The sequence below is a fragment of the Polyodon spathula genome, chromosome 18, assembly GCF_017654505.1.
Source record: "Polyodon spathula isolate WHYD16114869_AA chromosome 18, ASM1765450v1, whole genome shotgun sequence".
In the NCBI taxonomy this organism is placed as follows: Eukaryota; Metazoa; Chordata; class Actinopteri; order Acipenseriformes; family Polyodontidae; genus Polyodon; species Polyodon spathula.
This window is the reverse complement of record NC_054551.1, coordinates 31727376-31871554: the sequence shown is the minus strand read 5'-3', so window position 1 is coordinate 31871554 and position 144179 is coordinate 31727376. Positions and strand designations below refer to the sequence as shown.

Below are 144179 nucleotides of genomic sequence, written 5' to 3'. Positions count from 1 at the left end.
TAATAATAATAATAATAATAATAATAATAATAATAATAATAATAATAAATTACAAAAAACGCCTTGTACAGTAGAACCACTGAATCCTTTCTCCTGCCAACTGTTCTCTCATAATGTCAGACTTCTTAAATTGCAATGGGATTTATAACTATAAACAAAAACGGAGCCAGCAAAATTCCTCATTGCATGCCTCGCTCACTCAAAAAATACAAGATCAGGCGCCATCTGCTGAATTTTTATGAAAACTACACCAATCTCAAGTCAATGCATCTTTCTTAACGTGACTCCCATGAAAATGATTGGAAGTTGTCCAGTGTTACCCTCTGCTCTGCTTTACACTGTGGTGTTCACCCTGAGTGTCATTGCTTTTCAGCATGTTTAACTCAATCTGTTTTTAGTGTGGGGTCGTGGTTTTTAAAGAGAACACCATAGGTTTGTTTTTTTTAATATAAGAATATTGAATAATTTCTCCAATGTCATGTTGAATACATTTGACCTAATCTAAAGTATCTATAAAGTGTTAAAGTGTTATAAATTACACATAGTGTGGGTGTGCCCCCACATAGCTAAAGCTCAATGGCTTAATTCAGTACTACTGACTACCACAGTTAAATATCAGCATTTATTTCCATAAAGCAGTCTGGTAGCTCGTACAGTACTGGAAAAAGATGTTGTGCAGAACCTGATAGCTGAAGCTCTGTGCACGCAATGCTTTGAATGTATAAATGTTTGCCCTAATCATCTTATTTGTGAAAGGCATGCAACTTGCTTTGTCTTCACAGAGGTGTTCACCATAGGGAACATTTACCCCATCCTCTTCTCAGCCTTATTAATGTCAAAGTCTACTTCTACTGTGCAATACAACAGTCAAGTCCCAGTCATAATTCTTTCAAAGAACCTTCTGATATTAAAATCAGACCTACTTAATTCTCTGTAAAGCAGCTTCTAGTCTATTCTGGTAGCTATTTTTGTGATGAAGACAATCGCAAGCCCAAAGGAATCAGGAGCCCTTTCTGATGTTAATGTTTTATGTTCAACTGTTGGCCCTGCGCCAGATAATGATCTAAAAAAATGTGTATTAATATTATTATGAATCCAGTTACACTCAATGGGGGATAAAGTTTCTGTAGACTTTTTTTGTGTGCTAGTTAGAGCAATAATGTGTCTCACAGACCCACGATCGGCGAGTCTCTGTCTCTCTTTTTCTCTGACAGGAATTCGGAGGGCATCATCTGACCTTGAAGCGTCAATGAAATATGCAGTAATTGGCAAAGGAAAATAATCATTATAAGCATCATTCTGTTCACATTGTGCTGAATGTTCAACAAGTATACAGGAGCACACAGAGACACAGGCTATTGGTGGTTTAAAGATATAAGTATTGCGTTTCAAGGACATTTTTTTTTGGGGGGGGGGTTGTGTTACCATAGACTTCAGTCCCCTCTCAGCTGTACCCAAATAAAAGCAAGTTGCTACAGCAAAATGAAAGGCCACAGGTGAATTATTAGGTGTGGAGATGTCATTGGCTCTTAAGAGGTTAATAAACCACTCTCAAACTGGGCAGTGGCTCTGTGTGTACACATAGCACGTTTTTGGGTCTCAATCATGCTGCCAGCAACACTCTGAGGTGAGCTTATGGCAAACCAAATTAATCCACCCTTTCTATTTTGTTGCATTCGCTCAGCCTATCAGAGGGTCACAGAGATGTAAACTTAGAGCATGTGCAAGGATAGAAACAAGACTCCCATTGCATAGAAAGTTTGATCCAGTCCTGTTTTTTTTTCTAGGAGTTTAATAAGACACACCTGAGTTTGTTACCTGTACACTGTGGCTAATGAAGCTTGTATTAAAACTAGGAATGAGTGAAACTGCTATGCAATAGGAGCCTTATTTCCATCCCTGATGTGTGATGCTGTACACATCACAAGGAGTCCTCATTAAAGTCAATGGCGCAGTTGCAAAACATAGTACGCTACCAGGGCCTAACTTGCTTCAAGGTTCCCAGAGCCTGAAAGGGATACTGTCTTCCCCTCTCTATCAGAGACTGGCTAGCACAGCCCTTTTCTCTTCATAAAGATGCTCTGGGATATTTAATTCCCACAGACTTGACAGGGCTACCCTTTAAATAGGTGATAAAATATTAGGATAATTACAGGGTTATCATTGCAGTGACAACTAGCTAGTTCAGACTCCCTCTGGGTGAGTCTCTGGTATGTGTGCCTGAGGTTCACAGTGGAGATTTGTCTGAGTGTTATAAGAAAATGATGGACCCTGCTAAATGCACTATGGGAGAAAACTCATCACCTTAGAAGAAGTGGGCAGAGCGACTGTATGTGAACCACAGGGTAGCCAGATAGCATCTCTGTCACAACAACCTAATAAATGCCTGAAAAAAAAAATATATATATATATATATATATATGTGTGTGTGTGTGTGTGTGTGTGTGTGTGTGTGTGTCTGTGCCACAAATTAAACACCAAAGGCTCCTACCGAGCCTGTGAAATTAATTAAAATTAAAATCCTAAATACAAGGCAGCCAGAATTGCGTGCTGAAAGGTGGCACTACAAAAGAGCCAGGTGGAGCACCTTTCTTCCAGCTCCCACTGAAAAACAGACGAGGTTGGAAGGAGAGATGGGATTCATTTTTGGCATTACAGCCCTCATCATAATCCTTCAAAACAAAAAAGGGCAGTCTATCTATATTAGCAGACTATCAGAAAGCATTGCACTGTACAGTACATGGGGGACAGCAATGCTCTCAAGGCAAGTTCCACTTTTCCAGCTCCATTATACAGTCCATATTTAGTTGCATAATTAAAATTCAATTTGAAAAGATTATTAAACCCTTTCATGATGAGCATGGATTGTTGTCAGGTGAACACAGGTACAGCTGAGAAAAGAAGATCTGTCCTTGATTCAGCATTGTAAATCGGGGGGGGGGGGGGGGGGGTGGCGGCTTGTGAAAACATGTCAATCACAGGTAATTGCTCTCCTGGAGGAACAATATGAGACTACAGATGACAGCTCATGCTAAACACATGGATTCATTGCAACACCTAATCTGCTAATGAGCTCAGCTAGTTAATTCCAGTATTGCTGCAAAGGAAGTTCAACACAGCTTACTGTGACAGCAAAGGGCAACCTGGTATGGAATACAAACCATCCTTCAGCAACTGCTATATAGCCTTGTCTGGTGCCCTTCTGGATCATAAAGCATGCAGTTGGTCTTACTGGGTGTGGTCTACTTTATTTCCTAATAGTCTCCCTGATAAAGCAACTGCTGTCCTTGGATGATTCACAGCATTTTTAAAAGCTGCAATCGCAATGTCCCGTAATATGAGAACATTGCAAGAACTGTACTGCTGTGTAATGTAAAACATTTAAAAAATGCAAACACTGACCTTTCTCTTAAATCGTATTTGAATATTTGTGTTTTAATTATTTATTGTATATCTTTTCGATAACTTTGCTAGTCACTTCTTCTATTTATTAACCAAAAAACACATAGAAACCTTGCACATCTAACATCAGCTAACAACAGGTAGGAAATTAAAACCACAGGCTTACCCAGTTATTAAACATTCCCATCATATTTCATGAAAATGTAAAACAGAAAAAAGAGACAACCATCCTGTGCACTGTGCTCTATCGGAAACGGACCCAAGTCAGTTTCTAGGAGCTACGCCTCAGTTGAATGTGTTCTCTCTTGTGAAGCCTGTCTATTTGTCTCCAGATGTTATTAATGTATGACCTCCCTGCAAAAACCCATGCAAACGAAAGAGCCACCATCCAGTTCTGTAAATACGGAGAGGACAGCAGTAGCCATTGCCGAGGCCTTGCTTACAGGGCAGCTAAAGCTCCAGTATTCACACAGGTCATGCTTATCCCATTCTAGTTCATTATACTAGGGGCTTATCCCATTCTAGTTCATTATACCAGGGGCTTATCCCATTCTAGTTCATTATACCAGGGGGTTATCCCATTCTAGTTCATTATACCAGGGGGTTATCCAGCTCTAGTTCATTATACCAGGGGGTTATCCAGTTCTAGTTCATTATACCAGGGGTTATCCAGTTCTAGTTAATTATACTAGGGGGTTATCCAGTTCTAGTTCATTATACCAGGGGGTTATCCAGTTCTAGTTCATTATACCAGGGGTTATCCATTTCTAGTTCATTATACCAGGGGGTTATCCAGTTCTAGTTCATTACACTATGGGGTTATCCAGTTCTAGTTCATTATACCAGGGGGTTATCCAGTTCTAGTTCATTATACCAGGGGATTATCCAGTTCTAGTTCATTATACCAGGGGGTTATCCAGTTCTAGTTCATTATACCAGGGGTTTATCCAGTTCTAGTTCATTATACCAGGGGGTTATCCAGTTCTAGTTCATTATACCAGGGGGTTATCCAGTTCTAGTTCATTATACCAGGGGGTTATCCAGTTCTAGTTCATTATACCAGGGGGTTATCCAGTTCTAGTTCATTATACCAGGGGGTTATCCAGTTCTAGTTCATTATACTAGGGGGTTATCCAGTTCTAGTTCATTATACCAGGGGGTTATCCAGTTCTAGTTCATTATACCAGGGGGTTATCCAGTTCTAGTTCATTATACCAGGGGGTTATCCAGTTCTAGTTCATTATACCAGGGGGTTATCCAGTTCTAGTTCATTATACCAGGGGGTTATCCAGTTCTAGTTCATTATACCAGGGGATTATCCAGTTCTAGTTCATTATACCAGGGGGTTATCCAGTTCTAGTTCATTATACCAGGGGTTATCCAGTTCTAGTTAATTATACTAGGGGGTTATCCAGTTCTAGTTCATTATACCAGGGGTTATCCATTTCTAGTTCATTATACCAGAGGGTTATCCAGTTCTAGTTCATTACACTATGGGGTTATCCAGTTCTAGTTCATTATAACAGGGGGGTTGGAGTGCTCTTATGAAGGCGTGTCAGCTGGTAACTGTGGTCCAACTCTCAGATCAGCTGGGGAAAACACAAATGCAATTACTCAACTGGAAAAATACAAATACACTAATCAGCTACCAGTAGTGATCAGCGGCTAACAAAGGGAGATCACTCCATCCCAACTCAGGCACAGGCTAATATTAATAGTGCCATTGTGTAATTACTGCAGACTTGAGCGGGTGCACGAAAGGACAGGCTCCTTAGTCCACTACAGTACATTGAAGATTAATGAGTTCTATCTATCTATTTTGCCTGGCAGACAGACGTCTATCCCAGTAAACTGTAGCTACTGGTTTTACACTCACCCCGGGTTTTGTTCGGCACTACGTAGCTGCAAGCATTTCCTCCTGATTTATTAGTAACAAATCGGCTTTTGAAGGCTCGCGTTCTTCGTTGTCAGATAATGAATATGGAGACACGGTGAAGACAAAACAGAGGTTAATGACAACAGTTTCCCTGAAGAATACGTAACTGGATATGCAACGTAACAATAATAAATTTGTCTACATTTTGACATACCATTTTGCTGGCTCATAAATACTGTCTAAAGGGACAAATGTAAATTAATGGTTCACTATTAGTGACGTTTTAAGATAGAAGCCCCATCTTGTTTGAGGCCTATTTACCCTTTATAAATGCAATTACAGTCTACTTTTATTTCCAGTGGTGTAGTGTGATGAAATGTTTGTTGAAACACACACACACACACACACACACACACACACACACACACACACACACACACACACACACACACACACACACACATCTATATAATAACTTATAGTTTATGCTCATTACAAAGAAATAGGGATTTTAATTAAACTTCTGGAATTACTTCCACTGTTGATGACTACAGGACAAGCCATGCAGGCTTCAGATTCAGGAATCCTACAAGCACACAAGCAAGCTGTTCTTTATCACACAAGCGGACACACATCCTTCCTTTTTCAGTGTTCAGGAGGGAAACCTCATCGTGCCACTGTCGCCTTTGCCACTAAAGTCTATTAAAAATTAAAAGCTTCCGGTCCTCTCTGACTTGTGCCTTGGAATGTCTGTACCAAGTTTCTTCACAGTTACATAAGCAATTCTATAATGTCGTGTAATATATACATATTTATATACATATATTATATATACTATATATATATATTATATATATAGATAATATATATATATATATATATATAGTATATAGATATATATATATATATATATATATATATATATATATATATATATATATATATTATAAGCACTGCCATTATATAACCATATCCACTCCTGTAAAAGCAAAGTAAAAACCATATTGTGTAATAACCACAACATATATTAAGCAACGCTTTTTAATAAGTCAGTAATTCAATTGGCAGTCGATTTAATAGGAAGTAAAAAGCATACTGATGACACGTTCCACAGTTATTTTGATTAACCCCTTAATCAACATTAAACTGTTAAAAAGGTGACTGGATGCTCTGCTCTGTTTAAACCCTGTAGCTTACAGTAGCTTCTGTTAACCAGACACACTATATCACAAGGACTGAAAGACCGTGGGATTGCCCCTCGTCATCGTGTATCCTCTCAAGATAATTCACACATTGTTTTACAGGGTTACAAATGTTGCTAAAATAGGTCATTATCAGTGACCGACCGCATGCAATTTGCAAAAAGGCGTGAAATCGCTAACAACAGATGTGCAGTGGCATAGTGAATTATGCATGCAGTGCACTGAACAAGAAGAAGTGGCAATAAATGGCTGGGGACAACATTTTCAATCATGATGTATTCTCCGATAAACTCTGTTGTTCTTGGGGGAGGGCTTTATACATTTCAGTGGGTTCATTATTAATTAATATTAATTCACAATCATTTGTGCTAGACGGGATCTGAGTGGTTGTGCTATGAAAGCAGTCTGCCATATGATTAATAGTAAAGACGTCCTACCCCTCCCCCAGATAATAAAACGGTATTTGACCCCTTCATCAGGAGAAGCTTATATATCCACTCCCAGCAACCAGTGGATGTAAAAAAAAAAAAACACATCAAACAAATGTGGTATTCCTTACTTATGTATTTGTAACATCCACTGGGGGCAGAGTGTTGCAGGGGAACAGGTTAATGGTTACACTCTGGGGGTACCAGCTGTACTAAGAAAAATACATACTTGAGAGCCCCGTTGTAAAAAGTCACTAGGATATGCTGATTGAAACAGACAATTTACAAAGTGAATCACAAGAAGAAGACAAGGTTACTTGTGATACTTCAGGCACACGTATCAAGATTATTCTTATTAAACTATGTATTATAAGAAATATAGTATAGGCTTCTGTAAGATACAGAACAAGCCCATACATATCAGCTTGTATCACATAACACTGTATACAAAATTCAGCTCTATATACATATTCAAACATGCAGTTGCTTTTAACATAACATAGTCCATATACTGTAATTCTGGTTATTATTGAGTTTACAGAATAAAATAATATAAAAAATTACAGTTACCATAAACTCTAAAGTATTAAGGGGCTATTTCTGTGTGGTTATTATGATTAAAACAGCCAGCATCCAGTTTTCCATTTTCAAAGAAGACAAAACAGCAGTAAGTGTCTGATAGAAGATTTTAGGGGGCGTCTTGTCCTATGCTCTGTGTCATTAGTTACCGTCCACATAATTATTTTTGGTTGCATCTATCGAATATCTGATTCCGCTAATGAATTCAAAGGATTAATTTCACTGCAACAATGTATCAATTGTTTCCAGTAAGAGATAAACAGAGTAGCAGTAACTTGATTTTCAAGTAAATTGATCAAACCTGTACAAATGCTGTAGCAGATGGTTTCATTGATCTGTCTTCATTGGATGTAGAATTTTCAATGGATATCTGAGATGGTGCTTACTAATACTGTACTTTTTTTTTCCTGATCTGCAGCAATTAATATTAGGCAGATACCAGTAACTCCATTGTTTTGCTCCCATCTGGATTCTTTGTCTGAGCTGCTATCTTGAAGCCTGCCTGGCTTTGCTGTGTGTGTTATGATTCACAGTTTAAATAGGTTGGTAATGTGTCATCAGCAGTCCCAAAGAGAGAAGAAGCCAGAACACACAGTAGTGGGACTTCTGTAAGCTTTTGAAAATATAAAATATACTTTAATAAGTGCTGAGACAAGCACGGGTTTGATTATTCTTTCAAAGTTCTAAACAAACAGTCTGTTTTTATATTTATTTTTATTTTAATTAGCTGATCTTACCAAATTTACAGTTAAAATTGCTTTTAATTTAGTCCTAAATATTTAAATTAGTATTATGGAACCATTTAAATTCCAAGAAACACACCCAACATACTTTACCATGTCAATAATCTCAAAGAAATCAGTAATATATAGAAATCGTTAAATGACACTAAGTACGCTTGGAACAGTACAGCTGACTAGCTGGTACAGTCAGTTAGAGAGACAAAAAGCTAAGAACAATGGCCACTATGATACAACTAACCAGATAAGAACAGACCAGAAGGGTAAAAGAAGATTATTCTAACATGCCTGGTTAGGGTTAAGGTTATGAGGCACATATGTGTTGTTTGAAACCTGGAAAATATCCGGGATTAGTTTGGAAGAAGCTAATTAAATATTACATGAATACTGACGACCCCATAATCCTGTGTGTTTGTGCTGGGAAATGCTGCTGGTCCTTCCAGCACTCGTAGCAATTGATATCGTTTACTTTACGTTTCTCCTCTCTCTCTCCCGTTCTCCACTCCCGAAGACACAGCCCCGAGTGAGTGGAAACATGCTGCTTTTATACAGCTGTACTGAGACACGATTGCTAATCAATCATTCAGTTGGAGTCTCGGTAAAACTGCATGTGAATTAATAAAGTGCAATTCCCCATGCTCGCATATTATTACATTTTACCTGCACGTGAAGTGCTGTGCAATCCTCATGCCTAAATTAACAAATATACATTTTAAACACTAGTGCGCATACCCCATATTACATCCTGTGTACCAATAACTATACACCAACATTAACACACTACATGCAACATACAACACAGAAATACACCCCCAGGAGCGGGGCAACATTGCCACAGGTACTGAATAAAAAGGCGACAATGAGATCAGGCTTGGCTTAACCTGTTCCACATAAGCAAATCAGTCAGGGTCAAATTTGAAAAAGGCAGATATTAGCACTACTACAGTATATATGTAACGGGTCAAAATGGCAGTGATGCTGTTTAAAGAGCTGAGGTTTAAGTCACCCATTTTAGCCTGTACCGGCTGTGTCGCTGATCTCGTGGTTTAAAAGTTAATGACAGGCTGCTGGAATGACATTAAGCTCTTCATTCTTCAGGAAAGCAGAGACTTGTTTGATTGGATTGGTTATCATGAAGAACAGGTCCCCGCAGATGGCTAGCTCTTCCAAAGGAGCACTAAGACTTTCATTTAAATGCCAAGGCGCAAAATCTCAAACAATAAGACTTTAACAAACAAAGCAAAACAACAATCTGATGAGGAACGTGATAAGAAAATGGCATGAATTCCTGTGGTGTTTGGGTAATAATTTCAAGAATAGAAAAGAAACAGGATCAGATTTCATTCAATTCTGGCAACTAGATGAGCTCTGGCTATTCGGCTGATCCAAACCAATAAAGAATATGCAAATTTAAACCACTAATTAACAGACGCAATATTAAAAGCAAATCTGAACATTTCATTAAAAAACATCATTTTAATACTGTCCTATAATTAAACAATTTTTCTTACTGTTAGAAATTTTGACGGATTCAAAACATCACATTGTTTGTCAGAATGTCAGATTCAAATTGCAAATCTCATACCTGGGGCAAGGCTTCAAAATACTGAAGAACCATTTAAAATGAAAGCCTTTCATACCATTCAGTAGAACTTTTATGCAACGTGACATCTTTAACAAACAGCACTCGTTTTTTGTTTTGTTTATGAGGTATGCATTTTGGTAAACTTATTTCTGTTCAGCCCTCTGGTTGGCTGTCTATCCTGTGTGTATTCAAATCATAATGCAATCCATCAGCTCCCTACCCAAACCCACCTACAGGTTAAATAAATAAATAAAACTAGACATGCTGGAACGTATATTAGTGAAAAGATTTGTCCTTATTTCTTATTTTGTAGGTGTTTTGAAAACGAGATGCAGGCTGCACTGTGACACTGACCTCCTCCACTGCTGAATCTAATCAGATAAAGTGTCTGTAGAACCAGTGAGTTGGGGTATGGTGGTGATCTCAGAGACTATGCAACTCAGCACACTGTTCCACCTATCACAACCTTATAGTAGCAAAGTATAGAGACTTGATGACAGCCTAGGTGCATTAGCTTATTGTAAAGCTGAAGTCACCACAACGCAATGGCTTTGCAGAATAACAAAGGACAGATGTTATGTTATTATTGCAAGAAAGTTAAATGCAAAAGAATGAAAGGGAAACCATTTCATGTACTGTACATAGTTAGCAAAAACATCTTTCAATATCTTTCCACCCAGTTTCCTGTCACTTGTTAAAGCTACCAGCTGTTCCATTTAATACATTGAGTGAATTCTCAGAAGTGAGCATTGACATTTCAACTGCAAGTCATGATTAAACCAAAAAAGTAGAACTGAGAAGCAATTACAGACCAGAGCAAAATGAAAAGGGAGAGAACTCAAACTATTTGGATTAGATTCTCAGATTTTTTTTTTTTTTTTTTTACATCTTATAAATGCCATGCTTGTGAGTTTTTAATGAGTGTTTTTAGCTTGAGCATAACAAGCATTTTAGATAAGACCAGAAAAGACGTATATTTATGATGTCAGGCTTTATGTTATCCCAGTTAACTATTCAGTCAATAATGTTTCAGAACACTACATGATCTTGGTAGTGTAGAAAACCTCATACAACAAACATTCAACACAACAGAGCACATTTAGTTTTTTACTGGCTCTCATTTTGAATGATCACACTGTTCTAAATGATTGCAAATGCAAAGCTTCACCTAATCAATGTAACATACTTTCTTTTCCACACAATGAACTTGTAATATTAACAGAATAGATGCTCCATGTTGTTATTTCACCCGTGCGGATGGCTGTAAACAATCCACTTGTAAACAACCCATAAAGGTGTTGAAATGCCTTAGTTACAAACCTCTTTGTACCCATGGTTACCAAAAAAGTGATTAAATCAGCTACGTACAGCTATGTACAGCACCATAAACTTTAACTTAGCTTAATCAGTTAAAGTTTATGTAGGGAAACTTGATAGTATAAGAGAGTCTTACAACATTTGACCTACTGGTGCAAGAATGTGCCAACTTAAAACCTAATTAAAGACCCCTGTAAAAGCTTTTCAAAATAAGATTATAAAATGTTATAAGTGGATAGCGCACTGTAAGTATGTCCCGCTCACATTTTCAATGTCGGGGAAATGTCCCCCTCAAATTGCAGAAGTACTTCAATTAGTACTAGAAGTCTCCACTGGGACCCAGTGGAAATGGCAATCAACTGAGGTGTAATGCATTATTGGGGATCTCAAGCCAAGAGGAGAAAGTGCAACCCTGTAGTAAAGAATTGTTTCTAATAGTTTGTTTTTTCTTCTTCTTTTCCGAGGTCTATGGTCTCAGTTTGAACATTGGGGTCTTCTTGTCTTAGGGTGGCTGTGAAATATCCCATCCTGTACCCCGAAGAGGGAGTTCACAACCGCAGAGGTGCCAATCAGAATGACATAAATGTTTATTTTAAATTGTATTGCTACTTTAATTTTTACTACGATGGTGAAAGTCTTCTCTGCTGGACTAAAAAGTCCATGTTGTAATACCCAATTTGGAACACACAATTAGAATGGAGCCTCGCAGCTGCAATCCACCTAGCATTCAGGAGGCCGTCATCCGTGAGGGTTATACAACACAAAACATTGTGAACTGACCAATACTGTCTGACCAGCTGAGAGTAGTTTTCCTCCCTAACCCACGGCATGCAAAGGCCACCGACGCACTCCGTGTGGGAACCCCGTCAAGATAAGCAACTCGGCACAGCCGGAATTCGAACCACGTGCACTCTGTGAACCGCCAGGGATCTTGGCTAAAAAGACTCTTGCTTTACTTTACAGGCGCATCAGTCACACAGCTGTTTAATGATTAGTAATAATCATCCTTATAGTGACAAGGGCTAATTGTTTTTACAATATGTTTTTTAATTGCACATGACTGGTGAATGTTCTTAGACCCCCATCTATCATTTGGCATCGTGCGTTGTCTTTTATTCTCCTCAGATTCCTATCGCGGGAGATCCTAAGATATGCATGTGCTGTAAGGTGTGATCTGGATTAGAGAGATATTTTAGGAACTAGAGGTCAGGAGGGGTTTTGCAACTTTACTTTTGATATATTGTGTATTGGTCCTCCAAAAAGATGAAAAAGCCTAATGAAGACTAGAATCACATATAACCAGGGACAGCAGAGCTAATGATGTACTTGTCTTTAACAATAACACTAATCATATGTGACCTTGGGGCGACTCTATGAAATATAACGGGTCTACTCAACCCATACAACTTCATATTAAATGTATACTTATATAAACAATAGCTGCAACCCCCTCATGTCCATACATTAAGCACTACACTGGCTTTCATGCACTCACTGCAACCTCTTCTTAATTAATTACTTTCATGAAATGTAGCAGCTTTAGAGCTGCTTTAGAGATATTTTTAAATTAGGGCCACGCAACACCTTTCCATATGGCAAATTAATGAAGTCAAGAAGTACTGCAAATGTAAGGTGCACTACTGAACATCTGTGTCTGTTATCCTAATGGGAATTTTTAATAAAGAGGCTCCAGCCGTACAGTATATTTATGCTACTTCTACATTACCAAAGCTTTAAATGATGCACTAAAACAAATAGCGTCCATTAGACTGATCATATTGTTGTAACTCAAATTGTGTTTATTATGCTAATGGAACATGAAATTAAGAAAAAGACCTTTATGCCAATGGAATTAATTAACGAGCTTCATGAAAGCATCGGGATGTAATTTATTTCTGTATAAGTAAGTCTAATTTGCAGTTCCATGGGTCTTCACACTGCTGATTGTATTAGTTATTCCTGCATCTGTGCTACTCACAGCATGACTTTCCATTAGAAAAGAACACCACATTATATAAACTGTACCTAATTAAACATAATACAGTAGTGACTTGGTAAAGTGGCCTTTTTCAGGCAGCAGCTGTCTCACAAAACACACTGGACACAGGAGTTACATTATTATCAAGTGAACCTTGACTCGGGGAACATTCTGGCTTTACTTGGGAGTCTTTAACTGAACAAAAATGTGTCAGACTATAATGAGCCTCAACAGCTAAACTCTACCTTAGTTATTCTTTTTTTTTTTTTATCCTGAAACATACAAGCAAAGTGCAGCACGATATTTACAAGCAGAAGACACCCTCAACCCACAAGCAGGGTAGGGTGACAGGGGATTTATACAGTACATTAATGCACTGCGCTATGACCCCCTCGAGGCTTCGAATTACTACAAATCAAGCCCAGATATAAAATTTATATAAAATCATGCTAATACGTTGGCTGAAGAAAGTCACACAAGAAGTAAATAAAGGCACTCGACTCAGACTCTTAAGTGCTCATCCCTATATCATCCCCTGCCATTAATTCAACGGACACAATTAACCGAGGCAGATGATAAACAGTGATGTGAAAGCATACGTCCCAAAGGATTGTGTGAAGATTCCTTCTTCAAGGAAAGTAGGCAGCTTTTGTATTAGCTCTGAATCTACAGTAGTCCTGTTAGCAAAACCACTTGGTTGAGGCGCGTAAATACATTAAAATATCCCTCTGTTTAGCACTGTAATCCCACACATAGCAAGGATTACGTTCCAGTTTAGCAACCACTGTTGCTGCCATGGGCACAGATCAGTTTGTAGGTACTGTAGAGTGAACTCCCTTCTGGCCACTATACAGACCTCTCCCATTAGTCCCATATCTTTCTTCAGTGTTAGCAAGCACCTCAGTGCACTGCACCATGGACGCTAGGCACTAATAAGGAAAACAATCCAGTATTTCCATGAAGGTGCTCAGTGGTGACTCAATTACATCAGGTGGGAATGGGCTAGCTCGTGCTTTTGTTTTCTGCAGGTTCTCCCTAAAGCCTACCATTACACTCTCTCCACTACAGCTGTGTGACTTGATACCCCACCCAGGTGGCAAAATACTGTTTAAACCAATCACATGCTGGAATCTGGTGGTTCAACTTTATAAATGTAACAGTGCTCTAGAACAATCCAGTTATTGCAGGTCTCTTTTTCTTTTGTTTGTTTTTTCAGTGTAATATAAAAGCATCCTTCCACTTTGTTGAGCTGACAGTTTTTTGACATGGACAGTGTTAATTAGTGTAATGACATGCCTCCCTAATACATCATTATTTAGGTATCCTCGGGGTGTGCAGAAGCGCTGTGTCTTGAATGGTGTTCTGCACTGTTATGTTGCAGTGTTTTGCAAAATGGTCTACAAGCTGTTAAAAAATACAGCAGTACCTTCCAGGCACTGTGTTGCTGCCATGGCTGATGTCCTGTCAGGAGAGGCACTTTGTGTGCTAAAGCTACAGGTTCAGAACTGTACTTTGGCTGTGAGGCTGTCTAAAATAGCAATCCACTTTGGGGAAGCAAAATGTCAGGGAACTATCAGATAGAGCCCTGAAAAACACTTGCAACAGGCTTAATTTCATGTCCCAGTTTAAAAATAAATAAATAAATAAATAAAAACCTTGATATGGAGAACAAAGATGGACATATACGGCACTGTTACAGTGTACTACACATACACGATTCTACATAAAATCTAACAAGATATTTTAGTATGGTGCTTTTATCCTTATTGTAGCTTGTAAAGAAGAACCAAATACCAAATCAAACAAAAACTGTGATACAAGATAGCTGATTTTGGGCAGGAGTGCTATTCTTTATCATGGCTATTACATTTTAAAATGTGTAATTTAAATCAATCCCGGGGTCCTATTCATAGCATGCAACTCTACATGCTACTTGTAATGTAGTAAATGCTTGTTTAGTTAAATGAAATCCTGCAGTGGAGCTGAGAATTAAACCAATATTGTGGCTTACCATTGTCCGTCAAAGCAGAGTTTTACAACTTTGTACAGTACCCTGAACCAGGTTTTTTTTTATTTATTTAAAACAACTTTTCTTTAATAGGTACTAGAACAGCTTGTTAAGTGTGTTTGTGTTTAATTGGCTTAATTGGACTAATGGCGTATTTAGGTTTAATGAACAGCAGCTGTCTTTGCATTAAAGAACTACCTGATTTCCAAAAAACATCGTCAAGGGGTATACAAAAAAAACAGAAACTAATTAAAAGCTGGACTCTGCATGGTTTGTTCATCAGTTTGTGCGCTAGTTTTCCTCTTCAGAAATCCTAGATCAGGGGGATGCATTCACTTGTTTGCTGTGTTTCTTTGCTGCTGAGGGACTGTGGCTGAAGGTCATTCTATATTCCACTGACAAGCGCCTGGTGGCAGGGAGCAAGCTATCCAAGTCAATTCTGGAACAGAACTTTCAGAAAGACATTTCACCAGAGTTCCACTTCCATGCTCCATAATGACCCAAATTACCTAGCAAAGTGCTGCTCTATGTACAAGGAACACAGGAAGCCACACAGTCCCACAAAACAACTGCTGTTCTGGCACTAATGAAACACCCTTGGTGACGTGTATTAAGTATGCTACCAGTATAGTAATGGATATTTATAGTATTCCTTTTCTTACTTAAGCATACTTGTAAGAGTTACACAAAATTCAAACTCCTACAAATGTAAGATTTAAATGGGTTAAGCAGATAATTTTTTTTTTCTCTCTGAGCCCACACTTTTCTAGACCTTAAAATGTGTGTTTAATTAAGAGTTTTTAATCAGGATTAGCATTCTATTTGAAATGCATGGCAATATTTCAATTGCCCGTTTATACATGTCTGGGGAAAAAATGTGCTGGTGGTTACAGTGAATGAAAATTAGAATGCATAGTTAGGGTACATCTTATTACATCTGAATACGTTAAGTATAAAAGCTTCAATTCATACTATCAGTACTCCGATCTGCTGAAAATTGGTCTCCCGGTCGTAGCCCGATCCTGCTTTTGAAAAACAAATTCCTGGGAATAAAGAAATTAGATTAATTTATCATTAAGGCACTGCTTAATTGAAGTCAATTCTGAACAAACTTGAATTCAATTTCTGCTCATTAAATTGAATGTGCTCTGCTTTTTTCCCAACATTGCTTTGAGCGAGCAGCTGAGAACAAGAGACTAACTTCAAAATTATTAAATTGAGTAGAGTTTATTTTGCCTTCGCATGCCAAAGCTGCTTTTATGAGGAGCTCTTCTGGCACTGAAAGGAAGGAAGAGCAGCTGGAGGAAAAATCAAATTGAAACTAAGCCTTGGAAAATTGAAGAAAATGCAAGCTTAATAATATTTAATAATTAAATTTCCACAAACAATAGCAGCAAATGCAGTAATCTGAAAATTGTGTGAACTCATTTGCATAATTGATGCTGCCCCCCCCCCCTTGTAAATGAATAATGAAGATAATAAAAGATGTTGCTAAAATTGGGCACAATAACAGCAAATTGCATCAAGAAATGCTCTCTGATTAATCTGCTCTTGCAAATCAGTGCTGAGAGGGGAGAGTGTGATTAACCGCGTCAGGGATCTGCAGCAGCAGCAAGCTGCCCTCTTTCTGTGTCTCTCTGCTGTGAGCAAGCAAGCTCACCCCACAGCTGCTGTGGGCGTTGTCTAGCAGAGCACCCCTGAAGGAAGAAACCTCACTTCAACCATAATTTGTATTGTTGTTAACCTCTTTGCTGCCAGTCCCAGCTCCTGGATTAGCGAGTGCTCTTCCTGCACACAGTTAAATATCAGGAAAAGGGTTTTTTTTTTGGGGGGGGGGGGGATTGTATAAAATAATCTGACCTGAGTTATAATACTTTATAATTTCCTTGTTTTATTCTCAATTCACACAGTGTAATTCTTTATAACATAACAGGGTTTTTTTTTTGGGGGGGGGGGGGGGGGTTTAGGTCTCTTTTATGATTAACAAGTTTAATATTCATGAAATGGTTCTAGATTCTTTTTTTCTCAAAAATGACTTAAATGACTATTTTTTTTTAAATAAGGTGCGAGTAATATTTTTGCAAGCACTGCCTAAAAATACTTATCGTTGAAATTATATAAAAGGTTTTGTATGCAAAGTTACAAATACAAAAACAAGTTGTAAATGTTGCCTGTAACTAAATATCAGAACAGCGACGTTCAACAACATGGCTTCCAAACCATTGAAACCACACAATCCATGACCCCAGGCTTTATATCCCTGATTTGATGCAATCTGACAGATTTATTTTCATTAATTTAATTCTGTAGTAATAGTAATAATATGTATAACCAAGTTTCAATATTCACTGATTACTATGTTATGGTCATTTCACTTTATTACATTTCCCTTGCATACAGATCAAATTAAGGTCCAATCAAATAAAGCGCTACCCAACTGAAAGTCGACATTCTGAAAGCCACACTGTATGCAATCATATTACATTATAAATGAACACTACAGCTGGGAAAAATGAAATTGCTTGCTGAAAAGGCAGATTCAAAAGTGTCTCTACTTTTACAGACGAGGAGTAAGACAGATTTATCAAGTGGTTACGCCATAAAAACATCGAAAAACGGGGGGGGGGGGGGGCGACGAACATTTTGCATTAAGGCACAAAAAATACACAAGTATGGAAAGTATTAAGAGCAATACATGAACTGTTTCCTGTGACTAGTTTCCCTTCTCTCAGAAACTTTACTTTTGCTTCAAAATTGTGTTTTAATTGTCTACAATAACAACTACATAACCACAAACAAAGCTTTAGAAAATAGCAAGAGTCTCTTGTGGCATTTTGGCTTAAATTATGTAATATACAAGTACACTGTAAAATCAAGCGTTTAGGAATTAAACACAAACTTATTTAACACATCTAAATGTTTCATTTAATAGTTTGCGAATACCTAGTGCACAGTTTTATCCAGTAGGTGTTCATTTACATTACATTACTAAGATGTGTTTATTTGTTGCATGTGATTTATGTTTAGTTCTTTAACATTTGATCTTACAGGGTGTGCCTCTATTTATCGATTAAAAACGGTACTGTCTGTATTGGTATTTAGAGCTGTAAGAGGGGGAAAGTGACATGACTTAATACCAACATGAGCATGCATCTTTATTTAACAGCATTAATATTTTTAAAATCCTTCCATCATTTTAGTAACATGATGTCAGGAACCTATTTACATGCATATTGCACAGACAGAGAAAAATCCATTGTACGCGTCAGCTGGAATGCAAGCAACCAGCAGACTGAAAGACATTTGGGACTAATCCAGACTGAACTGTTTGAAAAAGAAAAAAGCATCTTCGAACCCAGCACTCACACATTAAAACGTGTTTCTGACTGAGTTGTCAGGGCAGTAAATAAAGATGTGAATCAGGGTTAAAGCAGAGGCAGATGGGGAAGGCACTGTATTCAGAGAGACAGCACAGTTTTGAGTTCATTTTACACCTTGCTTAAAAAAATAAAGACTTCATAGGCTTTAACTGTGTCTAGAGCACAGTAGTTTGGCACAGCTGGCTAAATGTAACCAACAAAAAGGAGACACTGCTACATTTTCAAAGGTAAGGTTATGATTTTAGTGTCCAGTTAGACCCTTACTTAAAGGGATATACATATCGAGTGAAATCACAGATAAACATCATCTGCATTTTCATTACATCTGTGTGTGTTCTCTATCAATTGCTAGCATTGTTTCTGCTTACTAACTATCTAGCAAAAATATATTTCTTCAGACACTTTTGAAAGATGCTATTTCTGTCCACAGACCCCGGTCAGCACTAATCTTGGACTACCTAATGTTATCTTAGGTAGCGAAACCATTGCGGGCTGTGAAACCAGTCGTAAATGGTACAAAATTAGCAGGTTAGCATTTCAAGTCCGGGTTATGATACACATGAGAAGAAGTAAATCAGGTGGTTTTAATTAAAGTTTGTGTGTCTGTGTGTGTTTGTTTAATTGAATTTCAGAAAATCCCATTTTAGTGTTTACTGCAAAGTAAACCAAATCACTTTCTTAATACATTTTCTCAGGGATGTAAAATGTCATACAAAATAAATAAATAATTGTTTAAACATGGTCGGTTTATTGTCAGCCTGGGCAGAATCTGTTCCGTTTTTGTGTGCAATATCGCCCCCTACAAGTTACAATATGCAAAAACACCTTTTTATTTACTCTGTTGTTTTCTTTCAGTTCTTATTTGAGTTAATACATCACTTCACACACCTTGTAAAGCATCACCATGACAATTTAGCTAGATCTTGTTATCTAAAGATAAAATCATTCAAAGTTTAAAACTTGACAACAAGCAAACGGTGGAGTATTTTTGGTTCAATAGCTTAGTACGTAAAGGGAGAGATGAATAATGCTATTAGCTTTTATGGGAACCATTTTCATGTTTGTATAAAAAGGAAGTTAGCCCCCTGACATGCTGATAACAGATTTTTTTTTTTCTCATATTCCCTTAGACAACAAAAAAGTTCCCATTGGTTTTCAAGAACGGGTTTTCTAATAATTATATTGTATTTCACATCACAGTATTAAACAAGGTTCAGGCATAACCCTATATTGTTGTAAAATTTCCAGAAATAACCAGCTGGTCAGAGTTGGTTGATATATGGGTTTCATTTAGAGTAATGGTGATTTGCAGTAGTAGTGATTTTTAAGAGGAACCACCATGTAGTACTGGAATCAGACACTTAGGAAACAGATGAGTTATTGGAAATAGACCAGTTGAGTAAACAGCAATTTTCTCTTTGGCCAAATGCAAACCAGCATGAATCAGGTGAGAAATACCACTCTTCACAAACAAGGGCGTGTTTATTTATTGAGCTTTACCTTGCTTATGCTTCTGCTTTACAAGAAAAGGACACGTCACATAAAAATTGTGTGAGCTTTCCTCTGAGCCTAAAAAGGGTTTTGTTTGGCTGGTTTGTTTATTTTTTAAATTGATGTTCATTTTCATAATGACGAATGGTGCTGGAAGTCTCTGTTTATCCTCAGAGTAGCATCAATAATGAACGGACCTCCAGCCTTCACGGTTTCCACCTATGACCTCTTTTTGACCGCACAGGTGCTCAGTGGCAATTGTGCTAATTATTTTTCTATGTTACTCCACCAAATTCATTATTTACAGGATTTAAACCCATGTAAGTGGCCAGTGCTTTACCCACACCAATCAAACTTACATTATTGGTTCCGATTATGCGCAGCAAGACTATGCTAGAGCCATGAAACTCATTGCTGCATGTTGCACATCTTGTACACCTGATCACCAACCTTGTTTCTTGAGGTGGTTTTAATATGTAGAATAAATTATTCAGATCTCCTTCAACTTTGGCAACACACAGAAGACTCTTTTTTTCCTTGCATTAATACAAGCTGTTGACAGAAACCTTTCTAATGTCATTCATAACAATTCTGTTGATCGGGCAGATCAGTTGCTGCTGCTGCTGTTGCAATTATCATACGCAACACGCAACACACAAAACACAGAGGCTGGGTTAAAGCAAGGCTGCTCTGTTATAATTCATGCCAGTCCTCAGGTACCGGCAGGTAAAATGTCAGAGGGCTTCACATGATCTGCTTGTTAGATGTTTTTCCTCATGTTAATGCATTAAGTTTTTTATTAAACATTGTATTTGTCATCTGCTGTGGGTGAAATGTTCGACACCTCGCAGTGAAACCCCGCACAGATTGGTTGTTTTGGTAAGAGGATCTGGAGGTGTTGGCAAACACTAAGAATTACCTAGGGACAACAATACATGAATACAGCCATTTATTTGAAACTTTAACCTTCACGTCCTGTCACACAATACTTTTTTTTTTATTGCGGTAACTTAAGCTTTCAGATTAAAAATATACGCATTCTTCAATTAAAAAGGGTGTTTTGCTGGAGCCTTTATTTTATTTTTTTTCACACTGTTTTGCAATAAGAATTAAATATTCATCCAACAGGATTTCAACTCAATATTAATTTCCACAGGATGTTGTGACACAATAAAAAGGGAAGGGAACTAGGAGGTAACATAGTTTTTGAACGGTTGTATTACAACTGATTTCACAAGGGTATATAAAGAAATGCAGTTAATTAATATTATTCGCTAATGCTTTGGGTGTTCAGCAGTAAGTCATGGCCTGGCAATTCCACTACATGTAACTGTAACATTTTGATGAAAGCTGCAGAATTGTTAATGATATTGAGTTACAACAAAATGATTGTATTAACAGGGCTATTTGAAAGTGACATAATTTAATACAATAAACACAAAATATGCATATTATATTGCACATTCATAAGTGGGAGTATCAGGGCCAAACTAACATCTTTAACACTTTAACAAATACATAGATAACTTGTATTATGTATTTCTGTGCAGCAGAAACTGTAGCTCAGTGCAAAATAATCTGATGAAGTCCATTAAATTCCTATTCTGTCGGTGCTTTCTCACGGTTTTATTAAAGCAGTTTCTTTATGATGTTTAAGTCAGTATGTTGCTGTAAATTAAACCAGTACATATCCAGAAATGGTGTCTTAAAATCGGTATATTTAATAAAAATATTAGTATTGGTAGAATCAGGAAGTGTCTGGCAATGAGACACACACTGGTCATTTTAACAGCACTGTAGCTAATGCATACTGTCATTAATCTGCACCAAAGCAGGGCTAGTTAATCTGTAGATTCAGGAGGCTTTGCAGGTTGGTGATATTTTACTGTCTAAACAGACAGCAAAGTCAAAGATGTGCCCTGATGTATGTACACTGTCATATAGGTAACAGTACATCCAAGGCAGTTAAGAAAGACTGAGAATTGTATGATCAAAAGCACTGCCAGCAGTATCTTTCATACTTAAAAGGACTAAACTGTTGCAATAGGTGTCAGTAAGCATGCAAGGTTTTTAATTTATTATTGTGTTCATGATGGTATCCTTCTAGAGACATGCTACTTTGAAAAACAAATCACATTACAGTAGCACCTTAGTGACTTTCATGCAATAATTATTAAGGAAGGCTTTTGTCTCCCTCTACTGGTAAATTGACTACGTTGCTCACTGTTATTTATAATGGGCACACAACACAGCAAGTAAAATCTACACTAACCGCTCAACACAACCTACACAGAATCATTCAACATATGAATATGTGTGACATTGCCTTTTTTAATTTTACAAACAGAATCTCTGATAAACTCTTTAATCAAGTTTTTTTTTTTTTTTTTTTTTTTTTTTTTTTTTTTTAAATCAAGTGAGGTTCACGTGTTACAAAGTATTTTAGAAGTTGCTGAGTTGGGTCCCTTTTCCGTTGACATTTTATCTAGGGAAAATATAATTTGATGTTATTGCACGTTTTATTTCCACCCATCTAAGTTAATTCAGTTGGCCTGTTCAATTTATTATTTTTTTTTTAATATAGACTACTCAGTCAGTAGCTCCTTTTCAGTCCATGTCGTTGTCAGGTCCTCCGTGTTCTAGGGCGAGTAATTATAACTTTATAACCAGCAAACAACATAAAAGAGTAAATAAGGAGTAAAACAAACAAAAAAAAAACACATAATAATAAAACATGAAAAATAAAGCTTAGCAGGCACAGATGTCAGTCAACAATGAGATGATCCTGCAGATAAAAACAACTACTGATGATATTATTTAGTGATTGAGCAGACGCTTTTATCTAAAGCGACATCCAGAGACTAGGGGGTGAAAATTTACGACCTCGGTTTTGCATCTCATTTGAAGGACGGAGTACAAGGAGGATAAGTGACCTCCTGGTAAGAAGACCCTTTCTTTACTCACTAGACCACCAAGCCTCCGCAATAGTTGTTGAAACTCATGAGAGTTACAGATAAGTAAACCAAAAATGGTTGTGCCCTGGCAACAGCCAGTTTAATAAAACCAACCTGTACTGATTCTTCAGACTATGAAATGCAATATTAGTGTCTCACTATCTCGCTTTTCTAATCTCACTGCCATGTATGGTGAGGTTGACTGTTGAAGGAAGCCTGCTAATTGGGGGGGGGGGGGGGGGGTCTGTTTTTTCTAAATCCCTTGCCAGACCAGTTATGACCAGGTCGCCTTTGTAATAGAGATTAGAATCTCAGCAGGATTTCCTGTATGAATAAAAGTTTATACAAGTTCAAGGGTGGTAAAAAAAAAAAAAAACACCAATAGTGTATATTTACATTGCTATTCTCCCATCCGCCACAGGATGGAGACACAGCAACCATTACTGTAGCAGACAGTGGAACGTCATACAGCTGGTAAAAATCCAAATGAAAAAGTAGCTGTTTCAAAAAGGGAAACTAAAAACAAAAAAAAACGTTGTTTTTTTTTGCTGTTTATCCACATCAGAGACACGTCTCTGACCCTGCTGGATTTGATAAGCTAAATTGTCTACAAGGTTATTTATTTTATAGACACAGGATAGTACTTAACTCATGAAGTCACAGTGACTGGATTTGATTGCCTAAAAGGGGAGGTGATAGGTGATAATATGTGTTGATAATGTAAAGATGAAGACATAGTGTATATAAAGAAGAATGTAGTCCCAAATAGATAATGGTTTATCTCTCAAGCAGATTATTTTTATCCACTCAGAACAATGATGTTTTCTGGTTTTCCTCCTTGATAATCGATTGTGAAATCGCTCAAAACAAAGTTAAACTTGTTTTGATGTTGTTACTTTAACTTTGTATGTGGGGAAAACAAAGGGCCAGCAACAAACAATTGATGGAGCGGCTGAGAGAAGAAGTTGCCAACAGGCATACTGTGTTGCATATTAGAGGGTTGAATCAGAAAATTAAGCGTTTGCATTGGAACTCCAGAGGATCAAGGCTAGAGATTATGAAAGCACCCAAACCCATACATGTTTCATTTGCATGCAAACATCAATTCACTTGTGGAGATGGAAATTGATTGTGTCACTGGTTTAATAAAGAGATTCAACAAGGGTCAAGGCACTCTGAAATCAATAGCAGAGGAAGGCATATTGAATTCAGCAGCCCCATATCCAGAGGGGAATCATAGCAAGGCCATATCATTGACATGTTTAAAATGGCACACAAACATTATGATATCAACACATACACCTTTAGAATATCACTGTATCAGGAAAACAACATTTCAATATTCATAGACCAGGTTAAACTTCCACCCTGCGTCGATTGCAGTGCCATTTCTCTGTTCCTACAAAAGGACATCCAAACCCTCACCCTGAATTCAGGAAACAAGGTCTTGTCAATGGAAGGTCCCATTCACAACTGTGCATGGGTGTGAAAAAAACTGCAAGGACAACTGTGAGATACTGTACCGTAACAAATGCGTGTTTAAACATGCAATGTTATTATCGAGCACAATAACATCGAAGCAGTATTCCAAGATTTTAATAAAGTATCATTTTGGGTTGCATCCTTTTTTTATCATAGATATTTTTATGTTTGCTTAAGACCTCCTTGGTCATCAGTCAGAAAGGTAGCTCTGTCCTAAATGATCAAATGCCTACATATGAAGAGTGCCAGCAAGCTATTGGTTGAGCTCTGCAGCGGATAAGGAAGAGTTCTATCCATTAGAGTTCTGCCCCTCAGCAAGGACCGACTCACCTGCCATTTGTTGTACACTGACCCACTCATCTACCATGTGCTGTGCCTAGACCTGGAAAGCAGCTAAAGCAGCAATTTTCCAACAATAAATCCAATTATAAAGCATTCATTTACAAAATATGTAACCCTGGCTTTAGAACCAGGCTAACAATTCCAATCCTGTTTACCACCATTCAAACAATTCCAACCTAAACATTGCTTGTTTCCCCAGGAAACAAGGGCCTACAGGGGTTCCTCCTGCTGACTGACTCCATGAGAAACATTTCTCTCTTCCATTTCCCTCCTTCATTGGGTACCCGAACCGTGCTCTATAATGCAAACCTCAATTAAACAAGTGCTTTTCTAAGCAGTTGTGGTTTTCAGAATTTTGTATTTCTACCTTCTAGTTAAAACGCTCACGCTTGCGACAGTAGTTGAAATAATTGCTGCAGACATTTTTATTATTATTATTCTTTAAAAAAATTAACAGCACTTTGTTAAATCAGAACAGCCATTTTCAGCTGTAATTTGTTCAAAACCGTTGTTCATGTGTTAAGTCAATTTTTGCAGGAGAAATAGCTGGCACATAACTAAATTAATAAGATTTCATCTACATGGGGATTGGAAAGTGCATACTAAAACTGTATTAAAAACATAATGTCAACAGCACTGGTTTTACTGTGTTCTGGATATCATATGCCCACACTGCTACAAGGGTCATAGCTAGCAGCTTAGTTGTTTCATGCAGTAGTTAACTCCCATCCTACCGTATAATACTGGATTAAACCGATTCTTCCCAGCATTGCTGATCTTGGAGAGGTATATCAAGGGACTGAATATATTACAACAGCGCTAATGTCTGGGTGAAAGAGCTGTCACGCAATAGGCTGGGGTGAAGCTGAGGTCATTGTGAATGTTAAGCAATGTTATAACACAGCCTGTAGCACAGGAAACATATCATAATAGCCACATACAGTTTCTTGGTGTAATTATGCAAAGAGAGAAGATTTTATTTCTAGGCAGTTAGGAAAATGTACATTTGAAATACACACAAGCACACAGAAAACCCACAACTGTGTCAACGTGAAGTGTTGCAAAGGATAACAGAGGGATAAGTGATTTTGCATTGCTGTGAATAGGTTCACTTACAAGCAGAGCAGTGCTCAAGACCATGCACTGGCTACTGCCACTGATATGGTGGCAGGGCTATTAGGCTTGACTGAAATGGTCCTGCGTTCGAGAGTACAGTGTGTTTTTTTAAAGGTTAATTAATGTTTATTTTCTGTGCATTCAATTGCTATTACCAACTAGTCATTAATAGATTTTAAAATAGTGTCACCACCCTACTTCACTGCTCTCTGGATGCATCTCCTACTGTACCTTTTATACCAGTTAGTACTCCCTTAATAGCGTGGATACTTTAGATTGCTTGAACTATACCCATCAAGAAGAATGATCCACATTTCCAAAAGAATTAAAAAAAAAAATGAGAAAAACAAAATCTATATTTTGCAAGCTGATTGATGCTTATTGAATGCTGTATAGTGGTAAGAGATTTCCAAAGTTGTTCAAATGTTCCACAGGACTTGTACACACCTTGCCTAACAGTGTAAAGTAACAGGATGTAACAGTCTTGAATAATGTGAAAAGTCACTCTGTAGTAGAAGAAAACTACCGTAAGGGATTATCAAGTTTGATAAAGTAACACATGGTTTGGCACAGGAAGTACAATTGTTACCACAGGAAATTTCTGGGTTAAGTTGGGTTAAGCAACCAGAAATGGTGGCTAGGGACTTACACGCACTGAAATAACCATCCTACACTATTGAAGACTACAAACATATAAATAACAATGAAAGCCAAATCAATAACGCTTTTCTGGATCCCATAGGGGATGTTTAAAGGCTAAAATCTTGGTAACTGCTTTTGCAGTTTGACACACTCAATCATCTATTAAATGACAGATAGTAACACACATTCATCATATTTGATTGCAGGTCACTAGTTGGTGTTGGTGTCTCACTAGTTAGCCTGCTCATAAAAATACACTTCAAGATAACCAGAATCCCACCTGGTAAAATCCCAGCACTGCGAGCTACACATTCATTGGAAAAGATGTACATTGTCCTGAAAATCGTGATCACAATACAGTGAATTTTCAGTGTGTATCGGCCCATGCCATGGTGATCACTTTATTTTTTTTACAAATGCAAGTCATTTACAGTGCTGATATTGTAGATATCAAAGTATGAGTATTAACATTGACCTTAGCAGTTGTACCCAATACCTCAACAATCGAAGAGACTAACAGGGTCACTTGAGGGAAAGAGCATACTGCACAGGATAGAAAGTGGCAGGTGATGAATATACACAAAGCATATCACAAAAGCTGTTTGAAACAGTAATAAAGGTAGAATGTTAAACATGCTACCATGTTAAAAATGCCTCCCCACTATGAACACTATTTTTAAAAAAAAAAAAGACCTTTAAGCCAAATTCGCACCAGGTGTTTTCTAAAGAGAAAAACGATCTACCAACATTAAAAATGAAAAGAAGAATTTGTAACATTTGCATAAATCCATTCCTTGGTAAACATGTATTTACATCTAACATACAGACACAGGAAGCGAGGCTTCTAGTTTGATTAACAGACTTCGTTTTGACTTCAAGAACTTGGCAGCAATGTGTTTTTTTGTTTTTTTTTAAATGTGGTTTTGGTGAAAACCAAGACTCTTTCTAGTGAAAACTGAAAGGTGAAAAAATATGCATAGAAATATCTACTGGCTCAAAAAAGTATGCGGCAAACACTTCAGAGCACACATGTATCTGTGTTTACCAGCTTAAGGAAAAGAAGAAAAGATGGTCATAATACTATTCATTTAAAAACTGGAAACTAATACAAACACATGGTACCTTCAATGTGTGTTGCTCAGTGTGAACAAACCTGCTACCCCCTTGGCTGAGTGTCCTGTTCCACAGTCCAGTCGTTTCTTTAATGGAGCAAGCAAGTCTAGAAGGATAGAGAACGCGTTCTTGAATGAGTAAACAGCCAAATGAATAAATCGACTGCAAAATATTATAATCTGTATGATACAAACATGAGAAAATAAAGGGATATTCCCTTTTTTATTATTATATTTTTCAACATATTCAGGAGTTATTTAATCTTTTTAGTTTTTCTTAAAGCACCTTTTCCTGGGCATGTCTAACCACTAGAATGTTTCGCTTCCGCAGCCTTCAGAAAGTAAAATATGTTATTTTTCTTATCGGCTTTTGAACCAACAGAACCCTCCAATAGCTATAAACAAACAAGCCTAGATAAACAGTAAACAGTGGTTGCTTCCTATAAGACTCAGAAGGATGTATGTGTCATTAGCCAATGTTTTCCTGTAAATTGTCCAAATGTTTTCAGGATTCAGTATTTTTTTCTCAAAGTTTTACTGTAAATTATACAGAGCTAGCTGTGAATAATTACTAAGCAACAAGCTGGAGCGCATTAACTTCACTCCACTCATAGAATAACATGACCTACAGGCAAACTAAGTGTTCTGAAGCATTAGCAGATTAACATTAGTGGCTTTGCAGATAACATTTTGAACTGTCACTCCTACAGTGTTGCTTTCAGGTGATTTCAGCCATATATATATATATATATATATATATATATATATATATATATATTATATATAATAATACATTTTTAACAAGGAAAGCATGCACTTCGTTGCTGCCACAGTGGAATATGTCTACTGCTTCACACACCTGGTCAGTTTATGTTTTGATTTGATATGTAAATAACATTTCTTCGCTTCTGAAAAATTCTCTGTGTAAGTCCAAATTGATGGGTTGTACAAGTAACGCTTCAGTTGGGTAAGCCGTGGTCAGGCTACTGCAGGCATCCCTTCATTCAGTTGCATTGTGCCAATAAACGATGAATGCCTCTGAAAAACAACAGGCTGGTTGTACAGGACTCAAACACATATATCTGGTAAGCGATTTGCTAATGCCATACCCATAATGGCTGTTTACCATTAAATGGAGTTTGATATATTGCCTATGTTTCTCACATGGTGAAAATGTCATTGGAGCCAGTGACATCTTAGCGAATTTCTAAGTAAACCTATTCTAGAACTTGTCAGCAGGTCGATCTCACCATGTCACCAAGATTGCTAGGCCAAGCAAATTCCTTCGAAGAATCGAAACATATTACCCTGGGAATTTTTTTTTTTTTTTACGTTTTTTTTTTTTATAGACATACTTTTAAATAAAAAGTACCAGTTCACATTCAAATTGAATTTGTGTTTCTTTTGAGTTACTCTCAGTCTGAGCAATGAAAAATGTTTAATTGTTATTTTGTATATTGTGTAATTCGGCAGGGAGGGGGTTAATAGCTTCCCTGCCTAAAAACATGTAATAATGCACATTTGGGTTTAACTGGTTTAGTTTAACGATATTTGTGTTAATTGTTTTATTGTTAATTATCCCCTGCACCTGGCTATCATTGCAAATTAGAGCCAGGTGCAGAGTATTTAAAGAAAGCAGCCAGTGTGCTCAGGGCTGCTGCTGTGTGGAGGGCCTGGTTGATGGGGCTTTCAACTGTTATGAAAAAAAAGGTACTGTGTGAAAGCCTTTTTTTGTGTTTTGTTAGCTGGTGTAACAGGTAAACAGCTCAGCTGTCCTGTTGTATAGTTTAGGTTCCTGTTTATGTTCAGTTAGTAAAAGCTAGGTGTTTGTTTTTGTTTATTTTCTGTAATTAAAAGTGCGTGTCAGCGCTGTTCCTTCCAATCCTGTGTATTGGGTCTTGACTTTGAAGGGAAAAGAACCCGAGCGAGCCTGTGTGGCGAGTCGCCAGTTTACAATTGCTAAAAGTTTTAATTAAACGCACACCAACAGTGAGAGTGTATTGGCTCAATATGATGCTCCTTTTTCCAACATTCTTGAACCTAAATTAGCATGCGTAAGGGTTAGGTAGAGGCTTGGCCTCTGGTGCATAGAGGTTGAGGTGTGGCTTCAGGTATAAAAGTGCTTAGGAATGTGTAGGGGAGAGATCCTGAAGTGAAGAGAAAATGACGGGCCTTGACCCACCTGGGGAGCCTTCTTGGTTTGAGGCCAGACGTGCTGGTCAACCGGGCCCCTGAAATGACAGAAACTCTGACTCTTGAGTTGAGCTGTTAATAGGCATTACCCTGCAGCTGGGTCTCAGGAGCTGTTAATAGGCATTGCCCCATAGCTGGGTAATCGGGAGCTGTTAATAGATGTTGCCCTGCAGCTGGGTACCCGGGAGCTGTTAGTAGGCGTTGCCCTGCAGCTGAGTACTCGAGCTGTTAATAGGTGTTGCCCTGCAGCTAGATTTCCCTCGGAGGATGAAACGGTTTCGGAACCTTGAAAGAAAAGTCTGAAAATGTAGAAAACTGTTACTTGTGGGACTCGTACTAAGGTAAGAGGCCACATCCCAGGAGGATAGAGAAAGAGCCTGCTCTTCTTGAGGCAAGATATCACATGAGCTGTGAAAGAATAGTTTTGTCGGTGGTCCCCTCTGACCGTTCGAAGAACCTGCATATTCCCGACTCCAGGCTGGGGAAGTGAGACTCGCTACCACCCCCCAGGGGCCTGACACAAAGGCATGTGGCATATGAAGAACAGAGAAGGAGGAGGGGGAAAACGCTAAAGCAAGAGAGACAGCATAGGCTGTGAAGGGTTTAAATAAGGAGTCTAAATTGTTTGATAGGAGGAGGTGGAGCCGTGGTTACCGTCCTCTGGATCACATCCAAGGGTTAACATTTATTCAAACAGAAGATGCTTAACAGGTTTCATCACAATCTGACGTGCAATTCCATAGATAAATGTAAAAATATAAGAATGATATACAGACTAGTCTCCATATACTGTACCCAAGATTACGATACTCAATAAATCATGCCAATAAATCATGCTAAAGAATGTCTTTAAGCAAATTCATAGTCAAACGTAACTGGGTACCTCAGAGGTGTGCTTCAAATGGACGACAATTCATGTGAACTCAAATTTTTATAAAAACTGATTTTGGTGTAGCCACCATTTGAACATGATGGTTTCCCTAAATCATGTTATTGTAATTAATTGTACACAACACATATATAGTATGTATATATATATATAATATATATATATAGTATATATATATATATATATATATATAATATATATAAATTAATCAGTGTTGAAAATCATCGTTCTGAGCTACGAAAAAACATTATCTTTCTGAATCCCCAATTATTATTTTATTTTTAAACTAAATTAACCTCTGCCCTGACCAGACCAGAACAGGCTGAAGCGCATCGTGTTGGTCCCGTTGATCATGTGTGCATGCCATATTATGTAGTTGTGCATTTTCGACATCTATGTGATAGTGGAGAAAATGGGAGGGGGGAACGACTTCATTAGCATTGCCCAGATAAATTGGTGGGTGCACAGACAACTATATGCTGTTAACGAAATATACAGTACGCTAGGTTCACCAAGAGGTCGTTTGACACATTTGTAGACGGTTAAAACGAAATACTTATTTTGTAATAAACCCAACCACCGATAAAGTTGACCATCTCTACTCAATGGACCGACAAAAGGTAGACCCCCGTCATGGTCACATGAGTAGAATTGTGTAGATCGGAAATAAAGTGAAAGCTTGAGAGGGAGGGAGAGAGCGCAGAGTGCAACTCCTGAGGGCGGAGGTTGTGGTGCTAATAGAAACCACCGCTTGTTCTTCAAATTGCACTGAAACTAAAAAAAAAAACACACACACAACCTGTACGTTTTATACAATCGAATACAAAAAAACCACAGCAATGGGAAGTCTGGGGTTTCCAGGGTGACCATGGCTTGCTCGAGGGAGTTCGACTTTCTTTCAGTCGTACAGTAAAAACAAGAAAAGCCGGCGAGAAGTTCTGTTTGCTGCTCCAGTATTTTTTTCTTTCTTTCACTCGCCTCCCCTTCCCTGAAGAGTTTGATTCAAACTTTGAGAGCCAAGATGGCGGCCGATTCTGTGCAGGTAAGAAAACTTCGCAACCCTTACAATTAAAGCTCTGTAATATATTTCTTGATTATGCTGAGACAGCTGATTTATTAAAACTGTTTGTGATCTTCCCGAGTCGAGTTTCGGGGAGTAGAATGACTGGTTCCTTGCTGTTTTGTTGCGCTAGGAATCGTCTGATTTTTACAGGCGGTTGCCTGGCTGGACGTGGGGAATTAGGCCTGGAAAAATAATTCAATATTCCAGCTGTTGCTCTTCTGGGGAAGTAAGAGTTCATGTCATTCCTCGTTGTTATTTAACTCGCATGTAATGCCATGGGCCACTAGTTTATGTTTTCTGATTTGTTAACGTGAATTGATATAATGTAAAGGTGGTTTTGTTGTTAAATAAATGTAAAGGTGTATCGCCAAATCATTGACTTGTCTCGCAGCTAGATATTTCATTTAGCAAAGATATTGACTTTAGTTCTAGTTTAGAGGAAACGATGCTATTTAGGGTTTTTTTAATTTTTTTTTTTCTTCAAAGTTGCGAAATATTTACTCCAATCAATATGCATGTATTATCAAAACGCTTGAAGAGTAATGTCTCAAGCACACTGGTTTGGATAGGATCCCAGTGTGCTTACAAATGCAATGTACTAACATTGACTAGAATGTACAACTTAATTACGCGACCATTACTTTGCCTGTAATTTCGTCATTGCATTCTATCATTATTGACAATGAATTGTACGTTTGCCCTTAGCAATGTGTGCTGTATTTGTCAGTGCTATGTGTACAGTACCAAATTCCCATGTCTGCAAAGTGATAACTGTCGGTACCTGTTATGTTGAGAAATTTGAAACCGTGCCAGTTATTTGATGGCACTTGTTCATTTGAAGTTCTCGATTTACAAAAATACTGTGTGTGTCATATATATATTTTCAATAAACCTATTTTAACTGGTGACCACATCCTAGATTGAAATCTCTGCCACAGTGCGTCATATTTTTCGAATGGGTGTTGATCATTTAAATAATTAGGCTAGTGTATTTTGCATTAACTAATAACTGATCTACATACATTCATTTATAACCACAAAATGAACCATGCAATAAAAGCTGCAGTGGCTCCTACATCAATAATGAGAGCAGAGAAAGGAGATGGTTTGTAATGTTTTATGAGTTACATTGCTGAAATGTGGCGCTCTCAAGATCCACAGTTTGTATTTTTCCTTTCAATGGATGATGACTCTTTCTATTAGTTGAAAGGCCCATGCTGAGCTGCTGTAGACATTCCAGTGCAATGCATGTATGGTGTTCAACAATTACATGTACTTAAATTGTGTTCAGATTAAAAGAGAAAAGAGCATGCCGCTAGTTCAAGAATCATACAAATCATGTGGCTGACTACTATCTGTTACAGCCCAGTATTGATCAAGATGGCAGGTAGCATTTTCTAACATAGTGGCTTAGGTTGTGCTTATAAACTAGACATGTAGCACAGTCATATGCTGCCACACTAGCCCTAGTGATAAGATATTGCATGTGACCAGTTGACTTTTGTTACACTAAGTCAGCATGTAAAAAACTGAGCCTTCATGTAAGAACCTTTATGCTTTGCAATTTTTTGCCCCCCAAAAATCTATATATTATATTTGTTGTTTATGCGTGTAGTGTACTAGAGTGTGCTGAATGCGCAATTTTTTTGTTGCATAATCAGAACAGAACATTGTAACCTGTTGGTTTTGTTTTTGTTTTGTTTTTTCCCCCTCTCGCCAGGATTCAGATGTAGGATTTTCAGATATTCAGTCCTATTCCCCCTCCTCACCACTGTTAGAGATACAACTATGAATGTAGCCCAGTTTAGGGGAGGGTGGGGGTGGAAAGGCTCCTAAGAAATGTTTGACTCCAGGCTGTCACAAACTCTGCAAGCCCTTGGCTGTGTAGCTCCTGTGTAGCGCACTGTAAAAGTCCAGCTCCAGTGACCAAGCCAGGGGTCACCCTGGAAACCCGAGACTTTCCTGTTTTAGGTTTTTTTTTTTTTTTTTTTTTTTTTTTTTTTGTAATTGGCACAAGGGCTGAATTGCTGATAGCCATAGTGGTCTTTAGAATTGGAGTGTTGTTGGTGTACTGTAGTTATTGGTAAAATATTAGTGGTTCAGTAAGAAACATCAGACTGCATTAGTATGGACATAAAATCCATGCATACAGTATGGTGAACCATTTTGTTAATGACTATTGTAAGTATACACATTAACCACTTTTGTACTGTAAAAAAAAACTGTCAAGGAATGCTAAATAATATTGTAACTTCTGCTTCAGTATCGTAGTCTGCATTTACAGTAATACATGTAAATGTACTGTGCTGTGGTTGATATGTAGACAAAAGGCAGGCATCCTCCAGACTGCTAGATTTAGAAGAAAATTAAGCTATTTATAATTTACAAAAAATAGTTCTCATTCATGCTGGTGTGCAACACGTACAGAAACAAACCTTTCCTCATGAGAGCAGAGGAAATACAGTCATTGCTTTTTTTTCTGAAGGTGCACAGTTATATATTTGAAGGAAAAAAATCCGTCCTCACAGAAACAATGCTGGCTTGTTAAAGAGATTAAATAAGTATTCAGGAAAATGCTTCCCACTAGAAGTTAGTGAGCCTGTATTTTATAGCATTTCTAATAAGTAGGTTTTAGTGTAAAGTTGTTGCACATCCGTGTTTGACAAGAGTTATCTTGATTTATAAAAAAAGACTCATTTGAAACATGGATTACAATAAATATCTTAAGCAGTGGGAAACTGTGGCTGGTCATTTAGTGTGTTGATATTACAAAGGCAAACGGCATGCAAGTGCTAAAAGGCAGATGGTATTGATAAGGATTTATCATGTTTTGTATCCGTTTTAGATTCCTGTGCAGTGTTTTTTTTTTTTTTTTTTTTTTTTTTCTTTGGAATTATAATACCCAGGGTTCACCCAATTTATTTTAATCAGGAGTACTAATTCCTATGCGGATACTTCTGGACAAAAACATTTCAGTATTGACACCTGCCAATAAGAAGTGATCGCTGGAGAAGATGAGCTCCCGAGGTGGCTTTAAGGTTTGTGTGTTTTTTGCAATGGAAGTTGCTCTTGTATGACAGTCTTAATTGTGACGTGCGAGGGGTGACCCCTTTGTGGTTGTGAAATTGATACTATTGTGAGAGTTGAAACCAGGAGGAACTCGAATAGCTGCTTATTGTGCTGAAGGACATATTAGACCGGTGTTAGTTGTAGGCAAGGTTTTTTACCACAGCATCTCTATTGACTGAAATAGGTATTAAAATAAACAGACCAGCCACGCAATCCATATTGAGAGTGAATGGGGGTGAAGATGTATGTCTGTTATCTGGATGACATTTGATCACTCATGCTGTCTTTTAAATTGTACAGAAACAGTACCCAAACAGGACCCAGACAATTTATGGCATGGTACACAGTGCATTATTTATTTTCCTGCAAAACGTCTTACAGTAGCATTAGTATAATTGGAATCCTTTGGCATTATAACCAGGCTGGCTTTTAAGGCAGAATGGACATCTGTTTTACAAATTGTCCAGCTCTGGTTGAGTAACAGATATGATCAATTCTGGTAGAAATACTGCTCAAAATATTGATCTGTGTTCAGTATGTGAAGGTGTAAGTCACTTTACAGATTCTTCCTACTGCAACTCTGAATTTGCATGCCCATATTAGGAAGGATCTAACACTAACCAGTGGATGGATCTTTATCTGACCTGTGCAGTTGCCAGTTTAGTGACCTTTTTAAAAAGCTTTTTTCTGACTATGAAATATGAGCCTACTTAATTTATAAGCCTGTGAGAGAGTACTGTAAACTGGTGTTGCCTCAGCTTGCCCTGTATATTAAGTCTGTAGACTTTCCATAGTTAGTAATTGTATATTTTTGGTTTCTTAAACTTTGGTCTGGCTCAATTTCTGTAGTTAAATAAAAATCTGGAACTGGGTTGTAAATACATAAAGGCAAGGTTTGGCTGGAATGACTCTCGGACAGCGTTCCCTCCAAGGCTAAAATGCGTGCTTTTCACACTCGGTTTACTAAATTTTGCAAGTTACTTTCATAAATATCAACCTTAAATCGAGACTCCAACATCTCTAGGTAAACCTATCATTTTGACAGCATTCTTGCAAAGCATTAACATAAGCATGTTTGCATCAGTCTTCCAGCTTATTCTCTGATATCCCTCTGTAAAAATGCACCTTTAGAAGCGGACTGGCGATTCTGCCTCTAGAGTGCTGCTCGTGAACTTTGCAGCATTTTGAAACGTGGCAACAAAATGTGGTAAAAATGTAATCAAAATATTAATTTAGCCAAATACACATTTAAATGTATTGTATAGTAATTGAAGATGACATAACGTTGTTTTTTTTTTCAAGTTGAGTTTATTCATCATGTGACTTGTATAAAATGGATATCCCAGGAACTATGCTGATGCTGAAACATGGCAGCTGCACCAACAGAGAAAAGTGTTTCAGTAAGACCGAGCTAAAAAAAAAAAAAAAAAAAAAAAAAAAAAAAAATCTGATTCTGTGTGATTTTTTTGCTGTCATTCCATTGGACATGTAGGAGTAGGGGTGAGACGATTCATCGAGTATCAAAGCATCGCAATACTTTATCGTATAATGGACAAACGTCAAATTAATTGGACAGGAATCAGGAAGCGAGCAGTGTCTAAAGAAATTCACTGCTATGACTGTAATTTTACGAAAATTACTAGTTTTTAAAAAAATATAAAATGGATATCCCAGGAACTCTAGTTGACATACTGCTTTGTTTTTAAATTCAAGCTAGTGATTTACTGCTTTGTGGGAAATAAATATAATTTATTTTGAACTGAATCTGTGTCTGTAGAATTGAAATTGTAATTATTTTTAAGTCTGTTAAGTAGAGATGGGTTTTTCGTTAGTATCGCAATATGTATCGTGACCTTGGTGTTTCATCTCACCCCTATGTAAGTCCAGACCCATTAAAAGATCATATTGCCAGCAGTGGTGTAGTCGACCCAGAAAAGCACTGGTACTTTTTTCAATAGGCAGAACCGTGATTTAACAGTTAACTTAATCTTTAACATGTTATATATATATATTGAATGAAAACTGTACGGTGCTCAGGCGGTGCTTTCCCAAAGTAAGCCAAATTAATTGCAAGATTGATTATTGTTTAGTTTATTTCTTTACATGCTTCCTGCCTTTAATAACGCTATAATTAGCAATGTTAAACCTTGGCTGTTTCTTAATTGCAATATATGATCTGACGATGAAGAAACAAGCTCGAAGCTATTTTTCTAGCTACATTCAAAGGAAATGTGTCGCTTTGCTATGTAAGGGATGTAGTCAATACACTACACAATTGGGAGGATTAATTATGCGTTTACGTTAAAGGGGCACTATTTAAATTATAATCGTGTGATACACAACACTGAACCTGTGTAGAGCAACAAGTTAGTTAACAGTATGCCTTTTCAGTGTTTCATATTTTATCATGGTTATTGTAAGGCCAGTAAAACCTAATTTATGCAGTACTGTACATAGGATTACTCTCACATGAAATTGCTGGACTGTGCATAGGATTACTCTCACATGACATTGCTGGACTGGTTTCATGTTTTTTTGTTTTTTTTTATTGTAATGCCAACAATAAGATAAACCAGTCTTTTCAAAACACCTTCATTTGTTTTCTGAACTAGTGTCAGTGGAAGACTGTGTGTAAATATGATTCTCATAATAGTGCTGGACATTTGTTTTCTGAACTGTTGTAATATAATTTCTAGGTTTTCCTGTCCTTTTTAATGCCAGCAATGAGACAAGTGATGTCTATAAACATTGACAGGTCTGAAGTGTCTTCCGGTGCTTTACTTACAGCAACAACAGTCTTATTGAAAATCTTGGCTTTAATAAAACTAAAGAATTGTGGTAATATTAATTTACTTGTTTTAACAATAAACATTATACTTATGTTCAGATGCCATGTTTAATAATTAATATGTTGATAAAAAGTGGTGGGGGGGATACAACTGGCCATTTTTTAAAAACAGAATTTGCTATTCCCAAAAGTGGAAAATTAGTAGCCCTAAAGATGATTACAATTAAAGGCAGTATAGACGCCAGTGTTTCATACAGTAGTATAAGCAATTATATGCAGGCTACCAGTTAAGCATGCAGCCTATATCTATGATAACAACTGACAGGGCTGCATTTATGAGAAGATCTCAGACAGGCTTCATAAAGGTAAATATACGCTTCGTACAATTCTAGATTTATTTTATACAGATAAATTGGAGGATGATTCAGAATCTGAGGCAGAGCCGCAATAAAAAATGTCTTATTTAAATTTAAAGAAAATTGTATAATTGTTGAGATACTTGTGTTGGAATATTGTTTCAAAATTGTATAATGCAACAAAAATAATATATTAAGGGTTAATGCATGGCCAAAGGTTTTTCACTGATAATTTACCCTTTCTCAATCAAAACGGCAAATTTCTCACTATTTAAAAAGCTTAGAGGGAACACTGCACTAGAAATTATGATTACAGCATTGATCTCGGCCATCATAATTACATTGTTGCATTCACTGTAGGTAGCTAAGAGTTTTGATTTCTTTCTCAAGGTTTTGACGCTTGCATGTGGTGTGTTTTAAACATAAGACAGTTTACAAATGAGAGGAAGTCATTTGGTTGTTAGTAGCTTAGTGATCCCAGAACCTCATCATGCAGCTTCTTGAAGGATCCCAGGGTGTCAGCTTCAACAACATTACTGGGGAATTGGTTCCAGACTCTCAATTCTCTGTGTAAAAAAAAAAAAAAAAAAAAAAAAAAAAAAAAAAAGTGCATCTTATTTTCTGTTCTGAATGCCCCTTTATCTAATCTCAATTTGTGATCCCTGGCCCTTGTTTCTTTTTTCAGGTCGAAAAAGTCCCCTGGGTCGACACTGTCAGTACCTTTTAGAATTCTGAATGGTTGAATCAAATCTCCGCATAGTCGTCTTTGTTCAAGACTGAATAGATTCATGCCTTTTAAACCCAGCATAATTCTGGTCACTCTTTGCACTCTTTCTAGAGCAGCAATGTCCTTTTTGTAGCGAGGTGACTGTAAAGTTTTAACATTACTTCACTTGATTTAAATTTAATACGTTTCACTATATATCCAAGCGTCTTGTTGGCCTTTTTTCATAGCTTCCCCAATTGTCTAGATGCAGACATTTGAGTCAACACAATTCCCCTAGATATTTTTCATAGATTCCGTCTTCAATTTCAGTATCTCTATTAAATGTCATTTGCCATGTGTCTGCCCAGTTCTGAATGCTGTCTAGATCATTTTGAATGACCTTGGCTGCTGCAACGGTGTTTGCCACTCGTATTTTTGTGTCGTCTGCAAGATTTTGCGTTTGCTTACTATACCAGAATCCAAGTCATTAATGTAGATTAGGAATAGCTGAAGACCTAATACTGATCCTGTGGTACTCCACTAGTTACCTCGCTCCATTCTGAGGTTTCCTCTAATCAGTACCTTCTGTTTTCTACATGTTAACCACTCCCTAATCCATGTGCATGCATTTCCTTGAATCCCAACTGATTGGGCAACATAATCAGGTGATTATGTGTTTGAAGTGACAGAGAACCATGTTTGAATGTTATTTGATCTGACGTCTAAACGTCTGCGTATCCTAGGATATACATTGTAGAGCTGCTTATTACAATGGCAGAGTCAAAATAAAACCTCATTTTAATCAAAATATTGTGTATTTCCTAGAAAATATTGAATAAACAAAAATCAGTAAAAACTAATGTCCTGTTATAAATAAAAAAAATCCTGCAATTTTTCAGTAGAATTCTGAATAAACTGGAAACGTGGAACACTAGTTATACTAAACATTATGACTGTAAGGATTTAAATTTTAAACAAATTCATAAATGCTTACAGTAGTGCAAGCTTTTTACCAAAAATGTACTGTTATGAGGATTGCATAATTTTCAAAAAGTTTCATTATTCTCTTTATGCATTGTAAACCACTAATTAAGAACTGTGAATTAATGGTTTTTAAATAAATGCATTGTAGTAGAATATAGAGGTGACTCTACAGTAAATACTTAATCTGGTCTTCATTGGCAATTTCTATAATACTGTACTTGAAACAGTAAATCAGTGTACACAGTTTTAAAAATGTAGCTTTACAGCCTTGGTATTTACTGTGGATTTAAGTATTCTGTTTATCATGCAGCACACAGCATGTTTCTGTACAACGCTCAAGAGAACAAGTTGTGTTAGAGATCAAAAATAGTCTGCAGGCTATTTTTGTACCATGTATTGTTGATTACAGGCTTATATTTAAGTGATGACTATTTGTCCAAACCATAATGGTCAGCTGTACCAGTGCTGTTTAGCCTAACTGTTAAACTATTGAAAGATTGCCTTATTAAAATGATTTGTTCTACAGTGCATTTTAGGAGACTGGAGTCTTCTGTCTAGCTGATTCTATTTAGATACAGTATACATGATTAGAACAGTGATTTTAAAATTGGTAGTGTCATGTAATATATTTGGGCTAAACTGACTTTTTGTAACTAAGATCTTTGCCAAGTTATGAATATTTTGTCAACATTAACATGGGCTTAGTACTATTTTTAATTGTTGTAGTAAATAAAATGTTTTTGCATATTACATTCATAACAGCTGTTTTTGACCAGTGTTTTGTCCACTGGAGTTTTACAGTAGCATACGTTTTCTTTTTTGGGTGGGAGTTTTTAATAGTGCAGTCTGTCTATTTTGGGACAAGAAGTGTTGCTAGGTGGAGTTAAATGTTTTTAAAGAGGGGAGTCCTGAATTCAAAGCTCTAAACTGTTCCTGGCAGCGTTGAGTCATTTGTTACAAATTCTCTAATGGAAAATACTCGGTTTGTAAAAAATCACATTTAAGTGTCCGGTTGGTTTGAGTCCTGTTCAGGAAATATCCCCAGAAGTGCAGTTTTTGTTAGTCATTTCTCTGTAAAATTCGGTAGAAACTGGAAACGTGGAACACTATTGATGCAGTAAAACAAGCCGTAATCAGTTTTTAAATGTAAAGTTTCAGTTACCTTTACTGTCTACACTATTGTGTGGGAATGTTTGTCAGTCTTGGGTATAGAGATTCACCCGAGCTTCGCATTTAAGGAAGAAATTTATGGCATCTGGACTTCCATACAGTATACTGAAAAAGCACTTTGCAATGCAATAAGTCCCTTGCTTGAACTGTGGCACATAGGTGTTGAGGCTTTGTGACCAACCACAAACACTGCAGCCTCTGGTGGAGTTTATTTTAAGGCATGATAAGGCCCTGCTTCCTCAACGGTCAGATTAGATTCTGTATACGCAAATGCTTGACTTGTCTGTCTTTGCAGCAGCATGATCTCATCCAGTATTAGCCTAAGCAGGATTTGTCCTTTCCAAACTGCTAATTGGGTATTCTGATGCAAGGGGGCGTTTTGTAAGCAAACAAAGGCTGTGACAGTTTGATAATGACTCTTGCTTCTGTTCAGTATGTTGTGTTTGGGGTTTGTTTTTTAATTAATTATTTTGAAGACAATTCTAGCGTAACTACTAACATTCTTGAATTTATTTTTACCGAGAGTATTATGGTAAGAGTTATTTAATTTATTAAATTGTTGACAATACTAGATTGCATTAAGTTATTTTAATACAGGAAAAGTGAACCTACACCTAAACAGAAATTGCATAATAAACATAATGAACTGGGTAATTGTGCTTTCGTGGATGAAACAGTTGTTCAGACAGGCAGACAATGTACTGCACAGGTTTCTGTATTAAAAATACATTTAAAGAAGTCAGTCTGTGTTCTAGGACTTGAGAAACTGCTTCAGAACGATATTTTTGAGCTCCCTTGACTTTTATACTACAGTAAAGCAAAGCAGTTGATGTGGAAGCCAACTTGTATTTGACATGCAATAATAAGCTTGTTTATGTAGTTTTGTTTAAGTGATTCATTCTGTGTTGTGTTTTTCTGCTGTAGATTGGATGGGGGGTGGCTCTAGTAGATTTCAAAGCAAAAAAAGGAAACTCGTAATGTACTTAATTCTACGGAAACTTGGCATTTGTTGTACAAACCTTTTTAGGAGGCCTACAGTGCAGCACTTTCAAACTGAGCTGTCTGTATTCTGAGTCTGGAAGATTATGGTATTGGCAGAGGAGATGCTTTTTAAATCTATCAAGCCATGGTTCCTTAATATAAGCTGCTTTGCTTTAAATGATATTTTAGTAGCAAGGTGTCCTTCTCATCATTTCCAGTGCATTCAGTAAACTGTAAAGTGGGCAAGCATCCTCTGTACAGTACTTTGACTCTTTTTGTTTTGTTCTCTACCTAGGGTGATGCAAGAAGTCACCTGGTCTCCGAGCGGCTTGGCCTGGGCCACAACCTCGACCTGTCTGACACAATGGTGCAACAGAAACTCGACGAAATCAAGGACCAGATCAAGAGGGAGATCCGCAAGGAACTTAAAATTAAAGAGGGAGCGGAGAACCTCAGGAAAGTTACAACTGACAAGAAAAGTTTGGCCTATGTGGACAACATGTTGAAAAAGTCAAATAAAAAGGTGGAGGAACTGCATCAGGAGCTGCAGGAATTAAATGCACATATTGTAGTGAAGGATCCAGAAGAGCTGTTAGGTACGGTAGAAATGTATCTGGTATTCCTCTAAATAAACATACTGAAGTAACGCCAAACCTGGGTTTCAATAAATCTGTTGTATCTATCCCTCTTTGGGGACACGAGGGCTACAGTTCTGTGATGTTGAAAATAAGAGAAATATGAGAATTTGAAGACACACATTTTACATAATGATGTCAGTGAATACAAGAGATTGGTAGGAGTGTACTGCAGTTGAGATAAAGTTGGCCACCAGGAATCCTACAGTTGATGGAACCTTAAAGCTAAATTCTATTTTAATAGACTGTAGTAGTGAGGGCTGGGGTCAATTTGCTTTTTAAAATAATTCCCATTACCTTTTTAATCGATTCCAGTTCCTTCAAAGGAATTTCCTTTTGAAGGAACTGGAATTCGAGTGGAGTAAAATGGAATTGGAATTGGGAATTGATTTTAAAAAAAGAAAATGGAATTGACCCCAGCCCCAGTAGTAGTCTATTAAAATCAGTGTTCAGGTTTGTTACAAAGATGACAGCCATCTGCAGTAGTTTCGTTACTGTACAAGGTACAGCAGATATTTCCCGAAGAGGCATGAGGATTAGAACAGGAAGTGGTTTCCAGTCATGAGGCACAGCTTGTTGATAAAGCTGTTGTGTGGCCGATACGGCAGAGTTGGGTCAATTTTAACTGTCTCTTTGCTGGAATAGATCTGTCTTGACTCTTTGGCTTCTGTATGTGCCATTTTGCCAGTGTTATGTTGTGGCTTTTACAGTTCTGCCATAAGCTTTAGATTCTAAGAGTTGTAGCTGAGCTAGAGGGATAGCATACTTCTATATGTTTGATTTTAGTACAATTAATTTAGCACTACAGTAAGCCTGAAGAGGCTATACTACTTTAAGATTGGTACGTGCTTTGATATTTTCTACCAGAGCCAACCTCTCGTACAAATGTTTATTATTATTATTGCATGTAAACCTCTTTAAAACTTAATATACATTTTTTTTAATTTGCTGTCTCCAAACCAGACCACCCCTTTGTTTGGGAGCACTCGCACCTTCTGACAGCCTGTGTTTTTTTTTGTTTTTGAAACCATGAGAAACCAACGTGCCAGCTATGTAAACCCAGGAAGCAATTCTCTTTCTGGTTGCTGGAAGCATGAGGCTTTACTGCTAAACCAAGATAAACAAAGAGATAAATGTGCATGTACAGCAAGAGATACAGTATAAAGAAGCTAAACCACATGTTCCTAGTGACCAGGAAGTGTTTATTGTTCTGTAGGAGGAATCCTAGATGAGACTGGTGGTTGAAACCAAATACTGTACAGTTGCAGAAACTTAAGTATTTGTTCCCAGGGCCCCTTGCTGCATTTTACAGCTGAGAGAGACAGTGAAATCCTAAAGCTACTGTACCGTTTGACCGAATCAGCTTGCAATGCATATTCCTATTCAAGAAATCTAGCCAAATATTTATGCAGGAGCAAAGGGCTTGCTGAATGCAGTGCATTTAAAAAAGGAAACGGAAAACAGCTGTATTGGTGTAATTGTATTTGTTTATTTATTATTTTGCTGTAGTGCACTTATTATTTGTTACTGTCATTCTCTAGGGTAAATGGAAATTTTATATTGGAACATCCAGTAGTTATTTAGAGGATCATTTGCATGTGCAGGAAGCAAAGCAAAAAATATTGTCCAGTTGAAAGTTCTGCACAGTAGTTTAAAGTAATTTAGTACTACAGTATTGGTCAACTGCTTCAGGGTGGTGTTGACAACAGTCTTGTATTAAACCATAAAGGTCGCTTTTTTTTTTTTATGTAAAAGACACATTTCTCCAACCTTTACTAAATCAGTATGGGACGTCAGTTAATTCTGGATTTCAAATTTTGCAATTGTCTTGTGCAAAACTGTACTTCAGTTTGTTATCCTTTTTTCACATTTCATGGCTGTTCAGATAATGCAGTACAGAATGTTCTGTGATGTAATGCACTGTGTACATGTGGGAAATGTAATAACTTGGAACTTCTGTTCATCCTGGCAGCCTTTAAACACTAACTGTTGCACCATTCCCTTTGGAGCGCTCAGAAGGCATGTCAAGATCCAGTGCTGATTTTAATTTAAAAGCAAGCTCCTATTATGCATTAGCTTTCAATCATCATGCACAGATTTCTTATCTTCCAAACAACGGGACAAGGACTTGCTGAGTGCTGCATAAAGTAGCAAGAGATACCCATGGCAGTTATTGCTCAGTGTGTCAGCTGTCAAATATGCTGCTGCCTCTGGTGTTAACAGCAAATACCAATAACTATTGAAATAACATAGCCTTTTCTTGTGCTGTCCCTTATTTTTAAAATGCATTATTGGCAACACCCCTCCCCTGCCCCAGCCTTGACTCTTGTACTGTACAATAGCTCTGCTGGAGAGCATGCAAACAAGTTTATAACTGTCTCAAGAAAAATATCTGTGGGCTGCTGTTTGGGGTGCAGCAGAACATTAATTTAGAGATTTGAGTCTCTTGCAATAATTCATTAAAGGTGGATTGCAGTTCACATCTTGCTGTACTGTTAAAACTCCCATTTGGTACTAATTGTCACCCAGTTCTCAGTGCAGAACTTGAAGCTTTGTTTTACTAAACAGTGCACTGAAAGAGTACTCTTACCAAGTTTCCAGTATTGTCATCATGCACTGAAACCCAGTTGATAAAAAACAATTATAGGGTTTCAGTAAGATCTTTGAAGAGTACTGACCCTTATTGTTCTCTTTGTATACAGTACTGTACATTACCTCCTAGATTTTCCCTTTTTCATAATGAGAAATAATAATTTAAAGGTTATCAGAGTAATTGCACACTCTACATTTATTTTACTCATGTATATACTGGACTCTTTGCATGGGCAGTAACATTTTTTAAAGTGTTTGACTTTAAATTTAGTGCTTTATGCTTTAGGCAGTTCTCAAATTTGTATTTGACCATAATTGGTAAAAACTAAAAATATTGTACTTTTTGAAACTTGGTAGTCCTTATGTGAAGTGTTTGGAATCATCAACAGTTGGGGTCCCTTTAAAAATTTTTTTTTTTTAAACAAAGCGCCTTCGAAATGGTCACATTTTTGCACCTCGTTACTGAGCAACTAACTGTACTGTGTGCTGAGAAACTGACACTGACAGCACCGGACTGGATGACAGAGGAAAAAATTCTCTCAGCTGTGTCACCTTGCCAACCATGAAGCTCTGCCTGAAATTGACACCGATGGCACTTTAAAGTGTTTATTTTATTGTCCGTTACATGTGTTGGTATTTACAAAAGTGTTGGCTGGCTATGAATTACTATCTACAATGATTAATGCACTCATGTACACATGCAGCCTTCGCTAAAGTCCCAATTTAAAGACAGTATGTTTCACTGTAGCCCTTGGGATGAAATTGTTAGATGGACAATTTTTTTTTTTAATTAGCAGTGGGAGAAAAACGCTTCAGCAAGTACAGTAGAATCTGCCAGAACCGAATCTACTATGACAGCATAACAAATACAACAAGCTGGGAGACTTTATATAAATGGATTTTATATTTTTAAACGCTGCAATAACAGTTCTGCTTGTGAAGCATCCACACTATATGGTGACAGAACAGGTGATTTAATTGCACTATGCAGGACGTTATTTTCCCCGATTGGTGCTTGAGCCCCGGAGCACTCACAGAATCGCAGCCTATCCGTGATTTAAAGCCTGGTTTTCAAACAAACTGATTACCACTCAGCAGTACTGTGTTGGTATAAGAAGTGTGTTTTTAAAAAAAGTAATTTCAGTTTCTAATCACTGAAAATATGCTGACGATAATGTAAACAGCACCAATCTACAGACAGCGAGTCCTAAGCTTTAAATGTGTTACTGTTTATAGATAAGAACTCAACTTTATTATGAATATATTTATATTTTAAGCAACATACCACGATAATGTACATTATGGTAATTGTTTATTAGTTTTAACATTTTTTGTAAAATGTGACCTATTGTTTCACCTTGTTAGTACAAACATTAAACACCACTGTGGGGTTGGCATTGCAGGGGAGATGAAGGGAGGATTCAGTTCTGAGTGACTCTGTGAATGCTTATTCACCATTACTACACACCGTTAGAAAATTGACTTCCCTGCATTTTTTTTAACGGAAGACTGAGCGCAAGAGTGTATTTGTACATTTGTTTTAAGTACTCGCCTAGAGGACTACGAGACACTGACATCAACTGGTCCTCACCAGATTTAATTCTCCTCGGGGAGCATGAGATTCTAACCCTGATAACATACTGTTTTATTGTATTTAAACAAAGACAGGGCATTAACTTGTTCACTCAGAAAATTTCTTCATTGCTGAGATATTAGGAATACTATATTTTAACATGTTTGTCATTCAGTAATTTTCCAGCCTGTTTCCTTTTGAAGTGCAAACGATATGAAAGATATAAGCACAAATAAGGTGTGGCAAGTTAACAGTAATGCTGAAGACCAAAATAGCAAATGATGTTTACAGTATCTGAGTTGACATGTAGCCAAAGTTATAAATTGATATTGGTCAACAGTTAATGATTCATTTAATGAAGTATCATCTTTCCAAAGTCTCTGTGTGAAACAAAGTGTTTATCGATAAACACACAATTAATGCATTTTTAAACACAATTTTTAGAAGTTTTAAAATGATATTTACCTGTTTGCAAAATAAATAAAAACAACTATGCAGAGGTCATCTAAAGGAAGGATATCTGCTGTTAATTGTGAAATTAATTAAAAGGACTACATTTACATGTGGGGGCAAGAAAGACTGCTGCAGGTGGGAGGAGAATCATTCAACAGGAATAGTGTGTTTTACAATCCGTTGTTCACAAATTCCTGTTGAATTGATATGGCCCAGAGAAGGGGGAAGGCTGTAACTCCATTGACCTACTGGTGTGTGGTCAGTTCCTCAGTTTGGGAACTACTGTATTTATCAGGTTGGTAATAGGGCAAGGCAACAAATGTGACTAATGTACTTCTGGATGTTGGTTTTGTTGGCAATTAAGAGTTATTGTGACAAAAGTGTTACTCGATCCTTCACAGTAGAAGCTGGTGCACACTTGAATATCCAGTTTCCAGATAAACAGCCCACTATAGTGGTTTAGCTCCAGGGGTGGGTACATTTCTAGTCTGAGCAAGAAAGAATGATCTCATCCGCGATTTGATAAAACTATAAACTAAACTTTTTTTATCTAACGTGGACGCTAATTTATGGTTGAAATACAGCACATTCTGTAACGGCAGATCTCTTCGTAATGTATTTTCTTTCATTTGCAAACCTTGCACAATTAGGTCCTGCCGCTAAAAAACAGACCACAATGACATTGGGATCCTGCAACAACACGGTGCCTTCAAAGATCATGCTGGTGCTTTGGTTAAGTCCCATCTGTTCTAGGAGGGGTGAGGACACTCTGCTGATTCTCTGAGAGGTGTACCAGCTGTGGACTGACCCAGTGTTGCTTCACTTATGAGATTCTGATACAAATTCAAGGTGTAGCAGGTGCAAGCATGCAGCATTGTGTAACTTTGGACAGTTTAATTTGTCAATTTGTTTCCTCGTTTTGACACATTTCATGTCAGGACCTGTGACTACGAGGATACTTTTTCCTTTTAGAATCCATTATGCTTTTATTGGACATTAACTAAAAAAAATAGCCACACTGACTTTAAACAAAAAAACACAAGACTTGTTGTAAAATGCTACAAATGTAGCATTTAATTGGCTAAAAAAAAATTCAATGCCTATTTAGTAGGAGCCTATAGTGTGTAATACAATTAAAACAAATGTACCACTGGCTAAGATTCCCCATTACAATGTACAGTGTTCTTATTAGATAAAGAAACTTGTCCAGAGTTAATTGAAAACATTCTGATTTTATTCAGGAGAGGTGGGCAAAGGATATGCAGAATAAGATGATGAGGCATGTCCACACAGGTCCCTGGAAACAGTGTAGCTCAGAATAGTCCTATACCAGTTTTATTCCCATAGTTCACATAAGCAATTGCATTTAAACTTCTGAATGTTATGATACAGTAGTCGAGTATTCCTTTCAAGCCGACGCATGTAATCTCACCAAAGCAACTTCAAATGAGCAGTTCTTCAACCTGACAGATCGTGGGTCTATTTACAGATTTAATCTTATTTTAGTATCAATATTTATGTAAGTCTACTATGGGTTTGGATTACCTTCTGTTTTTGTGTGTGTGTTAAATTAGATACTACTTATCAGCGGTCTTGACAGTACTATGTGTAGTATCTCACTTATAATTTAGAAAGCAAAAGCACCAACACTTTGTAAAAAGTTCTCATCTGGGTGTTTACAGAATACAGGTAGCATTGACTCTGCCACTGTACATTAGATACTGTAGCAACATGATTTACTGTCCTCCTTCCCAGTACCTGACATGGCTTTATAAATTGTGAGCTGGAATACATACATACAGTTCTTGCTTTTTTCAGATCTAACATAAACCTAATTTGTTGATTGACCTTCAATAAAATAGTTTTCTTGGCACTGCTCTGGTAAATTGTGTGTCCTTTTACTTTTTTGTTTTAACTTTACATATGTAACATTCAAATCCTGCTGTACCATGAGGAGTCTCATTGTTTGTTTTACATGTACTCAGTTGTGTTGCTGGGTTATGAAAAGTAAATGGGTGTGGGAAGGGCGCTCTTTAGGAAGGTAAACTAGGAGGCAAGAAGGTAGAGAGTTGAAGTTTAACATGAAAGGTGTTACATTTCTAGGATGTCTGTCTTTTTCTCAGGCACTCAGTTGAGTAGTAGTTTTGTGGTGTGGGCTGGATGTATACTCCACCCAGAGGTGAAAGGAAATCTCTTTGGAAAAACTGTGAGATGTACTTAAAGCATAGGATAACACTTTTTGGCCCATTGCCTACAGTATATGATTGATTTATTTATGTGATGCAATTGTATGAGAGATATTAAAATAGTTAGAGCACTGACACATGAAATGTTAATGCAAAACTAAAGGTCATGTTCCGTTTTGGTACGAGACTGCTAAATTGTGCCATTGTTTCCTTAACTAATGAAATATATTGCAGAACTGTAAATAATAAATGTACGCTTGTTACAGGACACAGTTATGTTGCACTGATTTTTAAAATGATTGTGTTTCAGACTGCCCTAGAACGCCAGACACCCCCAATAGTACCTCCACAAACAGCAGACTAGCAGCTTTGAAGAAGCAGCATGATATTGAACTAAAAGTGAAACAGGGAGCAGAGAACATGATCCAAATGTATTCAAATGGCTCTTCAAAGGTAACCTTTATCCTTAAGTGGCATGTAGTTAGCTTTAAGATTGTATAGCAATGTTCTTTTTGTACAACAAAGTCATGTAAATGGTGCAGTACACTAGTACTGAGTACTGCTGATTTTAATACATGGTTCTACACACCTGAGTCTCTCAAAAGCATGAAAACCTAATTGACCAGGGTTACAGCGTGCGTTATCTGCTAAACTGGGATTAAGAAACCAGTCTTCAGTTCAAACCACTAAGCTTCACTCAGCATTTCTTTAAGGGCGAGGCGGTAGTGCTTCATGGGTTGTAAACTTTTAGTTTCTTACGCTAGGAAGTTTTATGAAGCAGTCGGTAAGGATAATTATGATGTTTGTGTTGCTTGATGTTTATAATGTGTTTTAAATGTACCCACATGTTCATTTAAAACTTTTTATTAAACTTTTATAATTGTTTGAAGACTCTGAACCCAGTTTATTATATGATATACAATACAGTATGGAGAGTAAACGATTGGAATTTAATTGACCGCTACCTGGCCCCAATAAGACGTTTTGAATTTGTTTTTAAAATCTTGTCTAATGTCTTCGTTACTTTCAGGGTATGGGTCAACAAAGAAAATGAACTAACTTTACTAATTACTATATTGAATAAGTAATATTTTATGTAGTTATCATACTGTGTTTTTACACAATTAAATTGAGTCTCATTCTGGCCTGACAGTTTGTTCAAAAACATACAGATGACCTTTATAACATAAGCAGCAAATGGATCATGTTTTCCTGATCTCACCACCAGCTAGGAAGGTGTTAGATGCATCAAGGTTAGTTCGTGCAGACCTGAATCTCAGACCGCTGGAGAAGCAAAAGGTTCTGTGTGTCTGTCCGTCTTTCCGACCTAATTAAAAAAAAATAAATAAAATAAAATACATCATTGGGGCAATACATGTAAAAAGTCTTGCCCATTACCAGGCGTGCAAGAATAGACATTGTGTGGTGCAATTTTTGACCTTTTACACCTGAACTATAAACAGAGCATGGTTGTAAACTTCACTGTATATAATTTACTGTATACATTAAACACAAGCCTTGCCATATTTAGGGAGGGGAGGTCATCTACTATATACCTTGCGAACTAAGTTTGACAATAAGGGTGGGGGAGCGATAATGGTTTTACATACTGGAATTCAGTCTTTTTTAATTTTTTTTTTTTTAACTGCTTTTGTAATAAGTAATTTAGTTAGTGTTGGCACAAATATCTGAGTATTCACATTTTGTTTGTACAATGCCTGTTTTGTTGTAATTCAGCTTCTTTCATTTTTACAGGATCGTAAACTGCTTGGAACTGCACAACAAATGCTCCAAGACAGTAAGACAAAAATGGAAGTCATTAGGATGCAGATTCTGAAAGCAATCCAGACTAGTGAAATGGCCTTTGATAGTACGGAAGGTATAGGTAAGCATTGACCCATATACAGGAGAACGTTGGGTGGTTGTTTTTTTATTTTGCTATTCATACTCTGCATTGAAAAATGTGTTAGAAAATTATATATATATATATATAATATATAATTGTTTTTGATATAAAAAGCTGTGGATCTGAATACCGCTAGCATATGTCTAATACATAAAACTAAGAAGGACTTCTGGTTGAAACATTTGTAATTTAATTTATTGTGCTGCTTTTAGTATTTAACATTACTAAATATTAGTGAACTAATACAGTGAAAATAGGTCCTCGGAAAAACGAATATATTTTTGAGGATATCTGTTAAGATATGCCACTGTTTAGATCATTTAATTATAACTTCTATTTGAACTTTGGTTTGTTATTTTGCTGTCTTTAAGCATTCCTCCACTATGCTTCAGAGTTCTTTAGGCTTTGCTGAGTACCTTTCGGTTAAGGGAATTTCTTAGTAGGAAACAGGTTAAGAACCAAGAAATCTATTCTCATTTAAAGAGATGCAGCCGTGCCTGTTAAATGCAGCTCTTCTTTGTCCACTTATTCATGAAGTTTTGTGTAGCCTATTGAAGGAAGCGGAGACATTGTAACAGGTTGTGGTGGACAGTATTTGCTGGTGTGAAAGTTTTACTGTTGCAAGATTTAATGCAGTTTAATGCAAATTGGCCCGTTTGCCATCCTGCTGTTTCCACAGCCAAACCTGTGATCAGCCCGCTTGAGCTGCGGATAGAGGAACTGAGACACCACTTCCGGATAGAATACGCAGTAGCAGAAGGAGCCAAGAATGTCATCAAGCTGCTTGGATCTGGAAAAGTCACTGACAAGAAAGCACTTTCTGAAGTAATCAGTCATTTTAATCTCTATTTTACTGGGATTTTGAGGTTTTTAAATCAATAAAGATGAATTGATTAATCAATCAAGTTAACCTAAGTGTGTCTAATGTTTTGTTATTTAATCAATCTGCTTAAGTTAAAGTATAATACAGTAAATGCAAAATAAATCAACTCTTAATCATACCTTTTTAAATTAGTTTGAAAGTATGAATGCTTTTACAGAAGTAATTGCCATTTTTGGCATATCTTGTGCTGCAATTCAATAGCAAATAGCAATTATTCGATAGATGCATGATCATGTACGTGCTTTGACTAATCAATTACAACAGAAATCATGATTATAAACCCTTTGGTGTTACAGCCAAATTTGTGTCCCAAAAGTGGTGTTTTTTTTTTTTTCTTCTAGGCTCAAGCCAGATTTAATGAGTCAAGCCAGAAGTTGGACCTTTTAAAATACTCATTGGAGCAAAGGTTGAATGAGCTTCCCAAGAACCATCCGAGTAGCAGCATTATAATAGAAGAACTGTCTTTGGCAGCATCGCCAATATTAAGCCCTCGACACAGTATAATTTCTACACAAAATCAATACAGCACAGTCGCCAAACCGGCTGCATTAACAGGTAAGTCAGTTTCATTTGATAAGAGTCTTATTAAATTGCACTTTAGAATCAATTGTGGGTTTTGTTCAAGAGCAGTAAGCTTTACCAGGTTACATATCTCAGACATACAAAGGGTTTTGTTACGTCCTTAATTGCAAGGTTTAGACTTGCTCATCTTTTGATTGTAGAAGGTTAGAAATGTTACTGTAATTCATTCTCTCTCTGATTTGTACTAAGTCTATACTGGGATTTAATGTATGCAATTCTGTTTTTCTTTGTAGTAGATCACTGTATGATGTGTAGGGTGCATAAATTTATATATATATATTTTTAAATCTATCGTCGCCATTTGCAAAATGAGAAATCTGTATTTTGAAATCAGCAGTTTGAGACGGGTAATCTTGAAGGGGACACCTGGGATCATAACAGATAATGAAACTGTTTGGGTGGGGGTGGGGTTTCCTTAGATATTCACTAGATCGGTCACAGTCCTAAATCTACTTTTTTAAATTACATTTGTTTTTTCTCCTGTTTTTATGTCTAAGTTACTCGCAATGTCAGGAATTTAGTTCCATGAAGTACTTGTGAACAATGGCATGGATTAATCTTTTCCCTTTAGTAGCTCAGGGATGTGTGTCTTTACCAGGTACTAGATGTATAAGTTTTTTGTTAACCCAACAAAGAAAACTAAATAATCCAGTTGGTTTCATTCCTGCATACGGTTCAGATATTGTTGCTTAATACTTTGGAACAGCTTACATGTCCTGCTTTTCATACTGGTGTTAACATGTTAATGTACATGAGTGTGTGGCACGTTTTGTATTTAAATAGGTACCTTAGATGTCAGACTAATGGGCTGCCAAGACCTTTTGGAGAATGTTCCCGGCCGATTAAAAACTACATCCGTTCCTCTACCGGGATGGAGCCCAAGTGAAGCCAGGTCTTCCTTTATGAGCAGGACTACCAAAAATAGGAGTGGAAGCAGTCGAAACCTTTCGAAAACAGATGACTTGTCCAGTTGAGTGGCCAATTTTGTTTCTGTTTTGTTCTGAAAACTGTATTACCTAACTGAGGAACCATTTGCGTCATTGGGGGGGGGGGGGGGGGGGGGGGGGGGCATGTTCCATGCAGTGTAAAGGTCCCCATCATCTCTTGCCACTGCGCTTATATTGGTTGGAGAGTTAAGAGTTAAACAATGTCCCAATCTAGCTCTTGAATTTAGGTTACCAACTAATGGCTTCATAAAAAGACAGGTAACCTGTATAGATGTGCAAATGAAATTATTACATCTGCTTAGCAAGCTGTGGTGAACTTTATTATATTCACAGATGAGATCAGTGCTGTGTTGAAGTTGGACAACACAGTTGTTGGACAGACTGGCTGGAAACCTATTTCTAATCAATCTTGGGATCAGAAGTTTACACTGGAGCTGGATCGGGTATGTTGACTCTACTTCTGACATTCCTTCAGGGATCTAGGCCACTGCTCCTTTTGAATTAAGTGTGCAAATGTTAGTCTGGGATTTGCTTGCCATAGGCAAAGACATGTCTGATTTTGCAAATAAAATACAGCCATATGGAGATTGAGCAGAAAGCTAAGGAGAATAAATGGGCCAAGTTGTAACAGCAGTTATGGCTTTATTTGCAGTTTTCTGAAAGAAAGATTAAAAAAACACCAACAGTGCAAGAGAACATTTAGTCTTGATACAGTATCATGCCACAGTGGCAGATAATCATTGATTTGAGTTAAATTTCTTGTTTTCCTGCAACAATCATACCGACTACAGTAAGCCCATCATTCCAGTAAACTCAAGTGCAAAAAAATAAATAAAACGTACTCCCATCAATTGAAATAAAGCGTTAATCAATATACAGAACTGTAAGGCTTTTGAAGGTTAAACCGCCAGATCAGCTAATCTGTTTGTAAAACTGCAGGTTTTTATTAATTTTGTGTGTGTGAAGGCAAGCAGGCAGGCTCACTGTTGGCTTTGGTTCTAGGCACTACTAATACTACAATCTTTTAAATGTAATTTTGTTCATGTGAGTTCTTTCCCTAAACTGCACAATTGCAACCTCTGCTGGGAAGCAGCAGCCCTGGATCCCTGTAGGCTCAATAGCCAGCCATGCAGTTAGCAGTGAAGCATGTTTAACTTTTTAATAAAATAATCAAGCCCAGAATTAACATGAATGTTCTCTGAACCTACCCTATCGAGGTATAATTTACTGCATAGCAGTATGAGTCACACCAGCTTTTTAGTGTGGCTTAGTTTTTCTTTTTTTAGTATTTTACAAATGATGTAACTGGAAATTAACTCAGTTGTTTATTTACTTTTATAGTTGTATGTCTATGATGTCTTTCTTTTCTGCAGTCGCGTGAGTTAGAAATGTCTGTGTATTGGCGAGACTGGCGGTCACTTTGCGCTGTCAAGTTTCTGCGGTTAGAGGATTTCCTTGACAATCAGCGGCATGGAATGGTTCTGTACCTCGAGCCTCAGGGTACACTCTTTGCAGAGGTACTGCATGTTAAAAAAAGAAATAACTATTCATTGAATCTCAGTAATAAAATATGAAGAGTTTTGTTCTTTTATATAATTTTTTTATTTTACAGGTTACATTTTTTAACCCTGTTATTGAGAGGAGACCAAAACTTCAAAGGCAGAAAAAGATATTTTCGAAGCAACAAGGTAACTGTTAATTTAAATAAAAATAAGTATACATGGTATGAAACGTATTGCATGTATGATGAAAATACAAGATTCTGTTCAGCAAATAGAAATATTGGAATAGTACGAAGCCTGCCATGCATTCTTGTCCTTTTTTTATTTTGTTTTTTTCTTTGCTTCTCTACAGGCAAAACATTTTTGCGAGCCCCTCAGATGAATATTAATATTGCAACATGGGGAAGACTGGTGAGGAGAGCAATCCCCTCAATAAATAACTCTGGCACATTTAGCCCTCAGGTTCAAGTGCCTGCAGCAGTGCCAGGGGATACACTGATCCCAGAATCCCCTTTGTCACAGAGGTACCTGCTTTTATTACTGTAGTTCTCATGCCCCAGTTTAAATCAAGTCAATTAAAATAAAATGAGAGCACACTAGTAAAATGATCATGGTTATAGGGCCCTGTTCATAAAGCTGCTTACTTGCACTTTATTTAGGATTCTTTGTAGATGTTCGTTAAGGTTAAACAGTGTTTACATTTTGTCAAGAAGGATGAAAATTGTTATACTGTGTGTTTCCTCTCCTTTAAGTGACTCAACAGTGACAAAATTGGAATTTGAACAGGAACCCCCTCCAACTCCTAAGAGACATTCCTCTGTGGTTGAGACTAGAGAGTCCATGCCAGAAATTAAGATTGCAGATTGCATGCAGATACAGGTATGGACAAAACTAACAATACTGCATATTTAATGCGGAAGCTGAAACATTAACATCTGGTTTCACAGACTAGTTGGGTAGCTGAAGAGCAGTGCTAATCGGGGTAAATGAAACCAACCGTGTTTAATAAAGAGCGTGTGATTCTGGGCGTAACATATTTATTATGTTTTTGTAACAGTAGAACTCGTAAATTCTTATTTCTTTCATGTATTTATTGACTTGTCAAAACAAAAAAAACTTGAATGCTTTCTTTAAAAAAAAAAAATGCTTATTTTGCAGGATGCATTAGCAACATTTGAATTCCTGAATGACAGAAATAGCACTGTACCCAGACCAGAGACACAAGTTATTGCTGGGAATGAAGTTGAGCAGCCAGATTTGGAGCTCATGACCGTTCCAGAACCTACAGATAGCAGGTACCTACTTCCAAGCAATTGCATTTCAACGCAGCCCCTTTCAAGTTATTCCTGTCTATTGGTCACCAAGATATAGCTGCTTCATTGGAGAGTTAACTTTGATCTCATCCAAAAGCATTTATCTGAGGCCAGTTTCTCCAACACGTTGTCTAAAACGTATTTTAAAAAATGATGATAAAATGAATAACAGACAAAAAATCATATTTAATGGGGGGGGGGGGGGGGGGGGGGGTTACATTGAGTTGTTTTAAAACTTAAGAATGGTTTTCTTATGGTTGCCAATCACTTTTTACCCTTTTTAATTCAGGGTGCAGCAAAGATTTCAATTCGGCCTCAATGATTTCCATTGTGTTGCAGTGTTGGGCCGTGGGCATTTTGGAAAGGTAAACAAACATTCCTTCAGGTTCACTGCACTCTACGCAACTTTTTCTAAATGTTCAATTAGTAACTTTCTCTTAAAGCATGTAGTCTCGGAGAATTTAGTGGCTATTCTGTTTTAACAGGTGCTGCTTGCTGAATACAAAAACACAGGAGAAATGTTTGCCATCAAAGCCTTAAAGAAAGGAGACATTGTAGTGCGTGAAGAGGTAGACAGGTCAGTAGAATAAAAACTTTGAAAATGATGCGAGATAATGCTGTGAACACACATGCTAAGCTCTGAATTGAGTGAGAAGGGCATTTAGAAAATGCAGCTCTAGTTTTCCTTTGTTATGTGGTTTCATGTAAGTTTTATGTAGAAATTCTTAAGTTTGAGCATACCCTAGTAAATGTATTATGTTTTGTTTTTTGTTTTTTTTAATGAAACATTGTACTGGTCTAACTTCGATTATAAATTATCTTTTTTTCATACGAACATTGTGTAATACTTTTAATTTTTTTCTTTCTTAGCCTTATGTGTGAGAAGAGAATCTTTGAAACTGTGAACTGTGTCCGGCATCCGTTTCTGGTGAACCTTTTTGCCTGTTTCCAAACCAAAGATCATGTATGTTTTGTCATGGAATATGCTGCTGGAGGAGATCTTATGATGCACATTCATGCAGATGTGTTTTGTGAACCTAGGGCTGTGTAAGTAACACTTGTGTTAATTTGTGCAGTTGTCTTTTTTTTGTTGTACGGCACAGTTTGAAATGTTAGTACAATATTGGGACAGATCTGAGGTCTGGCAAGATTTAGGCTGAGCATTTTTATGGGATGCAATCTATGATAAAAACAAAAAACTACGTTTTAAGTGACACAGAGGTTTCTCTGTGTAAGTTTTAGGTTTGCAAACCATCTTAGTATTTGCAACATCCTCTATTATTAAAACAAATGTTTCCAAGTATGATCACATTTTAAATATTGTACACCTATACATATACTTCTCATTAGACAGTGTATTTGATTTTTCAGTTTACTTATGTGGAGTCTGTGCAATTTTACAGTTGTATACTGGACATTAAGTTTTTTTTTTTGCATACTACTGTATAATTGAAATAAGTTGCATTCACATTTGCCTCTGTGCTGTCGGTTTACGTTTCAACAGTAGTACTGCTATGTGGCACTACATTATTTGCATCGCCAGCATTTGATTACTTAAAGCTTGATTTAAACTTTCTTAATTTGCTCATGATCACTGTGTAACTGTAAAGAGCAGCTAATCCGCCTCTGAATTTAACTTGTCCAGCGCAGTCCATATGGGGTATCGAGTTTTCTTAAATGAAATTGGGTAGCTGGTGATAAAAAGGGGATCGCTATTCTTGTACATCTGAGTTTTAGAAACGCACTGAAGTTATTTTTGTTGTGGTGTTTTTTTTTTTGTCTTCAAATGCAGAATTCTGTGTAAACGTGACTTGTGTGAAAGCTTTTCACTGGGATTACTACAGACGCACAATATTACTGGAAAGCGCACATCTGCATAACAAATAATTAGTACAGTAATCTGTGACCCCTGTTTATAGCCTACGATGTCTGTCTCTATATAGATATAGATATAGATATAGATATAATAAATAAATAAATTACGGTAATATTACCTCATTCACGATAGGAAACAAAATGCTTCAGTATAGGGACTAGGCCCATATCCCACACAGCACATTGTTCGCTCGCCCCTCCTGTCAGTCCGCTGTCTTCAAAATGTTGTTTTTTTTCAATTATAATGTGTATACTTTTAGTCGTGGGCAAGAATTGGTGTATTTATACAGCGTACAAATAAGGTGGTTATAATTTATTTCCTACCAGAAGCCCTTACCCAGTGCGACTCAACTTTTCAGTTGCCACAAAAATTACATGTTTTCAGGAATCGCAGAATGCCAGCTTTGTGCTGGAATTGTACTTGTAGGAAATTGTATTAAGGATTTAATTTTGAACCAAAAATATATGCTTACCTCAGTATTGCAATTTGTGTTTTGAACTGGGAAAACAAAAAAAAAATGCTGGATTTCAATAAGACGAGCTGTTGTCGAATGCGGTTCTGAAATGAGTGGAGTTATTTTCAAACAACCCTGGATTTTTTTTAAATTTGATATACAAACGACGGTGTCTGAGATTTTGTGTAAATTGTGTATACGTATCTTGTGTAAGCGTGGGTATTTATTAAGGACTCCGATGCATCGTTAGTCCATGAAATAGGTTTTATTTAACCCGAAATAAATTCTACCGCCCCATGTAACAACAGTTCAACCTCGTTTACATTGCCATCTTGTGTGTCTGTCTCCAGTCTAGACCACAACAGCAAAGCAGGAAGTAACGTCCTGTTAATTAGTGCAGTAAGTAAACAGCTTTATTTTTTAGACAAAGTCCTCAGCAAAAAGCAACAGGCATATGCAGTATTACAAAAATAAGTTACCGATTCTCTTAAATCATACAAATAAAACATAAAAAATGCAGTTCACCTATTACCATAAACATGCGTTGCTGCTATACGTTGTTCAGCGTTATATTTCTGCTTACACTAAGATAAACAATTGATAAGTCTGTTATTTTTTTATTACAGATTTGTTACATTTGTTTTTTTAATGCAGCCCTTGCTTTGTAAAGGAGAGGTACTGCGTAGCTGGTCTGCAGTTACAACCTCTCAATCACTCCTCAGCTCAGACATCAGATAACTTGAGAATCAATGGGCGACCGAACACTCACATTTGACCGAAGTGCGCAGGTGACTTTTCATAGTTATGAAAAAACTAACCATGCATGCGCTAAGAAAAGCCCAAAATATCTCGACAATTGATCGATTTTAGTTGGTTCCACAAAAGGCACTGCTCATTAACAAGTTCTACCAGTCTACCAAAGGAGGTATTTAAACTCGCAGACGTTTTTTTTTTGTCTGAATAATTTGTAAAAAAAAAATTGTGTGCCATTCCTTAACTTTAAAACTACCGAACGGATTTTCACAATCTAGACCAAAAAAAATTCTATCTATACCAAAAATTCTCTGGCACAGACATAGTGCCAAATGGCGTTCCGACCGGTTTTGAAACCTGCCCCACAAAATCAGGTTTAAACAAGAAACTGTCTGTCGCTCTATCGCGCAGTTATAATTCAAGAAGTCCTATGTCTATTTTCAGGTAAAGCGGATGTTAGGTGAATGTAATGTTATCCTGACTCCTTTCTCCTGCACAGGTTTTATGCTGCTTGTGTTGTCCTTGGTTTGCAGTTTTTGCACGAACATAAGATAGTGTACAGGTAAGCTGCGACCATCACCCCTGTAACGGTTTTTAAGTGTACTGCCTGTTTGTCACACAAGTAAAAATGGTAGATGATTCAGATCTTTTAAATTCTAAATGAACGGTACTGTATAATTCTACACATTCACTGTATTATGATCATTCAGAAGCTGAAAGATTTAATTTCACTCAAGTATCGGTTTGTGTGAAGCTTAGTATGCTTTATTTTCTTTTTTGTCTAGAGATTTAAAGCTGGATAACCTGCTGCTTGACACTGAAGGCTATGTAAAGATTGCTGACTTCGGCCTTTGCAAAGAAGGTAACATTTATGATTGGGGGGGGGGGGGGGGGGGGATTTAAATGTGGAGACCTGAACATGGATGATAAATCATGTAAACCTGTTTTATGTGTACTATTATCTAGTTAAGATTACGATCAAGCCTTCTTTTACAGGTATGGGATTTGGAGATCGTACAAGTACGTTCTGTGGTACTCCTGAGTTTCTTGCTCCAGAAGTATTGACAGAAACATCCTACACACGGGCAGTGGATTGGTGGGGACTTGGTGTACTGATCTTTGAGATGTTAGTTGGTGAGGTGGGTATTGGAAAATATAATGATTTTCCTCTGGTACAATTCTGGTTATCACTATGTGACGAGCAGACGTATGCTGAAGGTTATTTGTCATGAGAAGGTTGTGTCTGAATGTCAGTTCTGTCTGTCAGCCTGTAAGTAATTTGATTATGTCTGAATATCTGTAAGATTTCCACTCGGTAGAAATTTGGTGCATGCCAGAGAGGCCCCTTTCCTCAGGCTTGGGGCTATTAGTATGGAAAGTAATTAAAGCTCCTTTATCAGCTCAGGGCTGGACAGTAATTTTAGAACTGGAGTAGGCTTTGGCAGACGATCTTTTAAAATCTTGGACCACTTGTGATGACCACTTATGATGGCTTAATCTGTACTAAGGAATAGTAACTAAGGAATATTGTGGGCCCTGTACAATGAGATGTTAAGAGGCTTAAATATATAACTAGCGTTCTGTACTGTGCAGCTATAATTTTGATTGAATTCAGGCCTTTTACATGGTTTCTGTTTTTATTTTCTGTGTTTTAATATATGAATACTGTTTCCTAAGGTACTGTTTTAATAATCAGGCATGATTTTATCTTATATATAAACATATAAACTGCCCTCATAATCTGGAAATAGATTTATTTTCTCATGCTCTAATTGTGTAAATGACCACTGCTGTGACCACTCCATACAGCATGTTTTGTTTTTCTTTCTGATATCGGTTCTAAAATAGGTGAGTGTCTAACTGCCTTTATTTCCCTCTCAGTCTCCTTTCCCAGGTGATGATGAAGAGGAGGTGTTTGACAGTATCGTTAATGACGAAGTCCGCTACCCAAGATTCCTGTCTACTGAAGCCATCTCCATAATGAGAAGGGTATGTTTGGACTAAAATCGCTCAGTGTGCATTGAACCAGATGGCTTAACACACCAGTGCATATAATGTGCCTTATACTTCAAACTTAATCATGCAGTTGATAATGGGGAGGGGAAATTTACTTTATTTCAGTTGCTGAGGAGAAATCCAGAAAGGCGTCTTGGAGCAGGGGAAAAAGATGCTGAAGAAGTGAAAAAGCACCCATTTTTCCGAGTATGTATGAACTTCAAATTGAGCTGTAGTTGTGCTTCTGAATGAATCTTAACCTTATGAAATCTAAATACCCCCCACCCCACCCCACTGTTTTACAGAACGTTGATTGGAATGGTCTGTTATCAAAGAAGGTGAGGCCTCCATTTGTACCTACAGTTAAAGACAGTGTGGACGTCAGTAACTTCGATGACGAATTTACCTCGGAAGCACCCATTCTGACCCCGCCTCGGGAGCCCAGGGTCCTTACAGCGGACGAGCAAGAAATGTTCCTAGATTTTGATTATATAGCGGACTGGTGTTAGACCTCAGACTTTCAACACTGTGAAACACAGTAGCCAACTGTAGCTCACAACCTCCTCTTCTGAAGAACGGGTTCTGCCAGCCTGTTGTGCACTCGGTGCCATTATTCCTAGGAACTGAATTTTCGTTTTACTTCTAATAAATAAAAAACAATTGTAAAGATAATTATATCACTGGACAGTTTTCTTTACCGGTCCAGGTATTTTGTCTGAGACTCGTGGGAATTTTTTTTGGGGGGGGGGGGGGGGGGGGGGGGGGGTGTTTGGGGGGGAAACACAAAATCCCCCTTTTTGATTACTTTGGGATCATTACTGTTAAAAACATGCATTGTCCCCAGGTTTGGAGTTATTATTTTATTTTTTTGTATATATAAACTATTTTGTTCTAGGTAAAACTAATGATCTTAGATTCTTTATTTTATTTTTAAGGTGCTTTAGAATAGCAGCACTGCAGCACGGTCTCACCAAGTAGTAAGGCAATGACACTCTTGACTACTTTTTAAACTTTTATTCAGCCAGAAATGTGCATTTTTTATTCAAAGACTGGGTATCATGAGAATCATTTTGTCTTGATTTTATCTGGAACACTAATCTTGGACCTTGCCTTGTACATTTTTATTGTATTTATTATGTATAACAACTAGATGCCTTAATTTTGTGAGACGACAATATGTGGGCTTCCATGCAGCAAAAGACAGGTACTGAACACCTACCAAAGCCACTTGCCAAACAGTTGATGGCATATTGGGCCCAGGTGACACCTTCTAAAGGGAACATTACAAAAAAATTTCTCGTTTGACTGAGTGACAGCCCAGATTTGTCCTCCTTGGAGGTTTTCTAGTCTCCTGTATTTGCATTGTCCTTCCATGTTATGTGAACAAATATAAGATTATAGTTTTATACTGTATTGCATCTGCTGTAGATATTAACCATTTTTGTAAAGCCTGTAGGGATGTATGAAAATGTATACAAGCTGTAATTTGCAAGTGTTTAACTTTTTTACTTTAGTTTACATTCACAGAGAAAGTTTAGTTTTTTTTTTTCTGAATTACAGTGGCCATCTGAAGGAGTAAATTTAAGCTTTGAATTCTCAAAATGGAATGTAAAATACATTTTTTTTAAAAATTCAAAATATATATTTCACAAAGTAAAGTGTATATTTTGGCTTATAATATGCCAAAGCAGGCTGTATCTTAAAATGCTAAATGTTTTTCTCTTTTAAAACATAACTCATGTTTTTTTGGTTTTTTTACATTTAAGGCACCAGTCAGATCTGTAATGTACTTTATGTTGGAACAGTACCTCGGTCTAAAAGAGCAATACTGCTGAAATCATGGTTTAATGTTTGCACTTTTATTCAGGTATTACTCTGGTAGGAGCTTTTATTTTTTTTTAAATAACCTGATCAGTATAATCACCCTGTAATTACATTTTACACAATGGCTATTACAACAGTGGATAATCCTGTAGATCTGTCAGACTCAGTTTGTAAAAGACTGAGGTAATGAAAGCATTATATTTGATAGAAACTGATTTCAAGCCACATGTCTCAAATTGCTGAGTACCAAAACATGTTTTTTTTGTACTTTTTGAGACACAGCCTGGTATTAGATTTCAGATCCGGTGTTTTTGATTTGGTGGCACCGGTAAAACAAGAAATGTTTATAAACTGAAAGTACAATAACCTTAGCTTAGTAATTAAAGTTGTACAGAAAATCATTTTTAAATATAAATCACTGAGGGTATAAGGGGCAGGGTATATGTACACAGTTGAGCTCAAAGCACTAATTGTATATGTAGTTTTAAATGTATCAACTTTTTAGCCTATAAAAAGATAGGATTGTAAATACATTTTCTATATACATTTTAGAAGTGGCTGTTTGAGCACTTTTGTGAGGAGTGATGCTTTAGAATGGTACACTACATTTAAATGTGTGCTGATAAGGTTATGACTAAGAATCATGAGTGTTTTGCAGTCTCTATGCATATCATGAATGCACAAATTAAAATAAATTTGTAATAGAACAGCCTTGTACTGCTTGTTTTCTTTCTGTAACCTAAAAAGTTAAGTAAGCTTTTCTATCTGCTTGCTATAGCCAAACTTTCCAATACTTTCCCTAAAGATTTCAAAATACTTGGTACACCAGAGGCAACAATAATATTGTAACTGGTGCACCATGTATTTCCTTTTACCTTTTAGTTCACAAAAAGTTCAACTTAGGCTACCCTGCATAGCAAGCAGCCAGTGTAAAATGGCTGTCAAATAAATCTACTTCTACAGGACCATGAGGGTTTTAGTCTGCTTAGTTTGCTATTTGAGAAATGTATTAGGAGCACCAGAAGTATTGTGAGGGAGGGGGCAAGGGGGGGAAGGGGAGCTTTCTGGTCAGCAGTTTACCATTTTGCTTAAAACAGAAGGCAAGGGGATTCAATCCTAGCTGTGGCACAGTTCATCTGCAACAGATCATATACATAAGTGACATTTTTATCTAAATGAATGAACAAAACAAGGACTGCAACTTGTTGAACAATTAAGGTGTTCCATGGGGCCCGAGTATAAAAAGTGTAATGGGGCAGTGGTTTTCAGATGCATTCAGTAATAAAAAATATAATACACAAATTGCTGCCAAGTCAGGTGGCACTTAGTGCTAGAGCTTGAGGGTTTTCCAGGGAGTCCTCCCTTTGAAGCATGGTATTGCAAGCCTTGCAAAATCAGTGTTTGCTACAGCTCATTAAACAAGTCTGACTGGCACAACAACGTACATTAACAGGAAATTTAATATTAAAAGAAGAATCTGAATGTCAAGTCTCTTTTACACTGCAAGTTGATGGATACAAGTTTTGGAGCCAGAGGGATATACGTAAATATGTTCCTTATATATAAAACTGAAAACATAATTTAGAAACACTTATAAACTACATCTATAAAAAGCATAGAGGTGTATTATCATTCTAGCTATTAGTTCTAATGTAGTCAGAAGCAATGCCTGGCCTATGCAAGCTAAATTAGTTAACACTACTTTTGAATTGGCCAGCTCTTCAGTACTCTCAACCTTTGCTTTAGTGTAAAGGAATTTGCTTTTCTCCCTGTTTTATTAAAAAAAAAAAAAAAAAACACACACACACCTTAAAACACAAAATACAGCTGAGTCCTTGTCCCACTGACTTTTTTTATTTGTAAATTAGCATACAATTATGACTGCAAATGCATTTACAATTCCTTGCTGGAAATACACCAAGCCCTTTTTAAAAAAAAAAAAAAAAAAAGTTTTCATATCAAGTGTACAACTGTGCTAAAGGGTATTATAAACCCAGACCACTGACTTTTACATTTTGCACAGGTAATCAGTTACAGTACAACCGCATGCACAAAAAGCCACTGCTTCCTGCAGGGCTCAGTGACACCTTGTGGAACAGAGTGCTGGTTATGCAGACTTGCACAAGTGATCCAACCTGTGAGCAGTTCCCCTAAGCTTAGATTATTGGCTGGTCTCCACACAGACACATTTCTTTTCAGGGTCCTCCTTGGCCTGTTACTCCACAGCATCAAAGACACTTCACACCTTGTGGGATAACAGTGTATCCAAAGTGAAAGCTGATGTCCGTGCTAAACACAATCCAAGGCATATCCCATTTCTAAAATTTAAAGTCAGCGGATCTGGGCATATCAATAAATGACTTTGTTTTTAATTTACTAAATATTTTGCATACAACTGACAAAATAGAAAACTTGCTTATTTTCTATAAAAGCGTAAAGAAAGTATGAAATATTTTTGCAACCAGCTTTATAAATACATTTCTTCCCATTGCACATTATATATATTACATATATACACACACACAAATAAAATAGTGAGCATATACAAACAGTCCGCTTTTTGTAAGCATTGGAATGTGTCCTGTACTCTTGTTTTACTCCTGCAGTTCTTCACAAAGCTTCTCTCTCTCTCAATAGAAGGCTCAAATAATATTTTGTAAATATCTATGAAACTCAAAGTTCACCAAAAAAGGAAAATAAAAACTTCAACTTATATATTACATATAGCAATTTACAGCTGGGGAAGTTTATCAACAGGGGTGTCAAATTTAAAGTCTGGTGGAAAGAGATCTGCAGCTCGAGGATAGATGAGTCTATACGACTGCCTGATTGTGACGTCAGCAACACCTGCAATGTCCCCAATTTCTGAAATAAGAAAAAAAAGCTATAATTTTGGGCTCAATATAAGCTAAATTTACTTTTGGTAATGAAAAGAGCACCTTTAAAATGAGGCCAATCTTTCACAGATAATAGTTTGAGAAAAAAAAATAAATCAAAGCATAAAAGCAAGACAGATGCTTTATTTTTATTTAAAATTACCTAGTTCCAATGTTCTTGTGCTCAGCCAGTGCATTACAATCTTGCTGTTGGGAGATGTGTCTAAGTTTCACATTTATGGGTCTCTTGTCTCACAGATTGGTAATGGAAACATTGTGTATTTAATTATTATAATTAACATTTGTGTTAGACTACATCAAACTAATTTACCTTTCTGAGTCTTCTTCTCTGCTGAGGCCTGTGAAGCCATGTAGATGGCTGCTGCTGCAACAGAGATAGGGCTCCTGCCAGGTACCAGATCGAGCTCAACAGCCTTTCTTGCAATATAGGTAGCAGCCATTTGTACTTGCTTGGGCAACCCCAGGTTGGAGCAGAATCTGGACATGAAGTCTCCAGTTGTTATCAAGTCCACGCTTGTCTCAAGCGCCTTCAGGATCAGCTTGAAACATCGGCCAATTTCTTTTTTAGAAATTCTGGAGACTGCACAAATCTCTGGAGAGCACAACGGGGGGATAAAAGGTAAAATCAGTTTAACACTTTCTACAAGAAATCTGACCTAATGAAATGTTAAAGTGGCACCGTCAATTGATCTACATCTTGTGATCATCCAACTTAAGTAATTCAAGTTTGTTTTTAGCAACTGTTCACTGGCAACTCAATTTCCAATTAAATTATTTTAGGCACAAACTCAGTCTAAAATACTGCATTACAAAGTTTTCCATAATTCTTTGAGAAGACATTGCAGCACTTGCAGAAAGCAGTCCTCTTAATGTATACTAAACTGCATCTAAACATTATAATACAACACATTTTTTAAAATGTATATCATTTATCAATTAGTGTAGTTTACATGAGTAGAAATAGCGTGTGTGCTAATTACACATAAAGCATATACTCTAGTTTAATTCCAATACATACCTTTAAATGTCCGCGGAACACCCTCTTGTCTGCAGGCAATATAAAGGCAAGCAGAAGCAATTGCATCATTACTTCTTCCCTTCAGGCTCTTCTGCTCATATACTTGCTTAAATAAGTTATTTGTGCGATCCTAGTAAGTGAAAAAGCAACATTTAGAATCAACTGCAGCCCATTAATTATTAAAATGAATGTGTTCATTACATTAAGCTAAACAAACCAGCCAACACCACAACTTAGGTACAGGATGCAATGCACTTACTATGATATTTCTGGGGAGGTTTATTCTGTCCGACATGTTGGTGATTTCCTTAAATGCGTTTAACATCGCTCTGTCAGAGCTGCTCATAGTCCTGCGGTTCTGGTACTTTGAGTTGCCAAACTCATCAAAACTTGCTGAACCGGTTCCCTAAAACATTTAAAAATTATCCAATCAGCAAAATACTTATTGAAGAAAGTTATAAAAACTGCCAGGTATGTTCCACATTTAAAGAGAACACATGGAAATTTGTAAAAGTACAGGCGGTAAAATGTTATTAAGGAGAGCTTACAAATAAGACAATTTGCATGCACTGCTAAAGGAAGCGATGGATCCATAGTTACACAGTCAACTTTAATACATTGAAATATTAAGAAAACATGTGGGCATGCTCATTTTGTAGCACAAGTATGAAGCAATCTGTCAATGGAGGTATTCGACAAAAAAAAAAAAAACAACACTGTAAAATTATAAGTCACATGACCTGTGGTTTGAGTACAAGTATGAAAGCACGGCACAACTGGCAAGAAAGTGAAATGTACCGTAGCTGTACAGAAAAGTAAAATATTTTGAAGAGTATACAGCAAAATGTGACTTAGTACAATTCCTTGGTGGATTATGTTGCAAAGTTCTGCACGTTTATCTTTAAAATGTAAAAATTGATTTTACCTTGCTGATCATTGTACTCAAATCTCCCCCATTTAAAAGTGAGTTTTGGGCATCACCAACTCGAGAGGGATCTTTAGCTGCTTTGTCGTTGCTAAAAGTTCTCCATTCTGATCCAACATCAATAACTCTGTCACCTGGTTGGATGCAAGTACATGGGGTCAGGCAAAATGCAAGAAAGCAGAGATATTTGCAGTGTCCCAGCTTTTAAAAACTGTTAGTGTCATTATGTTTGTTGCAAAAATATATATATTTGAAGATCAAACTATATCCATAAAATAATCTACTAAGTTAATTGGAAAAAACAACTTATTCTCTACGCTATTTCGTTCTGCAGATACTAAAATATGAACAAAATCATGTAAATGATTACTCAGCCCTCAGTTGAATGCACTGCTCCCTGTATGTTGATGTAATATATGATGTAATTCCATATTTTTATTCGAGCAAATGGGCTGTAATTTTCTATTTTTAAACTATGGCTGTTTTCAGGCTGAAGTCCAGGCATCTACTTATTATAAACTAACTCCATATTTGATTATAAGCAAACACCGTCAATGCTCAAATATATTAAAAGATGAAAACAGCTGTTTCATTTGTCGACACTGGAGGTACCCTAGAAATGTGCATCAACCAATCTACAGTATACAGTATATAAACTTAAAACACAACATAGGACCTATTAAGATACAAGATTACACGTTTTCTACTCAACCAGCCTTAATAGTACACGGTTCACTGCTGATTGATTGTTATCTGCCTTGTGCAATGTGTTTAGCTGCTATTATTTATTGTCTTGCTCTGTGTAAACTTTTCTGCTGCAGCAAACAGCTCAGTCCTGAAACATTTATTTTGTGATTAGGGGGAGGGGGAGGAGGATAGGAGAGAGAAATTCTGAATAAACTTCTTAATAAATGAACAGAGCCTAAGAATGATAAATGGGTTTATACTCATGTCATGTGTATACATCTAACCGTTTAAAAAAGTAGTTTGTTACCAACTTAAGCAGATGAAGAAGTACATATGCATGTTTAGTTTGCCTTACAAACAGTTAGTTTTACAGACCCAGATTAGAAATAACCTTGAACTAATGTTACCAAGGTAACATTAGTCCAAGATCAGGCTAATCAAGGTCTATGCAACCAGTTGTTTAAAATGTATATTCTGTTTAGCTACAGATGTTAATACAAAACAATTTGCTGAAGTGCAAAACATAATTCACATGGGAATTAAAAATGTTGCCTATGAAAACTTGTCACAGTACATATACAGCAGTTGAGCATTTCTGCCTCCAGCGCTTGTTAACCTTCGTAACACTTGATCGGCAGTGTTTTACAGTACTATTATGCTGCCATCTAGTGCCAGGATTTAAGTTTTACAGATTATAAAACAAAAAAAGTTTTATACACCAAGAAACTAAACTAAGCCTGAAACATGTAAAATAGGATTTTTAGCTTTATCACAGCCCAATAAACTGTCACCAGCAGCTTTCCCTCCAAGACTAAAATGCGCACATTTTTCACAGTAACTGGCAACAACCTTCGCACTCAGTTTACCAACTTTCGCAAGTTATCACAAATATCAATCTCAATCGAGACTCCAGCCTCTCGAGTTAAATTATTATTTGGAGACCATTCTCACAAAGCATTAGCATAAGCATATTTGTGTCTGTCTTGCAGCTGATTCTCTGATTTCCCTCTGTAAAAATGCATGTCACATTAGTAGAGCTCGCTCGGACACCAGCAAATCTACTGGTACAGGGTGGGCGAAGCAGGCGTCAGGCAATTCTCCCTCTATAGAGGGTGCTGCTCATGAACTTTACTGTTTTTAACTCGTCGTATAATTAAATACTAAAATCAGTGACGCACAATCTTCCTCCATTATTTGTAGTATAAATACTCTGGTAAACAAATAAAAATCACAATACTCAATACAATAATAAATGAAGAATACTATGTCCTTTTTTTTGCGAGTTTATTCATCATGTGACTTCACTCCATGTCTCTGCTGAAACTCAACATGGTGGCTGCACCAACAAAGAAAAAAAAGCAATGTTTCAATAAGACAGAGCTAAAAGAAATCAGATTATCTATATGAGGATGGTGTGACAGTATTCTTAAAGTTTTGCTGTAATTTGTATTAATATAATGACGGTCGTAAACACGCAGAGAACAAGAAAGCGAACTAGAACTGCCAGGCAGTTTTACGGCTCCCAGCCCCAGTATCAGTACGTGTCTAAGCGTGTTTAGTTCTCAATGTGCCAAGTTTAAAAAACAGCAACTTCAATTGTTCCACAGAAGATTTTGAAAGTTTTTTTTTGTTTTGTTTTTTTCAAAAATGCGTCAGGCAGCCATCTTGTTTAAAGCGAGTTTCTAAAAGTCAGTTGTATTGCTACAGTGTCAAGGATGACGCGTGTGAAGTTTCGAGTTAGTCAAGTAAACAGTTTGTCAACTGAGGCAGTTTTAAATTTCACACAAATATAAACCTGGTGGCCATCTTGTTTTATAAAACACAACCATTTTGACATATTTGTATTCCACTGTTATTGGGACAATAACTACCAAGTTTGGAGTTTGTTGGTCAAACGGTGTTCAAAAAGCAGCAGTTTAGGGGCGCATTTCGATAAGATTTGTGGCAGCCATTTTGACATTAAAATTCATCACAGCAACTTATGCTTTGCAAACTTGATGCGGGTTTGGATGCTGATGATATATGCCAAGTTTCAGATCAAATCGCTTCACCGGTTCCCAAGAAGAAGACTTAAAGGTTTTATCTAAAAATGCGTCATGGCGTCAATTGCAAGGACGCAGCAGCAAAAAAATTTTCAGCATCTGACAGCCAATGTATCCAGCTTGTTCCCTGCCACGTCAGAACCTGATCAGGCACACAGCCTCGAAGCAGCAGCAGTTAAAGTTTTGGGAAGAAAAAAACAAAACAAAAAAACATTAACAATAGGCTTCCCAGCCTGTGGCTTGGAAGCCTAATAAGACAGCAACAATGGCAAAGCACTGCATTCCTCTATGCTGTAAAACTTATACCTAAGGTACTGCGCTCAAGGCGGAGCTTTCAATCCTTAAAAGAAATTAATCACTGTACTGTGGAAAGGATGTAGTCACTACACACTGTTGGTGTCAAAGACATTGTCTGGAGACGTGCCTCTTTTTAAATCTTGCAAATAACACTGCAGAATTAGGAAAGAGAACTGAGAGGATTAATTATGTGTTTACGTTAAAAAGGGCGCCACTTAAATTACAATCAGGTAATACATAGCACGTAAACCTGTTTTAGAGCAACGAGTCAGTCAACGCGCCTTTTTCAGTGTTTCATATTTTATTCTGGTTATTATAATGCCAGTAAAACACTAAACAATTTGCTGCGTACTGTACATAGGGTTACTCTCACATGACATTGCTGGACTGTTACTTGTTTTTTTACTGTTATTGTAAATGCCAGCAATAAGCTAAACAGGTCTTTCAAAACACTTATTTGTAGACTGAATTGCTGTATTAGTGGAAGACTAAATATGATTGTCTCAACTGTGCTGGACATTTGGTTTTCAGAACTGTTGTAATATAATTCTTAGGTTTTATTGTATATTTAATGCCAACAGTGAGCCAAGTAATGTCTATAAACAATGAAAGATTAGAAGTGTCTTCAGATGATTTACTTACGATATAGCAGCAACAATATGATTGAAAAAAAAATTTGTGGTAATATTTATCAAATGTACATATTTTAACTACCAACATTATTATTTATGTTATCAAACGCCATATTAAATTATTAATACTTTGATCAAAACTAGGAACAAATGGAATTGGTCATTTTTAAGAATGGATCAATGTGCAGCCCTAAAGATGGTTACAACTGAAGGCAGTGCAGACGCCAGTGTATGCAGTAGTATAAAGTCATTTTATGTAGGCCCTTTAAGCACGCAGTCTGTATCTATGATAAAAACCGACAGGGCTGCATAGGATCAGAGGAGGATTCAAAATCAGAGGCAGAGCAACAATAAATGTCTTACTTAAATTTAAAGTAAATTGTAAAATCGTTATGATACTGGTCTTGGAATATTGTTTCAAAAGTTGTATAATGCAACAAAAATATAATAAAAGGGTTAATGCATGGCCGAAGGTTTCTCACTGATAATTTACCCTTTCTCAGTCAAAACGGCAAGTTTCTCAGTATCTAAAAAGCTTCAGAGGGAACACTGGTCACCAGACTGCAAGATGCACATCCAGCCTTCTCCCGTAGGAGTGCTAAGAATAATGATAATTATGTATTTACCTGGAGCCAGAAGCCCTCCATTTATCCATAGGGCAGAGAATGCATACAGTAAGCAACTGAAATATGAGCTTCCCCAATGCACCACAGAAATGCTTCACTAAACTCTACCTTGGAGAATGAGCCCTCTCTGAGGACTGAAGGAGCATTTCACTATCCAGGCCCAGTAAATCCTCTGCCTCAGAGTCTCCAAAGGTTTCCAGCAATCCCAGTGCCAAATTGTGGTTTATTGTGTTATTTAAAACAAGGCTCCAGATGTTACAGCTAGTGAATTTGCCAATTAATATGAGAGTTTCAGAAGATTACCTTTTTGTTATTTTGAGAATATTAAAGACCTACACATTCAAGTGTAATCCTTTTTGTATTATTTTGCATAAAGGTGTTGAGATTTCTTATGTAATGCCAAAACATCAATAGAATATAACTGAGACACTTTCAGTTACTTTCTTTGACTATGTGCCCCCCACCCCCCACCATCAATTTAGTTAATTTTATGGCATAAACTAGTAGTTGAATCAATACCCTTTTTTAGGGCATTTATTGTATCTTAACTTCTTGCTAAGGATGGCCAAAAAAGATGGGTAGAGGAATGCATCAGATATGTACAAAAAATGAAAACAAAAAGATGTGTCGTCAACACCAAAACATATCACACTTTTCTGAACAAAAGTGCATTACTGCAATACTAGACAAAACATACCAACCACCAGTCCACATTCTGGGCAGATCATATCTCCAGCTCGGTAGTCTTCAACCAAGAGTGCATCTGGATGGCTTGGACATTGCACTTTGGGAAGGGCTAGGGCATCACCACTAGGAAAAACAACACAATCATATATATATATATATATATATATATATATATATATATATATATATATATATATATATATATATATAAACGAACACGTCCTAATATTATTGAGGTAAACTCAAAGACTTAAGGCCTGGTCACACGGTCGAGGGCAACAAGTGGGCGACAGGTGTTGCCGGCATGTCCTCTAGTGTGAGCACCATGGGCAACACGCCAGCGACATGTCTCCCACTTAGGACGATGTTCTATTTTTCGGGCATACCAGCCAATCAAATGTGATAGTGGTGTCACATGATAAGGCTCGACCATAACGACAGTGTATATGATGCATTCTGACTCCTGCATTTCATCCAGTTATTTGCAGTCTATAGATATGCAATACAGTGTGCATATGGATATGCAAATGTTAATGTCTGCGGCTACAATAACATATTTAAGCATGACTACAACTCTACAATTACAAAATACACGTGCAGCGTAAATTAAAGTCGTGTTTCCCCAGTGGAGGGCGAAGGTTCGCGGCCAGTTGTGGGCGGGGTGGACGTCAACTCTTAATCCAGTCAGCATACCCGGAGTATTTAAACGTAAACAATCATATCGTTAAGGTGCGCTGTAGTATCAGTTCTACACAAAAAACGAATACCGTGTAAGGAGATGTCCATATGTGCCAGATTGATACCGAGCATACCTTTCTGCATGTCAATAACACAGGAAAATACGGAAAAATGCGTTACTGTGCTATGTAAATAACGTGGTGAGATCATAAAGTACCGTACGATTGGACTGATATAGCAAAACGCATACGAATATCTGTACGGGGAATATACAACAAAGGAATAAGGGAATTCAGGTACATCTAACACATTACATCACCACAAAGAAAAACTACTACAGTATGCCAATACAGATCTCTCCCGTTATTTATTTTTAAACAGAATTATAAAGGCGATTATACAGTACATATAAAATGATTTAATTACTCTTCCATACAAAAAAATAAAAGCAAGCACTTAAAGTGGCAAAAACTAAAGGTCTGTGTAAGGAACTTGATATTTCATGGTTTGTTTCTTTTTTTTTAACCACGTCAAACAATGAACACTACTGGTTCATAAACACTACTCTACAGTATAGACTATTTACACGTGTGTCGGGTTTCATTATCACATCCATATGATTTAGTTTCGTTTAAATTGATTTCCGAGAGAAAAAAAGGAAATCATAACGACGTATGATGCGTCATGCTAACGTAACGACCATAATGTTTAGTGACAGCAAAATGTCAGGGGAAAAAAAAAACAAAGGTTTTTAAAAACACAACGAGAATACGAGGAAACAGACTTTTGAAAAAACAACGAATCAAGTTAAAAAAAAAAAAAAAAAAAGTCTAATTTACGTTTTTTTTCTTCTGTTTGACTAAAAAAAAATACAACGGGGTATTGATAATCGCTCGTTTTGTTTTTGTAAGGCGAATCAAACACAGTAAAATACAACACAAGCAAGTGTCTGTATTTTCAGAAACAATGCCAGACTTCACCGGCCACGATGGTACCGTCTCCCCCAATACTGGTGTCTATCCCTGACAGCAGAAAACATTCAGCTTAGCTATTCCAAAATGATATCATTACAGTCAGTTGTGTATTTACTCTCGCCGCTCCCGCTTTTCTTGCTAATTATAACACACACTGCAGTATGTCACATACAACACGCAGATGTTAAAATTTACTAACCGGCTTGTCGACGCCATTTCGCTTTCTCTCCGAAACTGCCAGCAATGATTGCGGAGCGGAGTGGCGTTCAACTTCCATTTATAGCTTCCCAACGTCACGTGAGGACGGGACGCTAGAAGGTACAAAGCAACTGAGGGCTGAATACAAATGCCTTTTAATTTTAAAGATTTGACGTGGTTTTGAAGCTCACTCTGTATTGCAGGTGTAGATTTGGCGAGCACAAGGATGCAATCATGACCTTTAGTACTAATATAGAATGGAGTAGTGAGCCGACTGCAGCGCCCACTTTTGAGTCAATGGACCGTCCTGACCGATTATTTTTTTATGCAAATGAATCCGACATGCATTTTTATGCTGCATCTTCATTTTGCAATTCGGTTTCAGTCAGTGAGTCAGACATCAATGTCTGACAATCTAAGACGAAGGTGGTGATAGTAGTAAGCAAGTGTCTATTAATCCCAATCAGGACTACACTGCAAATTTCTATCTTCAGTTAAAGATTTTTGAAAGTAAGAAAACTGTGAACACTTTCAGTCACATAAGGGCTTGATTGACAGGTGTTTCTAGTTTTGTGTCTGGTATATGACAGCCCTCCTGAGTGGACACTGCTCTACACAATATCCTTGATATTAAAGTCATTTTTTATGTATTTATAATGAAAGGCTAAGGGTGTAACACAAGTGAAAGCTGCTTTAGTGAAGATAAGACTGTACTGTACTGCACAATTTGCAATGAAGCCTCTCGGGCATCCTCTAATATCAGAACATACCACACCCTAAATAATACTTCAATCACACAGCAATATTGTTTTTATTGTATTCATTTGTTTCAATTAGGGAACTCAAACAAGCAACCTTTTTTTTTTTTCAAAATATTACATATATACTTTTGAGAAAAGTTTAAACATTAAATCTTTTTTAGTTCCATGTTAGCGTCTTACAGTTCAAACAAACATAACCAAATTCCATCAATATGGATTGCCTTTTAAAGATATGAGGGCTCTGGTTATTGATAAACTTGCTGCCTACAGTACAGCACCATATTATGTGTACAAATGCTACAGAAACAAATTGACTTTGTAAATAACATTTTCATAAAATGAACAACTCATGTTTTATGACAAACAGGAGTGCTGCCTGTCAAAGGTGGATACCTGGCATAATTTAAACTGGTTGAAACTAAACCCTTCAAAATCAGTGGCTTTATTATTGGGATCGACAGTGACTCTCAAGAAGCTTGAGAATATTAATGGAGCCACACACATTGTAGTTACTAAAGCTAGGAACTTGGGCGTGATTATTTATAAACACTTTTCCTTTATCCCTCAAATTAACCAGGTGGTTTCACAACAGCTTAACTTTTATTCCAAATGAAATACACTATCTTAAGAAGTTACAGTACTTTGCCTTCACCAACAATAATGTAAGTTGTGTGGTAAAATCCCCCAGCCAAGGCTAGTTTGCGGCCATAAAACACTTGACCCAGGCACTTTTATTCCCACAGATAAAATATAAATACTGGAACAAAACAAAACAAATAAACAAGCCAAAAGCTTAACTCCATCAAGGACCTCCTAAACTTTGAACGGTTCTAAACTATAGAACCGGAGCTAAGCTGTTTACCAGTAACCCAACACTTGTTACATACAGTACACGTTACCTTATTTTACCCAGGTAACAGGTCTCTTCACAGGCCCTAGCCTTTACACAGGCTCTTGGCCAAAACACTGCTGACCTGCTTCCTCATTAAATTAATGCCATGTGATTCTATTTCTGACTTACAAACAACCCCATGGCATTCTGGGGGACGTAGTCCCATTACCCTCCAGGACTACATCGTTCCTCCCCCTACTCTGCCTCAGTAGATATTAAACAAGTGGTTCTATTTTCACATAAAGGTCCTGATTAGTTTTTGTTGCAGTGCAAAATGTTGTTGAGAGTAAATCTGTCCTAATACCTCTTTAATTTGCTTGATAATTGTGATTATCTGGGAGAGGCAGACTTTCAATATTCAAGTGGTACACTAAGATAATTGCTGTGTTATTATTGCATACATGTTTATATAACTTATGTGAGTCGTGCTACTGCAAGCTTAATTTTCTTTATTTAGTCACTGGATTCACATCATTAATTATCCATGAACAAAAATGTAATTTCAAAGTATGTTTATTTATTTTATTGTTTATTTGATGACATTTACATATATTCAATCTGAAAATCTTAATTCTGCAAAGAAGCACATGAAAGGTTCTATTCAAGATATTCATTATTATCAGCTAATACAGTGGTCAGCCTCAGTTAACCCATAGTTTTCCTAAATGTCAAACTGGTCATTGTTACATTACCTTATACTGGTATTTTAGTTAACATATATTTAGAGTATTGCCTTGTAATTCAAAAATTGGTATCTGGACGGTCCACAGGAAATGCAGTTTATTTTTGCATGTTTCTTTTTGTTTTGTAGATTGATGAGCTGCCAGATGGATTATTTCGGTGCAGAATGCTCCGGTCTTTGCTTCTCAGAAATAACAGTCTATCAGTATTACCTCCCCTGGTTAATGAACTAGTGAACCTAGTAGAGCTGGAACTCAGTGGAAACCAACTGGAAACACTACCCCTGGAGCTGGGGGGCTGTTTGAGCCTTAGAGCTAGTGGTCTGATTGGAGAAGAATATCTATTCAGTTCCCTTCCATCTACAATGAAAGAAAACTGTCTGCGACCTGAGAAAGAGCAAGTGTGAGACAAACCTCAGGTTGAACCTGCAAACTTTAATTTTAGACACTGAATGTACTGTATAAATCATATGTAGCTGTCATCACTACATTGTAGCTGGACACTTTAGTAATATGGTATCTTTAAATTTTAGTATATTTTTATATTAGAAAATTGAGTTTCTACCTAGCCAAGTGTATTTTAAAGAGTCACTAATTGAATAGATATAATTATTAGCTATATTTTAAAGGCTCATGTGTTAATGTAACATAGCATTATGTGAATATATTAAGACGGTCTAAATATAGAACAGTGGTTTTAGCTGTAGGATTAAGGTTGTTTAAATATATGCTGTTGTAAACACTGTAGACTTTAGTTTAAGACATGAAGCACTCCTGGGGGGTCTTATTTACCCGTTTGTTTCGATTTCCTGGCATTTTGTTGCGCTTCCTTTTAAAGGTGCATCCTTGCTAGTTCTCACAAAAACAGAAACAGCCCCTTTTAATCAAAGGAAGGATGTTCTTTGTAACACAGGGCCTATTTAACTCGGGGTATCCACACACCTTTCACTTCCAAATCGTTTATATTTTTCGGGATCATCGTGACAGCGAGTAAAACAAGAATGAGTGTGTCTCAAAAAAACAAAAACAGAAATAAGGTCCGGCCGTGAGTTAATTCAGTTGTTGAGTGGGATTCAGTTCCACCTCGCTTGTTAACTCTAGATAGGAATCTCTTTCCGTCGTCCCGTTAGCAAGGGCATGGTTTACAGTATATCCTCTTAGTAATTTCACACGAGGCTCCGCCCTACCGCCGTCAGTCAGTTCAGTCTTTGTGAAGGATACCCTTGTGAGACAGCGATACTTATTAAAATAGCGGAAAGCAAAGCGGTCACATACCGCCACCACAACGGCATGAGGCCGCCTTCGGTAGATACTGATCCGCCACAGCTGTAACAAAAGGATAATCTGCGTAGGGGCTTCTGAGAACAAGCATAAGGTAAGAAGTCATATATATATATATATATATATATATATATATATATATATATATATATGATATATATTATATATATATGATATTTGCGTGTGGATTATTTATCAGTTGAGGTTTGTCACTGTATATAGCCGACTGAAATTACCACCAATGAGAGGTTTTAGAATTGCTTTAGAATACTTTATTTTAGATGTTTTTGGGTGACCGACTGTGGGGTTGGTTTTGCTATATAATGACAATGACCGAGTCGGGGTGCGGTGTTAAAAGAAAGCCTTTCAACTTTTCGAGACGCTGCTACCGCACTTGTGCGTCAACATCTGTTTGATATTGATAGCTCTTTGTCTACCGTCCCTCCTGAGCCTCCCAAAGTCATCGCTTCTTAAATAAATAAATAAAAAAATTAGACATAAACAACGGGTTATGATCTGCCAGAGTTTCTACTGAAGTGATTACATCTTTTGATGTGCAACCATACGTTTTGTTCGAAAGGCTTGTATTAAACTGACGTCATCACACTGGACATTACGTCAACGACATTGATTTTGCTGTACCTTATGCCAAATTGAAAAACGAAAATGCAGCTCGTCACACTGAGTAACAGTGTTTTACAAGTTTACAAAAAAAAAAAAAAAAAAAAGCTATATTTATTTACTGGTCTTATAGAAAATAACAGAATACCAACATTTAAGTGTAGCATTCCTAAAGTGTTGTTGAGTGTATTTTACATGTAACTGAAAAATGACAGAAATTACACATTACCAAGAGTAGTAAGCAAAAGGCTTTGATTCCAGAGCACTGTATAAAATTGCACAAGCTCAGTAAGAAAGTCACAAAAGACTAAGGGTTAAACAATTAGTCTTTGTGATTATAATGCTGCAGTGTAAAACAAAAAAAGAAACTCTGAGGATAAATGAAACTTGTTAGGTGAGGGATCAAAGGATGGACAACAAGAACACCACAGTCAGAAATGTCCTTACAAGTAGGGTACAGGTGTACAGCAATTACTTAGCTGCTCAATATGGACATTGACGAATTGTCTTAAGAATGTTTATACCACAACAGTAGTGGCTAAGTGGCTTTATAAACACTATGCATTGTAAAGTAGCATTGAGTGCTATCCAGTGTATAAATTATGCAGTGACCGAGCCATTTGTTAATGTGATAGATTTATTTTTTATTGTTCTTGTTTTCTGTGTCAAAGCATGCGTTGTATTGGCTACTTTTTAATATTTTCTATTTTATCAGTTAGACTTTTAGTATTAAAAATGTAATTACTAACCAATACATTATAACTATTAATGAAAAAGATACAAAGTCAAAGTGCATTCCTATTTTGTAATTACATTTCTCTGAGAAAAAGGGGGGGGGGGGGGGGGGGGGGGGGGGGGGGGGGGGGGGGGGGGGGGGGGGGGGGGGGGGGGGGGGGGGGTGTGTGGGGGTACATCTGTCAACACTTACAGTTGTGAATGGGGGGGGGGGTCCATAAATTACATTTCTGGCAGACATCCTTTTACATATCCCCTCACTGTAAGGTTTGTAGAGAGCATGAAAGGATGGAGCTTAATATTCTTGATAGAATGCTTAACGTATGTTGAAAGTGTGGCTTATCAAGTGGAAGATCTTAGAAATATGCAATCTTCTTGTATTTCTTTGTGAGCTAATTAAAACATGCTCTTCTTTCTGAGAGATTTGTATAATTTATTCCAAGATTACACTGGGTGAGTTATTTCCTGTAAACATGTCTCAAAGATAAACTTTAGTTGGTCTTACTTTCACAGCAGACTGGTGCTGCATGGGAAACACGCATTGCCATGTTATGTAGTGAGAGGTTTCCTGGAATCAAACAGGATTTCTAAACATTGAATTATGCAAAAACTATAAACAACTCTTTCTACTCTGGTTTCTATAGCTATGGTTATCTAACTATTCCGAAATGAATAAACAAAATGTGTAACTGTGCCTTTTGGAAATGAATCACATTAAAATGCACATTTATTCAAGTATACTAGAGCATATTATAAATAAAATGTCTGTAATGCATGATTGAACTATAATATAGTTTAAATATAATAATGACTGTAAAGCTATGAAAAGACAACTTAAACAGCTAATGATGACGTGTATGATGTATTGCATTTGTGTTTAAACAGTTTGCAGATGGAATGTGGTGGGTAGATTATGTTGTATAAATTAAAACTTCAGTAAACATTAGTATCTCCAGAAATAGGACCAGAATGACTGTAATACCTTAACAGTTAAGGAAGATGAAGGTCATCTCGTGCTTAGGAAATAGGTCTAAATATTGTGCATGCAGTTCATCAAATCTATATTTAAAAGATTTGAAGTAGGATGTTCGTAATCCCTGTCATTGTGTGGAAAGAAAGCAGGATTCCTGTTTTTGGTGCCAGAATAAACAGTTATTCATCCAGCACAATTAACAGCATTACTGTCCATCTATCATCACTGCATTAGCTCTGTGCTTGCTCTTTGGCCCATAATTGTATTGAACATAATCTAACACTGTAAAAGGCAGCATTGCTTAGTTGAATCATCACACATGTTTATCATTTCACCTTAATAATAGTAACAATAAACAAAAACCCTACACACACGCACAGAAGAACTGCTTTTTTTTTGTCAGTTAACTGATATAAATGTAACAGCTCATTTTCGAACTTTTGTTCTTTCACAATTATAAAGTCATCTGAAGAGTTAATAAGTGATTGCATGTTTGTTATTTGTCCGTTTACCTAGATTAATGAGCCATTTAGAAAACTCATGGACAACACCTAGTTTTGCAAAAATTAACTATTTTTCCTGGTCAGTAAGTTCTCAGATGAGGCAGTGTGGTTCAGTGGTTAAAGTCCAGGGTTTGTAACTAGGGGTGGGTTTAATAAATAATTACTCGAGCACTAATTTATTACTCGAGTACTCGAAAATTTTTAAATAATATCTCTTCGTGAATGTAAGTTCAATATATTGTAGCAACTCAGTCAGTTCAGGTTGGCAGACTTGTTTTATCTGGTCGTGTGCATTCACGTTATCTGTATTATTCCAGGGTGGGACCATACCACTAGTTTCAGTAGTGTGGGGGGGTGTGTGTGTGTGTGCTGTTGGGTGCGAACCATGTCATCTAGATGCTCTTGCTCTGCCCCCTACATGAGAGTAGTGGTCCGCTCTCTTCTCAGTGTGTGAGGGGACTGGTAGAGCCGGAGTCTGTGTGTGTGTGGAATAGAGCAGAGAGAAAGTGAGCAAGTTTTTAGGATAGACAGGATGAAGGATTTATTGTTTTCGTGGTGTGGTCCTGCCCAAACAAATTTACAGTATAATCGTAAATCTCGAAAAACTACTCACTTCTAAATCTTTTGTAGTCATTTTTGTATTACTTTAGTATAAATACATGTAAATTTGGATTCATATGTTGTTTTTTTCTGACTTTATGTGAAGGAAAAGACACAAAAGCCCCCGTTTTCTCATTGGAAATAGTGATATTTTGAAATTTACTTGTCCTGGTCACAAAAGCAAAGTTTGTGGGGAATAATAGCCATTTTCTATACTTTTGAGGCATAAACAATTAGGAAATAACACTTACTACCCAGGAACAAAAAAAAATTGTGTTACAATAGTTTATAATATTAATATTATAATAATATAATTATTATTAATCAGCTACATGTTTATGCTGGTAAGGTGCTTTAGGTCAATATAATGAGCTTAGATCACCAGTACAATCACCAATTAATCATATATATGATATAATATGTAAAATAAAAAAAGAAACCAAAAAAAAGTGAAATGCTGTTCTATTTTATTTCTTGCTGACACAATATACAGAAATAAAGACTTTTTTTTTCATTTTAGGGAGGTTTTTCAGATTTGCCCTGCTGTAGAACCCCAGAGTCCAGCATGTTATTGGTGACTGTTTTACACCCTGGGAATTCTTCTGCGTTTCACTTAATACAACCCCCCCTACAATGCAGTTCTTCACACTCTAAGGCAGGGGTGACTAAAAAGTCAGGGATTGTGTTTCTGGTGGAGCTTTATTAACTGCCACATAATTGCACCTTAATTACATTCCACAGTCAAGCATGACAGCCAGAAGAAGCACCACAGTGAGGTCCCTTGTTTCCAGGGTTTAGGAGGAATAATATTATTATGCCATTTAAAAAGAAAAGCAAATTAAACTGTGCAATGGGGACTAAACTGCAACTCAGCGGCACATATTAAGATCTCTTTAAATAAGTGCAATTACTTCATTTTGAGGAACACGACAATTCATACATAACAGAGCACACTGCATCTCTGTTATCACCAGGGGTTATCTTTTCATTCTGGAAAACTGGTAATAATTAATGTGTAGTTTCTAAAAGCTATTCAGTATTTAATCATTGGGTAATTCTTTTTAAAAAGGCATCCCAGCACTGGGGATTTGTGTTCATCATTTGAATCTTTGGTTATGTAGGAGCACACACTATGTTACTTGAAGATAAGCAAGCCGGTTAATGATTGCTTGGTGTTTTGACAGGAACGATGATTCCAGTTACAGAGTTCCGGCAGTTCTCAGAGCAGCAGCCAGCATTCCGAGTGCTGAAGCCATGGTGGGATGTCTTTACAGACTACCTTTCAGTAGCTATGCTCATGATCGGAGTGTTTGGGTGCACTTTGCAGGTAGGTGTGACAATCCATACCACATTCCTATTCAGACTTGTATGGGTTTTGGAAAATGTATTATCCCCCTGGAGAATGCATGTCCCTGGTGAATTGCTAATCAAATTGTGAAATTTGAAAGGGCATTATTTAGCTCATCTTATTGAGATTATAACGATGTAGGGAGATGTGAGGGCGCAATAGTAGCACAAGGGAGCTACTGTCTAATGCAATTATCCATTGTTAATAAGGTACCAATGCCAGTTCCCGTGTGCAGTGTGTGTTGCCATTGCTGGTAATATTGTGATTTGCTAATGTAATTAAAATATTAGTGAAATACTGAGGTTTGGTGGTCCAGTGGCTTGGTACCAGGAGGTTCCCGGTTGAAATCCTGGCTCACTCACTGTGTGTGACCCTGAGCAAGTCACTAAATCTCCTTGTGCTCCGTCCCTCAGATGAGACGTAAAAAAACGACTCTGCAGCAGCAGTTGTTGATGCATAGTTCACCCCTCATAGTTCACCACATCTACTAAATGACTAATTTAATAATAATTAAGAGTTATATACCAATTGTATTTTTCCAACTGGAGAAACACTGCAAAAATACATCCCATAGTTGCTAAAAGTTGTATTAATAAGGCCTCAAGTATAGAAGAGCAGATAGTGCGTGAATTGGTAGATTAAGTTTCAAAATGTATGCCAATTAAAGTTTCACAAGGAACTACACAGTGACTGCAGGAATGCTTTTTGTCAGCTTTTAAAGGGTACATAAGGACCTTTTTATTTTATTGTGTTACATGTTCCCATGTGTTGCTACAACTGTTTACGTAAGGTATGGATTTTGTTTTTTTTTCTGTTCATTTTGACCACTTTTTTAAATTGCTCCTGCTCACATATATAACTGAGATGGATTTACCAGTGAGCAAGGAGGATGATGGGAAATGTTAGTTCTGAGAGGTCCATGCGGGTACAGTACAATAAACAACACACACACCTTATGTAAACAGTTGTAGCAACATAATAAAATAAAAAGGTCCTTATGTACCCATATATATATATATATATATATATATATATATATATATATATATATATATATATATATATATATATATATAGTCACCTTTTTGCTTGCCACACAGGCTCTCACAGGTTCTTCTCCCTTCTGAATCACGACCCAACACACAGGATTCTACTGAAACAGCGCTCACGCGCACTTTTAATAAACAACAAATGAAATAAACACAAAACAAACACCTAGCTCCTATTTGGAGCACTCACTAAACATAAACAGGAACCTAACTATCACGCAGGATGGCTAAACCGTTTACCTGCCACAAACATTCAAAAACACACCCTTACACAATACCTCAATACGACTGCTCACTCACACAGTCGGGCTCTTCTCTCAGCAGCAGCCTGGAACAGACTGGCTGCCTCTCTTAAATACCCTGCACCTGGCTCTAATTTACAATTACCACCAGGTGCAGGGGATTACTAAACAATAAAACAATTACACAATTAAACCCCATAACACCCAAATGTGCATTCTCACAAGGTTTTTAGCAGGGAAGGATTTTAACCCCCTCCCTGCTATCTCACAATATATATATATATATATATATATATATATATATATATATATATATATATATATACACACAATGTTTACCGTGTTGAAAAACAAAACTTATTTGGGAGCCATGAAAAAGAAAAAAAAATCTTATAAATGAAAATCTTGTGTGACTCCTAAGCATGTTTATTTTTCTTAACTTTTTTTTTTGATCAGTGAGAGTATTTAAATTGAGTTAGTGCAGACTTTGTAAGATACACAAACAGTTCTCTGTTCATATGCTGAAGAGAAGCTGTATGCTAGAAAACTGGAAACTAAAGGATTTTTATTCTTGCTTCGCATGGTGTTAGAATTCCCCTTGCAAAGCTGTCCCTAACAGACAAATGCACTGATTGCGATCACAGCGAAAGCACAATGAACACCACACTGAATTGAATTTCTGTCACGTGCTATATTTCAACACTAAGAAAATACTAACATCCATGAACTGTATTTCTTAAGGAGAAACTACGTACAGCCACAAAATATGTTTTTAAACAAAACCATTCTATAAAACACCAGGTTAAAGAAATCTCTGCTTGCAAGACATGCTTTCAGGCAGTGTTGACTTTATTAATAATTTCACCTGCAGGGTAACATGCTTTGACCCAAAAAACACTGCTGAGGTGAAATGGCCCAGGAAGCAGAAGTGTAGTAAAAGGTTCCCTGTCTATCAATCACTTGTATTAAGATTTCAGGAGCTTTTCATCAAAGCTAGAATAGCCTTACAGCAATGCAGCCGCTGTTCGGTCATGAATAATTTATCCACAGCATACGTTTGAAGAGTGATAACTGTACAAAGCAGAACGACAGCAGGGTCCCAATATTGTGCACATGCCATACCTGCCCTATCGTCTACCCTCCATACATCAGTGTTCTGAAAGTAAATGACTGGGTCAATGCATACTGTACACAGTATCCTCTCTGGATATTCCTTGTTTGAGCAATGTGTAACTGAATAACAATAACAGTAACATAAAAGCTCAAGAAGGTACTTGCCACGTGAGATGGTTTCATTTCTAATATGTATTTTTTTATTACCTGATCCTATAGGTAATGCAAGATAAAATCATCTGCCTTCCCAAAAGAATTTCCATGGCAAACCAAACTCTCCTTCTTAACTCCACTATACCAGAGCCCCCTCTGCCTCCACCTGCCCAGCCCTCCCCAGCTCCGGCCGTCAATGAAATGAAGGGGCTGAAAACCAACCTGGACATCCAGCAGTACAGCTTTATAAACCAGATGTGCTACGAGCGGGCGCTGCACTGGTACGCAAAGTATTTCCCCTATCTGGTGCTCATACACACACTTGTCTTCATGTTGTGCAGTAACTTCTGGTTCAAGTTTCCAGGGTCGAGCTCTAAAATCGAGCATTTCATATCTATACTGGGGAAGTGTTTTGATTCCCCTTGGACTACCCGGGCTCTGTCTGAGGTGTCGGGAGAAAACCCAGAAGAGAAGGACAAAAAAAAGAACACCCTTAACAAACCTAACTTAAACATGCTGGTGATGGAAGACAACTCAGGGAAAACACAGTCCCTGAAATCGGTCCCGGAAAAGCTTGTGGTCGACAAGCCTACAGCAGGAGCACTTGACAAAAAGGAAGGAGAACAAGCCAAGGCATTGTTTGAAAAGGTCAAGAAATTCAGGCTGCATGTAGAGGAGGGAGATCTGCTTTACAGTATGTATGTTCGACAAACAGTCTTGAAGGTCCTAAAGTTCCTAATTATTATTGTCTATAACAGCGCGCTGGTGTCGAAAGTGCAGTTTACAGTCAGCTGCAATGTGGACATACAAGACATGACTGGATACAAAAATTTCTCCTGCAATCACACAATGGCACACTTGTTCTCCAAACTGTCTTTTTGCTACCTGAGTTTAGTTAGTGTGTACGGGCTGACGTGTCTCTATACTTTGTACTGGTTGTTCTACCGCTCCCTCAAAGAGTACTCTTTTGAGTATGTGCGTCAGGAGACAGGGATCGATGATATCCCGGATGTGAAAAACGACTTTTCCTTCATGCTTCACATGATCGATCAGTACGATCCTCTGTACTCCAAGAGATTCGCCGTCTTTCTGTCCGAAGTCAGTGAAAACAAATTAAAGCAGCTCAACTTGAACAACGAGTGGACTCCTGATAAGCTTCGACAGAGGCTGCAGACAAACAGCAGTAACAGACTGGAACTGCAGCTTTTTATGCTCTCCGGCCTTCCAGACACAATATTCGAAGTAGCAGAGCTTCAGTCCCTGAGGCTGGAGATCATAAACAATGTTACAATACCAGCATCTATCGCCCAACTTGAGGACCTCCAAGAGCTCGCCCTCTACCAGTGTTCTTTAAAAATCCATTCCGCTGCCACCTCATTTTTGAAAGAAAACTTAAAGGTCTTGAGAGTGAAGTTTGATGACAACCGGGAGCTGCCACATTGGTTATACTGTCTTAGAAATTTAGAGGAACTTCACCTCACTGGTTCCTTAAGTCCTGACGTCTCTAAAAATATTACACTCGACTCCTTACGGGAGCTGAAGAGTCTTAAAACACTCTCCTTAAGAAGCAACTTCACCAAAATCCCACAGTGTATTGTCGACGTTTCCAGTCACCTGCAGAAGCTTTACATTCACAACGACGGCACTAAATTGGTCATGCTAAACAACCTGAAGAAAATGACCAACCTGACTGAGTTAGAGCTGGTGCACTGCGACCTGGAGAGAATACCGCATGCAGTGTTCAGCCTTGTAAACCTCCAAGAGCTGAACTTGAAGGAAAATAACCTCAGATCTATTGAGGAGATTCTCAGCTTTCAGCATCTGCGGAAATTGACCTGCCTGAAACTGTGGCACAATGGAATCCCCTACATCCCAGAGCACATTAAAAAACTGACGAGTCTGGAGAGGCTGTATTTCAGCCACAATAAAATCGAGGTTCTGCCTTCTCACCTCTTTCTGTGCAACAAGCTCCGATTCTTGGACTTGTCGTACAATGACATTCGGTTCATCCCCCCTGAAGTCGGGGTTCTGCAGAGTCTCCAGTACTTTTCCATTACTTGCAACAAAGTTGAAAGTTTGCCTGACGAGCTTTATTTTTGCAAGAAGCTGAAGATCTTTAAAATAGGAAAGAACTCTTTGTCTCTGTTGTCTCCAAAGATTGCTAATTTAGTTTTATTGACGCACTTAGACCTCAAAGGCAACCACTTTGAAGCTCTCCCCGCTGAACTGGGTGCCTGTAAGGCTTTGAAGCGAAGTGGTCTGATTGTGGAGGATGCCTTGTTTGAAACTCTGCCTTCTGAAGTCAGGGAGAAAATGAAAGTGGAGTAATCTACGCCCTCTTCTAAAATGCCAAAGGTCTTAATATGACGATCAATCCAGAGTGTTACAAAGTGGCATTTCTAACTAGTTTCTTATTAAGCTACAGTATTATGTGTATTTTAGTGTTTACATTAGAAATTTTATTGCCACTTGTTTTTTTTTTTTACACACACACACACACAAACCATATATATATATATATATATATATATATATATATATATATATATATATATATATATATATATATATATATATATACTAGCTACGTTATATGCGTGTGCCAAGATTTGTAGTTATAATGCCGGTATATGAAGACACTAGAAACTGTACTGATTATTTTATACAGTGTTTCAATCTCATAAATGCTCCATAAAGATTAATTACAGTTATGTGAGACCCTCTTAATTAACTCCAGAACTATACGCCACAAGTGCAGTGTCCCAAGTTCCAATGTAAGTGTGGTCTGATTGTCTGGGGACTTGTGTTCATGTTTTTAAAATGTTCCTGCAGAATATTTGTATGCAGTTTAACTTTAAAAGAAGGTTGTTTTTAGACAATCACAGTTGTTGTTTTGTTTTTATTTTTTGTGAGGGGTAGGACCAATGAAAAGTGTGGTGTTGTTCCTGGGTTGCGGCTCTGTGGAAGTTGCCAGTGATGGTTGATTGTGTTCTGATGTGTTCATCACACACAGTCTTTCATTACTGATTAGGTTCCAAAGTGCAGTGTTTAGAATCAGTGAGCTGGTATATAGTACCTGCCTGAGGTGTTCTCTGGTGTAATCTGGTTTAAAAACTCTTATTCGCACAGCTACATTATCATTAGAACCCCTAGTGCTAAATATCTTTTGGCTTTTTTTATACTTTTAATTCATGAAAGGCTTGTATTTCTGTAGTATTTTAGTTGAGAGAGGGGGTACCTGATTTTTAAACAGCAAATAACTACCATGTTTTCAATTAAAATGGAGGCCAGAGATGAGATTGCTATTTCGAAGAAGGAAAGGTAACCAAAAAGTACCCAAACCACCATTTCTCTCGTTCTTACCCGCATATACTGTTCATTGTGAATCATTTTTTCACCTGTGCCTACGTCATTTTAAAGTCTTGTTTATCACTCGTTAAAAACAACGCTTGAAGCCGTGCGTAATTCCTATGTCTGGAATACATTTTGTGTCTATTGACAGAATGGCTTGCAGCGACTGTTTTGTATGTTTGACTCTGTGAAGATTATTGTGAAGATGTGTCTTCGTGTGCAGATGAGTGAATGCAGTGTCTGCATTCCTGCAGCTACTATGATCACTTCCTGCATTGCAGTTGCATTTTGTAGCCATAAAAACAACACAGGAAATGTTCAGTTAAAAATGTTAATACTGAAATGAAATGAAGAGGATTCTAGATGGCTTTCTGTTTGTTGTGTGTGTTTGTTCCTCTTGCTACAGTAACTAAGCAATTTCATATATAAGGGATAAATTAATTTGTTGAGGAGCTGCAGGTTATTAAAAGTATTTCAGTTTGTGTTATAGCATATAAAACAAAATAAGATTTGAAATATACAAAAAATAATCAGACATGCCATATATTGATGTTCAATTTTCCATAGACTTGCATTATTTTATACCAGACAGTAAATGTGATTTATCAAAAAGTACTTGCACTTTATATATATATATATATATATATATATATATATATATATATATATATATATATATATATATATATATATACACACACACACACACATTTTGCTGACACCATCAGCATTATAGGATATATATTCCTTTAGGTTTTTATTCTGTAATGTTTAATTGCTCACATGCTGTGTACAGTCTGATCAGCTCAAAGCTGAGTTGGGTTTGTTCTTCAAAAAAAAAAAAAAAGCAATAAATTGTATTTTATATGAAAGCCTGTAGGTGGCACTGCCTGGTAATTTTTTCAGAAATGTCCCACGACACACCCACAGAAATGAATGTTCTGAAGCACTCACTGTTCACTGTTTAAATGTTTTTTTGCCATAGTTTTCAGATGGTTGGTTTCTTTCTTGCTACTGTGAGTGAAAACTGAAAATTATTTACACTTCCGAACAGCAGAGGGCAGTGGAGAGCACATCCTAAAGTGGATAAGGTTGTGGTGGAGGCGTGAAAGAAACCTTGCTGTGCTATTGAAATCCTGTATATGAAATCATAATGTCAACTAGATTTAATAATTCTGTATTTTCAATAACACGTCATACCCCACCTCTTAAAAGAAAAACATGGGCAGTTTATTTCCAACTGTGTTCCATTTGGTTAGTTTAAATGGTCCAATCAAACTCATTCAAGTTAATTTTACGCCTACAAGCACAGTAAAGTCCATTTGTTTCAGTGCAGCGTGAAAGCAAACAAACATGGAAGCGAATTAGTTAAAGCAAATTTGTTCTTCATTTTTTGCCCCCATTATTTTATTTCCAAATAAAATGAACTGGGTTAATTTGGGAATTAACCACATGTGAAAATGCCTTTACAAAGTCTGTAGTACAACTGATATTTTTGTCAAATGCAGTACGCCACCTTAATACAATATGTGGTTAGAAAAAAAAAATCTATATATATTTTTTTCAAGCAGTTAATTGTGTGACCTGTACTGTAATATAAACCGGGGGGCATGTATGGTAAGGTGTGGGTGTAACGTTTAATGCAGCGTTAGATTAGAAGATTGAAACGCTCACATTGTACACTGCTGCTAAAGGGTACGGAAAGCACAGTAGAGCAATGGGAAAGTATTTTTTGGACGACCAGAAGAGTTGCCGACCATGAAGAGTGAGGACCTTTCATTTTATTTGTACTGGATTACATACTGTTCTGCTGTAATGTAGAGCTTGCTGAACACAGCTTCTTCACATTCTGAATGACAGATAGACCATTGTGCTGGACACAAAGACATTGTTTTCTTTCAGCAATGGCTAATGGAAAAATCCATCTGCACTGTAGTATTGCTAGGCTTTTAACTCGCTTTACATGTGTAATGTTTTGTTGCTCTTTGATCACAAAGCTACTGTTTTATTTTGGAAAATAACGTGCACTTGTGAAAAATGTAAAAGGAGAGCTTTAGGATCTCATTCTTAATCCATGGATTAAAAGGCAAGTTGCCAACTATACCTCTCTTGTTGCTACGGTCTACTGATTGTACCTGCCAAGTTGCATTACTCTGTGGTGCATACCTTTCCCTTTGTACTTATATGAATTGCTCAAGTGATTTTTGAACCACCCTGGTCTTTAGTAACAGATTAGTTGTGGTTTGCCCAAGTATTTTTTTTTTTTTAATAAACGGTGGACAACAATAGCTTCATTGTCCAGTGCCCTACTACATAAAGCATTAATGTGCCTGCAAGAGCATCGTGGTTGGCATGCTAAGACTTTATGAATATGACCCAGTGTGTTCTGTTTCAACATCACAATCAATATATAGTATCACGTTCAGGACACCTTATCATCCTGTGACTGTTAATGAACAGATATACCAGCAACTGAGTTTGTCTGACGGAGAAATTAATATTGCTCTCTTAGGAGGTAGTCTCATAAAAAGCTTTGCAAACTTAAATTATTGATGGAAATGTTCACAACCACAAACTACATATAAAGTAACCACTCTAAGGGATGGTGCTACTGCTGAGTTAATTGGCCCAGATTAAACTGTCTCTTGCAAATCTTTGAAAACTGTCTGCTGATTTCAGTCACGTATAGCAGGCAGAAGTTAAAGGTTAACGGGGTTTTATTAAGCGGTTTTGCTATTCTGCACATGGTTGGATGAATGTCGGTTGTGCAGTGATAAGCGTCCAGCACTTTGAGGTTAATCTTAAACAAGTGCTGATCTTTTTAGACTAGAAAAAGGTTGTTAGTTGAATTACATTTAATCAAATCTTTAAAGGGTATGAAATAGATAAGGACCTTAGTTACTATGTGGACATAAATAAATGAGTATTTACAATAACGCTACTTTTTTGTACATCGTTTTGATTTAATCCATAGTAGTGCAGGACCAGAGGGCACAAACGGAAGCTGAGTAAAAGGAAGTTTGGAACGGATTGCAGAAAGCAGTACTACATGTGAACTTGTAACTAGGATCTAAATGAACAGCAACTAGGTACTGTCCTGAGGCAAATGATACTCAACCCTGGTCCTAGTGATCTAATCCAGTCCAGGTTTTTACTCCAAGCAAGTTTTAATGAGTTAATTGAAGCTGCTTAGAGGCAATTAACTAATTTAAGACCTGGTTGGAATAAAGACTAGAACTGGAATAGACCTTGAGGGCCAGAGTTGAGTACCACTGCGCTAGACAACCTCAATATGCAGACTGACCTCCTCTGTATTTATAGATTTCTAAAGACTTTTTGATATCCACCACTGTGGGTGCAGCTAATCATGCATTACATTTATATGTCATATTTTCTTTTTACTAACAGTTATCTCATAACCTCACTGGGTTACATTTAAATAAATAAATAAATAAAATTGTTAAGTTCTGTAAATGTTACTAGATAATAGTACATTTTGAAAAAGGGGGATCCCATTTTTTAAAAGGCTAAGTAACACATCACAGTTTAAATGTTTTCACTTTTCTCTTACCCTTTTAATGATCTGCTGTGTATAATTCCATTTAGACCTGTGATGTTGTGTCAGTAAAACAATTAAAATGACAGACAGCATGGATAAACTATGCGTGCTGATAAACATGACATGTTATGAGTGCAGCAGGTAAATAAAAGCGCTTTTAATAATGAAGACTAAACTGGAACAGTCAGTAACTGCTGTGTGAGACATTTTAAAAGGCACCATAATTATCAAGCTCTTTCCTGCAACACAAATTTAAAGAAGAAAACACCATTTGCCATTTTGCTGGTAATATAATTAAATGGGCTGGAAGTAGATAAGAGCCTAGTCATCTGCAGATGGCTCCCTATTATTAAACCTTTGGGAGGTGGTTTCAGATTAATTGCTAAATAAGCAGTGCTTGCAGGTCTAGGAGAGCCTGAGTGGAGGTCTCCTTCTTCTTCCACTGGAACGGTCTGCAGTTTGGAGTCCTAGGGGCTTGAAGTATGGAAAGAGTTTGAATTAAACGCATATATATTGTTAATATTGTTTAGCAATTAAAAAATAAAAATAAAACATTTTAGCTGCGACTGTTCCCACATCTAGCTTCCACAATCTTGTGAGTTATGTAGTGTGTACTGTAAATATAGGAACTAATATTTCAGATCTTGCCATTGTTTTAAATGATTTCATTCTTGACAGTTTTTACTTGTTGTTAAAAATAAAGAATACATTTTGTATATAATTCATCTTATTATAATATGGCACTTACACTCCTATTTAATAAACTATTAGTGTTACACTAATCTGCCAATCCCATTCTCATGGCAAACCCAATACCGTGAACCAAAATTGGGGAGGCATACCCAACTACTTCACTGGATTGTCAGCTCACATTTCAAGTACCTTGTCCTCAATTAGGGTCTTCCCACTTTTGCTACCTGGCCTATAACTTCTGCTTCATCTTGGTTCTAAGACAGTTGAAAAAAATCTAATGTTGTTGGTTGAATGCCAGGAGCCGATATCCGTCTTTCTCAAGGATTTCCCCCTCAGATAGGAAGTGCATTTGTGCTGTGCTGTAAAATCAGAAGGATAAAAGCATCCTGTCATGAACTGCAAGCAGAAGCAGAAACTCCGACTATCAGATGAAAGAGATGATGCTGCTCCTGGGTTAGTCACCGTCGGCCCTTTTATCTGCTACTGTTTACAAGACTCAAGTGCTGGTAAGACTATAGGCATGTCAAAATACACAGCAGATCACGGATACAAAATAAATACAACACCTCAGAAAACAAGAAGACGAGAACGGAATGGAAAGGAAAATGCTTAAAGCAATTCGGGGATGAAACAATCTGAATAACTGAATAGGGTTCAGGATGAGTCAATAGGAGAACATACGTGACAACAATGAAAATAAAAGCAGGCCTAAATTAAATCAAAGTTTATGGCACTGCCATGCCAATTCATTATGTTATGGCTGTGCCAGAGCTATAACGTTAAATCTCCTGACCCTGGATTCTCTAACTAATGCATCCTCCCAGATGTATTACAAATGTATGACCCAACGAGATTATTGATGGTAACTTGCCTCAAATTGTATAAACTTGATTGGCAGCTGAGAACTAATGTTGTAGGGAAGGTGACATGGCAATCCAGAGTCTTCCATCTCTTTTCAAACTGCTCGTTTCAAATAGAAAGCACTGCACTCCTGTTTCATATCTGTGACACGACAAGCATGTTCTTCCATTTCCTCTTGCTGCAGGGGACAGGATTTGTTTGGTGTAAATCATTACACCGCCTGGTTACTGTCAACTAAATAACAGATGTCCTGTAGTTGGGGCCGAGTTGCATCCTGACTGTATTGACCCATTACACTTTAGTTCACGTGAATAACGATGCTGTGAATATTTATTTATAAATATATTATTTAATGGAAAATTTACTTTGTCAATATATTGCACAGTCAGCCTTGAAGGATATATATATATATATATATATATATATATATATATATATATATATATATATACACACACACACACACACACATTATTTTAATTATCCCTGGATCGTTTCAAATTGCAAGTGATAATTGTTACTATTATTTTTGTTTCCAGTTCAATGATCCACTGTAATACTGTAGGAGTTAACTTCTTAAATACCTTTACCAGGAATATATCCTTTCCATAGCTTAAAGATATACCAGTACTGGTTCTGCAGTGTTTGTAATGTGCTTTGTAAGCCTACAGATGCAGTTGGTGGATTCACCCACTGCACCACCAAGCCCACTGCTACTATTAACATCAGGCAAGTTGTGTTACTGTTTTTTTTTTTTTTTTAATTATTTTAAACTAGTAGGAACTGCTGTATTCCATACTTTGATCTTTCCATACTTCATGTGACTAAACTATTTTTCTGCTATTGGTTCTTAGCTTTGTGCTGTTGACCTAAGAACAGCAGACTTTTAGCCTCAGTCTTGTGACTGTGGCTCATACCGAGTCTTTCTAATCTTCTTTGTATCATGTGCCAATGTCACATTTAATTATTATACACATAACATAAGCTGATGTCTATTTGCAGTTGGTTAAACGATGAGCAGCTGGCCATAGTCAATGATACATGAGCACTGAGGCTGTGAATTGCATCAGCCCAAGGTTTGTAAAGAAGAGTGTATTATTTATGAACATGGCGTGAGTTATGCAGAATTAAGGAACTAAAAGTAGTTTACATGAAATAACTTAATATAATTTCATGTGTATTTTTACATTATTTATGTGTTAATCACGTTTAAATTGCAGGATTATATAATCGGAAAATTACAGTTTCCCTCAAGAATGCGCTGTACATGTTGCTTCCTGTTTTTTCGGAACGTATTGTGAACCTTGTTGCAGAAAATAATGGCCGTGTTTCACGGGCTGGTTTGTGCATTTTCAGTTAAAACCAGGTGTTGCAATAACAGTTTGCATAATGCCTCCTCCCTCCTGCATCAGTAACGCCCTTTCGAATTTCCTGTTTATAATAATGCAGTTGTTGTCATCAAGTCGACACTTTAATTGTTAATTACATCAAGTATTCATTAACCTTGACCAGACGCGTGTTTTTCTGTCGTCATCATAACGTTAGGGCACCGGTGTACGAAGTTTCTTCTTTGAACCATGATTAGGTACTTTTTGCAACGCAGTGAAAACTGGTCCTGACTGGTTCTGCACATCAGATACACAAAATAAGATCAAACCGCAATTCAATGCAATGACTGGAACGACAAGGGATTTGTCATTTAAAGATTTGCATTCTTCATACACGCAGAAGTGCTGTTTATTACCATCAGTTATTTTCACTGAATCATTTCCACGACGTTGTTCGAGCGGCATTCATTCCCCCGAGGAAAACCTAGCAGACACGTCAGTAGCAGCAGCCAGACAAAACTGCAATATCTTTTTAATACTCTGTTATACAGGTGAATACATGATCTAACACGTCCTAGTTGGATGCAGGGGGTGAACAATAACAAAGTGAGCACGAAGCAGGTACCAGTGACCGTACCTACCTGGATTGTGAAGCTTGCTGCAGCCGGGAAATATCGTACTTGTGTTGAGTAATCCGGCAGAGACGAAAGGCTTTTCTGTATGGACAATATCGCCGCGTTAAAAGAGGCATTTTAAGAAGTCTCAGTAAGACAGTCTTAATATACAGTAAGTATACTATTTTCATGTTTGTTTGAATGCTTAATACTTGCCTTTGGTAAAAACGCTACGTGGATATTTGTATTGGGAAGTTCAGTCATAATCGTTAACGTAACATTGTAAGCTGAATGCCAGGCAGTGAAATGTTTACTGTTTATGTTGACTCTTAATTTCTGTTCTTCCAATCCAAATGCATTATACAACAGAACACAAGCTACAGAAACGTATAATAAATGACGTGATACTTGATACAACATGGCTACGGTTTAGTTTTCTTAGCAGTGTAACCTAATGTCTCCCTGACAAACTGAGTGACAGATCATTTGAGAACCCCGCATATTATTATATGACTACTTTGAATGCGGCGTTTTGAAATTCACATGTAATTAAGTATTCAAGAAAGTACATTGATAATAAAAAATAAACCTATATTATTACAGTAATATAATACTTTTTTTTTTTTTTTTAACCAAATATTCCTAACGCAAGACAAGAGGTTTCTTTACGGGAACTTGGTGATTTTAGATGGTTTCTTCTGGACTGTGTAAGTGTAATCGGTGCAAGGGGTCCAGTAGAAGCAGGCCTGTGTTGCATGATTCATGTGCAGTAATTTATTGTATTGTTATTTACGAATAAAAACAGATCAATCGTGCCGCAGCAAGGACAAAACAAAACAAACAGATAACCGCTGTGTTCCACAGTACCCACTCCCTGAAGATTGTAACTTGACACCTCTACTTTCAATAAAACACTAAGGCGTCTCGACCTGCTGATTTGCAGTCAAGCTAGGACTAGAGCGTGCATCGTATTTGTGGAGCAGTCGGATGTGTTGATTATCTTGCGCTTTTTTTTGTAATTCCCTAATGAAAGACTTGTGCTACATTTTATAATCCTTTAACAGAGACGGTTAGATATCCATTAATAAAGTAAGGAAGACTATTCTAGATGTTGTGACTGACTGGCAGGACAGTTTGGAATACAGTTCAGCCAGTTGCATTAAGCAACACAGTCCTTGTTATCAACAAGACTTGGGGCCATGCAGTATCTGTACTTTCTTACTGTGTGCAGTAAGAAGATAGGTCTGCACCAGGAAGATTGGCTCCACTGCCCCCTACAATTTTGCGCTACTCTAGCAACCTCACTTGTGTAATGTTGCTGTCAGTTTGTACACTATTACTAGCTTGACAGTGCCTATTTTTATTTGCAAACAGTAACTAGACCGTAAATGCTTATTGCTTACACAGCATATCTTTTTAATGAAATTAAAAACCGGTTTTAAATAATTTTAATGTTGTCCAGTGCCAGTAACTTCAGTTCATATGATATTGAGGTTTTTTCAATTATTTAACCAGTGATAGATCCAAACAGATAATAAAGTACAATTACAGTATGTGGCATGCCAGGTGGGCCCTGCTTGGTTTATTATCCCTACTGCCCTTGCATGTAAGTGGGTATCTATATTATACTTTTTAGGTTATATTTTAAGACGCTGTCCTCTCAATTTCAGTACAAATTGAATGTACATTTGTCACATGTGGCGTTAGCCTGCCTGTCCTTCTGTACAGATATCATGCTTACACTTTTTATTTGCTTTATCTTCAAATCCATTAACCGAATTGTCAGCAGTACAAGCACTAAAACCAGTGTTAATATGTTAATATCAGTGGACTGCCTCCTGATGAAGTACAGCTTATGACTGAATATTACTGAGTGGCCACTGGTTCACTAATTAACTTCACCAAATAAGTAATTTCCTACTTGGTTTAAGTTTGTCAGACAACCTCTAGTACGTGGACATATCTTCTGCTTAGCACAGTTAAAGTGTACAAATGATTTTTACTGTGGTTTTCAAGACTAGATTCAGAAAGAGATACTTGGTGTATGGTTAGCTTTCTTTAAAAACAATCTCTGTACATAAAAATGTCATGCTTACTGTGAAGAACAGTGAGTTGTTATAGTCCAGGTACAAGGGCATATTCAGTCGGTCAAAATAGATCTGTCTATATCAAGTCTAGCTTGACTCTTGTGCTTTGCCTCCACCCCGTCTTAACTGTAAAATGCGATGGTAAATGACAGTCATCCTGTATGAGTATTGAGCTCCTGACCCCGGTTCTTAAAAGGAACCAGGTTGAGGTTACATGTAAGAGCTCTTCTACACGTACATTCAGTTGTGCGGATTGTGCAACACGAAAGAGGCAATTCAATAAAATGGCAAGCGCCACGTCCACAGACAGGCTGTGAGGCATGGCTCGTGTTGCTCTGTGAATAGATCATAAGCAGTGTTTTCCATTCTATTGCTTTCCTTTCTTTATTCAGCCTCAGCACTTTTGTGAATCGATTTTCTTGAAACCATAGAACGTTTGGGTTCTGATAATGTTCTAAGAGTAGCTTCTGTCCTTCCCATTCAGATTGTCTGGTGTAACTTTTTAAATCAACGGTAAGCCTAAATCACAGAGCAGTGTTTTAATTACATGGGTCTAGCCTGTACATACAGTTATTTTCATTGCAGCATGCGCAGTGCTTTTCAGTGATTAAAACTTCAGATCTGGGGGGGAGGGGATACAAATCTGTACTTAAACATTTTGTTCTACTGTCAACTTGCTACAAGTTAATTTTGAAGAGGCTTCATTGTTGCTGAGGAGATATGTGTCCTCATATAGGTGGTCCTGTCACAGTGGTTATGGAGAAGCATTTTCATCAAGCATTTATATTGCTCGTTTTTAAAGGCTGTTCTCTTAAACAGTTTACTGCAGCATGAAATAGTACAGGAAGCGTGGTGAAATTTAAAAAATCAGTGGAACCGTCGAGTGTGGAAAGAGTGTAATGATGCAGAGGGGAAGAAGGTTGAATTGAAATGTGTAAAAACCCTCAAGATTGTGTGTGCTGCCATAGGTTAGTCTGACCGCCAGTATCAGCATGAGAGGTTGGTGCATTCATTTCAATTGGAAAATGAAAGTAGGTATGAGTAGAACTGTATTGGTTTGGACTCCTAGTAGAAGAGGTAATGGGGTAACTGTTGCTTGCCCCTATACTGTTGAGTTATGAGGAAACTGAGTTTCATCAGATTTCAACAGATCCAGCACACAAGACTGCAACAGCTATACTGCTGGTAGCTGAGTTTTGAGACTTGCTGGAATTAATAGGCAAAGCTTTACGTCATGAGGCATTCAAGGTCAAAATGAGAATGTAGCTATATCCCTTCATTCATGTGGATGATACTTGTTTGGTTTATTTAGAGTCATGATATTTGAGTCTATTGTCCATTTGATCTGATGTATGGATTGGCAAGCATTAAAATAAGCTAGAAGTACTTTCATATCCCCAGTTATTTAAAACAAATATTGTTCAGAGCAATTGATGTTTTGTTTGCAAATATTTATTGCTGATTTCATTCTTTTGCAGTTCTAATTATTATAGTTGTTTCTCTATTTTTTTGTTGAAATAAACAAGTTGTAAGTGGTACAAACCAATAATTGAAGAAACACATTTTGTATTGAAACATACACCACACTGGATTAAATGGTCACTCAAAACTAGTGCCTCATCACTTTATAGTTTTGTAGATTACTTCAGTGTTTTAAATATCTCCTATATATTTAATTCCTGACACTGGAGGTGGGAAGTGTGTTCTGTGGCAAATAGCTCACACTGTAGTGCGGAAGATACTGAATGTGCATTAGCTGCCATTGCTGTTTGACCACCAGTATGGCGCTGGGGTCACGTGGGTGAAAACCCTCAGTTGCAAGCGTTAAAGTGCTTCCTGAGGTGGGACTATATTGATCTGCCTGCAATTAGACTGTAAGTCTCTAACCAATTAGCTATGAAAATCAATACGGCTTTGCGATCAGGTGACTCCAGAATGTCTCCAGCAACTTACCAAAATACTACATTGCCATTGAGAGGTGCTGCATTTCTTTGTTAAACTGTTTGCTTAATTGAATTATTCTTTTTGACACGTTTGATATAATATTCATAATATTTTCAGACCTATATATTTTGCCTCCAGTTTTGAATAAAATCTTCTAAAACTTTTGTAGCATGCATGCTCTGCTAAAAATGAGGATAACCATGTTTTGGAGGGGTATTCATCAATGGGTCTTAGTTCTTGCAGCATTTACACTCCAGAATGGCCAAAATTAGTTTTGGGATGTGCACATGGGTTTTTGCATTGTCCTGCAAAATCTAATTCTCTTCTTTTTTTTTTTTTTTTTTTTTTTTTTTTTTTTTACAGGAATGTTTACCCTTACAGAAGTTGCTTCTCTCAACGATATACAACCAACATACCGGATTTTAAAACCATGGTGGGATGTGTTTATGGACTATTTGGCTGTTGTTATGCTTATGGTGGCCATCTTTGCAGGCACCATGCAATTAACCAAAGATCAAGTAGTTTGCCTTCCAGTTTTGCAAGAATCAAAAAGTGAAAACCAACATGGAAGCCTAGGAACCATACCACTAACTACAGCAGATAACATAGCCCATGAGATTCAACACACCCCAACACCAAGCCCTGCAAGTAAAATATCTCGGCCAGAACCTACAGGACGCAAAACCAACTTGGATTATCAGCAGTATGTTTTTGTTAACCAGATGTGCTATCATGTGGCCCTGCCTTGGTACTCCAAGTACTTTCCTTATCTTGCTCTGATTCACACAATTGTTCTCATGGTCAGCAGCAACTTCTGGTTCAAGTATCCAAAGACGAGTTCGAAGATCGAGCATTTTGTTTCTATTTTGGGGAAGTGTTTTGAGTCCCCTTGGACTACAAAAGCTCTGTCTGAAACGGCCTGTGAAGATTCAGAAGAGAACAAGCAGCGACTAACTGGTGCGACTTCTTCTTTACCAAAGCACATGTCGAACAGCAGTGACGATGCGAGTCCAGGTCAGACGACCCCAATGCTGACAAAAACAGGGGTGAGATTTTCTGCAGAAAAACCCGTTATCGAGGTTCCTTGCATGACTATTTTGGATAAGAAAGATGGCGAACAGGCCAAGGCGCTTTTTGAGAAGGTCAGAAAGTTCCGTGCCCATGTTGAGGACAGTGACTTCATATATAAACTGTATGTTGTTCAGACTGTGATCAAAACTGTCAAGTTCATTTTGATTTTGTGCTATACCTTAACCTTTGTAGCTGCAATCACTTTTGACCACAGATGTGAGCCAAAAATAGAGCATCTAACAGGCTACTCCAAATTTGACTGCACTCACAACATGGCATTTATGTTAACAAAGCTGCTAGTCAGCTACATTGCCCTCATTTGTGTCTATGGCCTTGTCTGTTTGTATACCCTGTTTTGGTTATTTAGGCGCCCTTTGAAGGAATACTCCTTTGAGAAAGTACGAGAAGAAAGCAGCTTTAGTGACATTCCAGACGTTAAGAATGACTTTGCATTCCTTTTGCACATGGTGGACCAGTATGATCAGTTGTATTCCAAACGGTTTGGGGTTTTTCTGTCCGAGGTCAGTGAGAACAAGCTTCGTGCGATTAGCCTGAACCATGAGTGGGTCTATGAGAAGCTGCGACAGCACGTAACAAGGAACGCCCAAGACAAGCTGGAGCTTCACCTCTTCATGCTGTCTGGGGTCCCTGATGCAGTGTTTGACCTCACCGACCTGGACATCTTAAAGCTGGAACTGATACCTGAAGCCAAGCTGACTGCTAAGATTTCTCAAATGACCAACCTTCGGGAACTGCATTTTTACCACTGTCCTGCCAAGGTGGAGCAGACGGCTTTCAGCTTTCTCCGCGACCACCTACGGTGCCTTCATGTCAAGTTTACAGACGTTGCTGAAATTCCAACCTGGGTCTATTTGCTTAAAAACCTGAGGGAACTGTACTTGGTAGGTAATCTGAATTCTGAGAACAACAAAATGATAGCCTTGGAGTCTCTCAGAGATTTGAGACATCTGAAGATCTTGCATCTCAAGAGTAACCTCACCAAGATTCCAACAAATATCATTGACCTGTCCCCACATTTAACCAAACTAGTCGTACACAATGATGGAACCAAACTTGTAGTACTGAACAGCCTAAAGAAGATGATGAACTTGGCTGAACTGGAGCTGCACGACTGCGAACTTGAGAGAATTCCTCATGCCATATTTAGCTTAACTAATTTGCAAGAGCTGGACCTGAAATCAAATAACATTTGCACAATTGAAGAAATCATTAGCTTGCAGCACCTCAAACGACTAACCTGTCTTAAACTGTGGCACAACAAAATTATCACCATTCCTTTATCAATAAGCCATGTCAAGAACCTTGAATGGCTGTACCTTTCTAACAATAAACTGGAATTGCTGCCCACGTCGATCTTCCTACTCCAGAAGCTCCGATATTTAGATGTGAGTTACAACAACATTACGGTAATTCCCAATGAAATTGTCTCCCTGCATGACCTGCAGCATTTTGCCATAACAGGAAACAAAGTGGAAATCTTGCCCAAACCCCTTTTTAAATGCACAAAGATAAGGACTTTATTCCTGGGACAGAACTGCATCACCGCAATCCCAGATGAAATAGGCCAGTTGCTGCAGCTTACTCAGCTTGAACTAAAGGGAAACTGCTTGGATCGCCTCCCATCACAACTAGGTCTCTGCCGACTTCTCAAGAAAAATGGTCTTATTGTAGAGGACCACCTTTTTGACACCCTGCCCCTGGAGGTGAAGGAAATGATCAATCTCGAGTCTACTGCCCCCCTTTGCTAATGGTGTGTAATTTTACAGAAGCCGAACAAACTCTACAATGATATTTTTATGTATCCCAAACACATAAGTGGACTAGTGTGGAGGGAGATGAGAGTTCACATCCATATTCTGCTGGTCAGGTTTCGATGGGAACTACAGTTGTGAGTGATGGTAGAGGTTCGCTTTCCTTAATCGCTTGTTTATAGAGCAGATTATTGTCAACAAACCTACTAGAGCTGAGTTTCTGATTTAACAGTGAGACACCAAGCATATGAGAGATTAATAATAATAAAAACACACACACTTGTCAAGCCACAAAATGTCATTTTACCATCATTTTAGTATAACATTGGGTTATGAAAACTTCAACTTTTTAGTCTTTAGTTGCTAGATAACCCCTAATACCTATTGCATTGGTACAGAGCACCCCCAAAGAAACTTAACAAAATGTGCATCAGTAACTTAGTACAGAGTGCTTATAAAGTTTGCAGTGGAAGGATGTCGGTTTGTAATGCTGCTGGTGTAGGGCACTGTTGGCTGTGAGTGTGCTGTATATGTACTCCTCAGTGTTCATATTTACCATGCTTAATGTATTTCTGCAGCTTCTCGTGCGAAGCTGCTCCGCACAGGAGCTGTTTCAAACCAGCTGCTGGTATAGCTTTTTGATTATGTACTCCAAGGTCATTCATAGTAAAGGGCTATTCACACTATAGTGTTTATTTGCTGCGTTTTTTATGCCTGACGTTTCGCTGCTATTTTTGTATTCAGGCTTGCACATCAAGTATTACAGGCAAGGTGGGGGAACATACCTATAGCTGTGCAGAATATCTTGTTCTTCATGATAAGCAGCACAAGAAAGATCTCTATAAAGAATACAAACAAATTATGGGAAAATATGAGGAAATCGGGAAGTAAACACTATTGGTATGCTAAAATAAACACACTGCTTTTGACTGCAAGTTTTTTGTTAAATGGCAAGGTGTAGCTTCAAGAAAGTGCATGAAATGACTGCGTTCGGTAGTCCTTCTAATTTTGTTCAAACAATGTTTTCGTTGTCAATAATTGCTTGAGATTATTTGTTACCAATGCAGCGTCTGTATGACACGTGTCGCATGCTTCTTTTTTTATAGGCACCCCGGGCTCAGGGTGCCCATTCGCGCTGCACACACCCAACCTATCGGGGCTCCCCGCCCAGTAATATATTTTTTTCCATTTCATAGCTACGTGCATAAATACAACAGAATTTGTAGGCTGCTATACACATACATACGTGTTTGTGTAGATCTTTCTTTCTCTTCTTATTTGGAATAATAACCACATGACAGCTTCATCCGATCCATATTTTGCCTTCAGATTTGTCCAAATTTAGCAGGACAGGATGGTGATCCCTGTGTTCTTCGCAGTGAATTTCGCATAAGTTTGAAAGATAGTATTCAATTCCATAGGTTCTATTGTTTTAGTTTTTAACCTTTAGAAAATAGGGCAAATAAATGCTGTAGTGTGAATAGCCCTGAAGTCTTGAATGAACTCCTGTTTTAAAAGGAGATAATTCCAAGTGTTGCAAAACTAACTTATTGAGGGGGCTTAAGAGATGGCTGTTCAGTATTTTTTAGTGTACGATATTGGTTGAAATATCCAATACTTATGGATGTACTAAAGTCACCCCCCCCCCCCATGTCGTCTTTGCAAACAATGTAACAAGTTGTTTTTTCAAGTAACCATGAACAGCTGATGGGATCTGACCAGGAACAATTTCAAGTAATCTAAGTAAGTTGTTTATTTGCTAATTAATAAAGCAATCAGTAAGCCAGTACATTCTCAACAGTAATACAGGTGGTGTTGCATCATTTGATATACGTGAGCTGTATTGGAACAGAGATGAACAGTAAGAAACAAGGTTTTAGCTGAAACCTTTTACAGGACCAACAAATATGTTGACGTATTCCTTATATTAGCAGATGTTGTTTTTACAGTGAAATCTGAATAAATCATACCTTAAAAACCATTCATCTTTGGGAGGCCTTGACCCAGTCAGACTTTACTTGCAGTCTATTTATCTGACAGTGTATTTTGAATGGGGAAAATAAAACCAGTTGCCTAGGCATTGTATTGAAAATGTAGAATGCTAAATGTTTGTTTTACATCTGTTTTGCATTTTTCAATGCCTTCGTATGACTCTTTGTTCACAGATCACTAATAAACTAGAAAGCACCCTATCGTTGTGGAACCAAATCCTATCCTCTGTACACAGCTGCTTCACTCAACTTTGCATTTAGACATGACAAATGCACAGGGTATTCGGGAAGCTTAAACTATGAATATACGTTGCTCTGGTTTTATGACTTTATTATGTTTAGTGGGGTCATTTCCTGTCCCTCAATGATGGAAAAAACTGGAGAATCACTCTTCCAAACACACACAGCATTAAAAGTTTGCAGAAATAAAATCCAACAAAAATTATGTCCCCACACAAAACAAAACAAAAGGTACCCGTTTTTAATTACTTTAACCTAGTTTATTTCTGTTTTTAAGTAGTTACAGTAAACTAAAAGAAACTCTTGACAAACATATCAACAAAGTCTTTTGCACAGTTTATTTAAATTTATTGCTACATATTCTACCACTGAGTGTGTTTTATAGCTAGGGATGGTTTGTTTCTATTTTGTCAAGTATTAACCGAAACAAGATACCTGTAGTTTTAAGCTGTGGGAAGGCTTATTGTGCCGTTTGCTATTGTACAGTTTTTTTTTATTATTTATAATTAATAAAATATTATTCTGCTGTTTACTTTTTTTGTTGCTTTGTGCACCATTAATAATTTATTGCCAGTGGGAGAATTATGAGGGTCAAGTTTTAGTGTAAACTGTGAAACTTCTAACCAATCGGCACTATAATGCCTGGTTAACATAACCAAAAACGTTTGATGGAAACAATTTGGATAACTGATTTTCCACTAGGACGTGCACATAAAAACCAACATGTTATTCTAATGTGTAGCATTATTTGCTTGTGTTTGTCTACGATGTTGAACAGCGTTCCTTGTGTATTGTATTTTTATTATGTGAAAATTATGTGAAAACACCCCAGCCTTTTTCTTCATTTTATGTAACCATGTAATTGTATGATACTTAAAGAAAACCCTGCCTGAATTGTTTTGATTTTTGTGCATGATAGCACAATTCTAGTGAAATTGCATGCAGTAGATGTCAGAATGAAACATGTTTCAAACAGGGGCATGAGGGTGTTTCCCATCACAATAATGAACAATACATTTCTGAGATTTCTGCTGCATTTTTTTTGTTTGTTTGTTTTCTTAATAGTGTAGATGCTTACACTAAAATTGCAAACGTTTTTGATGGTTTTCTTGGAAGAAAAAATAAAATAAAAATGAATGCACTTCTTGTCTTCTGTATTCTGATTGTATTGTTTGTAAAATTTTTTAAAAATCTGATTCATGTTGGCATTGTGTAATTTGGTCTTGCATGTACCATACAGTAGGGCAGGCCCGTGTTCATTAGTGGCACATTGACCTGTCTTTGCTGCTCAGTGATGGATGGTGCATGGAAATATTGTATATTGTGTTCATATTTTAACAGAAATATGAATACAATATCAACAATTAACGCCACGGTCGCCCTTGGTTACAACATTAAACAGTTAGATTGCAATACTAACTGAAATGTAGTAAATCACTTTAAATAAATGCCCCATCATTAGTGGATGACACAACAATGACATTCACATCACATCCTGGCAGTGTGCCACTGGGCCTATTTTTAGAGCTCGTATTGCGCTTTGTTTTTTAAAAAGAACTAACAGCGCTGGCACGATCCCACTGACGCCACAGCAACTGGTTATTAACCAGCAACATTTTGTTAAATACATACTGTACAGTATATTAACAATGTGAAATACTGTCATTTATTAATCTTCTAAAATCAGAGTTTACACGGTTTTCAGCTTTCCGTTCAATGCGGACTCATCTTACTTTAAATGTAATATATTTTTATGAATGCAATTGCTCCCTCTAATGGCCAAACGGAACTTGACATAGAATGAATTCAAGAATATTTAAATCGTCTGGTCTCTTTTTGCCCAATGCTTATTCTCAAATAACGATACGCACGATACTGCAAAAAGAGATGCTTACTTTTTTAAAGAGTAACACCCTCTGTATAACTCGTGTTTACTTCTAATGAACATCTACTTACCGTCATTATATCCTTCAACGTAAATTGTTTCTATACTTGGAAACTTGATTTTTATATGAGCACTGAAACACCGTGAATGACTGAGCGCTTCACATATGTATTAACCCGAGCGATTGGTTGGCTGTTCAAAGTTCTTCCCACTGCGAGAGTCACACTAACCGGTGAAATGCAAGAGTCCGAGCTCAGAACAGAACAAACAGTATTTAAACAAACGTAACCGCATAGACTTGTATGCCGCTCATTTAAGTGAGGTAAAAATGGTTGTTTGACATCTTGTGAAATTTCGTTGACGAGCAAGTATGACTTATTTTTTATTTGATTAAGATAATTAATATCTATGTAGCTTTAGTACTACCAGATTGGCACATTCGATAAGTAATTGTTTTATATTTAAGTTGGTTACTTTATGCTTTAACTGTTATAAACTGCATACATGTAGCATATGTAGAGGTGATACCCTTCAAAAATAAATACACAACTTTTTATTCTTGTAGAAATAACCCCTTTTTATTTGCTTGTTCGTTCATAAGAGTGACGAAATCACCACCCAGCGTTTGTCTACTTGACTTGTAGTTTCTTACAAGTTTTACAGTGCTTCGTCTTTTCACTGCTGTTGTGCAGTTTTTGAATAGTGGATAATGTTTGTCTGGGATCTTAAAAAGGAAACCAGCTGAGGAGAACAGGGTCAGGGAAGTAGAGCCCCCACTACAACAAACACATTAATATCTTCATATAGATTTTAAATAGCAGTGAAAAAGTAAACATTGGTGAATCCTCAAACATAAAATATTTTTCATATTTGTCTACGGGGCTGGACACAATTAGGGTTACTACAATGTGCAATCCAATTTAGAACAAAGCAGAATGATTTGTTGAGAGCAATGATCAGCCCCTATCAATTATATACAGCAACCAGAAAATAAGAACGAATATAGCAATACTGTTTGTTTGTTTTTTTTTGTTTTTTTTTTTACAATCACCTAAATACCCTGCAATCAAAAATAAACTAGTAACAGATCTGGGTATTTCACATTTTCATTCCATTTCATCATTCAAACCCTCATATAGATGTATTTTATGATGTGTTTGTATATTTTTTACGCATCACCATTACTTTAATTGTAAAGTTTTAAAACTAATATTTATTCATTTCTAGATATGATTGCTATTGGTGAAATTAGAAGTCACGGCGGGGGTGGAGAAGACATTCTTTCAGAATTCTAAAGCCATGGTGGGATGATTTTTGACCAGAGTATCTGATCATATTTATGATCAATGATATCAGTTTTTGCAGGAACTCGGGAGATGGCGGTAAACAGATCTGTTCTTTTTGTTTAAATGTTGGTTAGTCTCACTTTATTATTAGTCATATAATCAGTATAATAATACCAAAAGCATTTTCATTACATGTATATAATATATATAATATACTATATATATAATTATATATATATATATATATATATAGATATATATATATATATATAATGGCATGTTAATTGTGACTCACATGGAATTTAGTTTTTATGCAAAAACCACTAATTTCATCTTTTCTAGATGTGGTCATCTGAAATAATATGCATACCAGTGCCAGAGGGTTTCAATGCAACAACTATGACATGGAACAGTTCAAGAAACTTACAGAATACATCTATAAATCGAATGGATCGTCAGCAGTATGACTTAATAGACCAGTGGTGCTATGACAATGCTATTCTTTGGTACTCAAAGTATTTTGCATACATAATCTTAATCCACACACTTATATTTCTAGTAAGTAGTCATTTCTGGTTTAAATTTCCTGGAACTAGTTCAAAAATTGAACACTTTGTAAATATACTTGGTAAATGTTTAGAGTCACCATGGACCACCAAATCACTCTCTACTGTGTATGAAGATATCCAAAAAAAGGAAGAGGGCAGTTCAAAGTCTGAGAGTGCCGTTTATTCTCCCTATATCCAGAGTTCAGCCAGTGCTTTCTCCTCTTCATTACCAAAGAACGTTGAATCAAATGTACAAAAAAACGGTGGTGTGTTTGGGAATCCAACAGCTAGAATGATTGACAAACTGGAATGTGAACAAGCAAAAGCTTTATTTGAGAAAGTTAAAAAGTTTCGACTTTACACTGAAAAAGGTGATATTCTCTGTAAGATGTATACGAGACAGACAATGCTACGTTTGTTTCAGAGTTTTATAATAACAACTTATATCTGGGACTTGAGTCCCGATATCCTGTATATTGTACATTGCATAGATGATGTCCAAGTGACAGGATTTCGTGAGTTTTTTTGTATTCACACATTAAGGAGAATGTACACAATGTTATCTTATGTGTACATAGCAGTAATTTGCCTGTACATGTGTACTTGTATTTATACTTTGTACTGGATTTATTTCTATAAACTTAAGGATTACTCATTTGAAAAGGTGCGTGATGAGACAGGAATTAATGATATTCCAGATGTCACAAAAGATTTTGCTTTCCTACTTCATTTAATAGATCAGTATGATAAACTGTATGCAAGGAAATTTGCTGTTTTTCTGTCAGATGTCAGTGAAAACAAACTGCGTCAGTTGAACTTGAATTACGAATGGTCAACTGAGAAACTTGAAATGCGCATAGTTACCAACTCAGACAAAAAAAAAGAGTTGCATCTTTTCATGCTGCCTGGAATTCCAAATTCTACTTTTGAAATGGTTCAGCTGGAAGTATTGAAATTAGAACTTATAAATGACATTTTCATTGGTGAAGGCATCTCAAAACTGAAGTCACTAAACGAATTGTGTCTATACAACTGTACCATTAAAATGGAAAACAAAGCTCTTGTGTTTTTAAAAGTCAACTTGCACATCATAAGAGTCAAGTTTTCAAAAACTGAAGAAATACCCCAATGGATGTACAATCTCAGTAGCCTCAAAGAACTGCACTTGGAAGGTAATTTGCAAACTGACACTAAAACTTGTGTGTTACAATCTATGCGCGATTTAGAACATCTTCAGCTACTTCATCTAAAGACCAATGTAATTAAAGTACCTTTGACGATTACTACTGATATTGCTCAACATCTTTTGCATCTCACCATTAACAATCAGGGAACCAAGCTGTTGTCTTTGAACAGTGTGAAGAAGTTTTATGTTCTTGTAACCTTAAAGTTAATTTCCTGTAATTTAGAAAGGATTCCAAGTGCAATCTTCAGTTTAAGCAATCTTACTGAGCTAGATTTGAAAGATAACAATTTAAAGTCTATTGAAGAAATTGCCAGCTTTCAGCATTTTGGTAAACTGAGAATACTCAAACTCCACTACAATTCAATTGTTGACATCCCACTGTATACTGCAAAGGTAGCATCTGTTGAAATGCTTTACCTCAACAAGAACAAGATTTCTGAACTTCCACCGCATCTGTTCAAATTATCAAAGTTATTTCACCTTGAACTTGGATTCAACTGCATTAAAGAGATCCCTGCTGAAATTGAAGAACTTGAGGAGCTGCAATACCTTGGTATTGACCACAACAGTATCACGAAATTACCTCAAGAGCTTTTCAAGTGCGCCAAACTTCAAGTCCTTATTCTTTCGCATAACCTGTTGACTGATATACCACCTAACATTGAAAGACTGACTCATCTTCGACAGCTAGAGATTACTGGAAACAAATTATCTGAGCTTCCTCCAGAACTTGGAAAGTGTGTGTGCCTGAAACGAGAACACTTCATTGTGGAAGAAGAGTACTTTAACACATTGCCACATACTGTTAGAGAGGGGTTTGTAAAGTAGACACCCTAACATAGCTATGGCTTTTTTTCTAACACTTACAAGCTATTGTCATTACAGTTTAAAGATACTGGTAACTTAAAAAAAAAAAAAAAAAACATATTAAGGAAAGTGTTTTTATTGTACAGAGAAAGAATTACTTTAACCTCGACAAGTGTTCAGACATATTTTCCAAAAACTGTATGTGCATGTAGTAACTACTTTGGAATTATCATGGCCTTTGTTGTACAATCTTACATTTATTAACATTTACAAAGTGTCAAATGTTTTATTATACTGAATATAATAAGTCAAAATATACAATACATTAACAACAACTTTTGATTACCATATTTCCCAATATTAATAGTAATCTAAAAATATCTGCTTTGGTGAATGCATACATTTCCCTAATATAATAATAATAATAATAATAATAATAATAATAATAAATAATAATAATAATAATAAATATATACCCCTTGTGGAAGAAAAACAATAATTTGCCTTACTCATTTGTAATTGTAAATTTCATACATGTTAACACATTGTTATGTGTTAGGCAAAACTACCTTATAAGTTGTTTGTTTTTCTGTACCTTTCCCCTCGGTTTTGTTTTAACGTTGTTTGTCAGTGGTTGGGGAGTTTTCTTTTTATACAGATAGTCCAGCCTGCAGCTGAAGTCAAAATTATACTCACGCTTTGAAACGCATAATAGGTAAGCATTAGGCCTAATGTAAAGAACAAACAGGGGGGGGGGGTTGTACTGTATCCGCATTTATGATGCTTTTATTTTTACAAAGACCAAACTCAAACCTTCAGAATGATCTCCCCGTCAATGCATTCTCCAAGTAGTAAATCAAATGAGGACACCATTATGTGCTTCTTCACTTTCAGGTACACATAAACAAAACTGAGAATTGCACAAGTCGACACGCCAACCGTTGTGTTGTGGTGTGACCACGGTCTCATTTCTTTCAGTGGCAGGCGTTGCTGTCGGGAAGGTTTGTGTGTAACACACGAATAAAGTACGACTGATTATGTCATCACGAAGCGCTTTAGGTAAGAAAATGCTTGTCAATTGTTGTTGTTTTTTTTTTAATTCGAAAAAAAATCTTCTTGCGTTCAGTAATTTAGTAAATAGTTTTCCTGTCGTGCTCAGTGACGCAGCGTTTGTACAAAGCGCAATGGATTTTGTGTGATCGCATTGTTTGTTTCTGCTCCGGTTTGCAGTCCTAGGCCTCAGAATATACAGTGCAAACATTTTGTATTAACTGTCCATGGTTAATCAGTTTCGCGCGGACGCACATTTCTTTAATAAACACAAGATGCATCAGACACTTCATTGGAAAGAAATGAATCCAATATTTCATTAACGTGGATGAGGTTAAGAATCAACATTGAGGATGACATTTCAATACCACTTTTTTGAGCATCATTTGGGTACCGTATATATATATATATATATATATATATATATATATATATATATATATATATATATATATATATAATGTGTGTGTGTGTGTCATAAATAATAGATACAAGTTAAACTTCACAATCTTTGTCTTTAGAGATGATACGTGGAAAGTCATATGAAAGATTTGGCGGTCCAAGATTGTTTAAAGGGGGAAACACTGAAAGGTAAGGGGATCATATTTGTGCAACTTAGACAGACAGCTGCCTTTCAGTACTGTCGCTTTCAAAAAAGGTTAGAATCTGTTAGATTTGCTTTTAACTTCCTTGATATTGTTTCTTATGTAAGCTAGAAAGGTTGGGTGGTTAAATTACATTTTCATGAAACTAGTGAACAAGTTCTGCATCCTGTTTTAAACACAATTATGTAAATCTTGTGTTTTACAGATATTCTGAAGAGGAAGCACTGAATCCAGGTGAGAAATATCATGTAGCACTTTAATCATTCACACATTTATGCAAAATGCTTGTCCCTTCTTATTTAAACGTATTTTGAGTTCAGCTTACTGTTTTAATCTCTCACTATCTTCAGATATGAATCATGGTTATTCTCTTGGAAGATTTGGTGTTCCAAACCCACGATCATTTGACTCCTATGAAGCTGATTATTCTGAGAGGTAGGGGCAATTATGTGTGGCGTTTTGGGTAGTTGTTTTTGGATTAAACTTTTAGAATATATTTGGATATGGAATATACATATAATTTTGTCTAAAATAGACCAAACAGGATGTCTTACTGCAAGCTTCCAAATGCGGAACCAGAAGTAACCCTATTTAGAATTCTGTGGTAATAGTGTGTTAAACTGAACTAGCGGAGTTCTAATAATTACACATCCCCAGGTGTTGCTACAACTGTTTAAATAACGTGTTTGTAATTTCTCATTTTTCATTAACATCCTATCAACTTTTTACACTTATAACTTTAAAGCCTCTTTCAAAGCTCTTTTCAAAATGCCCGCTGTAGTGCACTGATGATGTATGGATTATTTCCCACATTGTGAAACAGGTAGTAACACAGCAATAACTGTCCATGATGTGGCATGGAAGAGAAAATAGCTTTGACTTTAAAGTTATAGGTGTAAAAAGTTGTCAGGATGTTAACAATGAAAAGAAAAATTACAGGTACAGCACTGAAACAGTTGTAGCAACACAGGCGGACGTATAACAGAATTTTTTCCGGAACCCCACTACTTACTCTTTAACCTTGATTGAGAGGGTGGAGGGGTGGGGTAACCGTTTCTGTGCTTTGTGAACAGAGTGAGCTTGTAACACAGACAATTGTTAAAATAAATAGAATGATTCAGTCAGTGTACACTCTGCCCTCGTTATACTGCCTTCCTCGCATTGCAGCAGATATTTCTTGTGAACCAGTGTGCTCCAGTATAAACCAATAGTATTTTCCCTGTTACATAGTCATGCTTGGTATCTGCCAATCTATGCACCCAGTTGAGCAAATGTGCAAAAAAAAAAAGTATCCCTTTGCTAGCAAGGCACTTATAACCACTTCAAGTCTTTGGCATGCTACTCTTCTTGTTTACTGTACAGAACTCACAGGTGTCATTTCTGTACTGAAAAAGAGAGGACTGTACATTAATTGATGTATGTAAGCTTTGCCTAATTTTTCTTTTGTTCTTTGCACATTCCATGTTTCATGGGAGTCTTTATACTCTTTTTATGCACTAACAGCTATGAAGTATGTAGCTTGTTTAGGCAACAAAGGTATTTTGTTACATTAAGCGTACATAAAAGCAACAAAACTCTTATGACACATTTTTCACTAAATATTTCAATATTTTTTATTTCATTTTCTGCGGAAATATTTAATAGGACAGGTACATTTTGCTGATGCAAAAATTGTTCAGTTGATTTTTAGCCTTTAGTTTTCTGATATGATATTGCAAACATACTTTGTCGATTTTTCAAATATTGACTTGCATGATGAAAAACACTTTTGAAAAGCTGTTAGTAATCTTGTGTAGTGTTACTTTGAAAATGTTTTTAAGGATTTTTTACAAAACCATATTGAATCAGGACTGGGCTGTTTTAAGAAAAAAAAAAAAAATTTTAAGTGTTCGTTTCAAACCGTTGTTCTGAACAGTTGGCTGCTAAGACTTAATAAACCGACGACCACGGACAAAAAAACACAAGTATCTTAAAAATATATATATATATATATATATATATAATATATAATATATATATATATATATATATATATATATATATATATTACAATTTACGTCCGAAAACTATCCATTAGTTTTTTTTCCCAGTCCTGTTCAAGATCAGCACATTTTTGCTTACCAAAAGAGGATAACTAGTTATTATCCCTTTGGTTGGGTATTGTGTAAAGTTGTAATTGTTTTTTGTGACAAATTGATATCCGAAAGTTCATCTGTTTCCTCACTCTGCAATTTTTCCAGGTTTGGACCTTATGAGTCTTACGACTCCGGGTCTGCTCAGGGTGGCCCAGATCTGTACAGATCTGGCTTTGGAGATAGTTTTGGTGGCGGATATGACCAGTTCGATAATGACGAGTCTAACTGGAAGCCATCTTACCCACGGTCGAATTTAAGATCTGGTTTTATGGATAATGAGGGAAGAGATGGTTACTCTTCCTACTGCAGATTTTCTTCACCCCATATGAAGCCTGCATCCGTAGGCTCTCGGGGGAGAGGAATGCCTGCTTACCCTCAAAACAAATTTGGAGGTAGAAGCCATGATCTGGGAGGACCAACAGCCGTGAGAGGCAGAGGCAGAGGAGTAAGTACAGAATCTTTTGAGATTCTATTAACTCTTACCCTTTCAGAATCCCTTTGATATCGGTACAAAAACAATAATAAAGCAAATACCATATCTTTAAGGACCTGCGAAAGAACTTAGATGGCCCTCCCTGGCTATGGTCCGTATGAGCAGGTTTCCCTTTGTCAGTTTTGAAATCTGTGGTCCTCTATAGAATAAGAAAATGCTTGGTGAGCGGCAAAAGTCTAATCTGCAGCAGGATGTTAGCTTTCAAATTCTCCTGCAATTTCACATCAACCTTAAACCTAAGTTTAACTTATAGGCTTCTGGCATTTTCTCAAAACAAAGCCTATTGGTATAGAGTCATGTTTCTGGTATTTGAAATATAAACCATTTACATCTCAACCAAAGGTTGATTTTGTCGTACAGATTAAAATATGCTTGTGTTGCAGAGAGTACATTTTCTATAGCAGACATTCCATTGTATTTGGTTGCACAAGTCCAATCACAGATGGATAAATTAATTGGGGGAGGGAGTCAAAGTACAACAGACAGAAATCTAGTACTTGGATGTCAACACCATGATCAGTTTGGTTCACAGTAGACAGATCACTAAATAGTGTGTTGTTTGTGGAGGTTTCTAACCTGCCATAGTCAATGGCAGGTTAGGTTCTCTAGCAAACTTGCATTTGCTTGGCTCTCCCTAAACACAGTAATCCCATCCTCAAACCTCGACAAACTTTACATTTCAACCAAATTACATGGTATGTGAATATCTCTTTCCATCAGCTGATAGTGTTGTATATTAAGTCATTGTAGATTGATTTTGGTCACCTGTGGTTTCATGGAGTGCCTGCCTTCCATTTGGATTGATACATATAGCATGGTTGACTTTTAAGGAACCAGTAAGTTATCATGTGACTAACAGTACATTTCCATTTCCATTAGTGATTTCATGGATACTTCACCTTTTTCTCTTTGAGCCTATGCTTAGCTAAGGGCCAACTGTTTGAAGCCATATTGTCGTTGCTGGTTTCTATTGTGCTTTGTAAAATTTGGTAGGGATTTAAAGATGGTGAATGTCAGGTTTGGCATGTTGAGTGAAACCGGTTAGATTCAGGCATTGAGGGTATTTGGGCTACAGGATGTACTACATATAGTGTAAGATCAAATTTGCTTGTGTCGTACCAGTGTCAAGTTTTAAGATTTGATCACCTGTAAGATAGTAAACGTGCTGTGCATTAAGCCTCAGTAATGTTTGTTGTTTGATAGCGTCAGATTTTACGTGTATTATTTTGCTTGACTAAATCATCCTTCCTGTGATATGCAACAACTGCACATATTTTCACATGTAAATGTTGGTGATTCTTTGCAAAGGAAATCATTCATCAATTATTTGTGTTTCTGGATGTTCAGTTGATCATTTTTAAGGGTTTCACATAGGTAGTGGTTTCATTGTGTTCTCTTTACTAAAGCTACCTTAGTACTAACTGTAGAACTCAATGTTCAATAATTGTAAAAAGTATTTCAATGATTGGAAAAACATTTGGCAAGCAGTTAACTGGCAAGTATGAGTATGCCTTGAGCCAGCAGTAGTGCTGCACTGAGGGAAATGTCTGGTTGATATGAGAAGAAAATATATTGTTGAAACAATGAATAATGTCAAGAGCATTGGCTTCATTGAGTTCCTGTAATTCAATGACTAGAGGATAGACTTGCACTAATTGGCACTTGGCACTAATTTTTCTGTTAGCCAGGCAATTCTGCCCTCAAGCCATTTTATGATGTATTTAAAGTTATTAATTTTAACATTAAAAAGATATTGGAAAGTAAACATCCTCATGAAAACATCATACAGAGTTATTGCAGGTAAAGTATTCACATCTACTAACATTGAATTGCTGCTTCATGAAATACCTTGCATCATTGATTTACATTGCTATAGTTTTTGTTATATGAAACTTGAATGATTTTCTATTAATTATATTGTGTGGTACATGTTGGGGATCACTTTAATTACACATGTTTTTTTTTTAATGTGTATGTGTGTAATATAAATTACACAAAACAAAAATTAGCTTTTTAAGAAAAGGAAACAAAATTTGGAGATGGCCACTACTATGGCCAAAGATTTGCATCACCCTGTAGAATTAACTAATTTTGCATCATAAAGTCAAGTGAAACCTGCTGAATAATGTTACATTAACATATTGAATTGCATACCACTTTGCAGTTTTCCATATAACGGACACAAACTTGACATTTTGCATTTTGCAATCTAACAGTAAGTACTGTACTGCTAGTATGACTTCTGGTAGACTTTTGTGATATCATTTTCTAGATCTAAATTATATATATATAATAAAATTGTCTTAATCCTAAAGCTTTATGTGATACAAAACTTTTGGCCAATATCTGTAGTTTGCCTGTGACTATCGAATATTGATATGCTAATGAAATGTTCCGTATTTGCAGCCAGTGGGCTACTTTGGGACGTCTAGACCTGGAATAGTAATAGACTATCAGAACCAGACGGCTATGGGGGGACTAAAAAGGAAGATGATGCCACCCAGCAGACCTAATATGTTCATCAAGAAACAAAAAGTTACCAAACCGGCATTAATAAATAAACCCGGTAAGATACTTGTCCCCTACAATGTACAGAACTGTTAAGCATTTCAGTAGTTATACAATGGTAAAATCACTGAACTGTCATTGTTTATTGTACAAGCTATATTATAGTATGCACCACAACCTGGAATTGACATTTACAGCTAGTAGTAGTTGATAGCTAAGAATATCCTCTGCAAGAACTAGAATCTAAAAACTATTGTCAGAAAGATTCCAGTAATGACTGTTTTATTGCTTTTCTCTCAACAGTTGTGATGAACCCTGCAGAGGTAACATTTATTTCATTGGCTGTTTCTTTTTATTATTTATGTTTTAGCTGAAGAAAATCCCGCCCATGCCCTGCACATGTAATGTAACAAACTCAAAACGGCAGACTGCTAGCCATACTGTAGGAAAAACAACAGCTCAGTTAACCAGTTCCAGTCTTGGGAACAGCTGTAAATATTTATATGTGTTGTTTCAGTAAAAGATACTGCAACTGTTTGATTTAGTAGGGTTGTCTACTAGTAAAAATAGTTTTTGTTGAAAGAGTTAAATACTGTTTCAAATTTTGTTGGTACATCTTTCAGACAAGACAGTTTGTTTTCCCATTATAAATTAAGTTCTTAGGAAGCATAGGGATTTTTGTTTTGTTTTCAACAAATCAAAATGCATTTATTTGGGGAAATATAATTGCCTTATATTTATTAATTATAGGCTGGCTTTGAAGCGGAAGGGGATCCATTTACAAAGGATGCTGGTGAAACCGGTAAGGACTAGCATTTAATACAATTTGTGTGGTTGCAGTTATTTGTACAAAGTGATATTTCTGGACTATTGCAAACGGTATACACAAACACACTCTTACATTCATATCTCCTGACAAAGATAAACACACATTTAGTATATAGTAGTATATATTGTCAATATTGCCAATTCAATATTCTCTCTTTTTTTTTTTTAATGTTTGTATTTGCATAAACTGTTCAGAATACACATTTTCTGAAATGCATTCAAAAGAGCGTTCCACAGTTTATAGTAAATTGGCATTTGTTTTGCTACAAGGGACAAGTGTTTCTAAAAATGATGAGGAAGAGCAAAGGAAACTAGAAGCCAGACGAGAAAAACAGAGACGCAGGCGGGAGAAAAACAATGAAAAATACGGTGACGGTTACAGGTATGAAATCGCTGTATCCCGTCCCGTCCCGTCCCCCCTTCTTTGAAAGTAGTATTGAAAGTCATTGCACAGGTTGATCTTTCCATTTCAGTAATGGAGAGCTAGTGTTAAAACCTTAAGGCTATGTCATTAGAACCACGAGATATATGTGAAATTAACCAAGTGTTTCCATCACAGACTGGCATACACATGTTCTTTCTGTAAGTTCCGAACATTTGAAGAGAAGGATATTGAAGATCACTTTGAAAGCGCTTCTCACCAGGAGACACTAGACTACATTCAGAAGCAAGCCAACTTTGAAGAAGACGTCATTCGTTTCTTACATGTGTGTACCATTTCCATGGCTTGTTTCATAGTTTTTATGATGTGTTTCCCCTTATAAAAGTATACTATAGTAAAATTGTAGCAAAGTGTAGTAAAGCAAAGTTAAAGCATAGGTAAGCATTGTAAACCCAGAGCAGTATAGTAAACTATATTAAACATGGTTAACTATAGTAAATGCATAGTATAACAATGGGAAAAGCATTGGAAATTAGTGCAAAAATACTTTTCTAAGGGTTAAAGCATAACCATGAGTTTGGTTAAAAAAAAATTAAAAAGCATGTTTTAGCAATCCAGATATGAAGGATTATTAGTTCAGACTGACAAATATGATCTGTCCCAACTTGTTTATAAACTAGATTTGTTCATTTTTCAATAGTAATCTCAGTGGGTGACTGTATTGTATGTTAAATGATCTCCCCCTGTAGGAATCTATGGTCAACAAATTTAGGAAGACTGTAATTCGCAAAACACGCAACAGTCACCCGGAGCTAACTCGAGAGGAAGAGCTAAAAGAAGCAATGGAAGGTATGGGGCATCGTTCATATTAGAAGTAGCGATTGAATTGACATGTGGAACTGCACTACTCCTATAGAATGGAGAAAATGCACTGTTTTTTCACAGACTGGTAATCGTTAGTCTTTTCTTTTAAACAAAGGTAAAATCAACCAGGTTTTGTGCATAGTTAATTACATCCAGAGTTTGGGAGCGAGTCTGGCTTTACATTGAATGCCACTTCAGATTATTGCTGGATTCATTTTACAGGTTGATTATCTCACAGTGGGAAGTTTGAATATCTGTAGGATTTTCAGTTTTTTTTTTTTTTAATCTTCTAGGAGTTACTGAAGAAGATTATATGAGGAAAGTAGACATAATTCATTGCAGTGCTTGCCATACCTATGTTCCTGCAGTTATCTTCTCTGTGAAGCAACACTTAACATCTAAAGAACATCTGAAGAGCAAAGTGGTTTGTAGCTGTTTGCACCTGTAGTTGTTTATTTTGTCATTAGGTTTTGGGCAGATACCTATATAAATAATGTTATGGTCACACAATCTTTTGTTAGGGCTATAAAGAGCAATTGAGGAAGGAGAGTGTTCTAACGGCCACCAGCATCCTGAATAACCCAATTGTGAAGGCTCGTTATGAAAAATTTGCTAAGGTAAGGAAGTGCATGGTGTTTAGTTTTTTTTTATAGTTTTTAAGGGTCAATTTAAGCTCAATACAAATAAAGTTTGATCAGTTGAGTTGGAGATGAAAGACAGAGGTACTAATGATTTTGGGGTGGGGAGGGGATACTGTTTTAACTGTCTTTTAAGCCAGACACTGTAGAGGTTTCTTTATGCTAACTAACCCTTGGACCATTGGTAATAAATCAGTTGCTTGTTATATTTGCTGTAAAACAAATAATTAAAAAAAAAAAAAAAAAAGGTATATTGCAAACCTAGCTGCAGATCTAATTTCCTGTGGGGGTGTTGTTCAGGGTGAGGATCCTTTTGAAATCACAGAGGAAAGCCAGCTGCAGGATGACGGAGAGCAGAATGATGCAGCTGAGGATGCTGAGGATGCTGAGGATGCTGAACTAAATCCAAATGACGACCCAGCTGCTGAAACAATGAAGGTTAATTGAAAATTCGGAACACATTGATGGCTTGAGTGCATACTTCTAATAGAACAAGGGACACAACAGAGTAAACGGTGCAACAGCAACATTCATTTAAAATGTAATTGGTTACACAGATCTATTACTAAGTTTGTTTTTAGTACTACTACTAGACAAACTACTGAAGCCTCTTTTTCTTTTTTTTTTTAACATTTAGTAGCAGAGGTTCTGAGTGACAACTTATGTAGGGATGGAAATAATGCTCCAATTGCATAGCAGTTTGATCCATTCCTGGTTTTGCTACAACTTTGACACAACTGAGCTTGTTACCTGTATGTACACTGTGGCTCTATTTCAAAACCTGGAATGGGTGAAACTTCTATGAAGTTGGAGTCTTATTTCCATCCCTTTTATTTTATAATATCTTACGGATACATTACTATCAGAATTTGGTTATAAATTGACAGGATTAATTTAATGTGTGTATTTGAATTCATAATTGTTTTAACTGTTTACTGTATGAATAGAATAATGTGTTGGTTTTTCATTGTGAATTTGATTTAATGGCTGTTTTGTTTCAGGAGGAGAATCCTTTTGAATCCCAGCAATTACAAAATGAAGAGCACAAGGGTGCTGAACTCAATCAACCACGATGAGCAAGCAGCTAAAACTGCATGGTTGAAAAATGGAAAATAACTTATTGATGGGGTGAAAATATTCTGGTAGAATAACATCCTGCCTTGTACTTGTGTTCCCTCATATCTATTACCCATTTTAACTTAAGCATGTGTCTTTATTCTGTTTTTTAGCTGACTAATGTCCTGCTACTTCTCTAGCCAATAACATTGCTCTGTAAGTTTATGTTGAGTGTATATTCCATAGTTTTTTTTTTTTGGTACAGAATTATTTTGTAAAGAGAAATTGCCCACTTAAACTAGTCTTAGGAAATTGGTGTATTGTAACTGTAATTTTCCTGTAACCTTTTGCAACATACTAATTTTTATGATAAATACTTATTTGAGTTCTGTGAGTTAAGAATGCAGCATCTTGTGGCAATATTTCCCTTCCTTTTATATGTGCAGGTTTTGGCAATAAAATGTTTTAGATGTAAATGTTTGGTACTTCTATTTGTAATATAAATAATGACTAAAACCTTCCAAATTCTCTGTATGTCCCTTTTTGAATGATGTTTTATTTAAACTTTCTTTCTAGGATGCCTGTATATTAATTTAATCAACTTATTTTCAGTATCAGCCCTGCCAAGCAATTCATTTTGAGTGTGTTGTCATGGGATGCAATATATATATATATATATATATATATATATATATATATATATATACACACACACACACACATGGTTTTATCTGCAACTGGGACAAACTAATGTACAGTAGTAAACAACAATATGAAAATGCATTTTACAGACTTTTACTCTTCATGAGAATCTAAGGAACATTTGAAGATGCCCTTCTCTGAAAGGCATTGTAATTTTCTTTCAATATAGACATATGCTTTGTGCAAAACTCTATGAAGGCACATTCCAACCAAAGTGTTTCTAATCATGACTAAGTGCAGGAGTAGTAAATTTCTGAAGCTGCATCAGTGATGAAAAAAGGTCAGATGCTTTATGCAGGCATTTTTGTTTTATTCAGTTGTTACCAGGTTAGGTCATTGGAAAGTTGTATCCCCAAATATAATTGTCTGCTCATCAAATTATTTAAATGACTGATCTCATAATGTATCCACTTTCTGTACATGGCAGAGACTTTGTACCTATATAGATTACTGTGTGCCAGCTGTTACCCATTTACTAGCAGTACAAGTCTGGATGGGACTTCTGTTCTTCATTTTTAAAAATTAGTTTCTGCAATAGTGACTAACTGCTGAAGACATACAGACTTCAATGTGATACCAGTCTTGGCAGTTCCTGTTACAGAAGTTCCATTTTTTTTATAGGTGTTCAAAGGTATAAAGAAAGCATTGCCATGAAATATGGTGCATAAGTACACGTATTATCTGAGTAAATATCGAAATTCTTGAAACAAAACAAAAAAACCTGAACAATTGCTCTAAGTACATAGTATTTGAACACAAATGCAATGGGTTTTTTTTTTTTTTTTTTTTTGTGTGGGAATATACATTAATTGTATCAAGAGTTGTAGGAACTGCCATGGCAGTCCTTGAATGTGTGATTTGATATCACATGAATGGACAGCATTCTTTCTTACCAAACACATTTTTAACAAGATACCCCTTATTGAAAGGTGTGGTGGTGGCAGGTAAAAGAAAAATTTACTGTATTCACAATTGTATCTTAGTAATTTAACATGAGTGCATACAGATTACATACTGTATTTACAATATATCATGTAGTGATTTTGAACAAATTTTAGGCCAAAATAAGGCTATCTATTATATACATATATATTAGTGTCACTAATTATTAATTCATGTGAGTTAGTGATTTTTTTAAGAATGGCCCGTTTATTTCAGTATGTTTTCTTGAATTCAGGGGATTCGCTGAAGCAAACTAGATTGTGCTGTAATTGATGCACCTGACAAATGAGCTTTTGCTATTTGACTCATGACAGGAAATAATTTAGATGTGTATTACAGATTGCACACCCATAACGTAAAACCTAACAGGATGTAAAATCATTTTCTTTCAACATTTTGATTTTCTTTGTGACTGAGGTGGTGTGCTTAACTGGGGGTCTCATGAACCATAGGCGCTGCAAAACGTGATGAAGGCAATGATCCAGTCGGAGTAGTTAGTGTGTAGCACACACAAAAAAAAGGATTGGGTTGGTTTTGTCAAGTGTTTAACAAATAAGTAAATATATACTCAAAATGCTAACTGTAGTTAAAAACTAATAAATCCGCGTTTACATTTGCACTTGTCTTAAAAGTTCTGCTTTCGTCATCATTAAAATAGGTTTGGATTTCTCTGTATATCCCATAACCCTTTGTGCAGTGACGGAAGTGGGGTTTAGAGTACCTTTACCCAAACACTTCCACCGGAAGATGTATAGCAGCCCAGGTAAGAGCGATTTCATGCCGCTCGTCGTTTGCTTAAGGGTTTTTCAATATAACTAATGTTACTGGGATGATTCATTAAGACGTTTTTAACGTAGAATTTTAACACGGTACCAGAAGTAACTGAGTGTGAAAGCATTTGATTTTCCTCTGCTCTGATGATAATACAGTCATGAAGATTTAGGAAAGCAAATATGTGTCGTATACTACTTTATAAAATATAAAAGTGCTTCTAATACAGTTCAGGCACAGTGAATTTGAACACATAATACATTTTTGTGTGACGTACGCTCAGTTATCGTAATCGCACCAGGTTTGGTTGGCCTACCTGTTTGTTTACGTTTTGTGCTGGCTACACGGTAGGTGTGCCACCTTTTAAGTAACGTTCCCATAGTTGAAGAAATACGATCCTTATACTAGTCGTCCTTATTCTATGTTGCTATACAAAAACTGAAATACATTTGAAAAGTTACATTAAACAGTTACATTTTTTTATTATTATTATTTAAATTGCCAGAACAGTACATGTATTCATTTTTCAATTCCTTTGTGTTGCCTAGTTTACTTGGGCTTGTCCTTTTGTGACATTTTAGGACACATACATGGAAATATTCTGCCATGCCAGTTTGCTCACTTCTGTATTTTTCTCTTTTCTACTGTTTAATTGTTATTGGTATTAATAGTCTATGTAAAAAAAAAAAAAAAAAAAAAAACTTGCAACTCTGTTACAAGTGTTCCATGGTAGCGATCGTTGCCTTTTGAATAATACTTGATCCGTTTTATTTTTAGAAATGAATCGTGACTATTCCAATGGGACGTTTGGTGGTCAGGCACCGAGAACGATTGGTTCATATTTGTCGTCTGAACGTGTAACTTTTGGTGGTCCAACCGAAAGATCATTTGGTTCATATGGTTTGTCTGAACAGGGAAATTCTGGGGGTCCATCCCAAAGATCGTTTGGATCATATGGTTTTTCTGAACAAGGAAATTCGGGTGGTCCGTCCCAAAGATCGTTTGGATCATATGGTTTTTCTGAACAAGGAAATTCGGGTGGTCCATCCCAAAGATCGTTTGGATCATATGATTTGTCTGACCAAGGAAATTCGGGTGGGCCATCCCAAAGATCGTTTGGGTCATATGGTTTTTCTGAACAAGGAAATTCGGGTGGTCCATCCCAAAGATCGTTTGGATCATATGGTTTTTCTGAACAAGGAAATTTGGGTGGTCTGTCCCAAAGATCGTTTGGGTCATATGGTTTGTCTGACCAAGGAAATTCAGGTGGTCCATCCCAAAGATCGTTTGGGTCATATGGTTTGTCTGAACAGGGAAGTTCTGGTGGTCCATCCCAAAGACTGTTTGACACATACAAATCGTCTGAGCAGCAAAACAGTGGAGGTGCTACCCTAAGAAAGACACTTCACTCTTATGACTCTGATCAAGGAAATGCTGCTCGTCCAACACAAAGATTTCTCAGCTCATTCAGCTTGTCTGAACTGGAGAATGCTGAAAGGTAGGCTTTTTTTTTTTTTTTTTTTTTGTGAGGTGTGGGCAGTCATAGCATATTGGTTTTCCAGGAGATTTTATTTTCTTATTCATGTTAATGATATCCATTAATTACTACTTTTATTAGGCACTGTGTAATGCTTTTAAATTTTCTTTTGTGACCAATTTATATCCGAAAGTTCACCTGTTTTTTTACTGCCATTTTTGCAGGTTTGGACGCAGCGAGTCTTACCGATCAGGGTCTGATAATGGTGGCTATGGAGGTTTTGACAGCGAATATGACAACTCCTTCCAGAATAACCTTGACTCTCATGGAGTTACTAGAAGTCTGAGTCATATTGATAATGGCAAGTCTAACTTGGAACCTTCTTACCCTGGTTCAAATTCAAGAGCTGGGTTTAGGGATGAGGAAAGAGGCGGTTATTCTTCCTACAGCACATTTTCTTCACCCCACATGAAGCCTGCACCTGTAGGTTTTCGGGGGAGAAGTTACGGTCTGGGAGGACCAACAGCATTCAGAGGCAGAGGGGTAAGTAGATTATATTTAGCAGAGGACTAGTAAATTGTTAGCCTTTTAATTCTGCTTCAAATAACCCTCATTCTCTTTGAAACTTTCTAAATAATAATAAAATAATAATCCCACTAACTCATCCTTAGCTTTTCCTTATTTTCTAACAAAGCTGAAGCCTGTTTAAGCTGTTTGTGCATCATTGGAGTCTGCTTCCATTCGGTGGATTCTTTCTCTTTGCTGCATGCTGACTTGACTGCCTAGTTTACACTGGCACATTTGCTTTTCACAAGATGCTTCAGAGTATCCATGACAACAAATCCAATATTTCCTTCCTTGCAGCAAATGGGAGACTTTAGGACACCTAGACCTGGAGTATATCAAGACCAGATGACTATTAGGGGAGTAAAGAGGGAGATAAATGCACCCTACAGACCAAATACATTTAACAAGAAGCAAAAACTGACTAAACCTTTTGTACCATTTATAAAGAAACCAGGTAAGGCATTTTTATAAGTGTGTGTGTAGACGCACAGGTTTTAAACAAAACAAAGTTAAAAGTTCTCATACAACACTGATGGCAATGATAAAACATGTAAGTCCACAAGGGTTTTGAAACTGAATGCATGTAAGGCCAGTCTGTTTACACAAACGTTTCTGAGTGGTCTACAAGTTGAATTCAAGGCTTAAGTATTTATTTTAAAGCAGGCAACTCATGTTTAATTAGGACAAGTCATATAAAGTTACGAACATGCATAAGTATGCTGCATGTTACTATATTATACATTGCAAATTATTTTGCAAACCCCAGCAAGTCAACCTCTCGTGTTCGAGGCACACAGATTTATTATTTTTGTATTTTATTTAATGGAACCTTTTTGCTAAATAAGCACGTGTGCCCTTCACTCAACATGTAAAGTTTCCATTGTCCGGGACTCGCATGCTGATACAGTAATAGCAGTACTGTTCATGGGTTAATAAAAAGGCCTTTTATTTTTAATAGTCTAGGTGTAGCAAATGGGTTGAAAAGGTTTGTCGTAGTGGCCATATACCTCTTATGATTCCGTGGTTATTATGTTGTACTCGCTGGTCACTGTCATGTCATTCTGTGATTTCTACAGTAGTTGTAGTATTTAAACAAAGTAAGCCTTTGGTGTATGAAGGTATAAATGAGTATGAATGTATATAGATGTATTTATCCTCACACTGAAAAATTTGTTTTTATTAAAATATGCTTTTTTTCATTTAACAAAAATAAAATGATTTCATTCTTTGTGTCTGATATTCCTGGATTATGTAAATATTTAAATTTAAATTCTAGCATTTGAAACAGTTTTATAATATACAAATATATTACATTAAAAAAATGGCATGGTTGCTATTAAATTATAATAAGATTTGAAAAATATAAATATTAAGTTCACTATTTTCTTTTTTCAAGGGAATAGTGATAGTGGAAATAAAGAAGAGGAGAAAAGAAAACTTGAGACCAGACTTGAAGCCAAAAGAGATAAGCAAAGACGCAGACGGGAGAAGTACAATTATAAATGTGGTGGACAAAGGTAGATATTATTATAATAATAATAATAATAATAATAATAATAATAATAATAATAATAATAAGGAAGAAAAAAGCAGGATTGATCCACTGAGATTCAATAAATTGTTCCTTGGGTGTCCTGCCCATTTACATGGCATGTGAAACTGAAGCCTGGCCAGAATGGTGTTGACCTGTTTAAATGTGTTCATGACACTGGGGTTAGCGCCCCTGCTCTTCTTCGAAAAATGTCAGTAGGATCTTTTTAAATGTCCAAAGGGTAACCATTGTAATGTCTTACTTTTTCTGGACACGTACAGTACATTTTTTGCATTTGCATGGAAAGCAAATAGAAAATATTTGTAGTACAGCATATTAACTTTTCTTAATTTAGTTTTTTGCTAAACAATTTTTTTGCACCACATCATGCTGTACTTTCTGATAGGATCTATTGTGTACAGCCCTTGTGTTGTAGGTTAACATTGCTTTCTTCTGAAACCGCTAGTTCAGTGTGTTACTGTAAAAACGTTAACTCAAATTAACCTAGAATTTCTGTTACAGAGTAGTATACACTTGTTCCTTCTGTAAATTCCTGACATCTGAAGAGAAGGAAATTGAAGACCACCTCGAAGGCTCTTATCACCAGGAATCGCTGGAAAATATTCGCAAGGATGCCAATTTAGATGAAGTAGTCATCCGTTTCTTACATGTAAGTACCATTTACATGGCTTATTTCCTCCATAACTTCAGACGCTAAAACAGATAACAAAAACTATAAGTAACAGTGGACATTTTTTTGTTTGTTGTATTTATTGATTTGTTTCAAAACCTGGGAACATGCAGGGAATAATATTTCAAAACAATATAGATTGAGCATTGAAACACATGGAATATCACTCAATGTGGTTGGCTTAAATTAAATGTCCAGATGGTGAAAATCTTAAATTCTTACTATTTAAAACAGACTGTTGACCAGTTTTGCATTTAAATTAAATGAGACCGGCATCTGGTCTAGAACAATCAGATGATCCTCATTAACATTAATAAAGCCTCAGTGAGCTCTGTGAATGGCAGACATTGTTTCAGTAGACTGAAAATGAAGTTCAAGTAATAGGCATGTCACATGAATGAACATCGGCACAAGATGCATTGCATACAGGTAAGAAGTAATGTCAGTTGTATTTATTTTAGCATGCATTATATGCTAGAGGAGGTAAATAACAAGAACAGTAACAATCATTAAAACAATAACTATTTTGTTTTATTGTTAAGGTATAAGCCTCCCTGTAATAGAGAATGACCCAACTGCCAGTTCATGTGTCTTGTTGCATCCAGGCCTGTGCATATTACTTTGTGACTTGGGGCTCAAGGATGTTGCTAGTGCCGTTTTAAGATGGGGATGGATCCTCACTGACACTGACTCTCGCTGACGTGCCTTGCCGTTGAGAAGCATGCTCCAGATTCCAAGAATATAATGATTTCCTGAAGAAGTGTTTTGTGTGAGCACAGGGCTGGCTGTTTAGTGTGCATGGTGTGGAAGTCCTAATAAACATGCAGTCAGTCCAGTTTAATGTCACGTCATTTGAAGTTGCTGGTGAAGATAAAATGAGGATTAATGGGCTCCAGCTTGTGTAACTGGAATATCATCTGCTGTCACTTTGCATTACTGTCATAAGAAAATTGTCATAGGGCATTGAGATCTCAATCTTTCTGTCCAAAGCTCCAGTTAGATCGTCATTTTTTGAGAATCACAGTTGTGTGATGTAAAAGCAAATGACTTTCCCATATAAGATCTGATTCAAGTCTTCTATATTCATTGTCCTCCATAATGGGTGAATTTCCCTTGCAACAGGCAAATGGAGGAAGCACTCATCCAACTAAGCACAGGCATTCCTTATCCAGTTTTTGAGGGTCTCAGGGTCTGACTTGTAAATTATATTTAGTGTCTGATTCGATAGGCTGATAAAGACTACATCTTTCATTGATATTTGATTAGAGAAACTATTCCAAACTATATGTTGGATGTAGCTCACAATACTAATAGCTGATTGACTGTTTATTTATTTTGTTCTCTACTTGTTCATGATCTTGTGATTTGTAATTCATATTCTGTATTTAAAAATTGAGCACTTGCACTTAACATCCCTAACACTGGGAATATGGATTCGAACTGGATTATTGGTTCTACAATTTTGCATCCTGAATATGTAGAAATATAGACTTTTTTTGTCATTTTTTGAGCATTTCTTTTTTTTGTATATTGTTAGCTGTTTGTATTGAAGTGAAGTTATCTGTCTCCATAGGAATCTATTGTACATAAGTTTAAGAGGAATTTAAAACACAAACTACAGTGGCTCGCTATGGACCCACAGCAAACTTCAGTGCAAACACAAAAGCATGTAATGGAAGGTATGTTGCATCATTTATTTGGAGTGTATGTTTTAAATGTGTGTACCTTACTTTCAGGAAACTTATATATTCACTTTTTGTAGTAACATCTATTAACAGTACACTATATAATAGTCATAACTACTTGAATGATCTTCTCTAATCTTGCACGGAAGTCTGGGACTGGTCAGTACTGGAAAGTGGTGTCCGTGGTTCATAAATGCCTAGCAGTGAAACGATGCATCATTTGTACTTTCTTAGATATATCATATTTAGATACATGACAGAATGCACCACGTGATTTTTGAAAGTTGGAATAAATACACGCTTACCCTATCATTAGACAAAATAGTCGTTAGTTTATGGCCTTGGTGGCTGTATTTAAAATAAACAGGAAAAGCAGACACAAAAAATAAAGGGAATGTGTGAGAGAAATGTCTACAGTAAACTGAGAACGTTGTAATTAATGAGAGTTAAAACATTATTTTCATAATCATTTTAAGACTATAATCAATAACTGAACATTTCATTATTGTCCAACTGTCGGTCATTGAGACCTTCTTTTGCTTGTGTTCCTGCCTCTGGTCTTACTAATGAAGGCTTGGGAATTTCCATGAACATACTGTTAATTTAGGTCCTGATGCTACCTTTTTTATGCTTCGATTACCTCTTACGTATTTTATATTCTTAGTGGGAGATTATTTATCTGTGATATCACTTAATTCTTGGCATTCTAGTAATGTCGTTCTGCAGTTGAATGAGCACTGGGATACATATCCGTCCAGTTAAAAGCTTCATCAGTCAGATAATCAGAAATGGCTTTTGGGATTAAATAGTGTAGAACCAATTCATCTGTTAATTAACCCTCAACATGCAATTTTCACTCAATACATTTTCCTGTTTGAATGTGTACGAGGTGAGTGGTTTTTTCTTTACATTTCTTGTGTACACTCGAGGACTTGAGTTTGGGATGGAATTTGCTTTCAGATTAACTATCACTTCATATTAAGGCTTGATACATTATTTTACATGTGTATTTTAAATCTGATGGGGGGGGGTTACTTTTGTGTTGTATTGTACAGTATCTCTATGGGCTCCCTCTAGCAGTAACTTTCATTTCTGACTTTGCAGCTGTAACGGAAGACGACTACATGAGAAGAGCTACAATGATTCACTGCATTGCATGTGATACCTACATTCCTGCTACCAAGCTCTCTGCACAGGACCACCTGAAATCCACCATTCATCTGACAAAGAAAGTGGTATGTAATAGCCCTCTAACTGTCTATAGCTAAACATTGCGCTAGCCACATTTAATCTGTGCCATTTATTATTGCCAGTACATTTCCTACATCATCTATGACAGGTGCTTCTGATTTTGTTGTTTTAACCTATGCATATACTGTGAATGGCAGAGATTACAACCCAGTAAAATATAACATGACTATAAAAATGTCCCTTTGCTCCAGAATCTTAATCTGTAGGCAATGTAGAAAGTAGCTGCCCTTGAGTGAATCTTCACAGCACTCGTCCTTTTATTGTATCTGCTTTTGTATGTCTCGTTTTGTTTCCAACAGGAGTATAAGGAGCAATTGAAAAGGGAGCGTGTTTTAATGGCTACCAGCTTGCTGAACAATCCCACTGTAAAGGAACGTTATGAAAGGTTTGTTAAGGTAAGGCATAGCACAGGCTTTCTGGTCAATGCACTGGAAAGTGGAAAAGAAATGTAAACCGCAGTATTTAGAAATGTCGCATCCTGAGAAGAGGTGCTGCTGTTGACATCCTGCTAATCCATCTGAAACCAGCCAATAGTAGAATATATCTGTCGAAACAAAATTTTAAAGTCTGATGCATTTATGAGCCTTCAGTTTACTATGCTGAGTTGGTCTGTTTTCAAATGCTCTTAAAAAAGAGATCATGTTCTGTAACACCTTCATGTACGCATATGAACCAAGTTAAGAGAGAGCCCCCTCTTGTGCTGTTACCTATAGATTTGACATAATGTAACAACTGTTTCAGGGCGAGAATCCTTTTGAAATCACAGAAGATGATGCTGAGATGAAAGCTCAGAATGATGATGCTGAATTAAATCACCAGACTGATGACCAAGCTGTTGCTGAAACTGTAATTGAGATGAATTGATCACACTGACGAGAAGCAAACCTTGGTCTTTTAAATGCTTTGAAAAAGCCAACTCTTCACTGTGTATTTAATAATAGACAGAGCAGCAGAAATCTGCTTTTCCCCCGCAATGTACCTATTGTCTACCTTCTAGTCTGTTCCTGCCACACACAGCCATTCGTACGTAAACTGAATCTCCTGCTACTATTCTTATTGTTACTGTTTTATCTAACTAGTTTTGTACCTGTAATGTTAACACCATTCTCTCATTGTGAACAGAACACATTTTGTAATATTTGGCTATTTTAAAAGAGAGCATTGCATGGTTATGTAATACAGTTGATTCTTTTTTTATTTCAGTTCTGTAAAAATTAAAATATTCAGAATCATTTGAAACATTGTTATGCTTTTTTATATGAGCAACTCTGTGGAAATAAAAAACATAAATAGGTCCATAGGCATATTAATGGGTTGCTTAGATGGGGAACAGCTAACGACTGAAGAGAATGTGAAAGACACTTGAATTGAGACTCCTCTTCATACTGGTGTAAGTTATTTTAAAATTTACTATTTTAGGGAATTCACTCACCAGTTAAGATTACCTGTATTGCAGTATACAGCGAACTCTAAGATTAAATGACCACTTCTACTTCCAAAGGTGAAATTCCTACACTACAACAAAATGTGAAATTATTATTATTATTGTTGCATTCTACTGTCTAATTACTTCTTAGTTAAAAACAGAATGCTTTGAAGGAAGACCATGGAAAACATCAGAACGTACGCAGAACGCTTTCTGTCAAAACACCTTGGGTAAACTGTTTTTTTCAACAGTAACAACAAATTGTGTACGATAACTAGCACCATTTGTGAAGAACCCATTACCAAACATGTAGATAGAAATGCTTTATTGTGAGTGTCCATTTCTATTAAAATAACTGTAATTCTATTGCAAAATAGATCTTTTAAAATCACACCCCTTCTATAGTAGTCACTTCAGGGATAAATCCACGATTGCTTATAATGATGGAAGGGTTATGAAAGCATGGCATGACTTTGACTGATAGTCTACTACTACTGTTATCTGCATGGCCTTTCACTCATCGGGGGGTTGGATATCTTGTCATTTATTAAGGACGCTGTCACTATGAAATGACAGATGCCTGGATAAAAAGCTCCTGCATCTCTTTGTGAGTACACCAAGTTCAGTGACTGCAATAACAGGGTGTTGTTCTTTAATAACTGTTAAATTTATTCTACTGAGGCTTCACAGAGGAGTCCTATTGCTCCCGTAGGGCTCCCATGATATCAAACTCTTAGTTTCATCTCCGCTTCTGTCTCCAAATTTAGAGACACCATGCTCCCAGTAGCACTGACCCTTCCATTCAGGGTTCAGCATTGCTGGAAAAGTCGTAAATCTCAATTTTTGTTGGCTCCCCTCACCAGCTGGGATATGAAGATGAGGGCTCTGATCCCGAGTCCCAGACGCCCCCCCAGAGGGAGTAGTGGAGCCACTTCTTTGAGCTTCTTCTGCAGGTACAATTGGTGGAGACCTTGTGAGCTCAACCTCTCTAGGAAGTAAATGCATACTGGATTTTCCGTTTTAGACACAAGCCCTTGAAAATGGACCTGTTAACAACACTGGTCATTTCCAAAAGGTCACCACCAGGCCAAATAACAAAGACAAGGGAAGAAAAAAAGGATGGATTTGGAAAATCTCAAGAAACTGCTTCTGTTTGCCAACGTCTTCCCTTCCCTTAAAGATCTAAAATATATGCTACACCCCCAGAACCATATCTTGCTAGTCCTGCTGCAATGTATGCACACTGATTTAAATTTAAACCTGGAGTTTGAAACTGTACTTTTTATGACAGTGTGTCTTACTCCAATTTCTTGAGATACCTACCACACTTGTCAATTTATAATGCATTCATTAATTTCCTGGCTTTGCCTTTTACCTTTTTAATAATTAATCATTTAGAGAACTGTCACCTGTTATTCTCTAGCCAGCAGATAGAGGGCGCCCAAGCCACAGTTTTAAAAACAGATCAATCAACACTAGTGTCTTATTTAAAACTTGTAGATGTCACTTCTTCTTTTGCAAGTTCTTTAAAACGCTTTTTTCAGAAAAAAGAGGCATACGAGTAAATAAATACATAAGTAACCAAGTATATGTATTATTGATAATTACTGTAATCTGTTGGTAAAATCTCTGCTCTGCCATTGACATTGTATAACCTTGGATAATAACCTTGTGTGTCTGTCCCATCAGTGTCAAAATGAGTAAAAGCAGAACATTTTATATATATATATATATATATATATAGTATATATATATAATATATATATATCTATAGATTCTAAGACGAGGGCAAAGTGACCCCATGGCTACGCTAATTTTTCTCCCATTATAAAAAGGAAAGCATGAAGCTGTTTTAAGAATTAATCTTTAACAGGGCTTAATTTGCTCTGTTCAATTTGAGTAGGAGAGATTTTTGATACAGATTTCTTTGTCAGATTCCTACCTACCAAGAAAACCCAGGGGCCATCTAGGAACATACACTGTATGCATCACCTAGACGTGCCTTCCAGCAGTCTCCACTATCACAGATTATCCCACTGGCTTCTTTGTGTAGAAGACTTGAAAGTATTTTTTATAATAAAATTGCAATTAATTTCAAAAGGTAGACGAGTGCTGTATGTAACTTCTTAATGGAAGTGCTTCAGTGCTACCTAACTAATATATTTAATCTCAAATTGCTTGGTAATATCTTTGTGCCCCAACTGAATCGCCGGGCAGATCATACTGAATAGCAAAGCTAGTTCTCTGTAGAGAAAACTGGTTGGCACCTGACTATCCCAGTAGCAAAAACAGTACCCCAGGAAGGTATCAAGTGATTCAATCTCTCTCCTTTGAAAAAAAAAGCATCACACCACTCCTTCGTGTTTACCAACAGCTTATATAGAGATTGCTTATTTTCCATCTTTAGCTGTTTTAAGTAATGCATGATTTCCCTAAATTAGCCCTCGGAGGAGCTATCTCTAACATTCTTGTATTTATAGAAGTAATGGGTTGAAAAAAAATGCTAAACTGATATAATTATGCAGCCCAACTTTGCTTTGAGAATAAACTGCAAAACTTATGAAATATGAATGTGTTCAGGGTGCAAAGTTAGTTAAATATTTACAGCCCTGTGTTATTTGACAACCACAGTCAACTGCAATAATTGTTCTGCTACAAAACTTTGCACTTCATTTATTGGTTAGTAGTCTGTGCTTCCAGTAAACACTGCAAGTTTGCCAGACACTTAATTTTGACTTACTGGGAATTGACAAAAAATGTTTTGTTTTACAAAAGTTATAAATAATACATATTTAACAGTGTATAGGTCTGAGAAACATGGAACATGTGGAGGTTTTTTTGGAGACGCACATGCAAGTTTGTGGATTGTGAGGAATGGGGTGGAGGAGAAGTCCCGTTTGAGTCATATTTATTTTTAAAAAATATAGAATAGCAGAGATATTCAAACCCCCTAAAGAATTAATTAGTAAAGTTGTTGTTTGTTTTCTTAAGACTTGGTTTAGCTTTTAGGTAGTGAGTTTTGCTTTGCATTGGTATTTTTTTTCTTCTTTCTCCAATGGACCTTTACTTTCTAAGCAAGCTTTTAGTGAGCACTAGAAATAATTGAAGAACTGAAATACTTTGCCATTCTTTAGTTAAACCACAACCTTTACCCTCTCAATGTTTTCAAATGGTAGAGGCTCTCTCTAAGGGCTTGCATGCTAATGACAGCTCTTAAAGCTCCCCTCAATGCACAGAGAAACCCGTACTCTTTGAAGTTATACAATAACCTTCTTGAATATAAATGCCTGAATATAAAGTAATTAAACATTAGGTGGGCAAAGAATCTTAGCTACAATATTAACTCAATCTAAAAATGAATGTTTGATAAGGATCAATGTCTATTATTGCTACTACATATTTTTTTAACAGACAACATTAATTGGGTGCCTCTTATTCACACATAGTATTCCTGTTTTTACATTTTTTAAAGAGCTGTGAGGATATTTAATATGGGGGGTCAATCACACCATTAAAAACAACGCTTCCCTGTCACATTAACTCATGTTTTCCCAAAATTAATTTCCCAGGAAAAAGAATTAGACCCATAGCCTAATGCAAGGTGGTGCACATTTAATATCAGGACTTTTAGCCTAGATTTACAGGATTGTAGCCTATGCTTTATGTGCTCACTGCAATTAACATTAATCTTTTCTGCACATCCCCAGAGAAATCAAACTTTATACAGTGTGTCCTTTTTTTCTACTAACTTCAGACTTATTCACAACTGATCATAACCGATTGCATGGAGCTGAAACTGGACCTGGTCATTACCTGAGTAGGAGACCCTCAGAAACAAGAGCTGCTCTAGAAAATGTTTCTGGTGGCACACTAGTCAGGATTCACCAATAGACAGAACTAAACCAATACCGTGTCATTATGTAAGGCAGGGGTGTCCAATCGCGGTCTTGGAGAGCCATTCCACTCCAGGTTTAACAGGTAAAATGAGATCATGAAGTACTTCAGGGCCTGGGTGGAGGTTTAATTAAACTTTTAGAACAGGGTTGGAACAAATGCCAGGACTGGAAGGGCCAACTTTGGCCACCCCTGATGTAAGGGGGCACTATCAAGAATCATTGGACGTTCATCAATTAGACAGGGCAAAACATTCAAGGGTAATGTACTGAAATAGGTATCTACTGTATAGTAATACTATATATATATATATATATATATATTAGCACTTTACCGTTACATGTTATGAAAGTGTAGGCTAGCGTAGTGTAGGCTGGAGCAAGGCTGTTAACTGTAGTCTGCCCTTCACTCTTCTATGTGTCCTCTTGAACAGTGGCAATAACACAGTGCAGGAATGAGCAGCCACTGGGCATTGTCTGGGCTACACCAATCTGGACACCTGCAACACAGGGCTAAACTGAGGTCTTGCTACCAAAAAGACAAAAAATAAATTAACACCTGCCTATGCTTCTTAATTTAGCAGAGTCCTCCAGGAGGCTAAGATTCTGTATCTATCTCTCTAAAAACACAGGCAGAACCATTTTTGACTTTTAATGAATTGATATTATACCTTGCACTTAATAGACATACATCTTATTAGTTAATGAGAGGTGGAAACGCCCATGTCTTCCTGGGAAAACTTATGCAAAGTCTACCACAGCCTGGATTAAAAAGTGTGCAATTGAAAGATAAATAACGTAATTCCCGTGTGCCGGAGTGTTTATGAAGTCCATACAATTGCTATTCATTTGTAACAAGTGTTAATTGATAAACAACTCCCATTGGTATCTTAATTAAGGTTGTAGGATAGTTAAGTGATTTACAGCTGGGATTGATCTCAATTAGTCAACAGAATCTGTGTGGCCTGTTCAAAGAGAGGAATAACAAAATGTGGTATTAGAAGCGCTTTGGGGATTTTTGCCTTGTAGTTTAGTTTGCTGTTTCTGTGCACTAAATCAATGATTATTATACTGTGCAAAGCTGGGTCCCCATATCAAAATGTAAATAATTCGAGCTCACGATGGCCGTGTGCAATCAGTGGACGTAGTGACGGTGTCTTTCTGTTTGCTGCATGGACTCTGAGGTAAATATCTTGTTCAGTGCTCTGCAGCCCCTATAATATCCTTTTCACAAGTATACTGTATTGTTCCTAGGGACAGGAATGCATTTAAAGAGGAAGCTTCTTCATGCATTTCACCCAGGCCTCAGGAGGCAGGAGGTAAGAGACTGCTGAGCCACCTGGTCCACTTTTTTGGATTAAAAATCCTAAATCTAAAATAAAACATTTAAAACAAGGAGAAGGAGACACAACTGAAAGAGTTTTAAGTTGTTGTTTGTTTCCCTTTTAATAGTGCGGGCTGTGACACACACTGGGTAATTAAAGAGATAATGTGAAAAGGATGTCATTGATGAAGATTGGAACAGAGGAATATTCTGCAGTATGTCAGCATCAGCTGCTGGGTCCCTAGATTCCATTTTTTCCTTTCATCTCCAAGACTGGCTATGAAAAATTAATCCGAGACCTAGAGAAATATTTATTGAAACTTTGGAGAAGAGGTAGCTCTAAAAAATTTATAGCAGCGCGACTTCGAGCAGCTGCAGATTGTTAATTAATTTGATTGCACATATTATACAATACATTTATTTATACAATATTTATTTGGACTAACCAAAATGATGAAATGGATAAATATTAAAGTAGTCTGGGAGCCCTGATAGTATTTCAATGCTTCTTTATTTGAAAACAGCTTCACCACTCAGCTGGGATCTCTTTCAGATGCAAGCGGTCCCTTTGATCACAGGAATCATTCTTTATGACTTTGATAACAACATAAAATAGCGCATGGTTAGTCAAACTTCTAAGCAGCACTATTGGAAATTACTGTCATCATCTTTTGCACTTAGATTGAGGGTATAACCAGAAATGTCTTTTGATTTAGTCTGTGTGGTTCTGTGTAAAGGTCTTTGCCAAAGACACTAGTTTTCCCCTATAGAAGCTGGTTTGAATTTGATCAGCTGGACGTCGGCAATCCACATCACAACAACTAGTAATGAATTATAAATAAACACAAAGAAATTCAAAGCTGTAAAAAGGAGGGCTCTTGTTGAATGTATAATGGCTGCCATGTTTGACCCTTGTTCTGTCACATCATTTGTGCTGTCCTTCCTTACATTATGAAATGATTTTAAGGTGGTATGGCCACAGGTTACACATTAAATATGTGTGTGCAGTAGTAGTCTTTAAGGTACTGTATACTATAGGGTATACAAGGTGCATGTTATATAAAGGATGGAACCCAAGGTTGCTTAGACATGCATATTATACAAGGGGTGTATGTTATACACAGGTCATAGGTGATTATTTGATAAAGCACTGCTTTTTTCAACAAGGTCTTACTTATTAATTATACTTTACCTGATTACAAAAATGATCTGTGCTGTTCAATTAAATACATTCAAGAAATGGTTGGAAAAACTCATCAATTGGAACGGATTGAAAGAGCTGCAAGTCTTGAATCTGAGAGGTTAGAGCCGAGGCGACAAGAAGACCCCAGTCTGCATTATCCAGTCTTTTATTTAGTTTCACTCCCTGGAGACAAGCCAGTTTACCCCCTTTGGTGTGTGTCTCTATTCCACCCAGCTGTAAAACACCAGCTGGAAATAAAATGAAGTTTCAATTGTGCTGCCCCTGCTGAAATAAATCCCAGTCAATTTAGTTCTGAAACACTATACTTATGAAATTAGTGCTCAACACGACTGGTGTGTTAACAGAGGAAGTACCTGGAGTGAGCTGGGCCTCTTCCAGTCTCCACCAGATGTCTGTCAGCAGGTAAATGAGTGAAGGGTTAATGGGCCACTCTCGGACATGTTCAGCACAGTCAGGGCCACTCTCCAGAGGTGCAAGGCTGCGAACGGAGGTCATGTTGATATTGGTCCCTTCAGTTCTGTGTCAGTGACCTATTTTAAGAAGCAAGGCTACCAGGGTAGTTCCAAAGGGACTGAGTTGATTGGAAAGCTGTAGCATAAACTGAGGCAGCCTGGCAACAGGATTTTCCACCATGTTAAAAAAACACAGACAATTCATTTGTAAAATAGGAATAGGTAACATGATCCTCAATGCCCTTTACTGATGGCTCCATTTGTCACTCATAAGTTGCTGGCATATTAGACAGGTTTGTAATGTAGACTGCTGTCCACTGAGGACTAAGTTAAGGCAACAAATGCTTATGGTCTCAGTGGAACAGTATATGCAGTACTGGGTTGTAATTAAGTCAAAGACAAAAGACAAATGACATACTAAAAAATAAAGCTTAGTGTGTGCTGCTTTCTGTAATAGGTTGCACGGTTGGGCATAATATTGCAACCAATCCTCATACCAATTACCATACCTCTCTGAGATTTACATAGCTTACCTACCCTTTACCATGCTTGCGCTATGCTTTATTACACCTTGCTGTGCTTTTACTAGGGTACGCTTTTATAAGGAGAGATACATTACATAAGGAAATGTAGGTGTAAAACAATCTACTGCATATCTGCAAACAGCCACCAGAAGATGAAAAAATACAGCATTTACAGCATTTCATTTTCACTAATTTAAGGACACATGTTATTTCCTGACAGATGTTGCCAACCTCTGGAACAGAGCGCTAAAGCCTAGTAGGATGAGCAGTCTATTTATATTTATCCATTTATTATAAAGATTTGTGAACTAAATCCTTCCTGCAATGTAATATTTGAACACCATGCAAAACAGCATTCAATAACTCCCACTCATCAGCTCCTAAACCTGTCTATTATTGAACTATTCAGAGCCTTGTGTTAACACGAGCAGCATCATTCATCCCTGCATCACGCAGAGATCAAGAGCAAATCCTTTATTTCACATTCGGATCTTGTTGGGTCAGGACTGGAAAAGTGCTTCCTTTGTGATATTTCACCAAAAACCCAATCCACAAAAGAATTACCACCACATTGCTGCAGTTACACTGCCTGATGTTGACTTTGATATGTCACCCTCTAATCTTTAATAGAACATTGACAGTCTGCCCTGGGGGTCAGACATATGCATGGCCAAGAGTGAGAAATAGTTTGCATTCAATTATATCAGAGTTTACACTCTCCTCCGATCTGGCAGACACAGATAAAGGCAAACAGAATCAGGGGAAGATATTATACTGTCATTGTTTTTTTTTTTTTTTTTTTTTTTTTTCCTGTTTTGGCAAATGAATGAAACTCGTGATTAGGTGACTACTGGCCACACTATGATTTCTAGATTTTTTACAAAGGCCTTATATATAGGCAGGTATTGCTAGTTTTAATATACATAGTTCAAAGTGTCACATTTCATAATTTTAAATCCTACAGTGAGTCACTGAAATGAATTTGCAATGCAGTTTTTGATATGATTTTTAATATTAAAGCAATTTGATCCTGTGGATGGTGCTGAGTAAGTCTCAGTGTCCCCATGTACTTCGCAGTGCATAGCTTTGATTTATCTGCTGCCTCTTTTAATTTTCATACAGTAGCAATTTTATTCCTACAAGGTTTACAAAAGAGACTATACCTTGGGCCTAGTTATTCTTTTCTATACAGAAAACATGATATAAATATATAAACAAATATATAAAGTTTATCTGTAAAAAAATATTTAATTCCAATTTTTTTTTTTATATTTAACATTTTTTACATTAGTTTTTTCCCCTATTATGAGCATTTCCATTGATTCCTTTTATCTGTTAATTTGATATTTATTTGTTTATAACACAAAATACAGGGTAGTTTTACAATCAGTTTTAATGTGTTGTGATTATAAACAAAACACTTAAACAATTTGAAAAGTGTTTGTTCTGACCCTGCCCTCTGTATTTTAGGAGCGCGTTACATCTTTCTAATAGAAATAGAACATCCATTCCCAGCAGCTAACAGAAAGACCTAAAGATCACGCATGCTAGCTCTTTGCTCCCTGGTCAATATGAAGTATACCCACAGCACACTACTGCAATCATCTGTTCCTTAGACAGTGTATCGAACTACTTCAGCAATGCAAGTAGACCCTTAAACTGGTTTTAACTTCATGTTTGTAGACAATCAGTTGAATTGCTTTGTGCTAGGTATCAATCACAAGAAAATCAAACTGAGGGATTGTTTCTTTTAATGCGAACAGATTAAGCCATCAAAGAACATAATTGTCGTTAAAAGCATGTCAGATCCTAGATTCCCTTGCAGAAGATATCTTCTCTTCCACCTGTTTCCAAAGTCCAAGCTGCTGGAGATGAAGCACATGCACCCAGGTTTGCTGTGCATTTAAAACAGGAACAGAAACATTGAGATGTAACAAAGATGATGAGTGATGAGTGAACTTTAACACACTTTAATGTATCCGTTGTACGTGACTTGCATACATACGAAAAGGTGGATGGCAAGGCAACTTGGTACATTTCATGATCATTGGTTCTCTATTTGCTGCTGTCCTTGGTGCTGAAGTTCTCATACATACACTAAAGCTGAACAAATTCAGAAATGTAGATATCTATATAAATTTTTTTCATTTTTGTACACTGCAGTTATACCTCCTTTCAAACCTATACCAATATATATTCCTTACCTTTTATTCCTTGTTGCATTATACACCACCTCCTACCTGACAAATGAAACAATTTCTACTAAAATTGATTTATAAAGCCTTTACATTTACCTGGGAAATGTTCCTTAAGGTATTAACATAGCGTAAAGTACACTGAAATCACTTCAATACAGTTTTCCCGCAGGACATTAAACATCTTTTCACTTTGTGGTAGAGGCTCAATCTGAGAGTAAAGTGAGAATCTTTATTCTTTGAAAACAAATCCATTCCTGCCTTTAATATTTAAAAAAAATAAACAAAGGAAGCTGTACTGATCTCCTGTTTCACATTTACAGATTGTAGGTGTTGTGTTGTTAACACAGCATCTCATCACTGAAATGAATAACACACCCTCATGATCTGAGATCCTGACTCCAACCAGCCAAGCCAGAGTGCGGAGAAACCCTGTGCTCCACGACACTGGCACACCAGGCTGCTCCATTGGACACTTCATTAGTGAGAAGCAGCAACACCCTCAGGCAAGGACCTGTTACACTGGATTTCAGTGCCATGGGTGTAAGGTATTAAAGTGCTAGAGAATATTCTAACTTTGTACTGTGGGCATCAGCACATTTCATTTTAAACAGAATTGCGATACTTTGAATGTTTTATTTTTTTATTTTTTATAAATCCACTTGATCATTAATTAACTTGGTGGAGAGAAACTTCTATTTACACAAACTGGAGATTTTCTCTGTAGTCAGTTCAATTTCTTGAATAGCAATCCCCCAGTTGACCCTGTCAGCAACAATAAGTAGCGAGAATGATACACACAACTCAAAGGCGAGGGCACTCTTCTAGGTAAAGATTAGTGAACGAGACAACAAAACAGACGGTACTGAATTAAAATCTAGTATGCAAACAAATTACTGCTACTATGGTTAAAAAAAAAAAAAATTGTTGTTCTGCTTGTGGAAAGAAAGCAGCAAACTATCTTTTTTTTCTGAGCAAACTCTTGCTTCACAGTGAGACATGTCCCCTTCTTCACCCTCACCCTTTTATCTTCCTTTTGTTGAGTGCATATGTTGAGATGGAGGTTTTCCCACCTCTCCCTGCCTTATTGTGGCTCCAAAAGATGATTGCCTTCTGGTGACGCCCTTTCCCCCCTCTCCTGTACCCAAGCTCTGTGCTTAGCACACATCAAAAGGACCTATCATACCCTGATGGTTTAAATCTTTAAACAGGGAGTAACAGCCTGAGTACATCCAGACCCCTCACATCCTATAGTCATGTCACTATGTGTTCCTGCAGCAATTACCAGGGGAAGGGAGGCAGCTGAATGAATCAAGTAGTGAGTGTTGTCTCCCTGGACTCCATGCTGATGCTCTGATCAGGAGTTCAGCAAAATTCTGTTTGAAATGAGAATAGGCTAATTTTCATCAGATTCTTCTCAGAGGAGTCCCAGGTGGCTCAGCATGCCAAGGGTCATCATTAGATAGCTGCCTTCAAAAGATGCAAGGCTTCTGGTGGCAACATTTTCTCTCTTTGTTAAATGTACAAACATTAATGAAGAAATGTACACTGTGTATATATGTGCTTCATGATACAAGACCTTGTGCTGCACACATTTCTTAATTTTTTTAATTGCTGTAGGAAAAAAAGACACCCCTCCCTCGAAACAGGACAGAAAGAAAGAAAGAAAGAAAGCATGATAGAGTCCCCATTTCTGACTTAAAAATTCAGAAGAATTTGAAGATCAAAAGAAAGTACAATAACTCCCAGCTGTTCAAAGGGACTCAAATAAAACAAATCAGATGTGACCAAGAATAGAGAAGATCTCATTAGTAGCTAAACTGGATAATGACAGGTGAAGCAA

General features: G+C 36.9%; 7 protein-coding genes and 1 long non-coding RNA gene across 13 annotated transcripts; 6 read left to right on the top strand and 2 right to left on the bottom strand.

Moving 5' to 3' along the window:
- Positions 1-31375: 31375 nt before the first annotated feature.
- LOC121330883 (serine/threonine-protein kinase N2-like) lies at positions 31376-62089 on the top strand. Of its 4 annotated transcripts, none has more exons than XM_041277793.1 (22): positions 31376-31758; positions 42129-42429; positions 49583-49725; positions 51028-51157; positions 51849-52003; positions 52403-52616; positions 53427-53612; positions 53924-54033; positions 54964-55107; positions 55203-55278; positions 55445-55616; positions 55845-55971; positions 56251-56387; positions 56695-56770; positions 56891-56982; positions 57276-57452; positions 59988-60050; positions 60274-60350; positions 60485-60627; positions 61370-61477; positions 61610-61690; positions 61789-62089. In XM_041277793.1, exons 1-22 carry the CDS (start codon positions 31738-31740, stop codon positions 61990-61992), a joined length of 2937 nt encoding a protein of 978 aa, XP_041133727.1. In that variant the 5' UTR covers positions 31376-31737; the 3' UTR covers positions 61993-62089. The 4 variants fall into 4 exon arrangements, with proteins under 4 accessions (XP_041133727.1, XP_041133726.1, XP_041133725.1 ...); XM_041277792.1 differs by lacking the exon at positions 31376-31758 and adding an exon at positions 41236-41384 and having other exon boundaries at positions 51858-52003; XM_041277791.1 differs by lacking the exon at positions 31376-31758 and adding an exon at positions 41251-41384.
- Positions 62090-65145: 3056 nt separating this feature from the next.
- On the bottom strand, positions 65146-75064 carry LOC121331011 (transcription initiation factor IIB). Its single transcript, XM_041278105.1, has 7 exons — positions 74970-75064; positions 73129-73241; positions 68148-68281; positions 67482-67628; positions 67223-67352; positions 66515-66796; positions 65146-66172 (listed from the first exon to the last, which is right to left on the bottom strand). The coding sequence occupies exons 1-7, from the start codon at positions 74984-74986 to the stop codon at positions 66039-66041; spliced, it is 957 nt and encodes a 318-aa protein (XP_041134039.1). The 5' UTR covers positions 74987-75064; the 3' UTR covers positions 65146-66038.
- Positions 75065-78198: 3134 nt separating this feature from the next.
- Positions 78199-88439, top strand: LOC121294148 (volume-regulated anion channel subunit LRRC8C-like). Its single transcript, XM_041217740.1, has 3 exons — positions 78199-78676; positions 83199-83341; positions 85986-88439. Exons 2-3 carry the CDS (start codon positions 83204-83206, stop codon positions 88245-88247), a joined length of 2400 nt encoding a protein of 799 aa, XP_041073674.1. The 5' UTR covers positions 78199-78676; positions 83199-83203; the 3' UTR covers positions 88248-88439.
- On the top strand, positions 86146-106571 carry LOC121294146 (volume-regulated anion channel subunit LRRC8D-like). Of its 2 annotated transcripts, none has more exons than XM_041217739.1 (2): positions 86146-86200; positions 100720-106571. In XM_041217739.1, the coding sequence occupies exon 2, from the start codon at positions 100722-100724 to the stop codon at positions 103194-103196; it is 2475 nt and encodes an 824-aa protein (XP_041073673.1). In that variant the 5' UTR covers positions 86146-86200; positions 100720-100721; the 3' UTR covers positions 103197-106571. The 2 variants fall into 2 exon arrangements, with proteins under 2 accessions (XP_041073673.1, XP_041073672.1); XM_041217738.1 differs by lacking the exon at positions 86146-86200 and adding an exon at positions 96425-96497.
- LOC121294150 lies at positions 92506-96427 on the bottom strand. Its single transcript, XR_005946699.1, has 3 exons — positions 96353-96427; positions 93712-93881; positions 92506-93303 (listed from the first exon to the last, which is right to left on the bottom strand). It is a non-coding gene; the product is annotated as an uncharacterized LOC121294150 (long non-coding RNA).
- A 2477-nt stretch (positions 106572-109048) lies between the features above and the next one.
- Positions 109049-111163, top strand: LOC121330731 (volume-regulated anion channel subunit LRRC8C-like). The gene has a single exon (XM_041277453.1). It carries the CDS (start codon positions 109049-109051, stop codon positions 111161-111163), a length of 2115 nt encoding a protein of 704 aa, XP_041133387.1.
- A 941-nt stretch (positions 111164-112104) lies between these two features.
- On the top strand, positions 112105-122221 carry LOC121294149 (DBIRD complex subunit ZNF326-like). 2 transcript variants are annotated; one of them, XR_005946698.1, is made up of 15 exons: positions 112105-112201; positions 112714-112783; positions 113003-113031; positions 113148-113232; positions 115038-115377; positions 117832-117991; positions 118237-118256; positions 118684-118735; positions 119032-119143; positions 119321-119468; positions 119893-119992; positions 120301-120431; positions 120529-120624; positions 120946-121186; positions 121647-121736. XR_005946698.1 is itself a non-coding variant. In XM_041217741.1 (15 exons), exons 1-15 carry the CDS (start codon positions 112180-112182, stop codon positions 121719-121721), a joined length of 1578 nt encoding a protein of 525 aa, XP_041073675.1. In that variant the 5' UTR covers positions 112105-112179; the 3' UTR covers positions 121722-122221. The 2 variants fall into 2 exon arrangements, 1 of the variants encoding a protein (XP_041073675.1); XM_041217741.1 differs by having other exon boundaries at positions 120946-121083; positions 121647-122221.
- A 1781-nt stretch (positions 122222-124002) lies between these two features.
- Positions 124003-132520, top strand: LOC121294113 (DBIRD complex subunit ZNF326-like). Its single transcript, XM_041217687.1, has 10 exons — positions 124003-124108; positions 124894-125614; positions 125818-126136; positions 126458-126614; positions 127557-127677; positions 128214-128361; positions 129956-130061; positions 131172-131302; positions 131618-131713; positions 132060-132520. The coding sequence occupies exons 1-10, from the start codon at positions 124093-124095 to the stop codon at positions 132180-132182; spliced, it is 1938 nt and encodes a 645-aa protein (XP_041073621.1). The 5' UTR covers positions 124003-124092; the 3' UTR covers positions 132183-132520.
- Positions 132521-144179: the final 11659 nt, after the last annotated feature.

Bases quoted from the DNA above. Each gene is read 5' to 3' on its own strand.
- LOC121294146 (XM_041217739.1), top strand. From the start codon at position 100,722: ATGTTTACCCTTACAGAAGTTGCTTCTCTCAACGATATACAACCAACA.
- LOC121330883 (XM_041277791.1), top strand. From the start codon at position 41,265: ATGACTCTTGCTTCTGTTCAGTATGTTGTGTTTGGGGTTTGTTTTTTA. The intron at 41,385-42,128 runs GTAAGAGTTATT...TTCTCTACCTAG, and splicing joins TTTTTACCGAGAGTATTATG to GGTGATGCAAGAAGTCACCT. The intron at 56,771-56,890 runs GTAAACAAACAT...CTGTTTTAACAG, and splicing joins GCCGTGGGCATTTTGGAAAG to GTGCTGCTTGCTGAATACAA.
- LOC121294148 (XM_041217740.1), top strand. From the start codon at position 83,204: ATGATTCCAGTTACAGAGTTCCGGCAGTTCTCAGAGCAGCAGCCAGCA. The intron at 83,342-85,985 runs GTAGGTGTGACA...CTGATCCTATAG, and splicing joins TGTTTGGGTGCACTTTGCAG to GTAATGCAAGATAAAATCAT.
- LOC121331011 (XM_041278105.1), bottom strand. The intron at 66,797-67,222 runs GTATGTATTGGA...TGTGCTCTCCAG, and splicing joins TGTTCCGCGGACATTTAAAG to AGATTTGTGCAGTCTCCAGA. The intron at 66,173-66,514 runs GTAAATTAGTTT...TTCTTATTTCAG, and splicing joins AGAGAAGAAGACTCAGAAAG to AAATTGGGGACATTGCAGGT.
- LOC121330731 (XM_041277453.1), top strand. From the start codon at position 109,049: ATGGATCGTCAGCAGTATGACTTAATAGACCAGTGGTGCTATGACAAT.
- LOC121294149 (XM_041217741.1), top strand. From the start codon at position 112,180: ATGTCATCACGAAGCGCTTTAG. The intron at 112,202-112,713 runs GTAAGAAAATGC...CTTTGTCTTTAG, and splicing joins GTCATCACGAAGCGCTTTAG to AGATGATACGTGGAAAGTCA. The intron at 119,144-119,320 runs GTATGAAATCGC...TTTCCATCACAG, and splicing joins AAATACGGTGACGGTTACAG to ACTGGCATACACATGTTCTT.
- LOC121294113 (XM_041217687.1), top strand. The intron at 126,615-127,556 runs GTAAGGCATTTT...TCTTTTTTCAAG, and splicing joins ACCATTTATAAAGAAACCAG to GGAATAGTGATAGTGGAAAT. The intron at 131,303-131,617 runs GTATGTAATAGC...TGTTTCCAACAG, and splicing joins TTCATCTGACAAAGAAAGTG to GAGTATAAGGAGCAATTGAA.